The 142,051-nt window shown below is 35.2% G+C and overlaps 19 protein-coding genes across 20 annotated transcripts; 7 read left to right on the forward strand and 12 right to left on the reverse strand.

Moving 5' to 3' along the window:
- Window positions 1–860: 860 nt before the first annotated feature.
- On the reverse strand, window positions 861–4,795 carry LOC132178647 (uncharacterized). Its single transcript, XM_059591126.2, has 3 exons — window positions 4,462–4,795; window positions 1,307–3,819; window positions 861–1,178 (listed from the first exon to the last, which is right to left on the reverse strand). Exons 1-3 carry the CDS (start codon window positions 4,646–4,648, stop codon window positions 1,098–1,100), a joined length of 2,781 nt encoding a protein of 926 aa, XP_059447109.2. The 5' UTR covers window positions 4,649–4,795; the 3' UTR covers window positions 861–1,097.
- Window positions 4,796–9,668: 4,873 nt separating this feature from the next.
- Window positions 9,669–19,870, forward strand: LOC132179307 (tRNA synthetase class II (D, K and N) family protein). Its single transcript, XM_059592012.2, has 15 exons — window positions 9,669–10,044; window positions 10,212–10,355; window positions 10,575–10,684; window positions 12,194–12,305; window positions 12,458–12,529; window positions 13,377–13,468; window positions 13,793–13,913; window positions 14,917–15,039; window positions 16,024–16,219; window positions 16,315–16,502; window positions 16,699–16,770; window positions 17,586–17,684; window positions 17,811–17,891; window positions 19,014–19,071; window positions 19,452–19,870. The coding sequence occupies exons 1-15, from the start codon at window positions 9,691–9,693 to the stop codon at window positions 19,619–19,621; spliced, it is 1,992 nt and encodes a 663-aa protein (XP_059447995.2). The 5' UTR covers window positions 9,669–9,690; the 3' UTR covers window positions 19,622–19,870.
- Window positions 19,871–22,271: 2,401 nt separating this feature from the next.
- On the forward strand, window positions 22,272–23,104 carry LOC132177893 (agamous-like MADS-box protein AGL62). Its single transcript, XM_059590370.2, has 2 exons — window positions 22,272–22,589; window positions 22,736–23,104. The coding sequence occupies exons 1-2, from the start codon at window positions 22,272–22,274 to the stop codon at window positions 23,102–23,104; spliced, it is 687 nt and encodes a 228-aa protein (XP_059446353.2).
- Window positions 23,105–26,196: 3,092 nt separating this feature from the next.
- Window positions 26,197–26,781, forward strand: LOC132177894 (agamous-like MADS-box protein AGL61). The gene has a single exon (XM_059590371.2). The coding sequence runs from the start codon at window positions 26,197–26,199 to the stop codon at window positions 26,779–26,781; it is 585 nt and encodes a 194-aa protein (XP_059446354.2).
- A 3,778-nt stretch (window positions 26,782–30,559) lies between these two features.
- On the forward strand, window positions 30,560–31,225 carry LOC132177895 (agamous-like MADS-box protein AGL62). The gene has a single exon (XM_059590372.2). The coding sequence runs from the start codon at window positions 30,560–30,562 to the stop codon at window positions 31,223–31,225; it is 666 nt and encodes a 221-aa protein (XP_059446355.2).
- A 6,277-nt stretch (window positions 31,226–37,502) lies between these two features.
- LOC132178503 (uncharacterized) lies at window positions 37,503–39,242 on the forward strand. The gene has a single exon (XM_059590931.2). It carries the CDS (start codon window positions 37,626–37,628, stop codon window positions 38,946–38,948), a length of 1,323 nt encoding a protein of 440 aa, XP_059446914.2. The 5' UTR covers window positions 37,503–37,625; the 3' UTR covers window positions 38,949–39,242.
- Window positions 39,243–42,251: 3,009 nt separating this feature from the next.
- Window positions 42,252–43,959, reverse strand: LOC132179501 (uncharacterized). Its single transcript, XM_059592237.2, has 2 exons — window positions 43,335–43,959; window positions 42,252–43,188 (listed from the first exon to the last, which is right to left on the reverse strand). Exons 1-2 carry the CDS (start codon window positions 43,937–43,939, stop codon window positions 42,450–42,452), a joined length of 1,344 nt encoding a protein of 447 aa, XP_059448220.2. The 5' UTR covers window positions 43,940–43,959; the 3' UTR covers window positions 42,252–42,449.
- A 13,253-nt stretch (window positions 43,960–57,212) lies between these two features.
- On the reverse strand, window positions 57,213–58,585 carry LOC132179401 (blue copper protein). Its single transcript, XM_059592128.2, has 2 exons — window positions 57,941–58,585; window positions 57,213–57,823 (listed from the first exon to the last, which is right to left on the reverse strand). Exons 1-2 carry the CDS (start codon window positions 58,101–58,103, stop codon window positions 57,561–57,563), a joined length of 426 nt encoding a protein of 141 aa, XP_059448111.2. The 5' UTR covers window positions 58,104–58,585; the 3' UTR covers window positions 57,213–57,560.
- A 315-nt stretch (window positions 58,586–58,900) lies between these two features.
- LOC132179400 (myb-like protein X) lies at window positions 58,901–63,342 on the reverse strand. 2 transcript variants are annotated; one of them, XM_059592127.2, is made up of 3 exons: window positions 63,225–63,342; window positions 60,234–61,948; window positions 58,901–59,069 (listed from the first exon to the last, which is right to left on the reverse strand). In XM_059592127.2, exon 2 carries the CDS (start codon window positions 61,884–61,886, stop codon window positions 60,258–60,260), a length of 1,629 nt encoding a protein of 542 aa, XP_059448110.2. In that variant the 5' UTR covers window positions 61,887–61,948; window positions 63,225–63,342; the 3' UTR covers window positions 58,901–59,069; window positions 60,234–60,257. The 2 variants fall into 2 exon arrangements, with proteins under 2 accessions (XP_059448110.2, XP_059448109.2); XM_059592126.2 differs by lacking the exon at window positions 58,901–59,069 and having other exon boundaries at window positions 60,053–61,948.
- A 9,082-nt stretch (window positions 63,343–72,424) lies between these two features.
- Window positions 72,425–73,994, forward strand: XTH10 (xyloglucan endotransglucosylase/hydrolase 10). Its single transcript, XM_059591895.2, has 4 exons — window positions 72,425–72,623; window positions 72,707–72,807; window positions 72,899–73,092; window positions 73,356–73,994. Exons 1-4 carry the CDS (start codon window positions 72,425–72,427, stop codon window positions 73,756–73,758), a joined length of 897 nt encoding a protein of 298 aa, XP_059447878.1. The 3' UTR covers window positions 73,759–73,994.
- Window positions 73,995–78,836: 4,842 nt separating this feature from the next.
- LOC132179210 (uncharacterized) lies at window positions 78,837–81,789 on the forward strand. Its single transcript, XM_059591878.2, has 5 exons — window positions 78,837–79,490; window positions 79,575–79,673; window positions 80,886–80,956; window positions 81,054–81,116; window positions 81,204–81,789. The coding sequence occupies exons 1-5, from the start codon at window positions 79,427–79,429 to the stop codon at window positions 81,498–81,500; spliced, it is 594 nt and encodes a 197-aa protein (XP_059447861.2). The 5' UTR covers window positions 78,837–79,426; the 3' UTR covers window positions 81,501–81,789.
- Window positions 81,790–83,799: 2,010 nt separating this feature from the next.
- On the reverse strand, window positions 83,800–84,285 carry LOC132179155 (pathogenesis-related leaf protein 6-like). The gene has a single exon (XM_059591804.2). The coding sequence runs from the start codon at window positions 84,280–84,282 to the stop codon at window positions 83,800–83,802; it is 483 nt and encodes a 160-aa protein (XP_059447787.2). The 5' UTR covers window positions 84,283–84,285.
- A 1,381-nt stretch (window positions 84,286–85,666) lies between these two features.
- Window positions 85,667–86,466, reverse strand: LOC132178713 (pathogenesis-related protein 1). The gene is made up of 2 exons (XM_059591231.2): window positions 86,220–86,466; window positions 85,667–86,096 (listed from the first exon to the last, which is right to left on the reverse strand). Exons 1-2 carry the CDS (start codon window positions 86,446–86,448, stop codon window positions 85,795–85,797), a joined length of 531 nt encoding a protein of 176 aa, XP_059447214.1. The 5' UTR covers window positions 86,449–86,466; the 3' UTR covers window positions 85,667–85,794.
- A 3,291-nt stretch (window positions 86,467–89,757) lies between these two features.
- On the reverse strand, window positions 89,758–90,517 carry LOC132178515 (pathogenesis-related protein 1). Its single transcript, XM_059590946.2, has one exon. The coding sequence runs from the start codon at window positions 90,470–90,472 to the stop codon at window positions 89,987–89,989; it is 486 nt and encodes a 161-aa protein (XP_059446929.1). The 5' UTR covers window positions 90,473–90,517; the 3' UTR covers window positions 89,758–89,986.
- Window positions 90,518–98,327: 7,810 nt separating this feature from the next.
- On the reverse strand, window positions 98,328–98,807 carry LOC132179120 (pathogenesis-related protein 1-like; the record flags this gene model as incomplete). The annotated part of the gene is made up of 1 exon (XM_059591763.2): window positions 98,328–98,807. A coding segment is annotated over one exon (480 nt), but the record flags the coding sequence as incomplete, so codon positions are not given.
- Window positions 98,808–113,354: 14,547 nt separating this feature from the next.
- On the reverse strand, window positions 113,355–114,095 carry LOC132178571 (pathogenesis-related protein 1). The gene has a single exon (XM_059591013.2). The coding sequence runs from the start codon at window positions 114,068–114,070 to the stop codon at window positions 113,585–113,587; it is 486 nt and encodes a 161-aa protein (XP_059446996.1). The 5' UTR covers window positions 114,071–114,095; the 3' UTR covers window positions 113,355–113,584.
- A 4,354-nt stretch (window positions 114,096–118,449) lies between these two features.
- Window positions 118,450–119,159, reverse strand: LOC132178793 (pathogenesis-related protein 1). Its single transcript, XM_059591347.2, has one exon. The coding sequence runs from the start codon at window positions 119,134–119,136 to the stop codon at window positions 118,648–118,650; it is 489 nt and encodes a 162-aa protein (XP_059447330.2). The 5' UTR covers window positions 119,137–119,159; the 3' UTR covers window positions 118,450–118,647.
- A 2,805-nt stretch (window positions 119,160–121,964) lies between these two features.
- Window positions 121,965–122,765, reverse strand: LOC132179500 (basic form of pathogenesis-related protein 1-like). The gene has a single exon (XM_059592236.2). The coding sequence runs from the start codon at window positions 122,754–122,756 to the stop codon at window positions 122,238–122,240; it is 519 nt and encodes a 172-aa protein (XP_059448219.1). The 5' UTR covers window positions 122,757–122,765; the 3' UTR covers window positions 121,965–122,237.
- Window positions 122,766–125,622: 2,857 nt separating this feature from the next.
- On the reverse strand, window positions 125,623–126,306 carry LOC132179915 (pathogenesis-related leaf protein 4-like). Its single transcript, XM_059592717.1, has one exon. The coding sequence runs from the start codon at window positions 126,270–126,272 to the stop codon at window positions 125,781–125,783; it is 492 nt and encodes a 163-aa protein (XP_059448700.1). The 5' UTR covers window positions 126,273–126,306; the 3' UTR covers window positions 125,623–125,780.
- Window positions 126,307–142,051: the final 15,745 nt, after the last annotated feature.

Here is a 142,051-nt window from a genome sequence, read left to right on the forward strand (position 1 = left end):
CATTTTCAAATCGTAGGTAATGAGGTATTTTTTTGAAAACCCTGAATTTTAAAGGCTAAACTATGATTTTAAAGGTCAAGTCACGAATTTGCAGAATGGTTAGTCGAGTTTTTAAAAATCACTTTTTCAAATTGCACATTTTATATTGTTAATTTTAATTTGCATTTTTTAAAATTGCAAACCCAAACCAACCCTAAATCAATGTGAATGTTAGTGTTTTGCTATCCAAAATAAATGGTTCAAAGGTTAGCGAAGGAAAAGACATGAAAAAAATAAAAATAAAAATAGCTCTTTTAGTTGGTTGCCTGATTGGCCATGAGGGGGCTCTCTGTTTCTTGATTGGTATCTCTTTTTTGTCCCAAGGCAATGTCCTTGAAATTACCTACTTTGTAATATTCCGTCCTTTGAAGGAAAAGATAAGAAAAGAAAACATAAATCTTTTTATTTTTCTAATAATAATACTTTACTATGTTAATCTTTACTACAAAGAGTGGGTAGATATTATGCCACAAGGCACTATTGCATATAATTTATTGTGAATTTAGCCATGGATACCACGTATTAACCAAAGGAGTGACGATTGTTGCTGTTAAGTATCAAAGGACTTGTTTGGCAAAAGTTTTGGACTGTATTTATCTGCTTGATATACAAGAGGCCTGCCAATTTTAATGAATTGGTGAATTTCTTGAACGGGGACACACACACAGACCCTTCACAGAAGTCCCAATGGAAGGCCAGGGGAGTTGTTTTGGCATGGTGAATATCCTTCCTTGGAAGGTATTGATGGCCAAATGATGAAAACACCTAAAACAATAATTGACAAATCTGGAATTTCTAGTTAGAAAAGAAAAAAACAAGTAAAGAACAATCTGTTGAGATTGAAAGAGGCAATCAAGGCAATATTTTACCTGGCTCAAAATCAGAAGGATCTTGAATTAGAAACAGAGTAGCTACTGATCAGTAGAGGTTACAATGACAGAGTTTTACAACCAATCAAACTAGAAAAAGCTACTAAATTAGTGGCTAAATTCACAATAGGATTGCGTGCAGCTACGCAATGGAGAGCAGAAAATAATACAAAACTAGTAGTCTGGTCATCATGGAGAAGTGACTTGCTTTCTGATTCTACTTGAGCGCCTTACTGGAGTAATAATAGTATTCTCCTCGTCTCCATGTCCCTGACAAACCAACAAAACCAAGATATATATGAGCACGACTCTATGTGTTAAGTAGACTGACTGCTATACGATTATCATACAAATTAGTCTTTGCTGTTAAAATTGAAGGATGGCAATTAAATACTTACATGCTTGCTTGGAACCATCTCATAAGTGGTAAAACTTCCATAAGAAGGAGAACCCATGGAGAACTCTGAGGAAGAAGGGGCAAGTGATTCCCTCTTATAGTTATTTCTGGGCTTCCTCTTCTCCTGGCTCTGAGCTTCATTTGACCCCATCAGTTCTTTCTTGCTGTAAGAGGTGCTCCTCTCAAAGCTCTGAGCTTCACTTGACCCCCCTCCTCCTTTCAGTTCTTTCTTGCTGTAAGAGATGCTCCTCTCAAAGCTGCTCATTTCCGAAGGACATGATTCTCCAACCATGTCCACCTCGGTCGGCCAAGATGGTCGTCTCTCGTGGAAATTATGCTCAATGCTCACTGACATTGGACTGGAATCAAATTTCTTTGTCAACAGTGGTTGCTCTACATTGATTGCAGCACTTGGGGTTGTGCTTTGTTTGCCTTTCTTCATGTAGATGAAACCTGTAGCTGCAATAAAGGCCAAAACCAACAAAGCAATTCCCAGCACAGTCTCTCTAAAAATATTATTATCTGTTGTCCCATTGATTGAAGACTCCCCAACTTCTGAACTCTGTTGATTCTCTGCTGAAGCATCATCCAATTCTGAGCTTTCAGGATTCTTCTCATCTACTTTGACAGACTCCATTTTATCAAATGAAATCATCCCATTTGAAACTTCAGATTGAATTTCTTCACCCTTTGAAACCATAACTGGCTGTTCCTGGGAGTTTACATTATCAGCAAGAAAAACTTCTTCCTGGGTCGTCTTCGCTTCTAAATTTTCTGCTTGAATAACCTCAGACTCAAGAGCATGAAGCAATTCCTCAGATTCTGAAATAACCTCAGCCTCTTGAGCCTGAAGCACTTGCTCTGATTCTGAAATAAACTCAGCCTCTTGAGCCTGAAGAGTCACTTCCTCTGATTCTGAAATAACCTCAGCCTCTTGAGCTTGAAGAAGCAATTCCTCAGATTCTGAAATAACCTCAGCCTCTTGAGCCTGAAGCACTTGCTCTGATTCTGAAATAAACTCAGCCTCTTGAGCCTGAAGAGTCACTTCCTCTGATTCTGAAATAACCTCAGCCTCTTGAGCTTGAAGAAGCACTTCCTCTGATTCTGAAATAACCTCAGCCTTTTGAGCCTGTTGGAGCACTTCCTCTGATTCTGAAATCTCTTCAATCTCTTCTTGGCTTACTTGTCCTTCATATTCTGGGTCATCAAATCCTTCAAAAGCCTCTCCAATGTCCTCATCCACTTCAAGCTCAGGCTGACCCTCCTCTTCTAGCGGTTCAATATGAACATTTTCTTTACGACTTTGATCAAACATAAGGTACCCATCAAGGGGTATATCCACTGACAAAGCAGTCAAGTTACAATAATGCAGGGGAACCGAAATAGGCACTCCTCTGAAATTTGGCATCAGCTCCGAGACAAAGGAGATAGAATTAGCATACCACAGCCAAAAATTTCTAGCAAAGCCATCCAAATTTGCTTTTGCTGATTCAGCAATTCCAGATGAATCATAAATCTCAAAAAAGCTGGACTCTTTAAGCACAGAGGGAGCAATGACTGGAGACTTTGTAACTGAGACTGATAAACCAGCTAGTGAGAGAATCAAAAGCAGCACAATGAACTTTGATCTCGTAAAGAACTGTGGCTTGGATTTCTCTTTTGCTTCAACAGTCTCCTTTGGCAATTGAGTACTAATGGGGGTTGGCTCAGAAACATCCTCAGACAACACAAGGACCTCTTCTTCTTGTTCTTCTTCTACCATTTCACCTGAAGAAACATCGTCGTTTTCTTTCTGGGAATCCTCGGACTGTGTCTCTTCTGTAACTTCAGTGTCGGAAAAGCTTTCCTCGAGTCGCCTGCCATCACTTTCCTCGTTGAGATAATTCTCAACTCGAGGATTTGGTCTGTAATGAAGAAACTGGGGCCTCGGAGAGAGGAAATTGGTTTTGGGATCATAGGGAGGCATTGAAGGGTCTGCATCAAGAGGCGCTAAGGTGGACGTCGGACACGACCACGAACACGAAGAAGTTGGACTAATTTTGAATGTCGGGTCAAGATTAACACAATCTGGGTCGTCAGTGACAATCGCCGGTTCGTCGGTGTCAGTCTCTGGATCAAGGACCTCCTCACATCTCAATTCTTCCGAAGTAAAAGAAGCCGTAAAAGTTCCTTTCTTGTCATCATCGGAGACCTCAATCTTGTTGTTCTCTTGCAAACCAGCATCAGCCTTTGCATCATCATCAATATGTTCCACTACATCAGAGAATCTCACCGACCGGAATGGTTTTTCGTTGGAGAGCGAAACAGAAGTCCGAGCTGGCTCGTTCCTATCAGCCAGTATCTTCTTTCTTGGAGACGCGGCAATCTTGGAAACCGCTGAGATCGTTGGGGACATGAAATTTTTTCCGCCCCTAGAAGAAGCCGCCGGTGATCGGACTTTTCCCGGAGTTGGATTCTGGTCTTTTGTATTTTCTTTGTCCTCGTGACTCCCCATAGAGTTTCTTCGAGAAAAATCTGCAACAATCACCATGGAAAATACTATAAATAAATAATATATATATATTTATTTATAAATAAACCGAAGTCCGAATACACCATAGTTAAGCCCTGACTGTTCAATTGCTGAGAAATTTTTGAGAAAATAGATAAAGAACTTGTTACTAAGCTGTACAGAATAAGGTCCATTTCTTGTAAATGAAAATATTTCCTAGGAAAAATGATCCATTCCTGGAAAAATAAAGAAAACAGAAAAATTGCTTCTTTGAAAAATGATATTTCCCATCCAACCGATAAGATATGGAAAGAAGAACCTTACAGACAATGATTAACACAATATTAGAGCAAGGTTCCTTTTCATGTATTTCTATCTTGAAAATCCAGCGAACAAATAAACATAGGCAATCAATTTTTCCTAGCATTTTATTCAATTTTCTCCCATTTTCTTGGCAGCCAAACAGAAAATATCATTATCGTAAAGGGGCATTTTATTCAATTTTCTCCCATTTTCTTGGCAGCCAAACAGAAAATATCATTATCGTAAAGGGGCATTTTATTCAATTTTCTCCCATTTTCTTGGCAGCCAAACAGAAAATATCATTATCGTAAAGGGGGCTAGAAAAGAAAGAAATGAAGCGTGTGAAAGAGAGTGAGTCGAACCTGAAGGACTATTAGCCGGAGTATTAGGATTGAAGCCTCTCGGGTTTGCAACAATTGAGGGTTTCGTAAATGGGCTCCCACTGAAACTCCTTCTCATGGGGTTGCTAAGTTCTGAGTTTCTTGAATTGAAATTGGCTCGGCTTAAAATTGTTGGTGTAGAAGAAGATTTGTTTGAAGGCGCAGCCATGGATTTCTCAGAGAACAATAATGGGTCGCTGGTGATTGTTCAGAAAACCAGAGAGAAAGAAATAAAATCTGTAGCAAGAAAGGCAAGGTTTCGTGAGGATCTTGAACGATTGCAATTAGAGAGAAATATGGAGGGGGGGGTGGAGGATTTGATGTAACGGCTAGTTTTCAAAGTGAGGGGAGTTTGGAAATTTAAATGGGAGGCTTTTTCGACCGTTGGGGAAAATATTTGAATAGTCAAAAGGGGAAGAAAAGGTTTGTAGCCGTTAGATCATGAACTAGATTGTGAGAAGTAGCCGTTGACAATCTCTAACTCTAATTTTGTGGCTAAAGCTGTAAATGCTGCATAATGAGGGATTTAATAATATTTACCAGTGGCATGGGATGGATAAAATATATTTCTTGACTTTCATTGTGACAGAAATGGAAAATATTGGAAAGTATCTTAGAATTCAAATTTCATTAATGGCATGATTGATACTCCAAATCAGAATTCATTAATGGTTTCTCGATTCAAAAAGAACGACCTATTTTTTACTTGGTTTGAAAGTTTAACCCACAAAATGTAGTACAAAAGAATATTCATTCAATATATTATTAAACGATTATCTATCTATTAGGTCATATTGGAATTTTTTTTTTTTTTGACATGTCCACACAAGAGGAGGATGAGGATTCGAGGTACAGATTACCGCTTCATGAGGCATAATCTTGACTCGATTGAACTACCCTTTAGAGACCATATTAGAAATATCTTAGATCATTAGGATGTTTGGTTTTCATTCTTGGTCTTATAGTTCAAAATATGCCCATAATTTCTTAAACGAGGAAGGTTAAGTTTACAAATAAATTTTATAAAAAAAAGTTAATAATATTATGTGGCACAACATGATTAGAAATTAGATAAATTTAATTTTTGAGAAACTCAATCATATTTGTGTCACATCATGTTGTAAAAGCTTTTTTTTGTAAAATTTATATGTAAGCTCAGCATTTTTTTTCTTAAATTTAAAAATATGCCCTATTATTTATGTTAAAGGTTTGGCTTTTGGAATTGGACAGTTGGAATTGAGACATATTCCATTAATAAGAAACACAATAGAAAATATAAAATTAGAAAGGGAGAAGGAAAAAGTTTAAGATTTCTCATACTTTTTCCCATTTTAGTTGTTTTATTTTTTGATAAATAAATAAACAAAGAAACAACATGTTTTAGCTGGTAATTAACAAGGAAAAAACACATTCTAAAAAAATTCATTTGCGCCCGCAAACACTTCACACCAAAAAAGGTGCAAGAGTCCTCTCTTTTACCCACCCACACGGCCACACCTCATTCCAAAAGGGTAATGATACAGACACTTACACTTTTTCACACGTAAATTCAAAAGTAACTGCTTAAAAACCCATAACTTTGTAAGCAAATTATCACATAATTTATTATGGAATGAGCTTTAGATATCAAAATGTATTCAATAAACTTGATAATTAAGAATGTCGTGAGTTTCTACAAAATTTCATAAGTATTGTCTCTATTACTATGCCGATAATGAAAATTGTTTTATTTTTAGATAAAGCAAGCATACTCCAGGGACAATTCACGATATGATTTTAATGCATAAATCATGTAAGTGAGAATTTTATATGTAAATATACCTAGTCATAAGACTCAACTTTTATTTAGGGCTAGCAAAACGGGCAACTGGGTAGACACGATTAGGACCCGCTAAGACTCGCGACCCGATTACCCAAGACACGAACACGACCCGTTTAGCGAAATGGATTAGCGGGTCTGACGTGATTATGACACGAAAAATATCCGGGTAACCTGACATGACCCGCTTAACCCGTTTAGCATAATCGGGTCATATCGGGTAGACATGACCTGACACGGTCTGACCCGACCCGTTTAAAAAAACTCTTACTAAATTGCGTAATAAGAATTATTTTACTCAAATTTTAAAGAATTATTTGAGTACTCCCAATATTAAATCGTCATCAACAAGTGTCATCGTATAAATGCAATTGTCCTCCATACTAATCTGAATCGGAACACCAAGCTCAACCCAAACCCAAATCCATTCAAAACAACATAACCAAATACTAGACCAACTACCAACAAATTGTTTCAACAACAAAGGTACTCATCGAACAATAGTTAAAATACAACTCTCGTTGAGTTGCGGCTGAGTCGGGCTAACGGAGAAAGAGCCGAAGAGGGAGAGATAGTCGCCGGTTTGGGTGGGGGGGGGGGGGTGGCGGCTGCTTGGGTGTGACCGTGTGAGTGAGATTTTTCGATGAGAGAGGGAGATAGAGCCGAGAGGGAGAGGGAGAGCCGAAGAGGGAGAGACAGTCGTTGGTTTGGGGGGGGGCACTGGCAGTTGTTGGGGTGTGAGTTGTGTGACTGTGTGAGTGAGATTTTTAGATGAGAGAGGGAGATAGAGCCAAGAGGGAGAGGGAGCCGAAGAGGGAGATACAGTCGTAGTTTAGGTGGGGGGGGGGAGCTGCCGAGTGGCGGTTGCTGGGGTGTGACCGTGTGAGTGTGTGAACTGTGAAGATATGAAGAGAAGAGTGAAGAAGACGAACCTTAGGTTTTTTTTTTTTTTTTTAAAAAAAAAATTTAAATGGGTCAGCGGGGTCACCTGAGACCCAGCTGACCTACCAGACCCATTTATTAAATGTGTCTAGCGAGTCGACTCGTGGACCCGCCAGACACGAATTTAGTCGGGTCTTAATCGGGTCTATAAGCCCAAACTCAATACCTGCTAACTTCATGTCGGGTCGTCAGTCGTGTCAAAATTGCCAGCCCTACTTTTATTCATATAGTATATTCAAGCTCTAAATCATTCTCGATAAGGTTAGTACTATCTTGAGGGGCTTGTAATATAATATTGATGCCCAAACGTTACCGCATCCAAGCCATTACTAGTAGCTCGGTCGGGTCTAACTCCAAGTGACCCATACTACTAATAATGTTTGTCCATAGTGACCACTAATCAAACATGATTGCGCCGACCAAACTATAAAACCATTAGATAGAAGGCTAAACAATAAACATAATCTCTTGACCATATAGGTAAGGCCTTATACATATGTGTCCGTCATCAGTAGATAATGATCAACAATTATATGTTTGTTAATCATAAATCATTTAATAAACAACTATTTGTTTTGATGCAGTTATAAACATTAGGCTCATAGCATAATCACTTAAGAAAATTATGAAGTTAAGGGATGCTGAGTCTAACAACATATTGCACGGTAAAACACTAAACCGTTCTATAAGCATTTACTTATCTCAAGCAATCATCCTTAACCTTGGACATTTTACCTTCACGACACTACAAACCACATACTAAGTTTAGACATATCCTACACTGGAGTCTGGAGCCCTAAACTTACTCATGGAATAGTAATCATGCGACGTAAACCTTAATCATGCAATTAAAGCCCTAAATGCCCATTTATAGCATGTCATGAATCGTTTGGCCAACGTGTACGAATGTTCGGTGTTGGTCATAATCCATAAAATTGTAAGAACTTTCTTCCTGTTAAAGTACTTTATATTATTCTCCAAGGTTTATTGTTTTTCCTATTAAGGTTTATTTCCTACCTTAATTAATCTATGGTTTCTTGCTTATCACTTATAACATCTCTATAAATAAAGGTCTCTGTATATACAATTGATATACTACTCAATACAATGTATTTTCTCAAAAAAAATACAATGTAGTCCTTATAAGCTTCCACTCTCTCTTCCCTTTCTCCTTCTTTCGTTCTGCAATATATTTAGTAGTATATTTAATACTTCCAAATCTATCCTTAAGCTTAACCACCACTCCTAAATGATCCTAAAAGACTTAACAATCACGATACAACATGTAACGCAAGCAAGCTTTATCCATTCAAAAAATATCCGACCCATTAACTGTCCCTGATATTACAACTCATGGGTCTCAACTTAGGCTCTTTAATGTCAAGCTAATCATGCAAGAATAACATAACCTTGCATGTCTAACCTCAACCAATGTCTACCCATGCATCAATCAACATAAAAACCCAATAAAGTGAACTTACAAGCCTAGGTCTACAAGATAATATGCTATACAATGAAAATGAACCTAAATATTAGCTTAACAGTAGCATGCAAGGATAATGATAATGCCAAAAATGAGATTAAGCTAAGATGGAACCTCAAAAAATTGAATTTCTCTCTAAAACTCACCTCTCTCTCACTCTAGGGTTTACAGAAGTAAATGGGCATCCAAAATGAAGCAAAGGGCAAAAAGAATGAATATATAGGCTCCACGCACATTGAAAAAAGGCTAAGTTGTCAAAATTTTATATGCTTCTATGCTACCATCGAATGTTTGAGAGCAAAGATCGATCTTATTCTCAAACGTTCGCCCCCTAAAGATGAATTCCTTGTTCAGCCACTGAAAATGATTTGATTTAGTGATTAACTCCTTGGTCGATTGGTCCGCTTAAAAACTGACAACTAATGATTTTTATTGCTAGTGTGAGTTGAATATCTATGAGATTGGTACTCAACTCTATTTGAAATTGTGAAGAATATTGGTGGTGCTTGATAACCCTTTTTAATAGGTGCTTTTCCGTGTTTTGGTTAAAAAAATGTTTTGACGTGACATGAAAGTAAAATGAGTGTTAAGTTTTTTTGTGAGTGATTTACGGAAAAAAGTTGTTAACAAAAAAAAAAAAAAAAAAAAAAAAAAAGAAAAAGAAAAAAAAAGAAATAGCAAACAAGTATTTTCTCTCCCTTCATGTTCTACCATGAGTCCACGACTCATTGCAAATTTTCTTTAACTTCTCTTGAAAAGATCTTGACTTCATTTTATCTCCAGTTAACATCAACTACTTTAACTAACATGAGTTTACAAAAACCATGCTTTTAGTAGTCTCCACACGTGCAGGGGTTCATCATTTCTTGTTTCATCGCACGTGCTAACCCACACGTGCTCTACTCCCCTCTCTCACCCAATCCTTAAACCCCTCCAATCCTCTACCTCTCTCACCCAAAAGCCCACCATGTCGCTCCTCCTCCTCAGAGCCTTCCCTCTCATATCCCTCCGCTCCAACCCTTTCCCTCTCCTCCGCGCCATTTTCAAACCCTTCCCCAAACCACGTCCCACAAGCAGAGCCGCTTTCTCCGCCTCCGCTTCCGCTTCCGCTTCCGCCACCGGCACCCACATTCCCAACCCCAAATCCTCACTGCCTCTCAACAACAACGCTCTCGAGTGGGTCAGCCGGAACGGCTTATGCGGCGACCTATCCGCCGCCGACGTGGGTAAACGGGTCCGCCTCTGCGGGTGGGTCGCGCTCCACCGTGTCCACGGTGGCCTCACCTTTCTCAATCTCCGCGACCATTCCGGTATCGTTCAGGTATGTCTTTGTTTGCATTTTCCCAGAAAAGAAAGGAAAAATTTGACTTCAGAGAGTAAAGACTTCAAACAGTTATTGCAATACTTTCTATGAGCTTTATCTATAAGAATCTAACTTATTTCATTGTTAATTTGATTTATTTGGGTGTTAATGATGTTAAATTCTAGGTTACGACGCTACCGGATGAGTTTCCTGATGCGCATTCAACGATTAATGACTTGAGACTTGAGTATGTGGTTGCCGTGGAAGGCATTGTTCGGTCTCGACCAAGCGAGTCGGTCAACAAGAAAATGAAAACTGGCTTTATAGAGGTAAATTTTATCATGTATAATTACTTTCTCATTAACATCAAAGTGCAGCGTACTTGAAATTAATTTTTATTTATATTTCATACTTATATGGTTTGAAAGATGCTTCGGGAATCTTCTTACCTGTTTTACACTTGGTTGCATCTATGTATTTTTCCATAGCATATGTGCTATTTACTATCTCCTTCCAGTAGTTCAATTTGATATTTTCTATGTGTCCAGGTTGCGGCAGAGCATGTTCAAGTATTAAATGCTGTGAAATCGAAGTTACCATTCTTAGTTACTACTGCAGAGGATGCAAAAGATTCTGTTAAAGAGGAGATCCGTTTGAGGTAACTGGCTTGAAACTCTCATCTTGGTTTCTGATTCATCTATAGTAGGCACTATGCCTTCCAGATGTATGACCACTTGTCTTTCATGTTTAGCACAACCTTTCATTCTGCAGGCACACATTGTACTTGTAATACTTTAGTCCTTTTAGGGTTCTGCGTCCAACTGATCAACACCGGGAGGTCTTGGTCAGTTATATAACTCTTTGTGGTTGGCATCGGTTTTGAATGTGAATAATCGTACAAGATTGGATTGGTTGTTGGTTTCTAGAAAATAGACCCAAATGAACCCAAAACGACCAATAACATCAGACGAGTTGTAAAATGATTGGACAGGTGAGCTCACTGAGCTACTTATAAAGAAAAAATGGTGAGCTCGCTGAGCCACTGAACCTCAGATCTCTCTCTCTCTCTCTCTCCTTTTTTTTTTTTTTGCTGTTTGTCATGTCAAATATCATCTGTTCTCATTTTGTTTTTCTGATTCGAAACCACTTAGCTTTTACATTTGTTCTCATCCCACACCCCTGAAACCACTTACTTTCATTCTCAAATCGAACCTCAAATTTCGGTTGTTCAGTCTCAGATCGTGAAGCACAAGTTCAAAGCCAAGGGCTCTCTGAAATCTCAAAGCCTTGACATTATTAATTTACTTTTATTGAAACTGAGTTTCTTTTTCCTCTCAATTTATCTTTATTTTTAATCAATTACTCATGAATTAGATAGATGAGTTTTATCAAATGTTTGGTGCGTGAGATGTGAAGTTGTTTGGGATTCGGTTGAATGTCAAAACAAATTTGGACGTGGTTGGTTGTGGAGCTGTGTGTTTCTTTATGGTTTGTTCATTGGGAGTTGTCTGAGATGAAGACACTGGAGTTTGGATTGCACAAAGGCAAAATGCTCCTCAATCTCTCAGCTTAACACCAAACCATCACCACTGATCTTCCAAACCATAACCGGCCCTCAACCTTTTTGGGATTCAGATGTTGTGCAGAAACCAGCCAAGCTGACAGGCCTAACCCAACCACCTGAACGGGCGCAATATGTTGGTATTTACGGGCTTCAGGAAGCATTGGTTTGACATTTTCTCAACCCAACATGATTGGGTTGGGTAATGGGTATTTCTATAACACTAACGAACCTGACTTGTCTGTAGCCCTATTTCCTTTAATGTTTTCTGATGTTTCTGACTTGCATCAGTTATATTCTTAGTAAATTAACCATTGATTTTTGTGTTAGATCTCATTTCTTGGGCCCTGTTTGGTTGGTTATTATTCATTAGTGATTTACTAGATTCAAGGAGTTGTTCCAACTATCAAAAGAACCATAATGAAATTCCTGGCTAACTCCACTCACAGAGAAATTTATTGTTTGAGTTTTGAATGAGAAGAAGCTGCTAAATGTACTAGTGTTGTTGTTGTTTTTGTTTTTGTTCTGAAGCAGTTGTGCTACTTGAAGTTGATGTAAATTTCTGGAATTTGTATTGATTAAATAGACTTGTTTACATGTTAACAGATATCGATGTCTTGATCTGCGGCGGCATCAAATGAATTTCAACATAATGCTGAGGCATAAGGTGGTTAAACTTATTCGAAGATATCTAGAGGACACACATGCTTTTGTGGAGGTACCATCCTGTGAATTATTGTCTACTGTTGTCCTTGAGGAGTGCTTAGTTTTCACTACATCGATTCGACACTTCTCCAAAAAGTTAAAAGAAAGTCTTCTCTATCTTTGGATTATTATCTATCATTGACTTTTTTAATGGTTATAAGGTAGATTGAGACTCCAATACTCTCTAGATCTACACCAGAAGGTGCACGTGATTATTTGGTTCCCTCAAGAGTTCAGGTATCTACATGTTTTCAGCTGCCACTAATTTTATGGGCATACTTTCTTGCCGCAATATTCACTGTATGCAAAGCACTTTTGATTTAGTCAACAAAGCATAAGTTCATCCATTTCCATTGTCATCCTTTTTATTTTTTATTTTTTGTATTTCTCTGAGGAACTCTGATCTGTCTTCTAGTCTTGGATGTATTTCCATAACCTAACATCATTATTGTACATTCATAATCTCTGAAGTGCCTCCAACATTGTCTCAAAAGTTGTTAAAAGAAAGTATGGAATGCTGCCTTAAGTGCATTTAACCTTTATTAACAATCTGGTCTCTGAGATGGTGGCTTCTTGCCAATGATTTGTGTTTTGAAAGCACCACTATGTTTTCTGTAATTTTTTTAAGTGCCCTTAATATGTCATTTCTTGAACATTTTACCTTGGGTGTCTTGGTCTGAGTTATATTTGCACATAAATGTGTATTTTCGAATTGAAGCTAAGATGCTAAGATGTCTATGAACTGATATTTGTATTTTTGTTTTTGAATTTGGGATGAAAGAATGCTACAATTGTGTAGTCTTACTCTTGAAGATGCTTGACAAAGATTTGAGTTTCTCTACTAATAAGGTGTTAGAACCATACAGGATGATTGTAGACCAAATGGTTTAGTTAAAGAGATAATTTGAATGCATGCCTCTGCTATGTAATGCCTAATATCTGTCTTTCAGATTTTGGGGATACTTTTCAATGATAGAATGAGCAAATTGTGTTGAGAATCACAAATATTCATATTCTATATCTGTTGCTTGCAATGCTTTCTTCATGACCTGCAGGTCGATTCACTCTAATGTCTATTTTGAAGCCAGGAACATTCTATGCTTTGCCCCAAAGTCCGCAACTGTTTAAGCAGATGTTGATGGTCTCTGGTTTTGATAAGTATTATCAAATAGCAAGGTGATTTTTTCTTTACTGGCTGTTTGCCCCTGTATTTATAGTTACATGATAGTTGCTTGTTTTAAATGTGATTTGAGCTTTTGAAGAAATCACTTGTTTTAAATGGGATTTGAGCTTTCTGTTTTCTTCCATTAATCTCCATGCTCTTTGTGGTGTGCATTCTTTATCGAAGACTCGCATGAAAAAGAAGGAAAAAAATGAACTCTATTCTGCTTTTGTTAACAAACAAGGGAAAGGCGCTATAGTTTTCATTTCATTTCTTGTTTCTTTCTTGGGAAGGTATTCATTATATATATTTTAGCAAATATTCAATGCATCTTGCAGATGTTTTCGAGATGAAGATCTAAGGGCAGATAGACAACCTGAGTTCACACAGCTTGATATGGAAATGGCTTTCACTCCTTTGGAGGACATGTTGAGGCTTAATGAAGATTTGATTCGAAAGGTTAGTTTGTATGATGTAGGATAGAAAATTTCCTTGATTGTTAATGACAAGCACCAAAATTGAAGTTTAACAAGTAAGTTAGAAGAAGATGATGGAAATATTTTCTTATGGGCATGAGAAGAATTCTTGTAAAAAATTAGAACAAGATGACGGGGGAATGGAAAAGGTTAGGGGAGGGAAACAAATGAGTTAGAAGAATATGAAGAAAACCTCCCTGCCTAGGCATGAGAAGGACCCCAATATAGGTCAAGGAGGGAGGATGGAGGATGCAACAAGGGAGGTAGATGATCTCAAGCGAATGTTGGTAGATGCTTTGATTTGTCATATGAACAAGGGAGTGCTATTACTTTAGTTGCCAATGAGCTCTAGCTCAAATGGCACTTCACCCACAAGAATGGAATGGAGTGTGAGGTTGTGGGTTCAAAACCCACACTAGATGCTTGTCTAACTTACCAAAATAAAAAAAATATTATTGCTCTAGTCAATAGTATCTTTCTAGAGTCAAGCTTAACTTGTATTCTTAGTTTTCAATATGGAGGTTAGATTTTTTTATTAAACTAACTAATGGTATTGTTGTCGGATAGAAGATAGTTCAATCAATTTGTCACATGGTTTCCAAGTCTAGTATTTGACAATTTTTAACTATTGAACTGTAGTGTTGATTTGTGATCAATTAATGAAAGGAGATCGTGGTATATCAACTAGGCTTGACCTTTGAGCCTCCTAACTTCGCTCGGGTTCATCTTATAATGAGCGAGGCTTGCATGGACCAATCCTGGCTTATTGACACCCCTCAAGAAACCTGTCGAGACATCTGCTCAAGTAGTCCTTCGGAAACATTTTGGTTTTGGCAGTCCATCCAACTGATCACGTGATTATAGGAAATTAATGCATCGATATCTTATGTTGCATTGTGTGTTGACTATATCTGCAGATACTTGATTTAGCATTTCTCTAGTATCTGTAATGATGAGCTTTAATTAGAAAATTATAAATATTGCAGGTTTTTCTAGATATTAAAGGTGTCCAGCTACCGAACCCTTTCCCAAGGCTGACATATGCTGAAGCAATGAGTCGATATGGTTCTGACAGGCCAGATATTAGATTTGATCTTGAGTTGAAAGATGTAATATTCTCTTTCCTGACTTTTTTATATAGCACGGCAGCAATTCCTGATCCCACATAACAATGTTTATAACCGTTTATACAGTAGACAACTTGCAAGATAATATACAATATTTCTGCACTGTCAAATTTTAAAGAAAAAAAGTAGCACGTTAATAAGATTTGATATGGCCATACTATAATGCAGCTGGTATTATATATCTAACTGAATTTAGTATAAAAACAAATGTCTCTTTAATAGGATTCTGTAAGGACCAAACTTGAGTGTGGTTATAGTACATGTTATCTTGGATTCAATAATTTATTACTGCACCATGTAAATGAAAAGTCTCTGGTCATCCTGCATTCCATCTCTGCTTTTCTTTTGTACTTGTTAGTGTATATGGTACTTTTTCTCTTTCTTGTCATTACTGGATTTCAATTCAGTTCAAATGGCTTGAATATGGTATGGAAGCACAAAATGTTTTTGTGTTGATGAAATTTATTGATGTATTTAAGTCCTGTATATGAATTTGAATTCAGATTTTATTTCTGTTTAGAATATCGATTTTTTTTTTTTTTTTTTTTTTTAATTTTTTGCGATTTGATTTAAGTATAAGATGTTATATCAAATTTCATAAGACAAATAACTTGGAGGAGCGTTTTGTCTAATAGCTTGCAAGCATCATGTAGAAATTCATATCAAGCAATTTATACTAAAATTGCTACTCAAGTTCCTTGATTTTAAATCCTCACATCCAAATGCAACCGTAAAGTAATTTGTCTTTGTGCTTAAATTGCTGGATATTGCAAAATTGGCAATTGTTGCTTCTAAATTCCTTTAAGAGTGATTGTGTGAGTGTTTAAGGCTGTAGAAAGTTCCTTATATAAGCTTAATGCAAAGGCTGAATGGTTGTATATTGTTGATAAAATTGATTTTCATATGCTTTACCTAGTTCCATTTTTTACGGGCTTTATTGAAAGGGTTTATTGATTGGAGCTGCAGGTATCTGATATTTTCTCAGATTCCCCCTTCAGGGTTTTTGCAGATACCTTGAAGAGTGGGGGAATTATCAAAGTCCTATGCGTTCCCTCAGGTGCCAAAAATTATTCAAATACAGCTCTTAAGAAAGGTGATATTTACAATGAAGCAATTAAATCTGGAGCCAAGGGTTTGCCTTTCTTGAAGGTCATGGATGATGGTAAACAGAATTTTTTTTTTCTTCTTCTTATGCATATTTGAAGATGAAGAGATATTTTGGTTTCCATCCTTGATGGCTTTAACATTCTCATTTAGGGGGTCTTGAGGGAATTCCTGCACTTGTATCAAGCTTGGATCCTGTAAACAAAGAGCGATTGCTGAGTCGATGCTCTGCTGGACCAGAAGATCTTATCTTGTTTGCAGTGGGTCAACATGTGTCAGTAAATAGAACTCTTGATCGTCTGAGGGCGTTTGTTGGCCATGAGTTGGGCTTGGTCGACCATGTAAGTTTCTACCTGCCCTCCAGTTTGAATTTAAACAATCATGGGGCTCTGGTTTTTGTGTTTTTATGAGTGTTTTGTGTTTGGGTTGTTTGTTAATATTTTGTTTTGAGAAGAAAAAACAAAAATTTTAACAAACGGAACTAAAGTTCTCTCTTGATTGCTCTGATGTTTATTTATTTTTCTGTCTGATGTTTAGTCCAGGCATTCAATTTTGTGGGTGACTGATTTCCCAATGTTTGAGTGGAACGATGCAGAGCAGAGGCTTGAGGTCTGTTTCATGTCTGTAATACTGCCTTGCAATTCCAGTGATATTTATAAAATTTCATTGTGAAAAACATTACTTTGATTGTTTCATGATCTTTATGAATCTATTCTGTATTTCTTTTTCTTTTTTCATTTCGATAGGATTTGACTAGGTTGTCATCGTATCAAATTTTGGTACTCAAATGATTTTTGATGTGATGGACTACTTACATTACTTCAATTTTAAATATTGTCACATTTGGGCTTCAGCTTCTTTCTATACATCTTATAATGAGTGCTTGAAGTTTCATTCAAGCGCTATATTGCTCAAAACACATCTCAAAGTTTTACCAAACAAATTTTCGTTCGTGGACCTCACATACAACACTTTTCTCAAATGTGGCCCCCACCAAATCAATTTTCAATTTTTACTTTTTTTAAAAACTCTTTAAAAAACCCAAAAGTCAAAACACTTTTGACAAAATTTTACCAAACAGATCTTAAAATACTTCTCAAAACTTGGCCAAACCAATCCCTTGCTTCTGACAATATTATGTCCAATATCAGTAGATCATGCTTTCTCTTCTTTAGTAATTTTAATATAGAAAAGAAAGTCGTGAGGTTTTGGGATGTTCGTTCACTTGGAATGATTATTAGTGCTTCTTTAAAATATTATTTTAAAGAAACTTGGTGGCTAAATTTTCAGATAAAATGAACAGATCAACTTTATTTATGTTTATAATTTCTTGGGTTATTTTTGAAGATAGGATTTCTGTCTTATTAAGTGATGGTGGAATGGTTGCATGTCATATTTCAATGCTCAATTTCTATATCTTGCAGGCCTTGCATCACCCCTTCACTGCTCCAAATCCTGAAGACATGGACGATCTTGCCTCTGCTCGTGCCTTAGCTTATGACATGGTTTACAATGGAGTGGAGGTGATTTGTTATTTATTTTTTTATTCTTTCTATTTTCTGGCATTAGCACACCTGAACCTTCAACATTTATTCTCTCCCTGCTGTTAATTAAATGTGTTTTGTTCCTGTTTCCTATGTTCCCATCAGATTGGTGGGGGAAGTTTGAGAATATATAAACGTGACGTACAGCAAAAGGTTTTGGAAACTGTTGGCATCTCCCTGGAACAGGTGAGTAGACCCATTGAGCTGTTGTCCACTACAATTTGGCTCTGCTCACTTTTTTGTTGTGGCCATTGTTTGGATGATATTTGTTCCGAATCCAATATTTGAATATCTCCCTATGTCTACCTGATGTAATTGTTCCCGTGTATGTTTTTTTTTTCCTCCCTCAAGTGATTGAGAGAAGGAGATGAGGGGATGAAGCTCATAAGCATAAGCCCCAAACTCACCTCAAACTTACTCTTCTTCTGCATGTTCAGAAAAAAGAAGAAGATCAAATGATGCTGCTTAGTTGTCTGTGCATCCTTTGATCTTTTCCATATTAACAGTTCTATGTATATGGGCCACAAATATTATGGTATCTGTGAATGCTAGTATCACTGGCAAGAATTTGTTACAATCAGAACTTTCGTAAATAGCCTAACTATTGAAGAAGTTTAGAATAGGCCAACAAATGAATTGATTGTACACAAATAGAAATTCATGTGATTGATTACTCCTGTAAAACCGTGTTACCTGATTTATGTTTGATGGAAACCTCATATTGGGGTTTAATCATCAAACTGGTTATCATTCAATTTGGGGTCTAATTAGTTTCTTAAAGCATATATTAGAACGTTAATCCAATTAAACAGACTGAATTCTACCTCTAGTACTCTCTCCAGTGATTTGGACTTTGAAACTAAAACCTGTGGCTTTCTCGTAAGTACACTATCATACGGGTCAGAAGGCTTGGGATTTTGTCTAGTTGTGGCACATTTTCTTTCTATTCTTCCACTGGATGTATGTACAAATATACGTATGTATGGCTGTATGTTTTTGCATAGGTAGCACTGATTCAATCATTGAATGGACCTGATTTGGACTATTGATTTGGTTTAGATATCTCTTGCCTTTTGCTTTTCCTGGAATAGCAAAAAGGAACACCCAAAACTTCTGAACAAGGACAAGTCGCGCTTTTGAGCTAAAAAATTATAATTTTGTGGATGGGTTAAAGTCTAGAAGGACTTGATGAAAGTGATTAGAGCCATGCTCTTTTAATGAAGTTGAAATACTTCACATTTTTTTTTAAAAATTATTATCTGGTAGATTTGAACATACCCAATAATGTGGTAATAAATTTCTCTACAGGCTGAAGCAAAGTTTGGTTATCTTCTGGAGGCGTTAGACATGGGTGCTCCTCCACATGGTATGAAAATCTTTATAATGGCTACCAATTACAGTTCATCACTTGTATGCGTATATGCGCCTATATACATGTGTGCACATTTTTATTCAATGAATCTTCTAATTGTGAAATCAATCTGATATTAGTTTGTTACATCATAGGGTCTTTTAGAGTAAAGGTATAATGCAGTACCATTTAACTGGTATCCCTGATTAATTTCTGCTTGAATTGGGCTGCTTTCTTTGGGCTTTGCGGATGTACCCAGGGCTCTTGTAGAGTAAATTGGCCTCATAGAAATCTTGATTCACGTACAACCTGTTGAGTGGTCTAAGCATTTGCATTGACAACCATAGTTTTTCTAAACATCTTAATTCACTTGTTAGTCTTATTCGACTGTGCAGGAGGAATCGCTTTTGGGTTAGATAGATTGGTTATGTTGTTGGCGGGTGCAAATTCCATCAGGGATGTCATAGCTTTCCCAAAGACAACAACTGCACAGTGTGCGCTCACTCGGTCACCATCGGAGGTGGATCCCCAGCAGTTGAAAGATCTGTCATTTCAAAGCCAGTAGTTTCCTTTTGTTCAACTACGGCAAACAAATTTATGGTTTTTTGATTTTCCCTCATGTTTATTGCTTTGGAATCTTTGATCTTGGTTTTTCTGCAACCAGTTTAGTTCTGCTATGTGAGAGAATGATTAATGTATATTTAGGAACAAAGAATTTCATTACTTCAGGGATAAATCCTAAACTATGGAAATTTTTGCAATGTCCCTTCAAACATTAAAGTTGAATAAAAATCTCTCTAAGCTTTGTGATTAATTGCAATGTTCTCCCTCTTTTATTTTTATTTTTGGACATATCCTGATTTTCACATGTTTATAATGAAGGAGAGAAAAAAAGCATGCAATCATATGATATTGAGATAAACATGTAAGTTTAAGGTTTAAGTATGATGAAAATAGGGGATTTAGCAATTTACCTAATAAATAATGGGGTTGATTGCTGAAGGGGATATTGTAATTGACCTTCAAGGTAAGAGTGTAATCTTTGTCATGCAGGATTGAAACGACAAACATCAATGGGTAATATTTTGCTTTTGTATTGCTATGGCGTTCCATTTTCTTGTAGACTGTACTAATAGCTGCGAATTCAATTAAAACTCAATATGAAATTAGCGAGTTAAAGATAAGAAGTTTAACTCATCTAATTAGATGGGGTCGGGTTAGAATTGACCTATATAATCTTATATTAATGTTTCGATACAATGTGAACCTAACATGTGACATTCAAGGGCGGTAATTTTGACACGATCCGTGAACTGACATGAATCAAACACGAAATTAGAGATTGGGATCAAGGGTCTGGCTCTTTTAATTAAAGGGATCGAATTGGTGTTAATTTATATAGTTTTATACTTTTGTATCAACACGATTTGAACTCGACATGCGAACATGAGTTACGACCCATAATGGAGATACATAAGGAAGATGATGCCATTTTCCTCTCATGCAACTGAACATAACCTAAAGGGTGTGCCTAAAAAAAAAAAAAAGAAAAAAAAAAGAAAAAAAGAAAAGAAAAGAACAGAAAATTGTATTAGGATCTGTTCCACTTTTAGATCTCGTTTTGGCCTCAATTGATCCACTTGAGCAACATTAACTGTTGCCATGAAGTTAATACCTTGAGATCAAATCCTAATGTTTGACAGGAAAACGAAAAAGACATAAAACGCATATATTATTATTACTATAATTAATGTTATTATTATTTCTTTATTTATTATTATTTGTTATTAGCTCTGATAGAAGATTGTTTTTTACTACACTGTTATTATGTAACCCAAACGGATGGGTTATTATATCTACATTAACCAATCTACTGTGTTTCCTTTAAAGAAAAATAATGCAGGCCAGGTGCATATATCTACTAGTCTTATTCTAATTTACGTTATGTTTTATACTTATTTATTTTTAATTAAACATATATTTTAATACAATATTGCAATGCATATTATTATATCATTAAATTAAACAACTCATTGAAATCCCAGCAATTAATCATAGAAATTCAACACCCTTTGTTTCAGTTTAGATAGCCGATAGATATTGTTAGTGTCATAATTTACAACTGATACCAAATAAGAAAGAAATAAATCAAAAAAAGAAAAAAAGAAAAAGGAACTTAGATGTTGACCTCATAGGCATGATAATTATGAAATATTAAGGTCAGCTGTTTCTAATTTTCCCAACAAGGATAAATTATAATAGCCAATATCAATGGATATCTGACAGATGAGTTGGAGGAAGTTCATCCAATACAGTCTGTAAAAATGAGATGTACCTTTTGAGCATGTGAAAAATGCATGTTTTTTTTTAATAGTAGAGATAACGTTGGAATAATTTTTACTAAAAGATTATGTGCACTCACGTGCTATTAAAAAAAAAAAAGAACACATGTCATTTCCTAGAACTCAATTTGAAGGAAAATTCTATCCGATTTGAAATCGGACTTAAGGGGCTTTTTTGTTGGGTTAGATGCAGTCAGGATACTTGCCTTGTATTCTCCTTTTTTATTAATTTATTTTCTTTGTCCAAAAAAGACAAGGGATTAGAGCAAGAAGAAAAATCATGAAATTGATAAATATTAAACTTTTCTTGCATTATGCTCAATACTCTTTTGGTTTGTCCAAAGTAAAAAATCGGATTTGGCTCAGGTACTGTAAAAAAAAAACTACAAGTATTTCAACGGTCCAAATTTAATTTTACTATCGGTGTTTCTCATAAAAACTTGGAACTAAATCGTACTTATCCTCTCACACCAGTTCTGCATAATTATTCCCTAATCATGACAATAATTATAGTAATTTCCTACTACTCTTTCTCATGCGTTGTATCGGTTTGTGATGAATGGGGCATTAAGCATATAGTGGGGATAAGAGTAGCATTATTGCTGGCTAATTATTTCATGGAGTTTTACCATATAATCTAAAGAGCAAATAGATTCTGAAACCTCCAAAATTAGTAATATTGTTAATATGAACAAAGATGTAGAAATATTGACAGCCAAATGATAGTAATTTTTGACAACTCTAAGAGTTAAATCGCTATGTACAAACCCTATAAATCCCCAAGCAATATTCAACCTCACTTCATCTGTGCCAGTCCTACACAGTCTCTCTCTTTCATCTCTTTGTTTCTTTGTTCTTCTGATACTCTTAGCCATGGTGAGGAAGAGCAAGGGCCGGCAAAAGATCGAGATGGTGAAGATGCTAAACGACAGTAACCTCCAAGTGACCTTCTCGAAACGCCGCTCCGGCCTCTTCAAAAAAGCAAGTGAGCTTTGCACCCTCTGCGGCGCCGAGATCGCCATTATCGTCTTCTCGCCCGGCAAGAAGGTCTTCTCGTTCGGCCATCCGAGTGTGGAGACTGTCGTTGATCGGGTCCTCACCCGAAACCCGCCTCAAAACTCTGGCACGCTTCAGATGCTTGAGGCGCATAGAAATGCCAGCGTTCGGGAGCTCAATGTGCAACTCACTCAGGTTGTTAAATCACCCTTTATCTCAAAAGAAATTTAATTAATATTTTAATTGAAATTGGAAATATTATGTCAGATCACTATTTATCCTAAAAGGTTAAGCAGATAAAAAATGGTAAATATAATCATTTAATTAATATTTTAACACAGGTGATGAATCAGCTGGAGGTCGAGAAGAAGCACGGGGAGGAACTGAACCGAATGCAGAAAGCAAACCATGGACAGTGCTGGTGGGAGGCACCCATTGAAGAGCTAGGGTTGCCACAGCTTGAGCAGTTGAAGGTTTCTCTGCAGGAGCTGCAAAAGAACGTGGGAAAGCAGGCTGACAGACTTCTGATTCAGACTTCAAATCCTTCTACATTTTTCGCAGCAGGAAATTCCAATCAAGGGCTAAATATTAATCCTTTTGAGACCAAGATTCCTTATGAGACAAAGAATATTAATAATATTAATGTCGGGTTAAGTGGGAATGTGATGCCACAAGCATACAATCTGGGATATGGTCGTGGGGTTTTCTGAGATGATCAGCCATGGTGTTTTTGTTAACAGCTTGTTAAGCTTCATGCCTCTTTGATGATCATATGTACAGGGGGGGGAGGGGGGGGGGGGGGGGGGTGTGTTCGTTGGATTTGGAATAATGTGGCCAATTAGAAAAGTTTATGATTTAATTATATATTTCAGTATTTATAGTAATAAATTATGCTATTGCTATTTTATTTAGTTTGGAGTATGAAATCATGGACAACTAGTTGGAGGAAGCCATAGATTTTTCATGTGTTGTGAAACAATTATTGATAATAAAATTAATTAATCATTTGTAGTGTTGTTGATTGGCTTAAAGGATAATCATGGGTAGTCATTTAAAAAAATAAAAGAAAAAAGGAAGAGGGTATGATTGTCAATATCTTCATTTTTTATTAATTTATATTGCCAAAAAGGAAGAGGTTATAATCTTGAGGATTAATTATTATGTCCAGAAAAATTAACAATAATACAAGTGTAGTAGGCCACACGGTAGTCCCAGATGGGAAGCTTAGTTGGCTGGAGACTACGCCTCATAAAGCGGAGATCATTAGTTCAAATTCTTCATCTCCCTTCTTGTGTGGACATGTTAATAAAAAAAATAATAATAATAAAAAAAAAATAGGTCACACGGTATATTAATCCATATGAATAGAACTATTTCATGGACCCAATCCAAATGGGTATTCATTGTGAGCCCATTTAGCTTATTTGATAAAAGTATTTTATTTTTAATAGTAGGGATAAAGTTGGAATAAATTTTATTAAAAACTGGTGTACATCTCACATGTTATTAAAAAAAAATAGACACATGTCACTTTTATAAATTAGGTTGAAGAAAATTCATCAAACCCAGTTTGTAAGAAAACTTTGTTGTATGGACACAAGTGACATGTGTCTATAGGAGAAAATCCATATGTCCACCTCAAACTATCACTTAATTAATAATATCTCCTCTAAACTTTTAATTGTGACAATGTCTCCTCTCAAACTACAAAAAATTGTCAATATTGTGATAGGTAACACTAAATATAAGTATGGACGTAATCAAATAAAAAAAATGATTTAATTACCATTTGATTACAATCAAACCTGGTTACAATTAATTCTACAAGGTAGTTATCGTATAAGAAATATATACCTATTATGGAGCCATATCTTATATTCTAAGATTTCTTCAAACTTAAGGTAGAAGATTTTGGAAGCTTATGTTTAAAAAGAATTGTGTATATTTTTTCGCTTATTTTCTTGTGACAATGGCTAGAGATGATGATGGTCAGTGGTGCTAACTGGAGATGGTGGCCACCGGTAACGGTGGCCGGAGATGGGCCTTTAACAATAATAGGCCGAAAATGGGCCATAATAGGCTGAACAACTTAGGTCAAACAATGGGCTAAAAAAGAATCAACTATAGACTGAAACTAGGGCCAACTATGGGCTTTAAATAGGCTTGAGTCATCAAATAAGACCAACAAAAACTAAATGCTTGGGCAAAAAAAGGCCAAAATATGAGCACAATGGCACTTGCCTTGCCTTTTTTTTTTTTTTTCAACCAATTTATTTTTCCTGGTTATTTGTTTTCTTAGGAGTTTTATCAACTTTTATGTGTGGGATGCGGGTTGGTGTAACCCAATTGATTGGTTTCGATGAGATGAAGGATGGGTAGACCGAAGAAGGTATGGGCTGGTCTTGGTTTATGTGTTGGGTTTAAAAAAAGAAAAAAAGAAAAGAAAAGGTAGTTGTGAGGGCCAATTGAGATTAAAGGAAGCATGTTATGGACAAATCTCGTTATTCTGTTAGTGTTCACTGGCTAACAAAACACAATAATTTTGGGTAGGCGGGACTAGGGTGAATTAAAATAGCACGCGGCATGCATGACACGCCATTGCAATTTCTTTTTTTTTTAAAAAAAAAAAATTTAATTAAAAAATAAATAAAATTGCACTAGCGTGCATGGCACGCCGCGTGCTGTGTATCACGGTCCAGCGGGACTGGCTACTCGAGAAAGAAAAAAAAAAAAAAAAAGAAAAAAAAGGGGAAAAAAAATCACAATAAGGAAATTAATAAACTCTCAAGGATCGTTTTGTTCTCTGACATCATGATTGCTAGGGGCGATCACCCTAGCCACATCTGGATGTGGTCATGAGCCACCTCAACCCATTAGAAGTCACTGTCACCCCAAGTTCCCAACCCACTAGAGATGACCACGAGCCACCATGGGTTTGTTTAAATGTCACAACTATCAATTTGTGAAATTTTATTAAAAATTGCTATTAATTACTAATTAGTCAATAGGGTTAAAGTATCTTTAACCCTATACTTTTATGAAACGTATGTTATTATCAATTGGAACCTCATGAACAATGTTTTTTATTTTTTAATACTCGAGATCCAGACCAACCCAACCAATTAATTCCACCCTAGGACCACCTAGCTAATTAAACGAAGACCAAGGACAATCATAAAGGTGGTAACGTTTCCATGCCTTGATCGTTTTCGTAGTTATTGATATTAAACATGGCTTCATGGTTCTTAAATTTCATATATGAAAAATTCTCTTTCCTGAATTTATATAAATCATTTAAAAACAAATTTATCTAATATAACTTTCTGGCTTCCAAAACATTAATTATATATCTATACATAATACCAACTACAATGATGTTTTTTTTTTCCCCCCAATTTCTGACCATTTACAATGTATAAATTCCAAAACAAGTGCAATGTGTTGGCTAAAGTATTACTTTTTCAATCTATTTAAAAAAAAAAAAAGTCAATTATAATTCTACTTAGTTAAAATATTAATCCCCCACTAATGTGTGGTTTATATATATATATATACACAAAAGCTACAAATATATAATTATGTTATATAGCAATCATGCATACAGTACTAAAAAAAAAAGAAAAAGATTTTGTAACTTCCAAATCTTGGATTAATAATCCAAAGTAATAAACAATTAAGACACAAGATTAATGTTTTTAAGCAGTAATTAAATTATCAAAGTAAAAATAACCCATATAAGTACCTGGGTTTCCCCAACCATCATCATCAGAAGTACTCCAAATCAAGAAATTAAACAACAACTATGGTGATGAAGAAAAATCCTAGTACGGGTCGAAAAAAGACAGCGACCACAAAGATTCAAACAAAAAGTCATTTGCAAGTAACATTCTCCAAACGCCGGTCGGGAATCTTCAAGAAAGCAAGTGAGCTTTGCACACTTTGTGGGGTTGAGGTTGCCATGATCGTCTTCTCCCCAGGCAACAAGGTCTTCTCTTTTGGTCACCCTAAAGTTGAGACAATTCTTGATCGATTTCTTTCAGCACCAGGCTCCAAGAAACACCAACTTCTTGAAGCCCATCGAAGCATTTACAACATTCATGAGCTCAATGTTCATCTCACTGAAATTCTCAATCAGGTGGAAGCTGAGAAGAAGCATGGAGATTTACTTGAGGAAATGAGAAGGCTTAACCAGAGAGAACACTGGTGGGAGGCTCCAATCAGGGAGCTTGGGTTGCACGAGTTGGAGCAGCTGAGGGCTTCAATGGAGGAGTTGAAGAAGAATATTATTGCTGTGATATTGAATGGTGTGGGTAAAGTTGATGATGAGTTTTTGGAGAGCAAGGCTGCTGCTTTCATCATCCCCAATGGACATAATCTGCTTTATTAATCAATTAATTTCTCAATTATATATGCATCTCTTTTTATTTTCTTAATTTCCCCACTTTTTAATTGTTTCTTTTTTAATCTTTTATAGTGATAATATTATGGTCTAGCTAGCTAGCTACTAGCTGCTAATTCCTCTTTCAATTATGATTGTCAATAAATAATTATGAGTTTGGAAATAAAGATTTGGCTTTTGGTATTGGGCATTGCTGATTTTTTCTAGAGTAAATTAATCTAGAGGCATTAATACCAATGGTCTTTTAGGTTAGTTGAACATCTCTTTTCTTCCAAAGGAAAGAATGGAGTTTCACTGATATTGGGAATAAAGTCAACTAATAAAACTATAGGTGGTAATAGTTTTTGGATGGCCGGATCGGGGATGAAGCTCCTGCAGAATAGAGAAAAAAGTTACTGGATTTTGTCGGTCTCTCAGGATATTGCAGGTAACACTCCGATAATTAAGTTAAAAATATCTAAGACAATGTTGTTTGAAGAGAGTATCCCTTTTATAATGAGGAAATCCTGAATATATATAACGCTTGAATGTTTGCCACCTCCCAGATCCCTATGATTATTGCCTTATAGTGGGCTGTTTTAGTTGGTCTTTTATTCCTGAATTCTAGGCTGAATGGGTCGCATATTTGGGTTGTTAGGCCCAATGGAGCAGCCAGGTCCAACAAGAGTTATTTCTGCATATATATATATATATATAAGTCTATGAATCAAAGTTTATATCCAGCTCTCTATTAGCATTACTATAAAGTCAGTCAAAGAGAATTCTAAGCCTCTAAAATTACGTGTCATTTTTTTTTTTCGTTTTTAAAGGCATGCAGCGAAATCTCAGTGTCTAATCCTTTTTTCTTTCCAGGAAAAAAAAAGTTATTTTTCTCTTCAACAATGGAATTAATTAGACTTTGAGCCAAAGCTTGTCCAAATTAAGAGCTAGACTCCTTCCACACCTAATTCCCACCCTTATAAACAATCAATTATTTTATAGTTTCCTTGCCTCCATTAAGGAATTTTTTTTTTTTTTTTTACATGTCCGCACAAGAGGGGGGAGGGGGATTCGAACTAGTGACCTCCACTTTATTAAGTATGGTCTCAGCCGATTGAGCTACCTCTTAGGGACAAGGAATTTATTATATTAAAGGGGTTATTCATCTTCTATCTCCCTTTTCCGCCATTCTTTTTCATTTTTATTTTTATAGAGTAATTATATTCATCATCTCCCTCTCATCTCCTAAAACCTACTGGCGTGGTCCTCCCAATTAAAAATCAAGCTCAGGATATGGGGATGATGTAACGCCACCAAAACAAAAAACGACGACAAGAAGAAGAACCTCCCAATTCCAATTCCTCAATTGCAAAGCTTTAACCAATAATCAACATGAATGGATCTAGTGAAAACTAGATTTTTGCGTTAGCTAGCTAATGAAGATAACTTTCCTCACAAAAAAAAAAAAAAAAAAAAGAAGCTAATGAAGATAACTCTCTTAGAGCATTCATAGCAGTTTCCTCGTCATTTTCCCTACATTTAAGGATCTATACTACTTTTTGCTTTCCTATGTCAAAATAAACTACAATAGCTTCTCTTAATCATTCCCTATATCATTAAAATATTTATTTTTTTAATTATATTATGTATATGAGAGGAGAGATGAGAGAGAATTGTGAGATATGAGAGGAGAGAGGAAAGAAGAGAGATGATCATTTTTTTTAAAAAAAATTTTAATAATCATAAGGATTGCAATAGTGGAACCAAAAACATTGGGTTCCACTGTAACAATCCTAATGTTTAGGGCTCATTTAAGGAGTCTGCTGTGAGATTTTTTTGTAATTTTTTGGACATATTTCCTAAACTTAGGGAACAGACTCCCTCCCTATATGGGGTTTGCTAGGAATGCTCATTGAACTATACAGCAATAAATAAATAAATAAATAAAATTTTATTTTTCGGGTGGTACGTACATAAGGATTAGTGATTAAAAATTAAAATCATGCAATTTTCTCAACCATCCTATCAAATCGATTTTTATTATTACTATTAAGTTTTGAAAAAGATTTTGCTAAAATGTGTTCCTCTTTGTGCCCATACCTATTATCATTGTTTCTGTCTTTTCTGAGTTTGCTTTCGATCTCTTTAATGTATGTTTTAAATTTGCCAAGAAAAATCACAAAAAAAGAAAAAGAAAGAAAGAAAGAAAGAAAAGATAACGCAAGTGATGGTATAAGAGATGATGGGTCTAGTCCAGTTTCATTTAGATTTCAATAAATAAACACATTTTGTCAATAAAATAAAACAGACCAAATAAGATATTAGCGCTGACTAGAGAACATTGACCCCAATAAGGCCGGGGAGAGGATTCTATATGCCAGTTTTGTAAGGAAAGAAAACTTTCACAATATTAGGGATTTTCATATTGCATTCCAAGATTTCTTGTTATTTGTTTTTCTAGAGTCATTAAAAGAAAGGAAAAATATTATTTTTAATAATGCTAGAAATTAGATTTTTGTCTTACAACTATATATATATCTTACAATACTAACATGTCTGTCTCAACTAACATTTGTTGTTTTTTTTTTGGGGGGGGGGGGGGGGGGGGGAACTTTCATAACTCTCTTGAATTTTCAATGCTTTTACAATTACCCCTTAAACTTTAAAAACGCTCAATTTAGTATAACCAACTTAAAAATTTTTGCAATGTTAACAATTCATTGGGATTTTTTTTGTTAAATCATAACGGAAGATAACAAAATACCCATATTTAAAAATTAAAAATAAATTAAAAGAAAATTTTGATGCTGGGCTAACCCACAAACAAGTTATGGGTTCCATGTTTTTTTTTTTTTTTTTGAATTTTAATAATTTAAAAATTAAATACAAAAGTATAAGATACATTTTACGTATACTCCGTCTGATTTAACCAAAAACTTAACTATAATTAAGAGTAATATTACAAACTTTTTAAAGTTAGATACATTAAATTGAGAGTTTTAAAGTTTAAGAAAATGATTGTAAAAACTTTAACTGAAGTTTTTCCTCCTTTTTTTTTGTAATTTTATTTTTATTTTTATTTTTAACAATGACTAATCCAAGAATTACTTAGAACTCACACATCTACTTTATGAGATATGGTAAAAATATGAATTCTAACATTATTAATTTTTTTTTTTCTTTCTGCTCTTTGCTACCACATTTGACCATTCTCAATATTCAAAAGTTTTTCAAACATGTCATTACAGCGAGATCTCCTAATTTTCTGGTGATTGACAATTAAGAGAAGATATAATTATAAGCATAATAATAAACTTAGGCAATCAAATATTTTGGTCTCCATTATTTTTCCACCGTTTGATTTTTTTTTTCTCCATCACAACCCCACGTTTGATCATTATTATATATTTCTCTAGTTTTTGGTGATTGACAACCAAGAGAAGATATAATGCATGAATCTAAGACAATCAAATATTCTGATCTCAATTTCATTGATTTTGTATTTTATTTTATTTAGATTTAATTTCAACTAATTTCATTTATTGAATTTATTCTGGATGATTTAGATCGTACGGTAGCAGTAATAAACGTGACCGATTATATATAGACGTGGTATCATTATCGCCGTTCAAAGTCTTTTCAACTGTGAGGATTAACTGAAATTACGGTATTTTCAGTATTACGCTTTTTTGAGGGAAAAAAAAAAACCCTAAACAGAAATAAAAACAATTACACCGCCTTCGTCTAATTTTTAGTTCTGATCACCGTCTTCTTCATATTCACAGCCATGGATTCCAAAGAGAAAACCAAGAAGACATCTCAAGGCCGGAAAAAGATCGAAATCAAGCAACTAACGAAACGGAGCGCCCAGCATGTCACGTTCTCGAAGCGCCGGTCCGGCCTCTTCAAGAAAGCGAGCGAGCTCTGCGTGTTGACCGGCGCGGAGATTGCCATTATAACGGAATCGCCGGGGACGAAGCTCTTCTGCTTCGGGCACCCGAGTGCAGACACGGTTCTCGACCGCTTCCTTGGCGGAAGCTCCTCCCATGCAGGAAGCTCAGCCTCGGCCGCGGCCGAGAACCCTTTGCCGGTGGAGGAATTTAACAGGCAGTACGAGGAGTCGCTGAAGGAGTTGGAGGCTGAGAGGAGGCGGTTGGCGGCGGCGGAAGAGGCAAAGAAGACTGGAAACAATAGGTTCTTGTGGGAGGAGCCGATGGAGTATATGGGGTTGGAAGAGCTTGAGCAATACTTGGCAGCCATGAAGGAGATGAGGAGTAGGTTGGCAGCAAAAGCTAATGATCTTCAGTCGAGGAATATTGCAAGCTCTATGATGTTACAGCCATCGTACAACTATGGCGTGGATAATCTGAGTTGGATTAATGTCGGTGGTACTGACAATGTCGGTGGTAGTGGTTTTGGGTTAGGGTTTGGAGGACAAGGGCATTGCAATTGAAGTTGGTGCATTGCAAGACCACTAAATCGATCTCGGACACGATCGTGTCTGCAAGAACTGAGGACTAGGTTAGTGTTCTTTTGCTTAGGATGGGTAGGAAATAGGATGTCTTGTCTTTTTTTTTTTGTTTGTCTTTTTAAGAAGACATGGAAAAGAAAGAGATTGATGCATGAATATATAAGAGGTTGTCATGAATTTTGTTTTATAGAATTCTGCAACTTTTTTTTGTCTTTTTAATTTACATATGCTTGAGGCTTTGTTCTTTGGTGGCATTGTGGATAGTAATTATATATGTTGGTTTGAATCATTTTTTTTTTCGTTTCTCTTTTTTTTTTTTAAAAAAATTTACTTGCTATTTTCAAAGTAACAAAAAGAAAAACACTACTGGAGCTTGCAAGAGAGTCAGAAAAATAGTATTATCAGATTGCGGCTAATAATTTTGATTCCAAAAGTTGTAATTAGACATGCATGTATTAGGACGAGAGTTTAACTCCCAAAATAAGAATCATCAATATCCTATTAGTATTAGCGACTTTAAGTCTCATTGTTGTTATAATAGGACTGAGCCATAGCTTGTTTCAATCGAACTTGAATAAGCGTTTGCATGGTCTTTTTAATTGAAATAAATAAATAAATACATAAAGAGTTATTATATCTGTCATTGTGAGGTTCTTTATCAAAAGAATAGTTGATTCCAGTTTATTCATTCTTTATTTTTTCATTTTACTTTTTTCAATTCCTTCTTTCTTTCTTTCTTTTTCTGATTCAATTAATTCAAATAATTGTATCTGAATCGATCCATCTCCAACTGTGGATGCTTTTAACCTTCCTGTTAGGATAATCTTTATTTGTTATATAACATATAACATTTTTTTTTCCAATCAAAGTGTTCATGAGGATGATAGGATTTAACCATTTAGGAATTAAAAAGAGAATTTTAAAGTACTGGAGATCACGTAAACAAGATTAAAGAGAACCCTGGGAACTTAATTGGTTGTGAAATTAAGAAACTGATGAAGAAACCATTGAAAACTAGAGGTATTTGTATCACTTGCCTTCAAAAGTTTGGAATAGTTGTAGCCTTCATGACTAGGCCTAGTTTTCATCCAAAGTAAATTGGAAGAATTTTTACTAATTTAATCTATTAAATTGAATTGCGTGTATTTTGGATACATGTTAATTGAATAGACTGCGTTGAAAGAATTTTCTCTAACTAAATCTAGTGAACTAAATCACGTGAACTTTTTTAAATGCTTATGAGAATCACCTTCTCTATTAATAATGCATGTGAAAATAGCATAAATTTTAGATGTATATCAATTTAATAGATTAAATTTGAAAAAAAAAAAAAAAAAAAAGCTTTGTCCTAAAATATTTGGTTAAGATATTTTCGGCCTCAATTTTCAGAAAAGCCCAACCTATGTTATTATCTGTACCCATATCTCCGCCCAAAATCCAATTTTGGAACATCTAGAGTGTGGGCAGCCAGCCCAAGCCTAAGTCTAGTTAAGGCCAGAACTTTTTTTTTTTTTGGGGGGGGGGGGGGGGGGGTGGGGGGGGGGGTTCAAATTCAATTCATAATATTAGTTGAAAAGTAATTAACTTTCTTTTTTATTTATGTGATGGTTGGCCACATGGCATCACTACAGTAACATATGTTCTTTAAGGCCACGTTTGATTTATGGAATAGATTATTAGAATTGACTAGTAATCTTCGGTATAACTATTCATTTGTTTGCTAACACATTATTCTTGTGAATGTTTATTCTCATGGAATTACTAATCTTATACACATAGGATTAACTAAGTCACTAATTTTTTAGTGGCTTAACTAATCCTTAAAGAATATAATACATTTTTCAAAAATATCCATATAATTGTTTTTTTTTTTTTTAAATTTTAAACTTAAAACAAAATAAAAAATATGAAAAATAAAGTGGGTGACTAGGTGGTCGATTACCCACAAAAGAGGCCGGGAGTGGTTGCATTACCCCCAAACGCCTGAGGGGACCACCCCTGAGCTGTTTGGGAGTGGTGTGACCACTCCTGTCGCATTTTGGGGTGGCAGGGGGTAGCCGTGGGCATGGAGCTCCTCTGGGGTGGCCGTGGCCACTACCATCCCGTTGTTTATTGGGACATTCTGCAAATCAAACAAAACCTAAATATGTGAGAATAATAATTCTATTAAACACCGCTATTATACAAGATGATAATGTGGGCTAATTTTTCATATCATAAAATTGTATAAGAGCGGTATAGCAACGGAATTAAGTATTAAATATCATTACAGTTTCAATTTGGAATCAAACTGATCCGAAGAGAATTTTGGGGTGGATCCGACAGTAAAAGTGGAGGCTGTCTTGTCGCTAAGCGGCGATGCAGCTGGACAAGGAGGACAAAATAGAGGCTGCCTTAATGCACGTGGTCCTGCCTTTAAGAGGCAACCTTGGCAAATCGGCGAGGCTGCTTGTCAAATTTCTTATTTGGGTTGTTTATTTTAAGTAGATATCTCAAATTATTATAATAATAAAAAAAAAAAAAGGAGGGGGGTTGGGATAGCTATAGCCTATTGATGCAGTCGAATTATTCCCTTAGCTACAAAAGATGGTCCCACGACCATCTGTGCTGGACTTGTGGCATCCTGCAGATGTTTTGATTGAGCAATATGCTTTTACGGTGGTCTAGGATGCTTAAAGTAATATTGAAGTTAAATTGTCCTCAGTCATTTGCGATGGGAATTGATTTTGGAGACCAATTAGATCAGAAGCTCTAGTTGATATTAAAGCTAGGCTTTCTAAAGTTAGCTTGGATCAATGTGATAAATCAATTTGGACTGTTTTTAAGAAGGGTATTTATGTTAATTCAGAGACTTGGGAAGTTCTTAGAAAGAAGAGTGCAAAGGTTACTCAAATGGGGTTATAAGGGTGAGGTTCAGTGTTGTTTTTGCTATAGTCAATTGAAAACACGTGACCACATTTTCTTTGAATGCAGCTTTAGTTCCAAAATCTGAAAATTCTGCATGTTTCGTTACAGAATTGATATGCCTCCTATTATATGGGATGATCTTGTGCAGTTAGGCTATAATAGTTGAGGGAAGAACTCCCTTAATCGTTTGCTATATCGATTGGTTCTTGGTTCTATGGTTTATAAGTTTTGGCGCACAAGAAATAAGCTTAGAATGATGGTATTCCAAGTACTAAGAGCAGCTATTGAAACAAGTTTTCTAGGAAGTCAGGACTAGACTTGCTGGGAAAAGAGGGTTTCCTAGAACTAGGGAGAATCTTTTATTGTGCTCTTTGTGGAATTTACCTATTGCTATACTATGTAATGTTGGCTTGTAGGTTTGTTTTTCCCTGTTTTGGTATTCAGTTGTAAGGGTTTGTAATTGTGCTGAGGAGTTGCTTTGTTTTGAGCTTTGCTTCTAATGAAATTCTTATTAATCAAAAAAAAAAAAAAAAACTAACTGTCACTTTGGCCAAAGAGATGATTCAACCAATCCTAATGACCGATTTAAGGTTAGTGCCCGTTTGTGAAATCGCTACTTTTTAAAATCGTATAGGCGTTTGGTAAAACATGTTAAGAAGTTTTTTTTATTTTTTTATTTTTTATTTTATATCAATTGACTGTTCGGATAACATTAGCATATAATTGCGGTTTTATGGCCAAATAGGCAAATATTGTTTTAAGCGAAATCGTGATTTTAGTTTAAATTCGCACTTTTCAAATAAACACCCCTAATCGACTTATATAAATCGCGAATTTTTTCATGATTTTAAAACTTATGTTTTTAAAATCGCAATCCCAAGTATTAGAAAATTGTGTTTTGGTTTAAAAAAGTAAATTATTTTTTTAAAACGGACTGTTAGTCGAACCAGTTTTATAGGGAAATAGAATGATTTAGCAATCCCTAATTATTAGTTTAAGGGTGGAAACCACTCCTTTTGTCCACTAAAAAAAATTCGCCAACTACGATAGCTACCCAATCCACCTTACTTTCTTTCTTTTTTTCATTTTTTATTTACTGTAATAATCTTGATCATTCATTTAAAATAAACAAATCAGATCAAATGTATTACATCAATCTCAATCCCTCAATTAAGGAATTAAAAAGTATTATTATTATTTAGGGTTTAAATAATAATTGCTTTGTGCCCTATCCAATAAGAGGGGGAAAAAAAAAAAAATTTAGAGAAGGGTACGTTGAGGCTAAGTTACTTAAAGTAAATTGAATTTTTTTAAAGAGATGTTTGACATTTTTTTTTTTTTTTATATACGTGTCGGATTTCTATTTAAAAATAGAAAAAGAAAAGAAAAGAGAAGCTCCCATGTTATAAAATGTGTTATTCATGGGCTCCAATAGGTCTTCGATAAACATTAAAAAATGAAATGAAATCTTTCGCAAACTCTTAAGTTTATTTATTTATTTGTTTTGCATGACTATTTTTTGAAGTAATTCAACGTTATTGGTCGCAATGACATGGGTCTCTAATTTTTCACTTAATTATATAATAAACAAGTTGAAAACAGACGAGGTGGCAGTCTCATGTGGTCTCAGTGGCACCCATGTTCTGTTTTTCCGGATTATCAACAAAAAAAAAAAAAAAAAAAAGGGACCCACTAAGGTCACGGTACAGTCCAAAGACACTCCTTCCTCCGGCAGAAGTACGCAACAGCTGTTTAATAGTTGTAGCCAATCAGAAGCCGCATTGCAGAGACAGTAAGAGAGAGAGAGAGAGAGAGAGACTTGGGTTGGCATATTTGCAACTGCTGCCTGCTGGCAACCATATCGTACGTGCGCACTGAGAGTTCCAGCTCAGCCCCACGCATGCCATGAATTTTGTGCATAAGGGACAGCTACCCTACAGCATTCCTTTGGTGAGCTTTCGTAGACTTACTCGTTGACGTTGACCGCCTCTTTACTCTTTTCTGGTTTTTGTTCCGCAAAGGGAAAATAATAACTAACTCCATCTAATTCTGATATATTAGAGATATATTCTGATATATTATTAACGGGTAATATATCGGGAGTGATTGTTGGGAATTCTCTGCAATTGTAAGAGCTCTTGATAAGACATTCTCATAATTATTTGGTTTGTTATAAATAAATAATTTTTTTATTTTACAATTATTCATTATACTAATGTGGTAATTCTAATTAACCATTAGATAATTTAATGTTAAAAAAGGAAAAAAATTGGTAAATACTATAATTCTATTCAAGATTTATCCAATATTAAGGTTGACGTGACACTCAAATAATATTTTGATTAATCATTTTTAAATAATAATTAAAAGGATTTAATGACTAATTTGGATCCTTACGCCAATATTGTAAGATAATTATAAGATAAAAATATACTATATAACAATACTCTAAAAAATATAAGAGTTAGTTGTGACTGTTACATTATTTTTATGAAATAAGTAATTTTATTTGTAAACTACTGATGTGACCATCAAAATTATAATCGGTCATTGGAATTTTTTTTCTTCTTTTACATAAATACTAATTCAATAACTAATTTTAATTGATATATTATCTAGAATTTCTTTTTATTATTTTTTTAATTTTTTTTAAATAAAAAATAGATGTGAACGTGCTACGTAAGCAAGAATGATGATACATGAACAATTGAGAATCCTAAGTAGAATTTTTCATAATTACTCTTTGTTATATTCATAGAATCATAATACAACATGTTTTATTTTCATGGAAAAATGTATAACAAATCCCTGAGTCAACAATTTAAAATTTTAATATCCTTAAGTTTTTTTTCTTCGAAAATTTAGTCTCTGGATCAATTGAAATGACAATAAAATCCTTGCCGTTAAAATTTTTTAACAACCGGCGCCCTTAATTTTTTTTTTTTAGATTTAATTTTTTAAATTAAATTAATAAAAAATTAATATTTTATTAGAGTAAAACGATGCGTTTTGAATTTCTTTAACGTATGTTAAAAAATTTAAACGGCAAGAGTTTTATTGTCATTTCAATTGATCCAGAGACTAAATTTTTGAAAATAAAAAAACTTAAGAATATTAAAATTTTGAAGGATTGACTCAGGGATTTATTATACATTTTCCCTATTTTCATTATCCAATTTAAGCTTTTGAAAAAATAATTAAGTGCCAATTTTTTGTTTTTTTTAATAAACATCCAATCATCTTTCTTTGCTTTGATAAGGAAAGTGAAGTCGGTCGCATCAGATCATTATCCCCCACTCATATCTCATATTATGATCACCAGCTGTAAAAGTACAGGCTGTTTGCACTTCACATCTCTCTCTTCTTTCTGCCTACTCTCTCCATTATATCTTCTTCAAACGTGCTCTACTTGGCCTCTGGAACGAAGACACCAACCAATCGAAGAAATCGGAAATCTCTACTCCAAAACCTTGCAATGAATCCGTGCCCTTTTGTGCGGATCCTCGTCGGCAACCTGGCCGTGAAATTTCCCATATCCTCCAAGGCCTCCTTCTCCGGCGTCCACCCCTCCACGTCCCCCTGCTTCTGCAAGATCAAACTCAAGAACTTCCCCACCCAGTACGCAACGGTCCCTCTGATCGCTCATGAAAGCCAAACCCACGACCGCTCCCTCGCCGCCTGCTTCACTCTCAACAAGACCCACGTCGACAAACTCGTTGGGAAGGGCAAGAACCCGGTCTTGCAAATTTCGGTCTACGCGGGTCGGAGAGGGACGACGTGTGGGTTGAACAGCGGGAAGTTGTTGGGAACTGTCGCGGTGGAGGTGGATCTCCGCGCGGTGGAGACGAAGGCTAGTAATATTCACCAGGGGTGGGTCGGTATTGGAGGGAACAGCAAGAAAGGCGGCTCGTCGGCGCAGTTGTATTTGAGCGTTAGCGCCGAGCCGGATCCGAGATTCGTATTCCAGTTCGACGGAGAACCGGAGTGCAGTCCTCAGGTTTTTCAGGTCGTCCATGGCGATGTTAGGCAGCCTGTGTTTTCTTGCAAATTTGGTTTCAAGAACATGGTGGATCGAAGTTCACCAAGCACGTCAAGAAGTTGCTTGATGGGCTCTCGCAAGGACCAACAAATGGGAAAACAGAGAAAGGGATGGCACATAACCGTCCACGATCTCTCCGGCTCAACGGTGGCGATGGCCTCCATGGTCAACCCATTCGTGCCGTCCAGGGGATCCGATCGCGTCAGCCAATCCAACCCCGGCGCGTGGCTCATCCTCCGCCCAGGCGACGGCGCGTGGATCCCCTGGGGCCGCCTAGAGGCGTGGCGCGAGCGTGGCGGTTCCGACGCTGTCGGATACCGCTTCCAGCTCTTCTCCGATTCCGACGCCAGCGCGGCAACGCTCGCCGCAGGCGCCATCAGCTCCAAGAGCGGCGGAAAATTCAGCATAGACATGACCTCCAGCGTCGCTACCACGACCCCAGTGCACACCCCCAAAAGCAGCTGCGATTTCGGGTCCGGATCTTTCGCATCGTCCAGAGCGTCCTCTCGATCCGGGTCAGGATGCGGGTCGGAGCTCGGGTACGGACCTCTTCCACCACAAGCACACGCGGGGTTTGTGATGTCGTCTACCGTGGAAAGAGCAGGGGGGTGTAGCCAGCCCGAGGTGGAGGTGAGCGCGCAGCACGTGACTTGCTCCGAGGACGCGGCGGCGTTCGTGGCGCTGGCTGCGGCCATGGATCTCAGCATGGACGCTTGCGAGTTGTTCTCCAAGAAGCTCCGAATGGAGCTCAGGCAGTAGTAGGGTCGGGCTTTGTCGTTTTAGCGGTGTTAGCTCGTCGTTTTAGTGCATTCTTTGATTCTAGTGATAGAATAACAGCGATTTTTGGCTGTATTTTCCTGATTAAAATTTTGTAAAGCGAGGATTGATTAGGCATGGAGGTTTATTTTTTAATTCCTTGTGCCTCTATTTTGTAGAGATTGTTTTTCTTTTTCTTTTTTTTTTTTTTTTTCTTTTTTTCCAATTTTTGTTGGACATCGATCCATGCGACATTGTGACCTATTGCAAAAACAATGAGAATCCTATGTTTTCTTGACAAAAGTATTGATGTTTTTGATTGCATAATTGCACCATTGAGACAGGCATCCTCCGAGGGATGCTAGAATACGATCCCCACACCATCTTCCCTCTTTTAACATTTTGATTTTTCAAAAAACAAAAAGCAAAAACAAGAGAGAGGAGAAGATGAGGGGAATGAAAAATAGCATTTGCCGGCATCCTCTCCATTCATTTCTTTTAGGAGAAATTATTTTAGTCTTATTAATTGATGACGAATTATGAGCATAAAACTTACATCACAAAGCAAAATGTTTGACAAAATCATAGTTGAAACTATAAGGTTACAAATCATAGATATTTAACAATCTAACATTCAAGACCTATATATGACATCAAAATTTGATAACTCATGACTAATTTTCAGTTGCAACAATAGGTCTGCTCTAAACAGACTTAATTCGATATATAAGTAGTAACATCCTCCTACCGAAACTCATCCTCCTCGACTCGCAAGTTAAGAAATTATTCACATCTTCAACCCAACAGGCAAGAATCACAAAATACAAGAAAAATAGGGGAAAACACAAAACACCATTGGAGGAAGGCTGCCAGATGATTTTAGCAAGAAAACGAAAAAAACTACGGACAAGCGCGTGCAAGTCACGATCCGTCGCAGGGTTGCCGAAATCAGAAGTGACATGTGCTATTGGAAGTGGGCGAGGCCGATGCACGCGATGGAGTGGCATGTGTCAAGGTAGGTCTGACAGAATAACATAGATCGAGTTTTGAACATTCCGATCCAAGAACCCCATCAACCCTAGAAAAAGACACGACATAAATGGTGGACGGCACACCCGGCGCGGTGGGGCTTGAACCTGTAAGAAAAAAAAATAATAATAATAACAATAAGCAAAAGAAAATGAGAAAGTCATGAGAAAGTCAATTAGTCATATTGTTATTGCTCGGCATGCACAAATGATCTTTTGTCATGAGAAAGTCATGTCCAAGCATAAGAAAATGTAATTCTTACATTCTTATTAAATTGGTTACAACTTACATGTTCCTTTTTATTTTTTATTTTTATTTTTTTTTGTCTTCTAAATTTTAGCCAAAAATAAAAAACTTGTAACCCTATATTTGAATAAGTGGTCAAATTTCATCTGATTTTTTTACAGAGTATGATTTAAAACTACATGTTATAGAGGCTAAATATGATAGTATGCTCCAATTGTTACCTTTTGCAATATGCCATGCTTATCCCAATGTGTTAAAGTATCTCCAACAACAACTCTAAAACTTTAATATTGTCTAAATTCAGATAATATGAGCCAAATTTTTTGGCCGACAGATTATGCATATGGTTTATCTAAACCATAATTGAACTGCTACAAATGTTCATATTTGTTTGTTATTTCTCTTTTTGTTTCACCATCTCCCTCATAAGAAAGTCTCTTGTCCCCTCAAAGGCTCATGGGTTGTGCACCGTATTTGTTTGGCCTTATAATAATGTATGATTTCATTTTCAACATAGACTACCTACATTTTTAAGTGCACACTTTTTGATATGGTAGTTAAAATTAGTATTAGATTCAGAATCTAATCATAATTTATCTAAAATTTAATAGTAATTTTTACTGACACCTTAACAATTGTGCAGTTAAAGGTATTAACTTAAGAACAAGTGTACCATTCTTCCCAATATGTGTAGAGCAAAAGTAAACACATACAATTTCAAATTCAGATTCAAATGAAAGAAAATAAAGAAAGAAGTGAATAATGGCCAACGACCATAGTCCTTTTTTCCCTTGGTAAACACTACAAAGTCATCAAAACATATTAGAAAAAACACCCACGAAGGAAAAAAAAAAGAGAAGAAAAAACGAAGGAGAAGAAAAAAAAAAGGAGAAATGGGGACCCCAAGGGGGAGTTAATGTCACTAGTAGGTAGAACAACAATAATCAAATTTCTAATAATAGTAAAATCTGTCTTTTTTTTTTTTTTTTTTTTTTTTCTTCATCTAGTGTGAATAATAAATAGGCAGATTAGCATATTTACTATTCATATTATAAACTTTGTTTATTATTTTTTGTCTCTTACTTTCTTTCTTTTACTTTCTCTCTCTCTTCTGCACTTTCTTTCACACACAAAATAATATTTAAAGAAAATAAAGTGTAGAATAGAGAATTCGTTGGAATGTGTATAGAAAAAGGAGTAATTAAAATAAAAGTTTGTACTTTTTTAGTAACTAGTTTGCCTACTTCTGCTGAAGATACTCTAACAAAACCTGAATCCTTTAAAAAAAAAAATTAAAAAAAAAAATGGGAAGCCTATCTAGTCAAATTATGGGCAAATCAATTTGCGTCGAAATGAATTTTATGAAGAAAGCCAAATTAGAATTAAATTCAAAAGCCATCATGCTTTAGCGATAAACGATTCTAACTTTCAATTAAGAGGAAGATTATGATTAACGAAGAAACAACTTCAACTTCAATTAATGTTTGCGCATTCAATACATCAATTATTATTATTATTATTATTTTATAAGTCAATACATCCATTATTGTTTGTTCTATGAAGCTCTTTACCTATCTTTTCGCCATTGCAGACTACCGTTAAAACAACCTAATCTCATCGAATGGGTCTTGCCGTTCTAAAATTCAAAATTCAAAATTAAAAATAAAAAAATAAAAATTCTCAATGAGCTGTCTAAAATTAACTTTAGCTAAAGATTAGAGAGCTCAACCACTGATGATGTCAAATTTCACACGTGTCAATGATTTTGTCCTCTAAAAAAAAAAAAAAGAAAAAAAAGTAATATACATTATTATACACCATACCCATCAAGCTCCCCGTTTTAACCGTAGAGAACATGGTGCTTTGTACAATCGTTTATTTCATTTAAATTTGATTGGATTATCCGTACAACACCATACATGGATTACTTCAATATAAAGGCTCCTACAAACATAGGTCATAGGATGCTCATTGAACTACATTAATATATATATGAAAGAAAGAACAAGCTGTACAGATGACAGGCATGAAGGATTAAAAAATGATAATAATGCATGCCTAATTATCCCTCACTGTACAATATTTAATGGAGAAAAAAAACCCAAAAACTGCTGTTAGTTTTCAGCTTTATCAAAGAATCCAATTATCCTAGCACCTAAACCAACTCGCTAATACCTCTGCTGCAATAAAACGACAGACAACTACTAATGAAACGACAAAAAACCGACACTACTGCCTAAGCTCCTCTCGGAGCTCTTTAGAGAACAATCCGCAAGCGTCCATGCTGAGATCCATGGCCGCAGCCAGTGCCACGAACACCGCTGCGTCCTCCGAGCATGTCACGTGCTGCGCCCCCACCTCCACCTCCAGCTGGCTACACCTCCCTGCTCTTTCCACAGTAGACGACATTACAAACCCCGCGTCTGCTTGTGGTGGAAGAGGTCCATACCCGAGCTCCGACCCGGATCCTGACCCTGATCGGGAGGACGGTTTGGAGGACAAAGAAAATGATCCGGACCCGAAATCGCAGCTGGTTTTTGGGGTGTGCACTGGGGTGGTGGTACCGACGGTGGAGGTCATGTCTATGCTGAATTTGCCGCCGTTCTTGGAGCTGATTGCGCCGGCGGCGAGCGTGGCGGTGGCGTCGGAATTGGAGAGAAGATGGAAGCGGTACCCGACGGAGTCGGACCCGCCGCACTCGCGCCACGCCTCTAGGCGGCCCCACGGGTTCCACGCGCCGTCGCCGGGGCGGAGGATGAGCCACGCGCCGGGGTTGGACTGGCTGACACTGTCGGACCCTTGGGATGGCACAAACGGGGTTACCATGGACGCCATGGCCACTGTTGAGCCGGCGAGGTCGTGGACGGTTATCTGCCACCCCTTTCTTTGTTTTCCGATTTCTCTGTCCTTGCGAAAGTGTGAGCCCATTAAGCAACTTCTTGCTGTGCTTCGTTCGCTCATCGATGGCCTGCATATATATATATATATGATAATGATAAATCAATACTCATTTGACAGTTAAATAACTCTTTTTTTGTTTTTTTTTCCCTTCAATTGTCTCAGCAACCAAACAAAAGAATTAACAGTAATTGTAGGATGACAATAACTAATTACCCAGATAAAGAACTTCGATCGTTGGCGTTCTTGAAACCGAACTTGCAAGAAAACACAGCCTGGCGGACATCCCGGTGGACCTGAAACACCTGAGGACTGCACTCCGGCTCGCCGTCAAACTGGAACACGAATCTCGGATCAGGCTCGGCTCTAACGCTCAAGTGCAACTGCGCCGCCGACGAAACTTTCCTGCTGCTCCCTCCGACAGCAACCCAACCCTTATGGATATTACTAGCCCTCGTCTCAACCGCGATCAGATCCACCTCCACCTCGACAGTCCCCAAAAACTTCCCACCGTTGATTAATCCACACGCCGCCCCTCTCCGCCCCGCGTAGACCGCAATCTGCAAGACCGGGTTGTCGCCATTCCCGGCGAGTTTGTAATTGTCGATGTGGGTCTTGTCCAAAGTGAAGCAGGCGGCCAGGGCGCGGTCGTGGGAGGAGTGGGTTTGGCTTTCTTGAAGGATGAGAGGGACCGTGGCGTACTGGGTCGGAAAGTTCTTGAGTTTGATCTTGCAGAAGCACTGGGAAGCCTTGGAGGAGGCTATGGAATACTTCAGGGCTAGATTTCCGACGAGGATCCGCACAAAAGGGCACGGATCCATTGCAAGACTTGGGAGCTTTCTTGGTCTCAAAGGCAAACTAGTGTGCGTGCGACCGAGAAGGACTTATATAAGAGAGAGAGAGAGAAAAGGTCTGAGAGGGTAACAGGCTGTAAAAGTGCGTACAGCTGGGATTATATGTCAGATATGAGTGGGCGAAGATGACGTGGCTGACCTCGAATTTCCAATAAGAAAAAAGAAAAAGAAAGAAATGAAAAAAAGCAACGGCACTTCCATCTACACGTTACTTCAAAGGGTCAACCTAAGGAATAAAAGATGTGACTGGATCCATTCCAGTCAAAATTAAACATGTGGGAGTCGTGGGACTTGCCAAAATTTTGTGGCCAAGAAAAAATAATTCCTCTTAAATAATGTATTAAGAGTATTTATAATGACTTATTTATATTTTTAATATTAAAAAAATAATAACTAAAATCATTTTTTTAATATAACTAACTATTTTTCCATACTGGCATCCAAGAGCGTATCTAAACTTTTTTTTTTTTTTTTTAAATAATTATTTTTAGAATTTTTTTATTCATTTTAATTAAAAAATTAATCCCCACAAGAACACCAAATGTACCCATTTGCCAGCAACAACAACACCAAATAAATCGTCCAAACCAAATCAACCTGCACCATCAAAACAAGAAGAATTTCCCAATCTCCACCACGAAAAGCCCACAAAATATATATATATATATATATATATATATATATATATATATATATGAAAAATACAAAAAAATAAAATAAAAATAAAAACTAAAAAAACCCAAAAAAATAAAAAATAAAAAATAAAAAAATCCCTCATCCCATTGCAGTGGTGTGATGCAACGATAGTTTATTGGAGTATGAGATTGTTAAATCACTCATTTTCTTAAAAAAAGTTACCAATTGTATTCAAAACTTAAACCGATAGAAACTATTAAAAAATAAATGCGTTTGTGAATGGTAGATGTTATTTTTGTCTTTTTATTAGCCATTTTAGTTTAATAATTAAAAGGTTAAGGTATTGTGAGTGTACTAACATGATTTAATTAAGGGAAATAATATCAAAACATTTTGGGTAAATGCGTCAAATTTTTTTTGTTCCTAAGGTATTTTTTTTTGACAATTTACTCCCTGGGTTAATCGAAATGTCAAGAAAATCCTTAGCGTCAAATTTTTTTAATTGAAATTTTTGCTAAAATTAATTAAATTTTAAGATAATAATTAAAGGGTATAACTTCTTGAATTTTTTTTTTTTAATTTATTTATTTTTAAAGAAAAGTACCTTTTAGTTTGACGTGATATAAAAGAGAAAAATATTTATTAGTAAGTAAGAAGTTTATTTATTTATTTTTATTTTATGAGATATGCAAATAAGAAGTCTCTAAATCTATTGGTGTTTTCTCAAAACAAGCATGTTTAATATTTTTTTTAAATTAATATATATAGTTAAAGTAATGATTAAGTGATTAAATTTATCTCTTTCTATAAGCTTGCTTTTAGGACAATTGGTGATTTAACATGATATAAAAGCCAAATGTCCTACGATCAAACATTAACTTTGTTAATTCACCCCCCATTTTTAAATTAATTAAATATTTCACGTATTGGGCCTTACCTATTAAAAAAGAGTTTGAGCCTATACATGAGAAGGAATGTTAATAGATTTCCCCAATTTTTAATATTTCTTGTTAAACCCTTACTATATTTGTAAAATTTTATTCTAAAAAGTTGATTCCCAAGTGATTAATCATCATCGTTGAGGAGAAAATTTTGTAAGTGTAGAATTTTCCCTCTTTTTCACTGGGGCTGTGAAAACCTAGGGCTATCAATTCAACCTGCGAGCTCGACGCCTAGTTTTAGGTTTAGGGATTAAAGTTTTGGTTAAACGGATTCGGACATAAAAGGGTCAACCCGTTTAATAAACTTAACCCGCGATGCGCTAACTCGATACGAACACTATACGTAGTTTTAGGGTTGAGATTTAGGTTAAACGAGTTTGAGTCATAAACGGATCACCTATTTAATAAACATGTCCTGTTCGGATTGACATAAACGAATTTACGGCTTAATCGGGTTGACACGAATCCGACACGTGAACGTATTTTGCCAGCCCCTATGTAAACCTAACGAAATAAGAAACCCCATCTATTTCCAAAATTTCAGAGCTAGCAAACCCGGCTCAAAAGACTTGTAGATTATCCACATACATTGTTAGAGAATCCATCATCATGTAGAAGTAAACATTGTGTAGCACAAAACCTAGCCATTGATGAGAAGTTTCCTCTGCAATCATGAAATCAATTAAATGTAAAATATAATGATAATTGTATTGTAAGTAAAATATGATGACAATTCAAAACATATGAACCTTTATTACTAATGAACTTCTAGACAAGAGAAAATTCACTCATTGAATTTGGAGGTTGAGTTTGAGGTCTATCTACAATAAAAGAAATTTGAGTTAAATGAAATAAAATAACTAAGTAAAAGTAGGTTTCAACTAATTTATAAAACATTTACCTTGCTCATCGTAACTTTCCTCAAATTCCTCCAACTCCCGATTGTCAATTGGGTTGTTCCTTATCCAATTTTGTGTGCAAATCAAGGCTTCAATGGTAAGTGGAGACAATAAACTCTTAAAAGGATCCAATACCCGTCCCTCGATGCTAAAGGCGGACTTAGAGGAAATAGTAGAAATGGGGATGGCTAATACATCGTGGGCTATTTTTGCAAGGATAGGATATTTGAGCGCATTAATCTTCCACCATGCTAAAACATCAAATTCCTTTTTTGTTGCTTCACACGCATCTAAAAAATACCTATCTACTTCGAATCTATACTCCAAATTATTCTCTTCCATAGGGTGTTGGGAGAATAATGAATTAAATTTATCCATAGAATTTTTCGAGTTATCATCAATAACATTCGAGGAAGTAGCATTTGAACTTCTTATAGCCACATCAAATTGAGACATTGCATTCCTATGAAACTTATAAGGTGTTTGGGATTGCGATTTTAAAAACGCAAATTTTAAAATGGCAAAAAAATCTGCGATTTCCATAAGCTGATTAGAGGGTGCTTATTTGAAAAAGTGCAAATTTAAAACAAAATCACGATTTCTATTAAAAAGATATTTGACGCAATAGTTACATTTTTTAAAACGGGAATGAAAAAAATACCAAGAATACCCACCTAAAATATATTAAAACCATTATTTTCTCTTTTCTTTTTTTCTTCATCCTCTTTGTCTTGTTCATCCTTATTGGTAATTTGGTCATGAAACCGCAATTATATGCTAATGTTATCTAAATACTCAATTGATAAAAAAAGTACTTTTTAGTATGTTTTACCAAACGCCTGTGTGATTTTAAAAAGTAGCGATTTTAAAAATATAATTTTTAAAAACGCAATTTTTAAAATCGCACTTATTGAAATCGCACTCCCAAACGGGCCCTTAGTATATTGCTCAGTCAAACGATTTAGGGTGCGTTTGAGACTGCGTTTTTAAAAATATAATTTGTGATTTTAAACCAAATTGCAACTTTAGAGTGTTTGGGATTGCGATTTTAAAAACGAAAATTTTAAAATCGCAAAAAAATATGCGATTTTCATAAGCTGATTAGAGGGTGCTTATTTGAAAAATTGCGAATTTAAAACAAAATCACGATTTCTATTAAAAAGATATTTGGCGTAATAGTTACCTTTTTTAGAACATGAATGAAAAAAATACCAAGAATACCCACCTAAAATATATTAAAACCCTTCTTTTCTCTTTTTTTTTTTTTTTTTTTTCTTCATCCTCTCTGTCTTGTTCATCCTTATTGGTAATTTGGTCATGAAACTGCAATTATATGCTAATGTTATCCAAACACTCAATTGATAAAAAAAAAAAAAAACTTTTTAGTATGTTTTACCAAACGCCTGTACGATTTTAAAAACGCAATTTTTAAAATCGCACTTATTGAAATCGCACTCCCAAACGGGCCCTTAGAAGATGTCTCACTTTTTTCTCTATTTGATCGGCCCACTCCGGCCCATTGCATCTTTTCAACCAAAACACCAAAGCTTTCATCTTGTAGCGCGGGTCAATAACAAAAGCAACATATAACATCAAGTATATCATATCATTTCAATAAGTGCGATTTAAAAAATTGCGTTTTTAAAAATTGCGTTTTTAAAATCGCACAGGCGTTTGGTAAAACAAACTTAAAAGTACTTTTTTTATCAATTGAGTGTTTGGATAACATTAGCATATAATTGCGGTTTCATAACCAAATTACCAATAAGGATGAACAAGACAGAGAGGATGAAGAAAAAAAAAAAAAAAAAGAGAAAAAAAGGGTTTTAATATATTTTAGGTGAATATTCTTGATATTTTTTTCATTCCCGTTCTAAAAAAGGTAACTATTGCTCCAAATATCTTTTTAATAAAAATCGTGATTTTGTTTTAAATTCGCACTTTTTCAAATAAGCACCCTCTAATCAGCTTATGAAAATCGCAAATTTTTTTGCGATTTTAAAATTTACGTTTTTAAAATCGCAATCCCAAACACCCTAAAGTTGCGATTTGGTTTAAAATCGCAAATTATTTTTTTAAAAACGCACTCCCAAATGCACCCTAAGAGCCACAACACTCATGGTCGGATCGAGACATCCATCATTCAAAGTATCTTAAATAATACAAATTTGCATGAAATATAAATTGGCAGTGACATATTTTGAACAAGAAATGTTCAACGTGACATCATAAAAAGTTTTTAAATACTTTACAAGTATCCTAGCATTTTTCCAATCAAGAGATCAGGAACAACTAAATGATCATCCTCTCTTATTTGTTCAAATGCTCTTTGGTACTTTTCAGAGATGCTCAGCATTAAGTATATTGAGTTCCACCTATTGGGAACATCCAAACACACCATCTTCTTACATTGAATATTTTCTTGCTCTATGCAATCTTTAAACTTTGCTATCATTTCCGGTGAAGACTTCACATCTCACTGCATTCCTAATATTACAAATAGAGTCATTTAAGTCTTTCAAACCATCATTTGCAACAAGATTCAAAATATGAGCAACACACCACATGTGAATAAACTCACCTCCCAAAACAGTAAAATTCTTATCTTTTATCATTCTTCTCATATACTCAATACCCACATCATTGGATGATGCATTATCAATTGTAATTGTGAAAATACTATCAAGCTCCCACTGTATCAATGTAGTCTCAAACACTCTTCCATTGGTATCACCCTCATGATTGGGAACTAGGCAAAACTTGAGAATTTTCTTATGCATTATCCAATCACGATTTATGAAATGAGTAGTAACACACATGTAATTCAAATTTTGTAGGGATGTTCATGTATCGGTAGTGATACAAACCCTTTGACCGCTCAACAAAGCCTTCAACTTAAGCTTCTCTTCCATGTATAGTTTCATGCAATCTCTTTGTATAGTAACACGACATGGCACTTTGAACCTAGGTTCCAATCCATTAAAAAATTCTTTGAACCCCTCAGTCTCCACATGCCTAAAAGGCAACTCACATTTGATGAGATACCGAACAAGCGAACCTCTTATGTTGTCCGGATCATACTTTGCAAATCCCGTTTGGGGGACACTAGTGTTGTCTACCGCCTTCTTAAATGACATTTGTAACAAAGTTTGATTTTTGGAGAGTTTTGATTTTTTGAGCGGAGAGTTTGGACAGTTGCATTGTAGGTAGGTCATCATGGCTGAAGTGTCATTTCTTCTATGATGACACCCTATCAGTCGATTGCAATAATTGCACATATCTTTAGGATTCTCCTTATTAATTGGTTCCACTTTTTTAAAGTAGTCCCATGCAATAGACTAATTAACATGTGTTATTTTTGGTTTGTTTCTTTTGTGGAGGGAGGAAACGTGTGAAGCTTTGAACATTGATGGAGGAAGGTGTTATGGGAATGTCCTCCATAAGAATAGGGGCAAGGCTACTTGCGAGTGTTGTACTCGTACCAATTGTGCCACTAAGAGTGTCTTCCATCTGTTATTAAATAAATAGTAAATTGTATTTAACTACCGGCAGGAAAAATTAATCAAACCAAACAAATGAATTTTCAAGCCAAAAAACACAAATTTAAAGAAAAAGAAACTTTCTTGTTTTTCTTTTTCTGTTAAATAAAAAAAATCGACAAATTTAAATGCCTCAATACAACCATATTATTTAGAAATAGCAACACTAAAAAACAGCAACAACAAGACATTAACAAGTTGAAAGAACTGTTCTGTCAAGACAGAGAAACATATACATCTAAAAGCCCTCCTACCAAGACCCCATTCAGCCTCATGCCTCTCCAAACATATTCTATACCAAAAACAGATCTAATTATACCAGATAGATCTAAACTATACCAAAAAATTTTACTAGATTTTTCACAGATCTAGGGGTTGTTTGTTAAACAACTTAAACACCCTCCTAATCATCTAAGAGAAACCCAGAATATACAAACCCATAAATCAGAAAAATAGTGAGAATGAAATGGTGAAGATATTCAAAGAACGATGAGAATTTGTGGGCTTTGAGGATGTGTAGTACTCCGAGTGTTTACTGAGGTTGTAATTTAACTTACGAAGGGCTAATGAGTTTGCCAAATTCATTAGGATTCATTAAAAATAAGAATTTTGACCTTTTACTTTTGACTTTTGACCGAACATTCGAAGCCTTGTGACCGAACGTTTGAGCCAAACCCTAGTTGAGAATGTTTGTGTATGGACCACCGAATGTTTGATCCTAACCTTATCTCCGAACGTTCAACCGTGAACCACCGAACACTTGATCGGCGACCCTAGAATCTTTGGATAATAGTATATTGAACATTCAATTGTACACAAACCTGAAAAAGCAACTCATTCTTATCCTCAACGCTTTTGTCTCCTATAAATACCCCACCCCCTACGTCCCTCAACTCATTTCTACCCTTTTCGCTTAGTGTTGCCATTGTGTGAATATGTTTTGGTGGGAAATGAGAATTTCTTCGGTAGTTTTGCTCTGGCAATTTTCTTAGCAAAATATTGGTTGCTGAGTATTTTTTATTGGTTGTCGAGTGTCAGAAAGTCCAAGTGCAAAATACAAAATTATACTCATAAAAATATATATATATAAAAAAAAAAATTGACCTTGTTAAGAATATTTTATATTATTCTCTAGGTTTATTTCCTACTTGATTTAGTATAAAATTTTTTATTCACTACTCATTTTCTCTATAAATAAAGACGGATTTAATAATGATTCATACACTTCAATACAATAAACATATAGCACTAAAATCTCATATATGAGAAGCACGTCAAATTAAAAAAAAAAAAAAAAAAGAATTGTAATTCTCATATATGAAAGCGACATTATATATATTTTGAGAATATGATTATTTCGATTTCATCGTAAAAGAAAAAAGGTATTATCTTAATTTTAGATATTAGGTTAGAAGAATTTTCATTACTATTTGTTTCCTCTTGGCCGTGGCGACAAGGCTCTCGCTAACCCGCTCTGCCCCCCTCTCGGGCTTCTTCCAAACTCTTCCTGGTGGTTGATGGATTCAAGATTACATTCTCAGCAGCTTTGCTTCTCCTCCAAAAACTCAAACTGTTTTTTTGTTTTCATTTGGTGGTTTTTTTTTTTTTTTTTTTTTTTTTTTTTTGAGGTGAGAGGAGGAGATGGAGACACGTTTTGATGCTTTTGTTTGAGCCGGGGTTGTTTTTTGTTTTTTTGGTTTCTTTGGTTTTGGCTTAGAAGAGAAAACAAAAACAGCGTGGAATGCCGTGGCGGGGAGAATCCAAAATAGGAGGGCTTGGGCTGTAAACACGGAAAACTCTTTTCTTTTTTATGCATAAGACTCGGTTTGAGATTACGTTAAAAATAAAATTTGTTTGTAAAAAATTTTAAAAGAAATTTTTTTAAAAGTTTTAATTCTTTTCAAGCTTCTCATAAAACGCAATTTTGAGCCTTAAAAAAAAAAAAAAAAAAAATCCTGTCCCTAACTCGTTTGAGCGAGCAAGGATGGAGCAAACCCTTGGTTTGAAATTTACACTTTCTTTTTATTTTTTTATAATTTTTTTTAATTCAAAAACTGTTGGAGGGGGATACAAATTGTGACTATTTTAGTTGGACATGATTATAGTAGCAACAGCCCACGGGAGACTGCTCAGGAGGGGCCTAGACTGTGGAAACCGTAGGCTCACCCTCAAGACCAGCCGAGTCATAGCTTAACCGCCTGCCCCACCCGGACATTAATGGGAACCAAGGTGGTTTATACTAATCAGGTATGAGGATTCTCCATTGCGGAGATTCTAACCCACACCCTAATACTTACCTATCTACTTGAGAATTTTCTTGAGTCCTTGAACCACCACCCTTCATGGTTAAGCACAAGTTCATACAACATGTTTGCTTGGGTGTAAGGGCACAACTAAAAATTTAGATAAGAGGGATAATTTTTTTTTAAAAAAAACAAAAGACTTTCTTTTTTTGGTATAATTAACAAGTTAATTTTAGGGGTTCAACTCATTAAAAAAGCACATCAAATTTAGATGCCCCATATTTTAATTAGAAAAAAAAAAAAAAAAACCCTCCATCGTTCCACACTTGAATTTGCCTACACAAATATAAAATCTAACAAAATAGAGACTAAAAGTAGCAGCACACACACGAACTTGTAGGTCTTAGCATGATTGTAGCTATAGACAACCAGAATTATGTTTGAATTGATAAAAATACTAAAATTTCTATTAAAAGTCATTTCCACTTCTTGCTTAATAATGCTAAATAACCTAAGCCCTGGAGGTCAACATGGTAATTTAACATGTATACTCAAACATAGTATTTCTGTATTTGGTACTAAATAACCTAGGCCTCTGCCAAACATAGGGTTTGAGAGATAAAACTTTGCATGCCTTTTTATTCAAGATGGTTGCCTTAAATAGGCTCACCCATAAGAGATTACAAATTCCTACCCAATAAAAATTACTTGCATAAGAGATAGACTAAAACATAAAAAATAAAATAAAGATAACGAAGACCATCTCAAGAATTATTTGGAGATAGACTCTTTATTTCCATCAAAACTAACACAGTCTAACATAAATTCCTTAATTATTTAAGAGGTAACTCAATATATCGAAAGATAAGATAAAGAAGAGAAAATTCCCAATTCCTCTTACTCATCCACCATGTCGAGTGTGCCCTTGAAACTCTTACTCCTACATACTCTTATTCATGTAACACATACAGATGCCAAAAGTAGCAATCATCCACTCCTAGCGCCACAGCCTCAGCCTTGCTTGTGTGCCACTCTGTGTGGGTGCTGATTTTGGGGGTTTCTTTTAAACTCCTCCCAGTTTTGTTTTGTGTTCGCCGCCGATCTCCTCCGCTCGCTCTGCCGCCCACCGTCCAATGCTGAGTCTTTCCTCGTACCCCTCCTGCAATGAGCTTCAACGTCCCCTGCTGCAATGGTTTTTCGGCCAGCTGGCGATCGGTTTCGCCACCCTTCGTCCACTGTTTTGGGCTTTTTCCGCGTCCCCACCTCGTCGAGCTTCCATCATTCCCTTCTGGTGTCGGTTTTCGGCCAGTGCACAATCAGCATCGACGCTGCGTGTGCCTATTCCCGTTTGTTTTATTTTCCTTGTATTGTCTTTATTCATGTTTTTTCCCTGTATGCATTTCATTCATGTTATTTGCTTGTAATAAGGCCCTGCCTCTTTGGTTTGCCCACGGTTTATTTAGGTTTTCTTGCTTCTGTTTTGTAATAAGGCTTGACCACTTGATCTGCCTGCTTGGATGTGAACTGAACTTTGGTCCAGATCTTTTAGGTCGTGGATGTGAATTGTAGTCCAAACCTTCGAGTTGTGGATGTGAACTTTATCCTGGCTTTTGGGTCGAGGAGGAATTTGCGCTACCTATGCATTGGATTGCGTCTGTCTTATGCAGATCTGTTATTTCAACTGAAAACTAGTCATAGGTTAGCAGAGGTTTTAGGTTATGTTGTATCCTTATAGCTTCGGCTATAATTTGCATTTTCAGGGCTTTGTGCTACTGCGATGTAAGAGTTTTATGCTCGTAATTATTATCAATGAAATTGGAATGTATTTCTTTAAAAAAAAATATATATATATTTAGGTCGTTTAACACTTCCCATAGTAAGTGGGAGAAGATGCCGGAGATGGTGTGGGAGACACGGTATGAGGCAACACAGTTATGACAAGCTTTTGGTTTCCAACCGCACAATGCTTTCCAACACCACAAATTTACCATTTTTTTCCCGGAGTTAGTAGGGTAACTACATCATTTCCACTAGTTAAGGGCATCCTGTTGGTACCATACATTGTTGAAAGCCGGTGCCATTGACTTTGAAAACATCGTGGACTCCCTATGGATACTTGAAAACTGCACCAAGAAATATATTTATCAACCATCGTTTTCCTAGATTATGGAGAATATTTTTGCAAGCAGTTTTGAATAAGTTGAAGACATAGCAAAGAGAGTTTATATAGAGTGAATTTACCTAGTTTGTCACCCACATGGAACTCCTTTCCCTTAGCCCAAGCTTGGTAATCAAAGTTAATGGTCCAACCCTTGTCATCACCAACCAAAAACTCAGTGGCCAAAATTGAAGGGACAAGAATTGCTAGGATGGCAACGATATTGAAGAATTGGGCAGAGGCCATTGCTATCAGAATTCAAGCTCCAGCTCTATCTTTATCAGATTGATTCTAAATCTATAACATATTCACCGGCTATGGACGGCTTGGTCGAACGGCAGAATATGTAGTTTTATTTGTTCTAACTAAGGATGCCGAATGGAAGAACAAGATCTTGTAATTCATTGGAGTTAACGTCTATTAAGTTGTTATATGTTTCCTATTTGCTACTTCTCATCGTTGTTTTCCACATCAAGTGTGAGCCCTCTTCTTGGATGTTCTTTTTTCTTATATCTTATAGGAAAAACTTCATTTACCATCCTTTGTTTTTCATTACTTTTACAATTATATCCTTAAATTTTAAAAAATGTCAATTTAGAGCTATCATCTTTTAGAAGTTTGCAATGTCAAACCCTCTAATCTAAATTCAACGTTAAATCAAACGGTTGATGAGTGAAATCCCCAAGATATATGCTCCATCCAAATTTAAGATATTTTTGTAATTTTGTAAACATCTTAAGAGTATATTGGGGATTTCACTTATCAACCGATTGATTTAATGCTGACTTTTGACAGGAGGTTTGACATTGCAAACTTTCGAAAGATGGTAACCCTAAATTGACACTTTTTAAAGTTTAAGAATATGATTACAAATGTGAAGAAAGAACAGAAACGAAGTTTTGCCTATCTTATATTTTTTTTCTTTCCAGCAATAGCATACTCCTAAGGGGTTATCCTTGTGGAAATACATGTAATGGGAAGCTTGATTAGTAAGTAACATCCTATTTATTCCTTAAAAAAAAAATTCCTATTTATTAGTCTAATGGACCTTTAATTCCTGCTTGATTTGATAGGAATTAGGTTCCTCTACAGTTCATTTGAATTAGAGAATATCTAGTTAGTTATATTGGAGATATATTTTTGATCATAAAAAAGTGAAAAAGATAACTAACTAGATACTATCAAGTTTATTTGAAGAGAATGTTGTTTGGATTTGATAGGCACATCAATAACATGGAGGTCGTTGCAGTGCAATGCAAATCAACCTCTGGCCCCATCTTTTTATGCTAATATATGAAAAGCTGTATTTTTACAATGCTTTGGTTTCTATAAGTGTGGTTGTATTTTTTTTTTTATATACATTTTTATTTTTTGGTTTACAAAAGTATTTAACGTGGTATAAAAGTAAAAATTGATTTTATGTTTGAATTGCTTGTTAATGTTTTTGTTTTAAGAAGAAAAAATAAAAATTTAATAAACGGAGTCAGTACTAGTCCGCTTTTGTAACTTAATTTGCCCATAACGTGTATATTTTCTGACTTAATTCAATGAGGATTTTGTTAATACTTTTATGAAGATAATTTTTGTTTTCTATTTTAAAAGTGTTTTGATGGGATATAAAGGTTAGATAACTTTTAAATTTTTGTATTTTGAGTTGTTTGTTAATGTATTTTTTTTTTTTATGGGAAAATTACAGTTTATCCCCCCAAAGTTGATAGTGTTTTTTAATTCGAACATCAAAGTTTCAATTTTTGCAATCCACCCTCACAAAGTTCCAATTTTTTTTCAATTTGACTAATATTATCCCAAAATTTCCATATTGCCCCTGATTTATTTTATTATTTTATTATTTTTTAAGAAAAAAAAAAAACAAATTAGAGAGTGCAAAAATGGCCAGATGACTACGGCCACCCCGAATTTTTTTTTTTTTTTTTTTTTTTTTTTTTTTTTTTAATTTTTTATAAAAAATAAAAAAATAAAAATTATGGGCAATATGGGAAGTTTTGGATACAATTGGTCAAATTGCAAAACTTTGAAACTTTGGGGGGATGGATTGCAAAAATTGAAACTTTGATTTTCGAATTGAAAAACGCTGTCAACTTTAGGAGGGTAAACTGTAATTTTCCTTTTTTTATTTTTATTTTTTATTTTTATGTGTTATCAATCAAAGCCATATGTAGTTATAGTCTTGGGCTGACCAGGCTTTCATCCTCAAAACTTTTTTCCCTCAAAATATCATTTGTGGCTCTGCTTAGAGAACACATTTAAGTGGCTCAGTTTATAGATTGAACAAAATGGTTTTTATAATCAATCAAGAAAGGCAATTTATGAAGTGATCTTCTTTGTTTAAATAATTGTTGCTACTGCCAACTAACATCTGAACAAAAAGTTGGCACCAATATATATCGGATCCAGTCTAATTGTACAACAGAATTGCCAGAGTTTTAGGAGTGTGGTCGAGGTAGGAGTGACAATTTGTGTTCACATGTCGAGATATGAGTATAAGACTATATATATAGTTCAACCATAACTCGACACATTTAATTTTGTAAATCAGACCCCTCAATCTTAACTCGCTAATTTTGTATCGGATATATATTAGTTTTGTACATCGTATCAAAAATTTTGAACCCCTAATGAGAGTGAGATGGCTCTGTTGCTATGACAGTGTAATAAGAGACAATAGGGGCTACATCGCCCAAACTAAGCAAACTTTTCAACTATGTTTTAGCATTGCAATGATCACCAACCGTTTGATCAGAATTTTCTCAGAGTGATATGTTTTACCTCAATAGAACTTGTGATTTATAAAATGTTGCCTTAAATAGGCTCACGTACAGATTACATATTCCTATCCAATAAAAATTACTTGCATAAGAAAGAATCTAAAACATTACAACTAAAACAGAGTATGATAACAAATACCATATCTTGGATTACTTGGAGATAGGCTTCTTATACCTCCAAAACCAACTCTAACATAAATTCTTTATTAAGGGGCAACTCGATATACTGAAAGATAGGAAATAGGAAAAAGAAGAGATGATTCCCAACTCCTCTTACTTCACCATGTTGTGTGTGCCCCTTGAAACTCTTACTCCTGCAGTCCTGCATACTCCTATTCCCGTAACAAATAGGGATGCCAAAAGTAGCAATCATCCACTCATAATATTTAGGTAGTGTAACGCTTCCTATAGTAACTGGGAGAAGGTGCCGGAGACACTGTTTGAGGTAGCACTGTTATGACAAGCTTCTGGTTTCCAATCTTACAATGCATGGGAGCACCACAAATGTACCATTTTCTTCCCGGAGTTACTAAGGTAATTATATCATTTCCACTTGTCAAGGGTTGAGTTCCTGTCGGTGCCACACATTGTTGGAAACCAGTGCCATTGACTTTCAAAACATTGTGGAATCCCTTTGGGTACTTGAAAACTGCGCCAAGAAATATATTTATCAGCTATCGTTTTCCTAGATTATAGAGAATATTTCTGTAAGCAGTTTTGAGTAAGTTGAAGACATAGCAAAGAGAGTTTATAGGAGTGAATTTACCTAGTTTATCACCCACATGGAACTCCTTTCCTTTAGCCCAAGCTTGGTAATCAAAGTTAATGGTCCAACCCTTGTCATCACCAACCAAAAACTCAGTGGCCAAAATTGAAGGGACAAGAATTGCTAGGATGGCAAGGGTATTGAAGAATTGGGCTGAGGCCATTGCTATCAGAATTCAAGCTCTCTCTCTCTCTTTATCAGATTGATTCTGTGCTTGCATGCCTCGAAGAGTTCAACTTGTGCCTATTTATAACTTCTAAATCTATAGCATTTTCACCCGTCTATGGACGGCTTTGCCGAACGACAGAATATTTGCTCTTATTTTCTCTAAGCATGCCGGCCGGAATAATAAGATCTAAAGTTGACGGTAATATGAGAAATAAAAGACAACAAAAATTTAACAACTCCTATGTTTTTGTAAACATAATTTGCCCATAATGTGTATAGTTTCCGACTTAAAAGGACGGCGATTTCGCAAACAGAAAATACGATTTTGAACAAAATCGCACAAAGTACATCTTTTGAGAGCCTTTTTAAAAAATTTCGGTTTGAAAATGTAAAAAAATTCCCGCATTTTCAAATAGAAATTAAATGGTAGTATGTTACATTTTTTTGAAACGTACATGACCTAACTAGGCAAACTTGTCAACCATGTTGAGAAGGTGTTGTGGGCCTGCAGTTGAGAAGATCATGTACATCCACACTTGTAAGTAAAGAGTAATGCTATTGGTATACAACTGAAATTACGTGACGATGAAAATTAATCATTGATTTTTGGCTTTTTGTTTTTTTAAACAGTGTTAATTTAGAGGTTAATTTTCTTTGCCATGTCATTTAGTTGTATAGCAATCGTATAATAATCTACTAAATAGCATTACTCGTGTAAATAACGATTAACATTTGCATATTCTTGTATTGAGAACTGTTTTTCCAGAAACGTCAAAGATCATTGTAATAATGAGTAAACTCAATGATCATTATTAGTTCATCTGTCCATTTTAAATATACACTGAGGAATTCTGATGGACATATACAAAAGCTGAATAAAATGAGTAACATGCAGATGGCAAACAAACAAGAATGAGTTCTCAAAGATAGGTGTCCGTCCTCTCAGCCTAAGCTGTGGAGTCTGTTGCAGAAAGAAGAGGCAACCGATTGTGTTAGAGTTGAAAATCAAAATGAGAGGAACAAACTAAAACCCTTGTTTAGAGGGGTTGTTGATGGGATCAAAATCTTTTGTCACAACCTGCAGTCACAGGATCCTATGGAGTTAAGAGTGATGATCTCATGGAAGTGGGACCTGCTGATTAGATAGTTTTAGCATTGTAATTATCACCAACTGTTTGATCAGAATTTGTTTAGAGTGATGTGTTTTACCTCAACAGAACTTGTGATGGATGAGTTCTTGTTTCAAACATGTCAAGAACTAACTGCATTGGCCTTCACAATAAATTATGCCAAATTTCCTAAACTATGCATGTAATTGAATATCTCAAATTATTTTATGCTTCCATATGTACCCAGACAAATCAAATTTTTCATATTCTAGGTCATAATTTTATCATTGAACAAGATGTACAAAGTGAAGTTCTCAATATGAGTTGGAATAAGGTAAATCCAATGTTTAAGCCCTTGTCTTTCTTTTTCAGAACTCTTTATCATTGGACAGATGCTTTAGATTTTAATATTCTTAGTTTTCATGATTTTCTTGACTTGTTTAATCTTTCTAACCAGGTTTTTCTCCTTGTTTTAGTTGTGCTTTTAATAAATATTCCGTTTACTTATTAAAAATAAATAAAAATCCAATGTTTAAACCCTTTCATAACATAATCACAATCTTATTTAAACAAATTAAACAAATACCTATAAAGCATAATCGAGACAAGAGGTCAAATAGGATAGCTATTCTTTCACTAGGTTCAAAGACATCAGACGTCTTTCATCATTTGAAGTGTCAATCCATTGGAAACAAAAAGGTTTCAAGATTTCATCATTTGTGCTCAAACTGGACTGTTGTTCTCTTAAATAAACAGCCATTGTGCACATTAGAAACAAATACAAAATAAATCAAGAGGGTGAAAAAAAGGAAAATAGGAGAAAATAACACCCGTATAAAGTAGGAGGTTGAAATAAATTATACAGGTTAAGAGCTGTTGATTACATCTAATAGCCTACATGTTCCCCGCCAAGTTGATCCTCTACACACCAATTTCTAACAGTGAAGAAAACCACTCTAATCACCTTAACAGTTGTACGAAAACAGAGTACATATAAGAAAGTTTAAAGCACTTACAAGAACACAAGCATTTATCATGAATCACTCTGCTGCAGTGTAGTCGCTGTTATCCCCTTCTGTTTTTATATCTGGCAATGTGTCCAAATCTGTGCGAACTTCTTTCTCAACTAGGCCAATGTGGGAATCAGACATATCAATTGGGTCATGTTGAAAAGCATCCAAAGACTCATCTCTAGGGAAATTCTCTGAGCTTTCATCGCTTCCATCTGATTCACTGTCACTCTCCAACTTCTTATCCTTAGTAGCATCAATATTCTCCTTTGATTCTGAAGAGAGAGAGCCGTCCTCTGCTTCAGTTGTGATATTTTCCGATACAGCAAGCTCAGAATTATTATGTAAAGTAGATGACTCTCTAGCAGCTGCGTCTTCTTTTTCAAATTTAATTGAACTTGTTGAATTAACATCAGATTGATTACTCTCGGAAACTGTGCTAGTGTTACTGGTCTGTTCTGTTTCCAAGGTTTGCACACTTATGCTGTTTCCAGCATTTGTACCGTTCGCCATCATATTTTGAGCATGAGCTGAATCAGATAGAGTCACTGTTTCATTCTGATGGGAAGAACCAGAAATGACTTCTTTTATGTCAAGGGCTTCAGTACTTACTTCTGCTGAGGGATTGCTTGGTTCCATATTCACCAGTGTTGTGTTATTGCTTCCTTCAGGGTGAACATTGGATTGTGTAGTCATTGTTGAATTTGTATCTGAGCTACCCATGGTGTTGGTAGAGCTATCATTAAAATTGTTTTCAACAGAAATCAAAATTAAAGAAGTGTTGTTCTTGGCCATTTCACCTTCTCCCACCTTTATCGCTGAAGTTGTTTCATAACTACCAATTTCTTGAGTTTTATTGGATTTGTTCTCCTGTTCCAAGATATTCATTTCTGGTTGCTCAATATTGTTTTCTGAACTTAATTTCTCACTTTCGGAGATGATAGTCTGGGTATCATGGGTCACTGCACTGGAAGCATCATCTCCCTTGTACTGTTCCTCTCGTGCCTCATGAGTGTTCGGATCGTCTCCATCATGATCCTGATCCTCTGAAGAATTCTCATTTTCTGCTTGACTTTGTTTCTCCTCACTCTCCTTCTCATCACCTTCCTCTCTCTCTTTCTCTTCATCCATAAATCCCTCATCATGATCAGCTTCCCCATCTAATTTCTCTTGATCATTTTCATCTATCTCATCGTCTCCACCTCCTCTCTCCTCATCTTCTGTCTCTTCACCCTTATTTTCTTCTTCCTCTTGCTCTGTTACTTCAGGCTTGTTTTCTTCTTCTGGCTCTTCTTCATCATGCTTTGTTTCTTCTTCTGGCTCTTCTTCATCATGCTTGTTTTCTTCTTCTGGCTCTTCTTCGTCATGCTTATTTTCTTCTTCCTCTACTCCAGTTTCTTCTATCTCTTGTTCCTCATGCTTCTCATTCTTAGTTACTCCTTCTGTACGAGGATGAAGATCTTTCCTCCCAAATTTAAGCTCATCACCACTCTTCACTGAGAGTTTTCCATCTTTCTCGTCAAATTCCTTCTTTTTATCATGTGAGTGCTTGACTTGGTAGATTAACCAGAAGCACACACCAAGCAATAGACAAATTTGTAGAACATGCTTTATCTTGACGCGTTTGGATCTGTTGTTTCTGCTTGGGGATCGGAACATGATGGACTTCCCCAAAACCCCTGCCCCTTATCTTCTATCTAAGAAGATATCAATCTAACCACCTGCCCAGAATAAAGTGTGAATAAATAAATGAAATGAATTGAATACCCAATGCAACCAATTCATAAGTCTGGAAAACTCACTTCATAATAAAGTATTTTATAAACTTTATGAATTAATTCCACTGTAGTAAGGATACAAGTTAAATGTTGGCAAATACATTTGGTTCCACAACTATGTGTAAAAATCAATTCCCTTTGAAATTAAATTATTCTTAGCACCACTTGGTTTTGAGAAACTATAGGAAAATCAAAGTATATTAAAAATCTAATTATAGAATTTCTAGTCAGCCACCTTCTCAGGCGAGCCTAACATGATTACTATATATGGTCCATTCAAACCTTTCCATTCTTTCCACTATTTCTCTATTGAAAATAAATAAATAAATAAAGCAACAAATCAAACTAAAAAAGATTTAGAGCTCTCAATTGTTCAGGTATCAGGAAAGGTTCCACTGGAAGTTCTTATTTCAAACAATAAAAACAATTAAGAAGCTACTAAATTTAACATCAAACCCAAACCCAAAACCATTTCTGCTTTTGAAAACATTGAAAGAACTTCCTATATCTTTCCTTGAGACAGCCTCCTTCACAAATCATCTGGCTAAACATGTTTTATGTATTGAAACAATAACACTGTTTAAAACAGACACCAAATAGGCCTTTAATCTATTTTTTGTTCTCAATTTGCACAGAAACTAAACAGCTGGTTATTACGTTTTTTAGTTTAAATCTAAGAATAACAATTTCTACATCAAACAGTTATAAAACCAACTTTATCTTATTTTTCTCCTATTTTTGGGCAATCAAACACATCATTAATCGTCCTCGTATTTTCTACCGAATTTGAACCAAATCCACGTTTTATTCATAAAAACATGCATATTTTTCGCGAGGCAAAGAGAACCCCATCACACTAAACTGAAGAAAAACACAACAAGACAAGATTAAAGCAAAATCCCACTGAAACCCAATTAAGGAAATTAAAAAGAAAAGCCATAAGCAAAGCAAACCCTAGAATCCCCAAAGCAAAACCAACATCAGCCCCAAAAAATTCAAACCGAAATCCCATAACTTGAGCTTCATAACCCATACCCATTTCCCAAAACAGCTAAAAATTACAAGCACCACACAACTCCGAACGACGAACACAAACAACAAAGACACATACGGATCTTCTTTCTTGAGCACAGTATTTCACACAAAATGGAAAATTTTAACGAGGGAAGAAATGGAAAAGGGATACGAAGCTGAAAAACGGGAGAAAGTGTGATCTTACCTGGAGAAGCAAAGTGCGGGAGTCAGTGTAGTGGAAAGCGGAGGGCTGAGATACTGAGACAAAGCTATATGACGATCAAAGAGAGGCCTTGTTGGGGTGCGAGCTTGAGAGTGAAAGAGTAAATGGATCCAAATTACACAGATGAAAGCCCAGGAGGCTACTAATAATAGTAATTACCACAAATTATAAATTAATATATTTTGAGATGAAAAAAAGTAATTATAACTATTCGGGGTAATTATTTTTTCTCATATAAACTATAGCTCATTGTCATTTTACCCCCTGGCAATCTTATTGTCCAACTCTATTAGGCTATCATTTTCTTCCAAAAACCTCAATTTAATCAGTTAACCACATTAAATTGGAAGGAATATTTTCTTTTAGATGTTAAATATCCTTAAAAGACAGAAATACTCCCAAATAAAAAATTAAAACAAAAAATACAAATATATAAATTATTGAAAAAAAAATTAAAAAAAAAACAAATAGGGGGTGGCTACCAACGGTGGGAGGGTGTGGCAAACGAGCCACCCCCGAAGGTGGCCGAGGGTGGCTCGTGGCCAGCCCCCGACGCACGAGGGTGGCGCGCAGCCACCCCTAGGCCATGGGGGTGGTCGCGCGCTGCCCCTAGCCACCCTAGCCAGATGGAGGGTGGCCTCACATATATTATATTATTAATGTATGAATACTAGTTTCAAAAAATATAAATATATTAAAATTAAAAAAAAAACACTTATAATTTAATTTATATAAAAAAAAAATTGAATATAAAAAATTAAAAAAACAGTTAAAAAGACTTAAATTAAAAAAAAAAAAACATAAATAAAAAATCTGTGATTGTCCTAAATTAAAAATTCATCTGTGTGATATAAAATAATAATAATAATAATAATAATAATAATAATTTAGAGATTATTGGGGATATGTCAAAATAACAATTTAGTATCTGTAATCAAATTCTGTCAAAATACTTGACAGATTCTAATAGTGTAAAAAGGTAATTACCCCTAACTATTTTTTTGTTATTAAATAATGTTTGAAATACTACCGTTTTTATTATAAAAATAGTGTTAGGGTTATATAATTTTTACTACAAATTCATTTACAAACTGATACGACAATTTATAATTGATGAAATAATTAAGTAACAAATTTGGTTTATCAATTTCTGTTTATTATTTTTTACCTTAATGAACTGCCACATTAGTTCGGTAGAAGTTATAGTACCTTTAGTTTTCTTCTTTTATAAATTGATGTGATAATTCCTAATTGGTAAAATAACAAGTTCGCCACTAATTAATTAAAGAGTAATTATTAAAAACTATTTATTATGAGAGAATATGGACAAAATATTGGAATTAGGATCCTATTTGAATCGGAGAATATCTAGTTAGTTATAGTGGAGATGTATTTTTGTCTCATCAAAAAGTAAAAAGAAAAAAATATCCATCAAGTATAACTAAGTTGATACTCTCTAGTTCATTAGATCGTGTTCCAAATTAAATATTGATAGTTGATACCAATCATTTCTCATTTATTATTCTACAATTATTTTACAATACTAATTTGGCAATTCAAACCAACCATTGAATAAATCGGAACAAGATCCTCTCCATATTCAGTTTGTTATATTGCAGGAGTATTATTGTTTTTTTATTTTTTGAGGAGACAAAAATACACATTAAATATAACTAATTGGATATTATCTATTTCAAATAAACTAGAAAAAATCTTAATTCAAATAAATCAATGTTAAAAATAAAATTCAAGATTTGATTGAAACTGTTACGTCAATATTATCTTTTTGTTTTTTTAATGTGATTAGGACGGACCAAACCAAACTCATTTGTTGCACGGCATTCATGGTGGCCGGTGGAAGTTACCCCACACTCCAATTCCACATAAAAGATCTTTTTACTACAAATTTCAAAGTCATTTATTTTTTCAAAAAAATAAAAAAATAAAAACTCAAAGTCATTAACTCATTATAGTCAATAGATAAAGATAACTCCACTTTCCCCTAAAAATCTAAATGGCCCCGTGAGGTCAAATGGTGCTCTCTACTTTTCCAAATTTGGCCCAGAAAATGGGCTTTCACATTAGGCAGTGTGCAAGTCAAGCATTTGTCTGTTTAGTGGACCAACCGAAGGATAAAGTTTTCTTACTGTGTTTATTTTTTGAGTTTAACTTAATTGCAGTGGTTGCATAAAATTGTTGTTTTGCAGCAATTAATAAAAATAGACACATCACATAAAGAAAAAAAAAAAGTAAAAAAATACCTACAGCCTAATGCACTTGATTTTTAACTCAACGGGGAAGAAAGTTAAAATCAAAGAAAGAAAGAAGAAGACCGTGGGTCTGCGGCCAGCCTGGATCTGGCTAGCCACCAAGACCCACGGCTGGGTCTCATCAGCTGTGGGTTTGCTGAAATACTGGCTGCCACCGTGCAGAGGCAACTTTTCTCTCTTTTTTCTTTGGTTATTTTCTAAAGGGTCTGGTTTTGGTTTTTCCTGATGGGTCTCACAGCGTGAGTCTTGCTCCGGTGAGACCCACAACATTGCTCCGGCGCCATGAGTGATAGTATTGCATTGTGATCTCCGGTTTTAGGGTAATAAAATCTCAAAAAGAGTTAACCTTCCCCTCTAGGTTTTAGTTTTAAATCCAAAATTGAGTTTTGAGGCATTAGAAACGAGTTTTGTAGCATTAGAATTGATTTTCGAGGTATTGGAAATGAGTTTTTTTGTAACATTAGAATCGATTTTTGAGGCTGAGTTTGACAGAAAAGTCGTCTGAGAGAATGAACCAAAGTCGCCGAAGAGGTGACACACGGTTAGGTCACGGCCAGACCCAGCCGTGGGTCACGCCAGACCCATGACTGCTTCTGCCGTCACCGATGAGTTTGCTCTCACCGATGGGTTCACTATCGCCAAGGTGGTTTGGTTGTTTGTTTGTTATTATATGGTGTTTTGATCTTATTTTGTTAAAATAAAATGAGTGATGTGTCACCACATGAATGGATGCTATAAAACACCCCTTTTGTGCACTGACCGCATGGTAGGAGCTCTCATATTTTTTAATTTTAATTTTTTTTTTTGCCAATAATCATATTTTTAAACATTATCTTTTTTAACGGCCATATTTTTCCAACGGATACAAATAAGATTACAATCAAAAATACAATTTCCTTTTCACAATTCCCTAAACTTTTTTTTTTTTTTTTAAGAAAACATTTTATCAGGATCACTTTTGCAGCCTTCAATTATTCTTTGACACCTTACTTAAAAACAAAAAAAAAATACACCAAACTACACCAAGAGTAGAACACCTGATTACATCCCCAATATTAAAACACCAAGAGTAAAACACCAAATCCTTTCTTAAAACACCCAACCCATCCAACAACGCCGGAATCTACCTAAGAGAGAGCCACTGCCCATTGTCACCGAATCCACCATGGAGAGCAACATCCACAGCTGGGTCACGGCAAGCGGCAGCCCTCTCTGGCGGATCCTTTTAGGGTGATAGAATTCCTAAATGGTTAATCTTCCCGTCTATATTTTAATTTAGAATCTAAAAACGAGTTTTAAGGCATTAGAAACGAGCTTTTTAAGGCATTCAAAAAGGATTTTGAGGCTGGATTTAGCAGAAAAGTGGCTAGAGGGTGACCGGCCGTGGGTCACGGCCGGTCACTTTTCTCTTGGGTCTTGCCGGTTAGGGTTTTTGTTTTTGTTTTTGTTTTTTTTTTTTTTTTTTTCATTTTCATTTTGTATGGTTGTTCTCACTTTTATTTTTTGCAATTTTTTAAAATTGATGATGTGTTATACGGTAATTGGAGATTGCAAAAAAGATGTTATCAAAATGGACCTGATAGTATGGCACTTTTTTTTTTTTTTAATAGATCATTCCTTCTTTGTTTTCTCTCTATGGCGGGCGATCATGTATACACAATGCTGTTTAATAACTCCAACTCCGATGATGAGTTGAGAATTATTACAAAAGTTGTTATGGGATATGAGCATTTAAATAGCGAGGGCGTGTGATAATCGAGCGTGAACCGTTAAACTTGAGATTTAACAACACAATCTATTTCAGGACGTGTGATTGTCCCGTTTGATTCTTTGTAAAACCATCAAAGATTTTTTCTCGATTATTTTGCTGATTCATTAATATATCATAATTAGAAGTCAATGACCCATCAGTATATAATGATTCACCTTGTCCTTGCATAAGTTTAAAACTAATGACCCACCATACCAGCTCAGAACAGAAAGTGACACAAAGATAGTTGGAAACTTCCAACATCTCCCTTGCATTTATCAATGGCGAAATGGAGAAAAGTACAATAAAATTTTCCGGCCAGCAAGAAAGAGAATCTGCCGCTTTTGGCACATGACTCTAAATCTTTCTTTCTTTGCTTAGACCCGCAGGATGAACTAATAATATTGCAATATAAATTAAATAATTATTATTACTTTTATTCTATTAGTTTGGAGAATTAGTGATTTAATATGGTATCAGAGACAACGGTCTTGAGTTTGAACATTGTCTCCTTAGTCCATTTCAGTTAAATATTTCATGTGTTGTTCTTTTAATCAGCTTAAGCTTTTAGAACAAGTGCTGATTTAATAAATGCAAACGGTTAGAGATGCTCTTAAAGTTAATTACTTTAGAAATCTCTTTCCATAGGGAGATGAACTCAGTTAAGTATGCAAGAATGAGTTAAAAAAATTAAGTCCCACATTGAAAAAGCAGTTACAAATACGAGTGATTAATATAGCAAGCATAATTGGGCCAAATTAATTAATATACAGACCTTCAGTAGAATTCATTTTTTAAAATTAGATTGTAAAAAGAAAGTGTCTAAAAGCTTATATATACAAAATTAAGATTACATAATTAAGATTACACTTAAATCAAGTAGAACAATTAGAATAATAACATTAACAACCAAGTGTGTAAAACCAATTTTCTCATGTGAATTTAGTCTAAAAAGAATTCTCAGAATGACATGTTTTATGATTTGTACACTACATCGAAAGGCAATCACCTTTTTTTTTTATTTTTTTTTATTTTATTTTTTATTTTTTTATAACAGAACAATATCATAAATACAGGGAGAAATGTCTTCCATCCAAACATGATATATGACTTGTTTAACTACTGCTTTAGCTAAACCATGAGCAATTGAATTTACCTTCCTTTTAAGAAGAACTACCTGCCAAACTGTCACCATTTTAAGCACCACTCGAGTGTCTTCTACTAGTTGTCCATATTTACTCCAATTTCTCTCGCTTGATTTGACATCATTAACAATTTAGAGAGCATCACCTTCCAAAGCAATGTGCCCAAGACTCAGGTCTCAGCAAAACTCCGCGGCATATAGAACGCTCAACACTTCGGTTGCATAGTCCCTCCCTAGTCAAACTTTTTGCAGCCGTTACATTTTTTTTTTTTTTTTTTTTTTTTTTCTAATTGAATAAGGAAAGGGCTACAGGGAAGGATCTTTTCCACTTTTGATCCGAACGGAAGAAAAAGTGAGAAATCCTGAAAACGAAAAAGGGGTGGGCTCCCCAACAATAAACCCAATATAAACTAAAACAATACAGAAATAAAAATAAGAGGGAAGGCCACCCCAACAACAAAGCCCAAATGGTAAAATACAGTGCAAATACAAGAACAAGTACTGGATCCAGTCCAAAAGGACCAAACAGCAGGTAATGGTAATTGCCAATGATCCCAAAAGAATCATAAGCAAGCCGGGCCTATTCCAGAACCGCACAAGGCGGTGCAAATTGCAAAGAAACTCCGTGAAGAGATCTTTGCGGGCAAACCAACAACCACTGTTAAATGGCTGTTGAAAAGTAGGCACTACAGAAAACCAAAAATGAGCCGGCATAGGATGACCACCAACATCAATCTCCTCCTCAAAATCAAACCAAGTCATGGCAGGGAGATAAAAACCCACAAAAAACAATTCAAACAGCAAACTAAAACTAAATTTACAGTAAAACATAAATAAAATTACAACAAAAACAAACACAAAGAACACCAAAAAACAAGGGCAGGGGCGGTGGTAGCCTGCCGAAGAACAGATCGGCCACCGGCAAGCAGTGGACTGATCGAGGATCGGCTAGCGGAAGAGGGAAGCTAGGAGGCCAGGGAAGATGGTGGAAGGCCTCGATTGGTGGATGGGTCGGCGAGGAAGAGTAGATCGGATTTTGAAAAAACCCGATCTAAACCCCCAAAAACCAGATCCACAACCAGGAACTTCCTCGAGGCAGTGGACGGCGACAGGGATGGACTGAACGGCGAGAGGCTGGGCGGCGAGAGGCTGGACGGCGAGAGGCTGGGCAACGACAGGCTGGGCGACAGGCGGAGCGGCGAGGACCAAAAACGAGGGACTGAACGGCACAAAAGGCTGGACGGTGGATGAACGACAACGGGAGAGAAGAGCAGCGGCGGTCTTCGAATCTACACAAGAAAAAGAGAACAAAACACAAGAAATCCAAACAAAAAATACAGCAAAGAGGGAACAAAGAAGGGGAGGGGAGTGGAGGAAAAACCTTTTCCTCCACCCCGGAAAGCCCGCACAAGGCGGAGAGAAAGACCTCACTAGGAGGCGGCTGAGGAAAAAACCCTAAGGGTTTCCAGAGGTTCTCTCTCTAAACAAGAGAGAGACTTCTGAATGTCGTTACATCTCCCTTATAATTTCTTATTATAGATCCCAAACTCATGCACCCAATATCCTTGTCAATAGCCACACTAACTGCAGCTAGCTATATCACATTTTCTTTTAAACAACGTTATAGTTAGGTGGCAATAAAAGTACTGTATTAATTCTTGTAGTAATTAAATTAAATTCCATTATGTAGATAATGATTAGAAGTTGGATTGAAGCTACAGTCAGCTCCCTCTTTCACAAAGATTAACAAAAGTACTTATGTATGGTAACAAATTAATTAATTATATATTATGATGCTTTACTTCAGATCAGCTTGCTATTGAAGATATATAGGGTACTCCAAACACCATCATAACGATCAGAATGCTTAATTCTAGGTACCAGCAATATTGCTAATACATGCATTTTGTTATTCATGAAAGATTCAATTATTGTCACCTACAACTTTTGCTTTGGCATATTGAAATATATATAAATATATGGGTAAAGTCCACGTACCATCTCAAACTATCACCTAATTGATAATGTCTTCCTCAAACTTTTAATTGTGACAATGTCCTCCCAAACTATCAAAACATTATCAATGTCCCTCCTAAGGCTAGCAAAAAGATAAAAATGCCCTTATATTCTTCTCAATAAGACAAAAATACCCCTATAAATTCAAAAAATAAAAAAATATATATAATTTTCTTTTTTAAAAAATTTTAAACGAAAATTTTTTATTCTTTTTTTGAAAAACGATTTTTTTTTAAATGAATATTTTTTGTGAAATGATTTTTTTTTTTTAAACGGAAATTTTTATTTAAAAGAAACATTTTTTTTTTTAAAAAAAAGTTTCTTTAAGAAAACGAAAATTGTTAATTTTTTAAAGCAGAAATTTTTATTAACAAAAAAACAAAAAAATTCATTTTTTATAACAAAAAAAAAAAAAACGAAATTTTCTAATTTTTAACTTATACAAAGGATTTTTTTTTTTTTTTTAGTTTTAAGTTTTTTCTAGAAGTTTTTTTTTTTTTTTTTTTTTTTTTTTTTGTATTTTACTAAGGGTAGTTTTGTCATTGGGTGGAATATTGACAATTTTTGATAGTTTGGGGGGGAGGAAATTGTCACAATTGAAAGTTTGGGAGAACATTATCAATTGAGTGGTAGTTTAAGGGAGGTATGTGGACTTTTTCCTAAATACATATATATGAAATTAATTATATTTTTTAAACTTTCTATCTTTTAATTTCGTCACATGCATATGAATTAAAACTCTGATTTTGCCACTGTAGAAACTCTGAAAGATGGTTTATGCCTCAAGCATAAACGGTTTTTCCCATTACAGTGACAAATTTTTTTTATACCTAGAAATTAATCATTTTTCCTTGACCAGTATTCCTCGTCCACATCAAACACTAAAAAGTTTGAAAAATAGTTTTCGAAAAACTTTCACACCGAAACAAATGCAACCTACAAAGCGCGTTTGGCACTCCAATTTCATAAACTGAAAGTTCAATTTTAAACTAAATTGCAGAAAATAAATCATTTGGAAGTGCATTTTTTAAAAAGTTGCGATTTTCAAATTGCGGACCAGAGGTACATTTTTAAAATGCACGATTTTAAAATGTCAAATCACATTTTCAAATGGCGTGTTTTAAAATTGTTATTTTTCAATCGCACGTGTTGAAATCGCAAACTCAAATGGACTTATAGTACATCCTCGGAATTCGATACATATGATATTGATCTAACCAATATCAAGCCAAATAACTTTTCCACTAGAGCTTAGAAAAGATATTGATGTAACCAATTATATCAAACCAAATAACTTAATTCACTAGAACTTGAGCTTCCAAAGCCCAACAGCCACCCAATATAGGGGATGCTTTGTTTCTAGAAGTCTTGCCATAGGCCCGCAAAAGGGAGGGAAGGAATCAACTCAAAAGTTGGCCAAAGAGAACAGAAAGGAAGCTTGAATGGGTTTCCCTGAAAAGAAAAGCACAATAAAAAAGAAAGCCAAATTCAATAGTCAGTTTCTTTACTTTCCCAAACTTTCTGCTAACCTGACAGATAAAAAGGCTCTTATATGATGAGAAAGCCTAAGGGTATGCACAAAGCTTGGAATACAATTCATTCACTCACAATATTTTAAATTATATTAAATCCACTCTTTTAAAGGTTCTTAAATTCTTAATATATATAATAAAAAACATTATTGTGGAGCCAAAACCTGTCATTTGCTGCATAATAATTAAGATTAAGCTAACTAATAAAATTGCTACCGTTGAATCACATTCTAATGAGAACTCTAGTAACATATATATTTAGATACTAAGTGGCAAACTTTCCTTTGCTTCCTTCTAAAGATATTCTTGCTTAAACAAAACCTTTCCTTGCTTGTTTTCTCCATTCACCGCCAACCCCCCCATGCAATATATACCTATATATATATATATATATATATAGCTTCTTCAAACATTTCATCATCATCCCCCAACACCCAATAACACAAATCTGACAGAAACCCAGAAAAACCATGAACAATCATTACTACAAAATTATGATCATATCCCTTGTTGGGTGTCTTTTGCTCGGATTAATGGCTCAAATTTCTGTAGCTTCTGTTGTTTCAACAGGGGACTTCAATAAGGATTTCTTTGTCACCTGGTCTCCTAGCCATGTCAACACTTCTGCTGATGGTCGAATAAGAAGCCTGAAGCTTGACCAAGAATCAGGTATCTTATAAAGAATTATTAATGCACATGTTGAATTAATTGACTTGCAACTCATATTTGTTCTTGTTTTTTGTTTTTTCTAGGTTCTGGTTTTGCTTCGAACCAGATGTTTCTGTTTGGACAAATTGACATGCAGATCAAACTAGTACCAGGTTATTCAGCCGGCACAGTTGTTGCCTATTATGTAAGTGATCGATCGACAATATTCTTCTTATTCTCCACTAAGTTATGTTCTTGTCTAATTATTTGCTTAATTATCATAAATTCTTTTGCAGCTGAGTTCTGATCAGCCGAACCGCGACGAGCTAGATTTTGAGTTCCTTGGCAATGTGATCGGGGAACCATATATCCTTCAAACAAATATTTTTGCTGATGGCTTTGACGACCGTGAAGAAAGGATTAATCTGTGGTTTGATCCCACAAAGGACTTCCATACGTATTCTATCTTGTGGAACCTTCACCAAATTGTGTAAGCCATTTTTCTTTTCTTTTCAAATGAATAAACAAAATTTTTGAGTAACCTCTGATGTTTCGGCACTTTTATAATCATATTCTTAAAGTTTATAAAGTTGTTAGGATTTATTGAAAAATCTAACAGAGAGATGACATTGTAAACTTTTAAAATATGAAAATCCGACATTGCAATTTTTTGAACTTTAAGAAAGGTGCCGAAACATCGTAGAAGTAAGTAAAGTTTTCTGAATGATTTTGATGAACTTCTGCTTCTTGCAGGTTCATGGTGGATTGGATTCCCATAAGAGTGTACAGAAACCATGCAGACAAGGGAGTGGCGTTTCCTAGGTGGCAGCCGATGGGCATCAAGAGCAGCCTATGGAATGGTGACAGCTGGGCAACACATGGCGGCCGCGACAAAATCAATTGGTCAAAGGGCCCCTTCATAGCATCATTCAGGAACTACAAGATTGATGCCTGTGTGTGGAAAGGAAATGCAAGGTTTTGCAGGGCAGATAGTTCTATAAATTGGTGGAACAAGGAGAGATTCAGCACCCTAACATCTATACAGAGAAGGTGGTTCAAATGGGTGAGGAAGTATCACATGATTTATGACTATTGCCAAGACAACCAGAGATTCCAAAACAACCTTCCCAAGGAATGTTCTCTTCCTAAGTATTGACCAAAATGGAGGAAAAGGCAGCATATTTGAATAGGACCTTCTTCGTTTCGTGAATTAGGATTTAGAGTTGGTGTATTTAATGGTGTACATGAAGTTAATGTTGACACGTCTTTTAAAAAATTTAAATAAGTGACATTATGTACACCGTTAGATACATCAACTTTATGTCTTGACTGTGAAATGGAGAAGATCTTTGTCCATCCCGATGGCTGTTGAGCAGACTGGTTGCTGCTTAGCTACACAATCGACATGTTTCGAGCTCACCGCATGTAGAGCGATTTTCTAATATTTTATTCTTTTTCTTAATTTCATTTATATTCAACTACTTATTAACTTAATAATCATATGGGAAGGTTTAAGTTTTCGTTTAAGTATCTCTATCCTTAGAAGTAAAGCAACCCTTTTGATTTGGCTAAAGGTATGTGATTTTAAAAGGTTTTTCACCGTAGGTTCTCTTAAAGGAAGATGTTAATTGCATAGATATTTGTTGTCCAAATGTTATATGTAAATATAATTCTCATCTATACCACGTAATTTGAATTAAAGCTAACATATTTGACTTCTAAATAAGATATTAGTGATGTAGCCGAGGAGTACTATGAATAGAAAAAATTGAACGATAACAATGGCCTAGAGAAAAAAGAGAATTATAATTAAAATTCTTTATTCTAAATAAGACGTGGCCTTTCTTTATTTATTTATTTTTTAATTTTTGGGTGTTTGGTGCATATTAATTTGTTTATGTTTAATAAAATTTAGGAAAAACTACATTTTGTCCCCATAAACTACAATGTATTTTCACTTTACTCCCATGAACTACCAATTGTGACACCTAACCCTATGAACTACTATTTTGTGCCCAAAAACCAAATTCCGTTAGTCAAAGGCGTTAACTCAAACTATCAAAGTGACAATGCGTTGTAGTTCATGGAGGCAAAGTGACGGGTAGACTGCCTGAGTTAACGCATTAACTAACGGAATGAGCTTTTGACTGACGGAATGGGGGTTTTGGGCACAAAATGGTAGTTCATGAGGATCGGGTGTCACAGTTGATAGTTTATGGGAGAAAAGTGCCAAGCCGTTGTAGTTCATGGTAGCAAAAGGTAGTTTCCCCTAAAATTTATTTTTGGCCAACCTTAATTATTCTTTTTACAAAACAATGAGACATGGGAAAATAACTTACACTTTTTAAAAGCTCAAAGTTGTTTTCCTTAGGTTGCCAAACCACCCTACTTCCTTTCTTGCTCCTCCAATGAAACCCTTGCACCTTCTACACCATTTGCCCACCACCTCCCTCAGTTTGCACCACCAGGGGTTGAATTAGAATTTAAGTGTAAAGAGAGGGGGGCAAAACTAAAAAACTTTTGGGGAGATAAAATCTGATTTTAAAAAGATTATAAATATATTTTTTAAAAAAAAAAAAAAAAAATTGAGAAATCTTGAGGCTTGAGGGTTAGCTCTAGCCTCCTTAGGCTTTAGGTAGTTCCGCCTCGATCTGATCACCACCCTTCACCGGCACCACCACCTTTCATTGATGCCACCGTCCTCCTTCCTTTGCAACTGCACCCTAACATCTAGAATGCCCCCACTTCCCTTACGTGTCTCCGCCAAATAATAAAAAACAAATAGTTATTTCCAAAAAATGTTTTTGTTGGAGGATAACTCTTATAAAACATTTGATGTCGAAATAAAGCTGAAATCTCTCCTCAGAGCCTATTTGGGATATGTTTGAGAGCTTAAAAAGTATTTTTAGTACATAAAAAGTTGTGCTAAACAAAAGTTAATATGTTTGGTAAAAAATTTTAAACGGGTATTTTTTTTTGTTTGACTTTTTTACTCTAAAAATAGCCAAAACGTACTTTTGACAAAAGCTTAAAAATGAAACTTTAGTCAAAAAGCATTTTTCGACGTAAAAGCTATATTTCTTAAATATAATCCCAAACATGCAAAGCTCAAGAAGTGGGAAGGTTTTGTTTGATTGGGCCATAGTTTTTTGATGGACTATGGTGGTGCAATTGTGCAAACAAGCCTAAAAGTAAAACCACAAAAATGCCCAAATGGATTGCTAGGAACTTGGTGTATCCAAAAATAAATATCATGGAAGAGGGCTGCCCTAATATATATAGTTAGTCCAAATAAGCCTGATAGACCAACTGAATCCAGCCAAGCTCAAATGGACGAGCGCACAAGTAATAGAGAGATGTTATTTTCACATTATCCGAACCACTGCCACTTGGATTTATAAGGCCCATTTATTCTCGAGGGCTAAGGGGTGTTTGCATAATAAGTTTGATACTGTCAGTTTGATCGTTGCATTTCGACTTAAACCAAACACACAAGTCTAACAATCACCCATAATTGGCGACCTAGAGGAGGATGAAAGAAGGATTGACAATTTCTTATATGACATGAAAATTTGTGAATTTAATACAAAATTTACGTGTTAGAAATGACTATTTAACCAGATGAGTTGAGTTATGATTAATCTTTATAATTACATTCATGCATTAATATGGATCTGGCTTCTATGCGGTAATGAAAACTACCGCATAGATGCGGTTGTCCAAAACAATACCATTTTGGGTAGTGAAAAATTAGGTTTTTTTTTTTTTTTTTTTTTAAAAAAAAACAAATAAAAAAACTCATTAAAAATCATATATAAAAAAGACTAATAATTAAAAAAAAAAAAAAAAAAAAAAAAAAAAAAGGCCACCCCATTTTGGCCAATGGGGTGGTTGGAGTCACCTCCCATGGCTGGTATTCGGGTGGATGAGCCACTCCCATGGCCTTTGGGGGTGGTCTGGCCACCCCGAAAAGGCCGAAAGAAAAAAAAACAAAAAATCATTTGGGAGTTTGGATTTTGGAGGTGGCCAGACCACCCCCAAGGGCCATGAGGGTGGTTTCGGCCACCCCCAGGCCAAATGGGAGGTGGCCGAGCCACCCCAAGGGCATTTAAGGGTGGCTTTAGCCGCCTTTGGGGGTGGTTTTGGCCACCCACAAATGGTTTTTTCATTTAGCCTTTGGGGATTGGCCGAACCACACTCAAAGGCCATGAGGGTGGTTTGTCCACCCTCAGACCGGCCATGGGAGGTGGCTCCAGCCACCCCTTTGGCCAAAATGAGGTGGCCGGCCACCTTCCCTTTTATTTTATTTTATTAGTGTTTTTATTATTTTTAATTTTTAATGAGTTTTTTTTTTTTAAAAAAAAAAACGTACTTTTTCACTGCTCAAAATAGTACCGTTTTGGGCAACTGCAGCTATGCGGTAGTGAAAAACTATCGCATAGAAGCCAGATCCCATTAATATACCATGAATTCGACATGTGACATTTAATGTTGACAATTTATGATATAATATGCAAAATTCGAAAATAAATCCAACAAAAAATTAAGGGAAAAATGTAAATTCAGTCCTTGTGGTTTACCTGATTTGCAATTAACTCCTTGTGGTATCAAAATGAACTCAAAGGTCCTTGAGGTATGCCAAAAAAATAATTTAGTTCCTACAGTCAAATTTCGTTAATTGATTTAACAGATTCTAATAGCGTAAAACATTAGAGCCAATATAATTGTAATACTTATCCCATTTAAGTCAGTGTCATACTAAGGAAATTTGTTAAATTAATAGACGGAATTTGATTATAGATACTAAATTATATTTTTGGCATACCCAGGGACCTTTAAATTCATTTTGATACCACATAGAATTAATTGTAAATCAGATAAACTACATTGACTAATTTTACATTTTTTTTCAAAAATTAATAAAGTTCAAAATTTAACCAAAACTAGGGGTGGGTGCCGGCCACGTTAGGCCGGGTATTGCCATTTTGGACACCCAGCCCGCAACATACGAGTTTTAGAATTTGTACCTGTTACCTGGCTACAGAGGCCATTATTGGCAGTGTGTTGGGTTTGCGGGGCAGGTAATGCGGTTATTATGTGAAACTTTTAAATCCAATGCTCAATGAGATATCCAACCCCAAAAGAAAACGAATTAGGATCTTTTGCATTTCAAATGAGGGGTATTTGTGTTCCTTCAAAAAAATAAAAAAACAAAAATATTACTTCACTATAACTAACGAGATATTTATTATCTAAATCATTTGAAATGAAAATTATAGTTAGGGCTGGCAATTTTGACACGACCCGCGAACCCGACACAAACACGACACGTATTGGGTTTGGGCTTATCGGGTTCGGGTCTTAATCAGGTCACGTATTGGGTTTGGGCTTATCGGGTTCGGGTCTTAATCGGGTAGACCCGATTAAGACACGATTTAATTTGTGTCTGGCGGGTTGACCCGCTAGACACGTTTAATAAATGGGTCTAGCGGGTTAGTCGGGTCTGGCGGGTCAATCGGATCTGGCAGGTCAATCGGGTCTGGGGGGTCTCGGGTGACCCGCCAGACCCATTTAATTAATTAATTTATTTTTTTTAAAAAAAAACTTATGTCTAAGTTCTAACTAAGTTAACCCTAACACTTACCGACTCACTCACGGCTTCATTTTACTCTTCACTTCACGACTTCATAGTCTTCACTTCACTGGCCTATTCCTTGTTTTTCCGTTACTTTTTCTATGTGGGTCTATATATTAAAACATTATATTTTAAATCATTATTTATATATTAAAACATTATCTTTTAAAACTTTTTATTCTTCTTGGATGGTTAGAATAAATTTGACTAGTCCTTTGGCCTAAGAGATCCATTTATTAAATTATTTTTTCCAATTTTGATTATGGATTTTTTTTTAAAAAAATTTTTAATCAGGTCGGGTCATGTCGTGTAGTGTCGTGTTACCTGTTTAGCGCACGAGTCTTGTCGGGTCGTGTCTACCCGATATGACCCGGTTATGCTAAACGGGTTAAGCAAGTCGTGTCGGGTTACCCGGATATTTTCCGTGTTATAATCGTGTCAGACCTGCTAACCCGTTTAACTAAACGGGTCGTATTCGTGTTTCGGGTAATCGGGTTGCAGGTCTTAACGGGTTCTAATCGGGTCTACCCGATTACCCGTTTGCCCGCCCTATTTTATAGCTAGATATTGCAAGAAATTGAAAATCCAACCAAAAATTTACCAAAATAAAAGCAACAAATGAGTAGGGAAGATGGGGGATCACCGATCACTCATGGTCGAAGATCTAATCAAATAGACGCCGTGAACTCCGTTTGAGCATAGCAAGGAAGGCTCAACAAAGAGATCAGCAATGCGGCGAGGCCTTGAATTGGTCTCAGAGTGAAGCAGTGGAGGTCCCTCCTGTAGAAATCAAGAAAAAAACAAGAGGGAGATGGATGGATGAAGAGAAACTGAGAAAGACCAGACGGCGTACTGCGGATAGGGTTAGGGACTAAGGGAGGAAAATTAGCGGATCGGGGCGGGTAGTGCGGGTTTTGCGGGTATTTGCCCACCCAAAACAGAGAAAGACTATCGACAAGAGAAAAGGGAAGGGTTGAGAGACTTAAAATCAGACCCCTTAGCGCCGCTCCCAACATACACCGGCCTCCTCTGCGCCGCCGCTTCTCTCTCTCTACACTATCTCCACCGCCCCTTCTCCCCCTTCCTTTCTGGACAACCTTACCAGCTCCCGCTGATTGGCTTGGCGTCCTCTTGTGGCTCCTCCTCCTCCGATTTTCCACCGACTCTTCTCGGCTCCAACTTGTTTTCGATGGGGCATACAAGCAAAGACCTTCTGCAGTTAGAGCGCAAGAATTCCTCCACCTCCCCATTGGGTCTCTCTCTATTTCTCTGTTTGTTGTTTTGTACGTGGTTGCAGATTCCTCATCTAACTCTGTGTGTGTTTGTGCTTTGTGCAGAGTCTACGCTTCTTGTTTGCGAAAAAGACTCGGTTTCTCAACCCCAGAAACCCCTCCCTCATGGAAAGCCCATCACTGCCCCTCTTCCCAAAAGCGAAGGTACCCATCTGAATTTTTCTCATTCTATGACTTTATCAGCTAATATTATGTCCGAGTCGAAGAGTAATCTTATTGATTTTTCCCTAATGTGAGAGATTGAAGATAGTTTAAATTGTGTTTGAAGTTTGAACGTGTTTAGAATCTACAACTCGAGTTGCTGGTCGTAAATGTTTGTGTGCGGAATATTTTAAACTATACTTAATATCTATAAGATGATTCTAGTTTAAAATTTAGGTGACCCGCTTTGATGTATGGTTGGTGACTTTGCAGCTCAAATCTGCCATCAAATCTTTTCTCCTTTTGTTGTATGATAGGCGCTTTTCTGTTCAATTTGTTTGTATGTCAGGTAGTTGGAACATTGTTACTTAGCAGCCTAATCTGAACACTTGTGTAGTTTATTACTTACTTTGATTTCTAATGCAAAGGTGGGTTCGGTGAGGTCATTATAAGATCGTGTATTCTTGTTGAAGCATGATTGATATGTTGTGTTTAATGTGGTGTATTTGGAAAGAGCGGAATGCATGGTGCTTTGAAGATAATAGAGACTTTGGTCGTAGAGCTGAAAAGGATTATGTTCAACGTTTTATACACATGAATAAAAACACATCTCTTTTTCTAGTATTTCTGATCTTTTGAACTTTTGTTCCATCTTTGTTTCCTAATTAGGGTTTTTTGTTTTTCTTGTATGCTTTCTTTGTACTAAGGTTGCGCTTTTTGCGATTTTAATGAGATTGCATTACTTGTATATATATATATAAAAAAAAAATTACATGGAAAGCTTTCATGGAATTATAGGTCATGATGTCAAAATTTATAGTTCACGAAAACTGTTTATAAGGTGGATTTGTCTTGGCCATTGAGAAGAACTAAGGTTTCTCGCTGTGATGTTTTCTTTTTTCTCAAAGACCATTTGCTTGGATTTGGAGGGTACCATGTGGTCTTTCTTGTTATAAGTGATATATGCATAGGTAATGGAGGAGGCGTTTTGGAGAGTTCAGACAGGCATTATTCAAATAACCAAAAAGATTAATGAGCTTTGGTGCCAAAACTTCCACTTTCTACATTGGATACATGTATTTTGATATGTTCAGAAGATTTAAAGTTCCCAACACCCTTCACTGGATGAATTTTTTTATTAAAATAAAATTGAAAGGAAATAAAACATTGATGCTTCCTAACAATCAGTGCTTGATTTCTTCGCCTTTGCTGCAGTTTTGGGAAAAGTGAAAGACTTCTTAGGAGTGATATCAGAAGATAATGTAAGGCTTCAGCTTGGTGCAAAGGTTGTGCTTTGATCTTTTACCCAAGCTGTATTGTTTTATTGGATTCCAGTGTCTTTTTGTTATCCCTACCTGTTTTTAACGTTTCACCAAAATGCAGGACAATTTTGAGAACTGTGATATTGAAGTGCTCACTGGAAATGAATCTGAAATCATTGAAATGGTAATTGGGGGAATCCCACCCAAAAGAAAATCCACTCTTGCAATCATTGAATTCATAACCGATTTTTTAAGTTCATCTTATTAACAGGATTTGATGCTTGGTGTTGCTGATCTTCATACCCCTGAGGCTGTTGCTGCTGCGGAATCTGCAATTGCTGGTTATAAGTCTAAGATTCCATTGGCCGGGAGCAGTAGTGGAACAGATTCAGAAGATAGCAGTGGTAATGACAGTGATGATGACGAAGAAGATGACAATGGTGATAATGATTCTAAGGATAGATGCTCTCATTTGAAACTCAAAAGGTCAAAGTTTGGTCGAGATAATTCTTCGAGCGAAGATGCCAGTCGGTCAGAAAAGCAACCTAAGATTGTTGAACTTTCATGAAAGCTTTCTAGTGAAAGAAGTCTGGATCCAGAACTGATGTTGTGAGATTTCTTCTAGTTGGAGTTCTACCAACGAGGATGGTGATCGGAAGCCGCAAGTTCTTGTTTTAACATGTATGGTGAGGGACAGTATGTAAGGTCAAAAAGGCAGAGATCCCCTCTACCAAAGGCGTGTAGTTTTCCGCATATGATCTAATACATGTGCACTCGTCAATCTTGCTTAAGAGCTTAATTGTGATTGTGTCGAGAAATAGAGTTTTTGTCTATAAAAAAGAATAGGGTAAAGTCCACATACTCCTCTCAAACTATCACCCAATTGACAATGTCCTCCTAAAACTACCACCCAATTGACAATGTCCTCCTAAACTTTCAATTGTGACAATGTCCCCTCCAAACTACCAAAACATTGTCAATGTCCTCCCCCAAGACTAGCAATAAGACAAAAATGCTCATATAAATTTCTCATTAAGACAAAAATACCCCTATAAATTAAATTTTTTTTTTTAAAAAAAACGAAAAATTTTAATTTAAAAAAAAAAAACAATTTTTTTAAACAAAAAATTTTAATTTTTTTTTTTAAAACGGAAATTTTTATTAAAAAAATTTCATTTTATTAAACGAAAATTTTTATTTAAATAAAATTATAAAACAAAAAAAAAAAACACAAAAAAAAACCAAAATTTTCAATTTTTATATATAAAAAAAAATCGAAATTTTTTTAATTTTTTTCTTATAAAATTGATTTTAAAAAAAAATTGGCAAACGTTTGGATATATATATATATATATATATATATATATATATATTTGTTTGTTAGTTTTAGGTTTTTTCTAGAAGTTTAAGTTTTTTTTTTTTTCTTAAAAAAAATTTACTAAGGGTAATTTCGTCAATGGAGGGAACATTGATAATTTTTGGTAGTTTGAGGGAGACATTGTCATAATTGAAAGTTTGGGGGGGACATTGTCAATTGAGTGGTAGTTTGAGGGGGTTATATGGACTTTCGCCAAAAGAATAAGTATGTAAGAACTCTTTTTTAAAAGCCTCATTTTTAAGATTCTCAAAAAACAAGTCAAAAAAGTGATTTTTCATTTTTTTTTTTTTACACCAAATGGATCTATTTTTGCTTGGCACAGTTTTTCAAGTACTAAAAACACTTTTTAAATTTCTTAACGTAATTCCAATCAGGTTCTTAAAATCAATATATATATATATATATATATATATAATCAATATACACCCACAACTCAATAAATGAGGGCTATTAATCTTTATGTTCCACAATTCATGCAAAAAACAGAGTATAGTGATTTACTTTCAACCTGATTCATTGCCTACTCTGACTTTTTGAGAGATTTGGCTACTCTGATTCATTGTTGGAGATCTAATTTTAAGTTTTTTATAACAAGAAGAGAGGAATGAAGTTAAATCTAGACCATTGAAAAAATTAGAGCGCAGACGTACATTTTTTAGGACATAAAAAAGTATAATATATCTCATCATTTATATTTAATAAAATAAAAAGTTAATAATAAAGTAAATATAGATGGTTATTGGTCGTAACATATACACGAATGTCTATTAACAAAACAAAAAGAGTATAATAGATTAGATTTGTGGACGTTTCTACAAAGTAACACTTATGGTACTAGAATTTACGTCATATCGAGCATGTTATCACTTTTTAAATTGGTTTATTTTGCGGCAACATTGAATGCTATTTAATCATTAGTAAAGTGAAAGTAAACTAAGGTAGTACAATAATAATAATAATAATAATAATAATAATACCTCAAACTAGAGGATCCATTTATCAAATAAAAAGACTCATTTGTTACATAACTATTATATTAAAAGGTTCGTTTGTAAACGAACAATATTATAAAAGATCCAAATATGCCATACTATATTTAAAAAACTTTGGATCAATAAATAAAAGTAAGTACATGAATATGACGTGTCATGATATATCTATGTATCAGGGGATTGTGGGACAAAAAAAAAAAAAAAAAAAAAAAAAAATCCATTTTTTATTGAGATCATACATATTCTTTATTTGTCTTTATTTTATATTAGAAGATACAACTTAGAAGTGATTTCAAAAGGATTCAAGATCTCCAGCAATTTGTTGTTTAGATCGTTGTAGCAACTATGAGAGAGCTTTTATAGAGTCCACCTGCCCAAACAGGAGGGATGGGTTGTTTGAGACTTGCTCGAGTTGATAGTTTCGTAAAGGCTCTCTCACATTTGTTGCAATTCAAACATCAAAATTGTTGTAAATCTCTATCCGATTTGAAGCTTCACTAATAAGGACGTTGTCCAACATAATTGCCCGGGGGATCATAGTTGCAAGTGACAAACCACCAACCATTAGTGCATTGAACCCTTGCGCACCCTAGACGAACTGATTTACGCCACACGACTTGAGTATAATGCAAGCACTCTCCCCCAGCACAAGAATTGTTGTTGTAGACATAACAAGGCTTCTCTGCCACCCACAAGTTCACCGCCGCCATCCCTGTAAATGAGCCGCTGCCTTTTGCAAGGTTCTCCCCATAATCCCCGTCAGAATGCACAAGATTGCAGTCCCCAATCCTAGAGTTTGAGTAGTTTTGAGCATAGGCTGCCACCGTGCTGTCCCATGTGATATTTGGGACCCCTACTTGTCCTCGAGCCACATTGTGAGCATTGAGGTAGTCTTGTGGTGAGTTTTGGGCATGAGAGGGGTGAACCATGGCTAAGCCCACAAGGCAAATAAGAGCAAGTGAATGTTTAGATAAATCCATAATGGTTAGTTTCTTTATGAATATGAGAATCGTATGATCATGGTAGCTACTTATAGTGAAAAGTGTGATATAATTTTATTTTTATTTTTTAATTATTTTTTATTACCAAGTACTTAGAATGTTAAAAAGTTGCAAAGTTCTCCATTTTAAGCAACTTAAAGTTACATAAACTTCCCCCTTGGGCATGAACACTTTTGGTTAAGCTTGATGCAAGCAGAAGGTGTTGAACACTTCAAAATAAATCACATGCTCTTCCTTTTTCCATATGAAGAAAGCACATATTTTATCATTTTCCCCTTTAGAATAATAGAGAATATGTGTCACTTCCAATTTGCTTAGAACAAACTGAAACCAGATTTCTTCAAGCATCACAATAGGTAAACACATTAATATCTATCCTATTCTCAAAATTGTCTAATATTCTACCGAGAATGTGAAAAGTGATTGAGGTGGGATTGTCAGACGGCCACGCCATGCTCTATGAATTCTATATTAAGGAAGCAAACCAATTTCTTGTCGGCTCCTCTCCGGTTGGCATCACCCTGATAATCTTTTCTTATTTTGTAGGTGGTGTGTCGAAGGTCCAACTGTCTAAAAATTTACTGTATCAAGACATTGGCAAAAAGACATTGGCCTCTCTCCATGCTACTATAATTTTGATCAACCTTGATTATTATTATTATTATTATTATTTATTTATTTTTTATCTTTTAATTTTTATTGTAAGTGATATGTGTCATAATATATATATTTGATGTTTATGAGGCTGTGCACTTTTTTAACCCTAGAAACTTATTTGTTTTTTGTTTTTGGCTTACTTTAATGAGTATTTAGTTGCTTTTAAAATTTGATGGAGCTGTCGTGTTTGTCGACATAGCTCCAAACGATATGAACCAATTGAAACAACGGGCTGGATAACACAAACAAAGAGCCTATAAACCACTGTATCAGGTAAACAGTTTTTCCTTTTTAATCCCTAAGAAAAAAGCACAAGATCGAATATTGGATATTCTTTTGGTCATCGACAACACAGGCGGCTATTGCTAGTTCCTTAAAGGGCACGACTCGAGTCAATTAAACAAACAAAAAAAATGAAAGGAGATAAGATGGACCTACTCTCATTTTCAGTTTTGCTTTTTTTTTTAATTATATTCTGAAATCCTCTTAATTCCTTATATATATATATAAAGGCATCAATTGTTAGATCTCTATTTGATCAAGAAGACGAGATTGGTCATGATACTTATAGGTTGCATTTGGAATATCACTTCAAAAAAAAAAAAAACAGAAAACGGATCCCTTCTTATTTCTAAATAAATCCAATAATTACCATTAATTCTTTTGAGAATAATGACGTTATAGCAAGCTATAATATTTTTTTTTTTGAGCGGAGCAAGTGATAATAATTTTATTCATTGGGCATGCAACGAAAATTACATATTCCTCTCATATTTTTCTTAATATATGATCAATAATACATGCATAACTTATTTTGCATCATTTTACAGCACTCTATAGGTTATTGATGCCTAGAGGCTGTCGAAGAACTCTAAGATAGGGACGCTGGTTGACATAATTGCCCGGAGGGTCGTAGTTGCAGCTGATAATGGTGCCACCGCTGTTGCACCGCACTTTGGCGCACCCCAAACGGACCGAGTTCCTCCAAACCACCTGAGTATAGTGGCGGCACTCCCCGCCAACACATGAGTTGGAGTTGTAGTTATACTTGGGTTTCTCCGCTACCCACATGTTCACAGCAGCCGTGCCGGAGAGGTCGCCACTCCCCCATGCAAGGTTCTCCCCGTAAGGCCCGCCTGATGTTAGAATATAAAAATGATTAAACTCATAACTTCCTATATAAGTTTAAGTTCAAATCTCGTATAGTAGTCTACTAGCATCTTTTATCAGCTTAAACTTTTACGATAAATGGTGATTACCTGAATGAACAAGCTTGCAGCTACCTTTGAGTTTGTTGACATAGTTTTGGGCATAAGAAGCTACCTTTGCATCCCATCTCACGGGGCCGACACCGACCTGCGCACGAGCCGAGTTGTGAGCATTAAGGTAGTCTTGTGGTGAGTTTTGGGCAAGGGAGACATGAACCATGGCTAAGCAAACAATTGCTAGTGAAATCTTAAACATCATGATCATGTTGGTTAATTTCATTTATGAACAAAAGGACATGAATATGGGGTACTATATATATAAGGATATATAGTGGAAGAGTACCTAAAAAGAAATTCATTTAAAAAGAAAAAGATATATAAAAAACATGCATGTAGCCGCCGGGAACGCTCCACTTGGACACAAATAAGATAAGATTGAATATTAGTAGCACATCCATATAGACTTCTGCCCCTCTTCATTTTCTACCAATGAAAGATACTGGAGCTTGTTTTGCATCAATAATTTATGAAAGACAAATTATATATATGGTGTGATGATATACAGTTTTTTCCTTTCTTAAGAAAAAAAAAAAAAAAAACACTTCCGTTTTCCTTTTTCTTTTTATGTAATCTTAAAAAATCACATGATCTTTTAAAATTTATTGAGTAGTGTTTAGGAGAATACTAGCGTGCATGAACAGTGTACACGCCAGTGTTCATATATTATTATTATTATTGTTTAAATAATATTTTAATAATATTATATAATATATGAACACTGGCGTGCACACTATTCATGCATGCCAGTGTTCTATCTCTTAGACACTACTCAAATTTATTTAATCTTTAATAATGGATTTGAGGGTTGTATGCATTTGAACACATGCACATAGATTTAATTAATAGAACACCGTACCAAGGCTCTTTAGGTTTCCCTGAGCGTACAATGTTTTTTTTCTTTCTATTTTTAAGTGTTTAGTATGACAAAATATTGTAGTCAAATCGAAAATATTTTTTTTTTTTTTTTTTTTTTTTTTTTTTTTTTTGTAACAAACCGAAATCCATTAAAGCATTAAAAAGTTACAGGACAGACACTTAAAGCTAAAAAGCTTAGACATATAAACCCAATCTAAATAGACTATAAACTCTTTAAAGTAGATGAAGATGGAAGTCATCTGCGAATGCAGCCCGAGAAAGTAACGTGGTTCATTTTTATTTTTTTAAATCGTGAACAATTTTTTAAGTTTGAGCTTCTTAGCTCAAATCGCAGGAGTTTGCTAGACCACTGTCAGCATTCTTCCATCGCTCGATTTTTGCAGGAGTCAAGCGCTAAAAAATGCTTCACATAAAAACAAACGGACCCCAAGTTTAAAGAAAAAAAAAAAATACCTCTAACATAATTTGAAGTAAAACTTTTATTTTATTTTTTATTGGATTGGTGTTAGAGCATTCCCAATGGAAGAGCCATATTTTTATGTAAAATGACTCTTCAAAACTCACTTTTATCTAGTTTAGCTAAGCCATTTTTAAGTGTCTACACATCCGATTAGTTATATTTCTAAAAAATAGGTGGGAAAAGATTTGAGAAAAAGATAAAGCAGGAGAGAGAAACACTAAAAAATAAAATGGCTCCCTTAAAAAGTGCTGCTACATTTAACTTTTTTTTTAGCTCTTCTAATTAAATATCTATTTTACATACATTTTTTGCTCATCCAATGTGGGAGGTTTTTTGAACATTTGAAGAGCTATTCTAGATAAAAGTAACATTTGGCTCTTCCATTGGAAATGCTCTTAGGGAGTCAGAAACCGTAAACTGGTTAAACAGATTTTCAGGCAGCCAAAGATGACCCTAATTCTATGCCATCGCCTAAGACCAAAAGGAATATTCCCACTAAATGCCTTTAGATTGGCCGCCATTATCGGGTAGATAAAGGAAGGAACGAGTGAGTCATCATTATTGTCACTTTTTTTTCTTTCTTTTCTTTTCTTTTTCTTTTCCCTTTCTTTAATAAAGTTCATGGGAGGGGGAATTACTATAGTTGACCTGTTTTGATAAACAAGTGGCCTCCAACTTGTCAATTTTTCTCTGCAAACAAACAATACTTTTTAATGGCTAAATTGTAATTTTAAAGACAAAATTCTAATTTTATAAAACTTTTAATTACGTTTTTAAAAAGCACGTTAAACTACTTAGCATCCATTATGTTGGTTTGTGCAGTAGGGGATTATGGATGTTAAACTACTTTAAGTTTGATGTAAACACCTTTTATTATATTAATGCTTATTAGGGTGGCCCAAAAAGAAATGCTCATGATACCATTCTCGAATTTCGGAACATTCAATAGCCCTAAGCCCTTCAACTAAAGGATGCCATTACACTATTCTTCAATTTTTTTTTTTTTTTCTCAAACTTATTTTATTTAATTGAAATTTGTCTTCGTATGCTCTATTAAAACTTCATATATGATAATTAAAAATGTATACAAAAATTATGTATTTTAAGGAGATCGACAACTGTTGATTTAATAAATTAGATTGGTTTTTTAGAATAACATGAAAATAGTTATACCCTTTCTCTGGAGCATGCATATATCAAGTATGAGAATGACATACCTCAATTGTTCGACGACAAGCTTCTTGGTACATGCCTTAATTAAGAGAAGAAGAAAATTATTGTTATGTGTAGAGACACTGTATACCTCAACCTTTATTTTTCACAAATTGACATAATGGAGAGTCTAATAGGCGAAATCTACTTATATATAGGGTAAGAGTTCTAGTTTCCTCACGTGTCAACAAAAAATTGGCTCATCTCAATATCGGCCTAACAAAAAATACACGAAACAATCGACTATGTACTAGTCCATCCAAAACGAATAAATTCAACATAAATGCCATTAATCTAATTTGAAGAAAAACTTTGAAAAAATATGATTAATTGCACAAGAGGAGTGGGGTACACTCCAACGGAATTTATTTATTTATTTATTTTTTGAAAGAGTACCAATTTGCTCCCTAGCTAACACTTAATTCTAGACTAATTCTAGCTAGTTGCGTGTGAAATATGATTTCTCAAAGTTGGAAACCATGGCGTCATTTTTCAAATTTTTACTATACATAAATATAATTATAATTAAGCAAGAAATTTCAAAGTAAATTAACCATGGGGATTGGAGAGAGTACTCAAAATTCTACCGGAATTATGGGTCAGTCTAAATTGATTGCGGTGAAGGGCAGCCGGCGTGACAATTATGTCATAGTTGCGAGTTGAATTGATTAACTAAAAATTCAAACGGCTTAGAAAGAAAAGAGTGAAAAATTCAAAGATTTGGATATTTGTCACCATCAAAAATGGAAAATCCATTATTTTTCTTCCCATATCATACATTCACTTGAAGAAAATTATACAGAAATTACCATCAAATTAATCCATGCTTTTTAATATATTACCGTTGATCGATCATGAAGCAAACACTTAGAAAATGCCCTATATAGGGTATCAAATTATTACCAAAAAAAAAAAATTATGAAATTTGAAAATCGTAAATAAATCAACTTATTTAAATGCACCAGTTAGTACTAATCAAAATTCATTCAAAATCACATACTTCAATTGATTCATTCATTCATCAAGGCCATATAAGTACCAAAATGCATTCTTTTTCGAAGATGTTTATTGTTCCCTTACACATCACATCTCACAAAGAAGAAGAATTTTATTACATCCAACTAAAGATGGACTGCTTATTTATCGTAATTAAACATGCGCTTAAATACGTACGTAATAGGTGCTTATTAAGTGGTTGAGCGGGTAGGTCCTAATAAGGCTTCTGCCCAACATAGTTGCCCGGGGGATCATAGTTGCAGATAATGAATGTGCCGCCACTGTTGCACCGAACCTTAGCGCATCCTAGACGAACAGAGTTGCGCCACACCACCTGAGTGTAGTGCCCGCACACGGCACCCGCAGCACAGGAGTTAGAGTTGTAGTTATAGCTCTTCTTCTCGTCCACCCACAGCTTCACTGCCGCCGTGCCGGAAAGGTCGGCACTGCCCCATGCTATGTTTTCACCATAGGGCCCGCCGGAGTGCACAAGCTTGCAGTCACCAATACGTTTATTGGCATAGTCTCGTGCATATCCAGCCACCTTGTCATCCCATTTCAGAGGACCAACCCCCACAGCTGCACGGGCGTCATTGTGGGCTTTGAGGTAGTCTTGTTGGGTGTTTTGGGCAAAGGAGAGATGGAGTAGGGTTAAGCCAAAGAGACAAAGAAGAGCTAGTGGTGTGTTGCTCAAACCCATCTTTGTATGTAGGCTACAATGCAAAAACAACAATTGGATTGATAGGAAAATGAGGCATCTAGGATACGTATTTATAGGAATTTAGTGTGGAAAATTTTGTGATGGGGCAACAAATTCTACTAGGATTTTGAAAAGTATAATGTGTAAAACGTTACACCAATTAAAAAAAAAAAAAAAGTAGTTAGAGAGACCAAAACACCCATTGAACCAAACTCTATTTCCCATGTGATGTGGGGTTAGAATTATGCTTGATGAGCTCATATACTCCTCTCCTTTATCAATTTATTTAGTTTAAAAAAACCAAAAAACTGTTCCAATTTATTTATTTATTTATTATTATTATTATTATTTTTTAACTTTGATCGGATTCGTTTATTCACTCATTAGCTAAATATATATGTATTAAATCATTACTTATTCTAAAAGTTCAAGCTTATAGGTGATTTACTAAGTAATTCTAAGCCCTTAAGTGTGAGTGCAGACTTCCCTAATAAGTCAGGTCCAACATGTGAAACATTTAATTGAAATATGAGGTAAATTGTAGAGTCAAGAAACAAATTCAAGACTATTTACTTTGATACCATGTTAAATCAACACTTATCTAAGAGCTTAAGTTAATAAAAAATAGTAAATTTAATTATTCAATTAATATCATAACACTTCACTTCATGTGTGGGCAAACTCCTTTTTAAGTGAGGTCCAACACATATAATATTTAATTATGTTAAATCACTATTTATTTTAAAATGATAAGTTAATAGAAAATTGTAAATTTAATCATTTAATTAATATTGTTGCAAACCTCTTCATGTGTGGGTAAACTTCCCCTCATAAGTGAGGCCGATTAACACATGAAATATTTAATTGAATGAGAGATAAATGACATAGACAATGTTTGAACCTTTGATTGATAGGAAGGGATGCATGTGTTCATGTTTTTTTTTAAGAAGTAAAACTCAATACGGGAAATATTCAATTGAGATAGAAGTTGAATGGTTAGAGAGAAATTTCCATCACAAGACATTTGGCTTTGATATTTAAATCAACATTTATTCCAAAAACTTAAATTGACACGAAAGAATGAATTTCCTCATTTAAATTAATCAAAAAAGAAAAAATCCAAAATATTGATCAAACAGCAAGAATAGTACTAGAATACCCAAAGCCAATTCTCCTAGGAGAAGGTTGATGAAGATCTAGAAACAAAACTACCGATTCAAATTCTTAACCCCAAGGGGTTGGCTTGGTGGTCTAAAGGAGTAGAGCCTAGGGCTCTAAGATGCTCCTTAGTGGTCTTAGGTTCGAAATTCACCAGGTGCTACCTCCCCCTTGGGGCCACACCCCTTTGGTGAATAGCTAGTGACTTACCTAGTTCTGTGTAGGAAAATGTTCGAGGGTGTGGTGCACGGGACCGGAGGGTTTATTCTGCAAGGGTGGGTTCGAAGAGCCCTACCTTAAAAAGGTTCCTCGATTAAAAAAAAAAAAAAAAAACGGACCGATTCAAACACAGAAAGAAGATAAAACATTCATTGTACAATTTACGCATGTGGATGTGATTCGATGATGTAAATCTTATCCATTTGTAACTGTTTTAACAAATTATATGGGAAGAATTTTCTACCGTCAATATATATTATTCGTAAGCCAAATTAATACGTCAGGAATTCCATTAGATTGTGGGTGTTGAAACTTGACCTTGACTTTTAATTAACACTAACTATGGTACATTTAATTAAAAATGTTATCATGATGATATAAATCACTTTGATGGTGCATTAATCTAGTGCTAAATTGAAGGGACTTTGAATCGTGCATTCAGTTACCTGGCCTGCAAGCAAGTTACCACATATAAACGTATTTTCTGAGTCTTGCTGAGCTAGGTCCCAAATTGCTAGCTTTCAAAGTGCCGTGTTAGAAAGTTAACTTCCATTAGATTGTGCCGTGTTAGAATAAAACCATGGCAAATATCGTTAAAGTTGACTTCCTCTAATTGGACCAATCTTTTTTTAAAAACTCTTGATGGCAGTAACCACATAAAATGCCATAGCCTTTGGAATAAGAAAGGGTGCCGGAGATTCTTCTTTATTAAAAATTAAAAAAAAAAAATTGTAGAAAAATCTCTCTTCCTAGTCTTGCTAGATTTTGTTTTGTTTTGTTTTTTTTTTTTTTTGTTAAATTTTTTTGAGTTAATATTTAGTTTCTAATGCCTCAAAATTTATTTTTAGGTTTAAAACTAAAACCTAGGGATGGAAGGTTAACCCTTTAGGGATGATATCACTTAAAATGGATTTTATCATTCTAAATTTAGTGCTAATACTTCAAATTTAGTGCTAATACCTCAAATTTAAATTTTCCTTTAATATCTCTCTTCTTCAATTTAAAAAAATAAATAATAAGAAGAAGAAGAAGAAGAAAGAAAGAGGTCAGATGTCTCACGCTTGAGGCAGCCGAAAATCTCAATTTCAACTGCAGTGCATGGAAAATTAAGAAACAGATTCTGGTCTGATGGGTCGTCATCCAAGACCAAAACGGGTCAAGTCGTTGCCCTCCATGTGAAAATGGGAAAAATTTAAAGCCTCCACGTAAATTGAGGCCTTAACAAAGGCTACCCCACGAATTGAAATAATTAGCTGCATTAAAAAAAAAAAAGGGTACTTTGAGTAGGATAGAAATTTTCTCTAAATCAGTTTGGAGGAAATTTTTTTCAACTTAATTTAATAAATGCCAAGTGTCATATTTAACATGTTTTCTTTAATAATTTTAACAATTATTTATTGCCATTCTAGTAGTCTAAGAAGTCAAACATTATTTTTTGGGTAAAATCCACATACCCCCCTCAAACTACCACTCAATTGACAATGTCTCCCCCAAACTTTCAATTGTGACAATGTCCCCCCCAAACTACCAAAACATTGTCAATGTCCCTCCCAAGACTAGCAATAGGACAAAAATGCCCCTATAGATTTTTCAATAAGACAAAAATACCCCTATAAAGTCAAAAAAAATGATTTTTTTAATAAACGAAAAATTTTAATTTAAAGATAATATTTATAAAAAAAAAAAAAAAATTTTAATCAAAATTTTTTTATTTATTTTTTTAAAACGGAAATTTTTATTTAAAAAAAAAAAACTATTTTTTTATTTAGTTTTAAAAAAACAAAAAATTTCATTTTATTAAACGAAAATTTTATGTTTTTAAAAGAAAATTTTTATTTAAATAAAATTATAAAACAAAATTTTTTTCAAAAAAAAAAAACGAAAATTTTCTATTTTTATAAAAAAAAAAATCGAATTTTTTTTAATTTTTTTCTTATAAAATTGATTTTTTTTAAAAAAAAATTGGCCATCGTTTGGATTTTTTTTTCTTTTCTTTTTTGTTAGTTTTAGGTTTTTTCTAGAAGTTTTAGTTTTTTTTTCTTTTTTTAATTTTACTAAGGGTAATTTCGTCATTGGGGGGAACATTGACAATTTTTGGTAGTTTGGGGGGGACATTGTCACAATTGAAAGTTTGGGGGGGACATTGTCAATTAAGTGGTAGTTTGAGGGGGTTATGTGGACTTTTCCCTTATTTTTTTAAAAACTCAAATACTATGTTATATGACACTCGGTGGAAATTTGTGTCCATTTGAATATTTTAACGAAAATTAACGGAAAATTCAAACAAAATGAAATAATTAAAAATTCGATACTTTTAATTGAGAGTTTTCAAACTTTAGAAGGTAATGTCAAAACGAGGGAAAGTTGAAGGGATTTTCTAAAGTTTTTCCAAAAAACAAAAGGTTAAAACAAGTCAAAATTCTTTCTTTTTCCTCATTCGGCCTCACATTTCTTTCCAATTTCCTTTCCTTGTGTTTCACCCTCAATTCCCTTTTCCCCAATTTTCCATTTCAAAAAAAGAATATTATCTGTGCCCCCCCGATAGAATTAAAGCTCCGGTGGACGTCACACGAGCCTTTTCCATCTCCTAAAAGAAGCCTTTTCCCCAAAGTGCCATTATTTAGTCTCTTGTCGCTATCATATATATGACAAACAAGTGATTGGTAGAGTAATTATATAAGGAGGATTAGAATTCTCATTGAGTTTTTGGATCTCCTAAATGTGTTGTGACATTTAAAATCACCAATAGATCAAAATTTAATAATGATCATCTCAAATTCAATGATAATTTTAAAAGACACGTCACATTTATGAGGACTCTAATCTTTCTTATATCATTACTCGATTGGTATATATGCTCTTCCTTGCTTAATAATTAAGTGTGGTCTTAATTTTACATTGCTAATTAATTAAGTTCTATAGAAACTCATAATAATTTAGAGAAATAAAGGAAAGAGAGAAAGATACAAAGATTAAGGTGATTCAACCTATGACATATAACAACACGTTAAAGCCTTATAGACTACATCTTTTATTGATATTTGATTACATATGATTTTAATAATTTCAAATACAAATATATACCTTAAACTAGGGTTAACAAATATAATCTAAATTGCTTGATTTAGAGAATACAAATTAACATTTATCCTAAATGATTTATATCTTTAATAGAGATGGAGGGAGGGGGGGACCGGCTGGGGCCATGGTCCTCCCACTTCCTCAAAAAAGATATTACCGATTATTTAAATTGCTATAGCTAGATTCCAAAAAGTCTTTATAATTAATACACGTTTGCAATAATGTTGCATACACACAGAGACAAAGGGAGGGGGGACCGGCTGGGGACATGGTCGTCCCCCCCCACCCCCCCCCCCCCCCCCCCCCCCTCTTCATCAAAAAAGATATTTTAAGGAGTGAAAAAAAAAAGTCCCCCCCTCAAAATAAATTGATAGGTCCCGATCCCCCCAATTCTCCTCCACCAGTTGATCCTGGGGTTTTCTTCTTACTTCTTAGGTTAATCCTGGGGTTTTCTTTTGGTTAATTTTTCTATCGTTTGGCTTGAAAATTTGGTTAAGAATCTGAAAAGTTGATTTTTTTTTTTTTTTCCTTCATAGATTGGCTGTCGGCTTGAAAACTTGGAAATTCCTATTGCTACTTGGAAATTTCTGTGTTTTTTGTTGTTGTTGTTATTTTCTTTATGTATGTATGTAAATCTTGGATCTTTTCTCTATGAGGATTTATGGTTCTTGATTTGGTATGGCCGTATGAGAATTTTTTACGGGTTTTAATGTTTTATTTTGATGGGTTTTTATAACTAATGCCATTGAGAAATCTCTAGTTTCTCTTTGAGTTTTTGTTCCACCCATTGAATTTCAAGTTTGAAATCATAATGATTTAGAGAATTTTTGATTAGGCCTGAATTTGGGGGAATTTTAGTAAGAAGCTAAATTCCTAAAATTAACTAGGGGCTTTTGTGTGTAGTGGATTTCTATGCATGATTTAAGATTCGGGTTGTTTGATTAATGGGTTTAAAGCTTTAATTTCACTATTGTTTATAGTATGGACATAAACCCTAATTTTTATAGTATGAATTAAATTAGAGCTTTTGGTATGTGAACACTAGGATTGCTAATTGGATGTGTTAATTACATTTAAAGCGTTAATTAACCCTAGACTTTCATGAGTTCAATGGAAATTGATGCCCATAGGATTTAGGTTCTAATATGTCATATTATAATCATATTGATTATTGTATGTGAATATGAGTATTATAAATTTGGGGTAAGTTGCTAGATTAATGGAATAGGAAGAGAATAATAATTATAGGGTTAAAGTGTAATGTTTAACTTAGAGTCTATGTAATGATTATGTTATTCATGTGAGTTTGTTCATTGGTAACCTACACATATTTTTTCTTTATTTTCTAAAGACTCAAAATGATCATGTAAATTTATTTGTAGATGATGAGAAAGTCAAATACAATACTTGACTATTTTAAAAGAAAAAATGCACAAAGTTTATTGGAGTTTGATCCTGGATTGTGTGTCACTTATGAGAATATCATGTTAATCAACGAGGTGCAAAATAACTCAATGCAGGTCGCACTTTTTGAGGTTAGTACTCTAAGCTCATTTCCTAATCTAAGTGGTCTTGTAATTTAGATATTATTATGGTTATTAAATATTGAGATTATAATTAATATTATTAATGTTAGTTTGTATATATATATATATATATATATATATATATATATATATATTTTGTCAGAAAATCATAATTAAATTTTGAATCAGGTATAATTATATGTATATATATTGTATACCAATTAAATTTTGTTACCTATTTTTTTTTTAAAACACATATATTATAATTAATATGATTAATTAATTAATTATAATTGAAATTCCGTTATTGCCGTGTGAAATAATGGCACGTCAATAACGGGTTGATGTGTCATTTTAACACGTCCAAAAAATGTGACTTGTGGAAATAGCACGTCAAAAATTTTTGACATGTCATTTTCACACACCAAAAATTATTAATGTCTCATTTTAACACGTCAACAAATTATTGCCATGTCAAAATGATATCCAATAGTGACGTGACATAATTCGCCATGTCACTAACTAATGGATATAATTTAAAGAGAAATGCTATAATGCAATAAAAAAACTATTTTTAGCCATAAAAGTCTTAGATGGCAAGAGGCCATAGGCTCCATCCATAGTTGTTGTAGCCCCATCCACTGATAGGGCTTGTGGCCTGTTGCCACTTAGAACTTTTATGGGCTAAAAATTGTATTTTTATTGCACTATAGCATATCTTTAATTTAAATGAGAAATGATATAGTGCAGTAAAAAGATCATTTTTGGCCTATAAAAGTCCTATGTGGCAATAGGCTATAGGCCTCATCTATAACTGTTGTGACTCCACCCACTGATGGACTTATGGCCTCTTGCCACCTAAGGCTTTTATGGGCAAAAAATAATCTTTTTATTGCATTATAGCATATCTCAATTTAAATATATTTTTTAATTTTACATTTAACTTAAATTTAGCAACGTGACAATCTTTTACACATTGGTATTTATTGAGGTGTGGAGTTTGCCATGTCACAAATTAGTGACATGGCACATTTAATATGTCAATAAAAAATTTATTAACATGGTAAAAATTGGGTTATTATAGACACGTCAAGAAATCTCCTTTTATTTTTTTGTAGTGAAATGACTTTTTTTTTTTTTTTTTTTTTTTTTTGTTTTTTTGTAGTGAAATGACTTGTTTGTCATACGATAGCCACGATAGACTAAATAATGACACCTTGTCGAACGTACGTAAGGTTTCTTTTAGGACATGGAAAAAGCTCGTGTGACGTCCACCATAGCTTTAATTCTAATGGATAATACTCTTTTTTTACCTGGAAAATTAGACATCCTTTTCCCATATTTTTCACATGGAGGCTTTTAAATTACACATCCTTTTCACTTATGGGTCGGTCTAAATTCTACCGGAATTATGGGTCGGTCTAAATTGCTTGCGGTGAAGGGCAGTCGCCAGCCGGCGTGATTATGTCATAGTTGCGAGTTGAATTGATTAACTAAAAATTCAAACGGCTAAAAAAGAAAAGAGTGAAAAATTCAAAGGTTTGGATATTTCATTTGCACAAATTATAGGGTATTACATTATGAAATTTGAAAATCGTAAGTAAATCAACTTATTAATTTATATGCATCAGTTAGTAGTAATCAAACTTCATTCAAAATCACATACTTCAATTGATTCATTCATTCATCAAGGCCATTGATAGTACCAAAATTCATTCTTATTTGAAGATGTTTAAAGTTCCCTTACATATCACATCTCACAAAGAAGATGAATTTAATTACATCCAACTAAAGATGGATCACTTATTTATCGTGTAAACACACGCTTACGTATGTAATAGATGCTTATTAAGTGGTTGAGCGCGTAGGTCCTAGTAAGGCTTCTGCCCAGCATAATTGCCCCGGGGATCGTAGTTGCAGGTAATGAATGTGCCTCCGCTGTTGCACCGAACCTTAGCACATCCTAGACGAACAGAATTGCGCCACACCACCTGAGTGTAGTGCCCGCACACGGCGCCTGCAGCGCTGGAGTTAGAGTTGTAGTTATAGCTCTTCTTCTCGTCCACCCACATCTTCACTGCCGCCATGCCGGAAAGGCCAGCACTGCCCCATGCAATGTTTTCACCATAGGACCCGTCGGAGTGCACAAGCTTGCAGTCGCCAAGACGTTTATTGGCATAGTCTCCTGCATATGCAGCCACTTTGTCATCCCATGTAAGAGGACCAACTCCCACAGCTGCACGGGCGTCATTGTGGGCTTTGAGGTAGTCTTGTTGGGTGTCTTGGGCAAAGGAGAGATGGAGTAGGGTTAAGCCAAAGAGACAAAGAAGAGCTAGTGGTGTGTTGCATGCTCAAACCCATCTTTGTATGTAAGCTACAATGCAAAAACAACAACTCGGTTGTTTGATAGGAAAATGAGGCATGTTGGATAGGTATTTATAGGAATTTAGTGTGGAAAATTTTGTGATGGACTTGCCAAGAAATTGTACTAGGATGTTGAAAAATATAATGTGTAAAACATTACACCAACTAGAGAGACCAAAACACCCATTGGGCCAAACTCTATTTCTCATGTGGGGTACTTAGAATTATGCTGAATGAGCTCATATACTCCTCTCCTTTATCAATTATTTATTTTTTTTATTTTATTATTATTTTTTTAAAACTTTGATCGGATTCGTTTCGTCCCTCATTAGCTAAATATATATGTATTAAATCATTACTTATTCTAAAAGTTTAAGCTTATAAATGATTTACTAAGTAATTCTAAGCCATTAATAAGTGAGGTCCAATATGTGAAATATTTAATTGAAATAAAAGGTAAACTGTGAAGTCAAAATACAAATTCAAAACATTTTACTTTGAGACCCAATACATTTATGGAATATTTAGTTGAGACAGGAGTTGAATGGTTAGAAATAAAGTGCCATCACAGAACCTTTAGCTTTGACACTTAAATCTTCATTTATCAAAAAAAAAAAAAAAAAAAAAAACTTAAATTGACATGAAAGAATGAATTTCCTCATTTAAATCAATCAAAAAAGAAAAAATCCAAAATATTGATCGGACAGCAAGCACTAGAATACCCGAAGACAATTCTCCTAGGAGAAGGTTGATGAAGAAACGAAACTATCAATTCAAACACAGATGGAAGATAAAACAGAGAACAATACATCATGTATTGTACATGTCGATGTGATACGATGATGTAAATCTTATCCGTTTGTAACTGTTCTAACAAATAATATGGGAAGAATTTTCTACCGTCAATATTATTATTAATACGTCTGGAATTCCATTAGATTGTGGGTGTTGAAATACCATTAGATTGTAATTGCGTTTGAAAAATAGAGTTTTTAAAGTCAAAAAGAGTTTTTGAGTAAAAGTTTCCATTGTAAGCTTTTGCCAAAAGTGATTTTTGAACATTTTTAGGCTTTTTGGACTATTAAAAGTGATTTTTAATTTTTTACCAAACAACTACTTTTATTCAAAATGACTTTTTGAGTGTTAAATCCACTTTTAGGCCACTCAAACGTAATCCCAAACATGCTCTAAATAATGACACCTTGTCGAACGTACGTAAGGTTTATTATAGAGAAATATTTCAGTATAATATAATGCTCATATTTAACCCTTTTTTAGTAATATGGCATATGAACAATCACATAAAAAGATTGAAATTTAAAATTTTAATTTTAATTTAAATATAGGCCAAATATAAATATTATATTACACTATAACATATCGCTTTCTTTAAGGACATGGAAAAAGCTCGTGTGACGTCCACCAGAGCTTTTTTTTTTTTTTTTTTTTTTTTTTTTTTTTGTAAGAGTCCACCAGAGCTTTAATTCTAATGGATAATACTCTTTTTTTGACCTGGAAAATTAGACATCCTTTTCCCATATTTTTTACATGGAAGCTTTTAAATTGCACATCCTTTTCACTTTTCTCGTCGTTTTAAGGTTACCATGCACATGCGTCGCTGCTAAAGGTCAAAAAGATAACATTATCCGTGGCCCATTACTTAGTCTCTCGTCGCTCACATGGGTGAATGAAAACAGCACGCGGCGTACGTGTTTTTTTTTTCATTAAAATATTAAAAAAAAAAAAAAATTTCTTCAGCACGCCGTGTAATCTGTATCACAGCCCCGCTCTCATATGACAAACAAGTCATTGGTATATAATAATAATTAACCGTGGTCTTAATTTTACATTGCTAATTAATTAACTTCTATAGAAACTCATAATAATTTAGAGAAACAAAGAAAAGTAAAAAAGACAAAGTCACGTAGAAATTAAGGTGATTCTGCCGCATATGACTTAAATCTACTTGTTAAAGTCATATAAGCCTATTAGTCTTTGCAATGTATTATCTAAAATTGTTTCAAAGACTCTGGCTAACAGATTGAAGGTACTCTTGCCTGAAATTATATCCCCCAACCAAAGTGCATTTATTCTGGGAAGACTCATTTCAGATAACGTGCTGGCTGCCTACGAAACCATGCACTCCATGCATTCATGGATGTGAGGAAATGTGGGATATATGGCCCTTAAATTAGACATGAGTAAGGCTTATGATCGGTTGGAGTGGAAGTTCCTGGAGGCGGTTATGAAAAAAATGGGTTTTGGAGATAGGTGGATTTGATTAATAATGAAGTGCATTTCCTCTGTGCGTTATTCTATTCTCATCAATAGAAATCCGGAAGGAAGCATTCAACCTACAAGGGGGATCCGTCAAGGGGACCCAGTCTCCCCGTATTTGTTCATTTTGTGTGTTGAGGCATTGAGTTCCCAACGTCTAAACGCCGAACAATTTGGAAGCCTTCGAGGAGTCCCAACTTCACCAAGGGGTCCACGGTTAAACCATTTATTTTTTGCAGAGAACAGTCTCCTTTTTTGTAAGGTCACGGCACATGATTGGCAGCGATTGTCAGTGATATTGGAGGGGAATGAACAAGTATCGGGCCAACAACTGAATAGGGATAAAACATCCATTTTTTTTTTTCAGTCGTAATACCAGGCGAGAGGTGAAAGAACTCATTCTTAGATTGTCAGGAGTTCCTGCAACACAAAGGTATGATAAATATTTGGGGCTGCCAGCTCTAGTGGGAAAATCTCGAATTAGAGAATTTCAGAATCTAACAGAAAGAGTAAGGGCAAAGGTGTCGGATTGGAAGGTGAAATTTCTCTCACAAGCCGGAAATGAGATACTTTTAAAACCTGTGATCCAAGCTATTCCCATGTATAGCATGAGTATTTTTTTACTCCAAAAAACACTCTGTAATGAGATAAATGGCATTATGCAAAAATTCTGGTGGGGGCATAAAGAGAATGAGAAGAAAATTCACTGGATGAGTTAGGAAAAAATGGGTCGTGCCAAAACTCAGGGGGGCTTGGGCTTTCGTGATCTCCATGTTTTCAACAAAGCCCTACTAGCTAAACAAGGTTGGCGGTTATTACAACAGCCAGACAGTTTGGCTTCAAAAATCATTAAGGCCAAATATTTTCCATCGGGCACTTTACGTGAGGCAAAAGTGGGGAGTAAATCATCTTTGGCTTTGAGAAGTATTCTGGCAGCTAGGGAGTTACTGTTTGCAGGTCTAATTTGGAGAGTAGGAGATGGTAAAAATATATCAATATGGGGGGATAAATGGATCCCGAATCCTTCTTCGTACATTGTCCAGTCACCTTGTCGGAACATATCTCTAAGAGCAAAGGTTTGTGAGTTGATTGAGACAAGCTCCTCAAGGTGGAACATGCCTCTTATTAGAGAGATTTTTTAGGAAGAAGAAGCCAACCTGATTGGTGGACTCCCACTAAGCAAATATAATAAAAAAGACAGACTGATTTGGAACTTCACAAGCCCAGGCGAATTCTCGGTAATGACTGCTTATTACCTGGAGTTGGATCGCATTGCCGGAAACAGGGGTTAATGCTCTACAAGGTCGGGTTTCAAAGGAGTTTGGAAACAAATATGGGAGTTAAGGGTGCCCAATGCTACAAAGGTTTTCATTTGGAAGGCGTGTAATAATATTCTCTGGACAAAAGACAATCTTAAAAATAAGGGGGTCTTGAAGGAAGCTAATTGCATTTTCTGCAACAGAGACAATGAAACTACGGCACATGCGTTATGGCACTGCCCGGCGGCACAAGACATCTAGAGTGCTAGTGAACGATCCCTACAAAAAAGTGTCTGCATGGAGGTGGATTTTCTAGGTATTTTTGAATTTTTTCTTCGTAGGTGTAATGCGGAGGTCCTGGGAATTTTTGCCATCGCCACCCATGAGATTTGGAAGAGAAGAAACGCGGTTGTCCATGGTGAACAATGTCAACATCCAAGTGTGGTGGCTAAGGGAGCAGTGCAGATGTGGAAGCTTTGGGAGCAGACCTCGGTGAATCAAGAAGATGCGGGCGTGATTCCAGTTATCAGGTCTGTGCCTAATGTGCGGTGGAAAGCCCCTGTCATGGACACGTACAAGTGTAATTGGGACGTGGCAGTGAAATAGGAAAATAGAAGGGTGGGAGTGGGTATCTAATAAGGGATTACATGGGACAAGTATGTGCAGCTTCTTGTCTTTGCTTGGAAGGCAGTCCAGACCCTACAGTTGTGGAGGCATTGGGAGTCCGTTGTGCTTTGGAATTTGGTAGAGACTTGGGTTTCCAAAATATTATTTTGGAAGGGGACTCAAAAACAGAGGTCCAAACTATCAATGGAAGAACCTCTTAGTGCAGATTCGGTCAAGTTATTGAAGATATCCATGTTATTGTGATGGGATTTAGGAGCTGGAGGGTGGAGTATGTAAAAAGAGAAGCTAATGAAGCAGCTCATGGATTGACGAGGGCAACAGGGATTACAGGGGTTTCTAGAATCTGGATTGAAGAAGTCCCTGATATTGTGCGACATATTGTTCTTTTAGAGCAACCGTCTTTTGGAGTTTTAAAGCCTCGTGCTCTTGATATTTAGAGCTTTGACTATAGATGTTTTTGTATTATTTCAGATTAATTGAATGAGATCGGAATTTATTCAAAAAAAAAAAAAAAAGTCATATAGGCTATATCTTTTATTAATATTTGATTAATTTCAAATACAAACACATTCCTTAAATTAGGATTAATAAATATCATTTAAATCGTTTGATTTCACTACAAAAAATCAATAGATTAGTGACGTGTCTACAGTACACGATTTTTTTTGCCATGTCACCATTTGGTGACGTGGCAGTTATTGACATGTCACCATTTGGTGATGTGGCACATTTGCCACATCACCAAATGGTGACATGGCAAAAAATAGAAGGTTACTAATTCGAAAAAAAAAAAAAAAAATTAAAATCAAACTAATTTGTGACGTGTCATTTTTAAGACATTATCCATTGGTGACGTGTCACTTTGACACGTTATCATTTGGTAACGTGTCAAAGCGACATGTCAACCTTTTAGTAACGTGCCAAAGTGACACGTTACCAGAGGTTGACGTGTCACATTAACACGTTACTAAAAGAGTGATGTGTCAATTTGACATGTCACCCTCTGGTAACGTGTCACTTTGGCATGTTATTAAAAGGCTGATGTGTCGTATTGACACGTTACCCTTCTAGTAACGTGCCGAAGTGACACGTTACCAAAAGGGTGACGTGTCACGAACCCTAATTAAATTACTTACATGTAATATCGTAATTAATTAATTAATTAAACCCTAAATCCTAATTAATTAATTCATTAATTACTTACATGTAATTAATTAATTAAACCCGAAACCCTAATCAATTAATTAATTAATCAATTACCCGCTCGGCTTGCTCATACTCGACTAACTTATATAAATGATTCACTCGTGGACAGGAAACTAATTAACTCAATTAATTATTAAATGATCGATACATACCCTTATAAAACTCGGCTTGCTTGTTTAACGTTCACGTGCACACACACACATATATATATAATTAAAAAAAAAAAAAAATTAGAATAGCTTTTTTATATATGGAGGATATTACTAGATCATCACCATCTTGTTATAAAATTCAAAAAAATTAGAAAGCTATAGGGCCGGCTAAAACGTCAATATAAGGACGTGCCCTAAGAGCATTCTTAGCAGACTGCCTTAAGGAAGTCTGTTCCCCAAATTTAAGGAATATGTCTAAAAAATCGCAAAAAAAGTCCCACAGCAAATTCCCTATATGGTTCCCTAAACCATCAGCTACTATAGTTGAACCCAATGTTTTGGGTTCAACTGTAGCGATCCAAAGGCTTATTAAATTGAAAAAAAAAAAAAAAAAAATCTTTCCTCTCCTGTCAGCACAACTCTCAACGCATCCTCTTTCTCTTTCTTGTTAACACGCCATCCCTCTCTGAACATAACCTCTCACTGCAAAAACTCCATCTTCTTCAACCTCTCAACTTTCATCCATGTTCTACACAAGATAGAGAGGAGACCAAAAAGAGAGAAAGTTCGAGATTGAGAGAGAATGATGAGCGTTCTGTTCAAGCCGAGAGAGAGACTGAAGAACGGTGGTTGAGCCACCGTCGTCGTGCAGTGGGCAGCGCCTGGGCAAAGCTGAACCAGCCCTCTTTCGGCGAGATGAAAACTCGGAAAAAAAGAACAGGAAAAATATTCACTTCTTCGTTTTCCTTCGTTTCTTGGGACCCAAACAGAGAACTTGGAGAAGATGAGACGATGCTGCAAAAACCCAGACCGATCAAGACCCAACAGAAACCCAGAAACCCAAACCGATCAAACCAAACTTCACGGTTCTCATATATGCTCACCAGACTTCACCATTCAAAGAAATCAAGAGAGTGAGGCATAGAGTGAGATGGGGACGAGTGAGGCAGAGAGGGAGAGACGTGCGGCTGGAAGGGAAAGAAAGGAAAGAATGAAAACGGAGATGAGATGAGATGAGAGAGAGAAAGAAAGGTTAAATTAAATGAATAAAATATAAAAAAGGTAAAATACAAATAATAATATTGTAATGATATAGGGAAGCATTAAGGGAAGCTATTGGGGTGTAAATTGACATAGGAAAGCAAAAAGTAGTTTGAATCCTTAAATTTAGGGAAGATGACTGGATAGCGGCTGAGAATGCTCTAAGGCTTTGTTTACCTCGACATAAAATGGTTTCCATCGGAAAATATTTTCAGGAAAGCCATTTTCCCTGAAAATGTTTTCTGTCGAAAACATTTTATGGCGTTTACCTTGCACACGGAAAATGATATATTTTTTTATATATATTTTTTTCCAATAAAGTCCTCGCCGGGACTTGCATGGGACTTGTTCAGAACCTCGCATGGACCTGCTTGGGACCCCGCCTGGATTTAATCGGGACTTGTCCAGGACCTTGCCGGGACCTGCCCGGGACTTGCCCATGACCCGACTGGGACTCGCCCAGGACTTGACCGGGGCTTAACCGGGACCCCGTTGGGACTTGACCAGGACCCTTCCGGGACTTGCCTGGGACCCTCTTGGGACTTACCCGGGACCTCGCCGAGACTTGACCGAAACCCGCTCGAGACTTGCTCGGGATTCCACCAAGACTTGCCCGGGACTTGACCGAGACCTCGATGAGACTTGATCGAGACCCTCCCAGGACCTGACCGGGCAAGTCCCGGGAGGGTTTTGCGCAGGTCCGGTCAAGTTTAGGGCAGGTCTCAGCGGGGTCCCAAGCAAGTCCCGGGTAGGTCTCGGTCAAGTCCTGGCGGGTCTCTGTCAAGTCCGAGTGGGTCTCAGGCGGGTCTCGGTCAGGTCTGGTCAAGTCCCGAGCGAGTCTCGGTCATGTCCAGGGCAAGCCCCATGTGGGTCCTGCCGGGGTCCCAGGCAAGTCCTAAGTAGGTCCTGGTCAGGTCCCAGGTAGGTCCCACCGAGGTCCTAGGTGGGTCCTGCCGGGGTCTCAGGCAAGTCCTAGGTAGGTCCCAGTCAGGTCCCAGGTAGGTCCCACCGAGATCCCAGGTGGGTCCTGGTCAGTTCCCAGGCGGGTCTCGGTCAAGTCTTGGGAGGGTCCCGGTCAAGTCCTGGGCAGGTCCTGGTGGGGTCCTGGATGGGTCCAGGTCAAGTCCCCAGAGGGTCCCGGTCAGGTCCCGGGTCTCAGTCAAGTCCCGGGCGGGTCCCGGGCAAATCCTGATTAGGTCCAGGCAGATCTTGGTCAAGTCCTGGGTGGGTCCCGGTCAAGTCTTAGCGAGGTTCTGGGCGGGTCTTGGCAAGGTCCATCGATTTAAAAATGAGATGCTCATAATCGGAAAATGGTTTACGGTTTTCAAAACCGTAAACCATTTTCCAAAAATTAAAGAAGAATTTTCAGTCAAAAGAAAAATATTTTCTGTTGACCACTATTTTACATCGAAGTAAACACCGAAAAATGCGGAAATTATTTTTAGAAACTATTTTACGTCGAAATAAACAGAGCATAAGGTTTACAAATTAAAACCCAAGAGGCATATAATTGCATGCAACCCATAACCTATAGAACACGTTTTCTTAGAACCCTGAGAATTCCAAACTACGTACTAGCTTGACCATAAGTTTTTTACAATTGTAAAAGAAACAAGTTATTAAAAAACTATGCCATCCAATGAATGCACTGTAGAACTATCAAAAAGTGAAACAACTTGTGATAAAATATGCTGTGGTAGTAACTTTATATATATATATATATAACATTTCGGCACTATATGGAAATGAACTTCCATTCCCAATACAAAAGTGTTTTAGTTTGCTATACACATGAGCAACAACAACTAAAAGCCAAACAAGAACTTCAACGGAAATGAACTTCCATTCCCAATACAAAAGTGTTTTAGTTTGCTATACACATGAGCAACAACAACTAAAAGCCAAACAAGAACTTCAACGATCAAAGTAACTATTCAAAATATTATCTAACTATCACAATTTCATAATAATACAAATTACTTACGAAATAAACTTGAGTACAATTAATATTGTCTAAGAAAAATGAGTACAGTAAATCAAAGGTATCTTGCGGGATTTTTTAGAAAACAAGCCAAACACAATAAGGTCTAGCCGAATGCTTAAAACCAATAAAAACAAATAATGAATTAGAAAAAAAAATAATGGAACACACAAAAAAAAAAAAAAAAAAAATGTTATCTTCTAAATTGTCCTCTAAATTTTCTCACCGGAATAAAAAAAATAAAAAAATTTCATCCTATTTATTTATTTTTTTCATCATTAAAATTAAAAAAAATGATCATCTCCATTTCAAATCCCCACCATTTAATTCCAAATGCAAATGAATTAAAAACAAAACTGTGAACCCTCTGGATGTTAGCCCACCACTTCGTTGGAAATCGCCCTCACCGGTTTGGTTTAAGATGAATTGGGATGCAGTTCTCGATACGAAGCAGGGAGGATAGGCCTGGGGGCGGTTATACATGACTCTACTGGGGACTGGGGTAGTACATGCTGCTCACGGAATAACTCGAGAGGGTTTTTTTGACCCAACTGCCGCGGAAGCCATAGCGGCTATCTTTGCCATTCAACTGGGTCGTGATCTGAATCTACGGCAAGTACAGTTGGAAGGCGATGCGAAGCTGATTGTTGAGGCAGTGACTTCGACGGAGGTTGATAGGAGCATGAGGGGTCATCTGATAGCTGATATACGGGCTGTATTACAGGGGTTCCAGCTCTGGAGTATGGTGCATGTTCGCAGGGAAGAAAACCAGGCGCGCAGCACATGTGTTGGCTAGGATGGCTGTGAAACACGTAATGGAGAGGATGTGGCTTGATGAGCCACCTGAATGTATTAGGGACCTTGTTGTCTCTGAACAATCAGCTAATTTGCTGTGATTTTAATGAGAAAGCAGTACCCAATTTTTTTTTTTCCTCCATTCTCTCTATTTAGTGCATTTTGAAGAGTAATATTGTCTAAAAATTTTAATAATAGTAGTGCATTCAATGCACTATCCTTCAAAATTATGTACTAAATATTAATGGAGAAAATTTAAAATAGAGAGAATCATTAAATCATTTGATTATATAATAACAAATTATACATATATAATATGACATAACTCATAAGTATACTAATTCATACTAATACAACAATTAAATATCTAAAAACTTATTTCCAATGTATGTTATAAACTTATAAGTCTATATATGTTATAAGTCTATATAAGTCTATATATGCATATGAATAATATAAATGTATAATAATAATACTTAATCATATGATTCAGTGACAATTCAAATACTTTATTCAAGACTTCAAATGAATCATATTATTAATATACAATGATGATATGATTCGTATAGTATCAAATTAAGTAATTAACATTGGATTAAACAATGATCAATGTGTTACTTATAAACACAATTTAAGTATTAATGTATTATCATTATATGTTGTGAAAGTTGTTTGAATTCTAAATTTTTTTTATATGTTGTGTTGAATTTTTTTTTTTTTAAATTTAACCGGTTATGATTTAATATTTAAGGAAATTTTTTTAAAATACAAGTGAATGTAAATTTTGGATCAAATATTTTTGATTTTTCAATATGGGCTCTTTTTATAGCAATTGGGCCTAAGAAGACACTAAAAATACAAATAAAAAAAATGAGGTTAAAAAACAGACCAAAAAGGCTCAAAAAGCCCTAAAAAAGAAGCCCCAAAAGACCCAAAAAGCTATAAAAAAAAGCCCAAAAAGCCATAAAAAAAAGTCCAATTTTGAAGAAGCGATTAGCAGGCGATTATTTATTTCACTAACCGCTAATCGTTAACCACTAGACGGTTGATGGTTAGCGATTGCGGTTAGTGAAATTTATTAACCGCTAATGCAATTACAATTAGCGCTAATAACCGATAATCGTAACGTCCTTGACCCCCCTATCTACAACTATGTCGTGTCTTTACTTTTTTTGTTGTTTTGTTTTTCCTTCAACTCACGTGCAAGCCTACTGCTAAAAATAAAAAATAAAAAAAAAAAATTCACGCAAGCCTACAGCCTACTCCTTGCAGTTTATTTTTTATTTTTTATTTTTATTTTTTAAATTTCATTCTTATCTTTTAACCACTCATTTTTTATCTTCTATTTCTAATTTTCCACCTTTCACGAGACGACACTCCTCAACTCCTCACTCAGTCACTCTTCACCAGACTCACCTTCTCATTTTCTCTTACCTTCTTATCTCCTCTCACCTCTTCTCTTCCCATCTCATGACTCAAGCCTTCAAAGTTCAAACAAATGAACAATCAAACATGAAACACCCACAAGGACTACTACTACACTCATAGATCGCCTCTCCTCTCGGTATTTCCACACACGGTGCATACCCAAATACGTTTTCTCTTTTTCTTTTTTCTTAGGGTTGAGCTTAGTGAGATTGAGCGAGATTTGAGAGTTGTTGTATTGTTGAAATGAAAAGTTTCCCCCATTTTTTCTTGTGCAGTGTGCTTGTTGTGATTGAGGGTATGTTGCCGTGTTGGAGTGGATCGACTAAGCAAGTTTTTTTTTTTTTTGCCTATTTTCGTGTCGGCGAAGGCAATATGATTTTTTGGCTATATGATTTTATTTTATTTTTGGGTGCCGTGGGTCATGTGTGTAGGAAAAAAGGAATATATATAAATCTTTGGGGTGCCATGACACCCAAAAGACCAACGTCGCTCTGTGAAGGTAACATTAAGATAACATTAAGATAAGATTGAATATTATTAGTAGCACATCCATATAGACTTCTGCCCCTCTTCATTTTCTACCAATGAAAGATAATTGGAACTTGTTTTTCATCAATAATTTATAAAAGACAAATTATATAAAGGGTGTGATGATATACAGTTTTTTTTCTTTCTTAAAAAAAAAAAAAAACACTTCCGTGTTCTTTTTTCTTTTTATGTAATCTTTAAAAATCACATTCACTTTTAAAATTTATTTAATAATGCATTTGATGTACAGTGATGATGATGTGTTTATATGTATACTTGCACATTTCATGACAACAACTTTTTAAAGCCATGATAATTATGATCCCATAAGAATTTCGCAGTTAAGCGAGCATAACTGCTGGAAAGTGGGGAACCAAAAACGAATAATAAAACCAAAAATATTTTTGATTGAACAGAAAATCTTGTTTAATTTCTGTAACATGGTTCATTTTTTTTTTTTTAAAAAAAAAAAAAAACTGTAAACAATTTTTTAAGTTTGAGCTTCTTCTTTCAAATTGCCAGAGTTTGCTGGACCACTGCTAGCATTCTTCCATCACTCAATTTTTGCATGAGTCAAGCGCTAAAAAACACTTTACATAAAAATAAACGGAACCCAAATTTAAAAAATACCTCTACTAAATTTGAAGGAAAACTTTATGGTTTCTTATTGGATTGATGTAAGGGAGTCGGAAACCTCGAGCATTTCCAATGAAATAGCTAAATGTTACTTTTATCTAAAATAACTCTTCAAATGTTTAAAAAAACCCATATATTGGATTAGCAAAAAAAAAAAAAAAATGTAAAATAGATATTTAATTGGAAGAGTTAAAAAAAAGAGCTAAATGTAGCAGCACTTTTCAAGGAAGCTATTTTATTTTTCATTGTTTCTCTCACCTATTTTCTCTTTTTCCCAAATCTTTTCATACTTTTTCTTTGCATGACCTCTTTTTTAAAAAAATTTTCCCATTTTTTCTCTCACATATTCTCTTTTTTCCAATCTCACATGTTCTCTTTTTTTTTTAAACTTTTTTTTATTTTTAATAATATTTTAATAGAATAAATAGAAATATAACAAATCAAATGTAGAGACATTTAAAAATGACTTAACTAAATTAGATAAAAGAAAGTTTTGAAAAACCATTTTACATAAAAATATGACTTTTCCATTAAAAATGCTCTTTAACTGGTCAACAGATTTTCAGCCAGCCAAAGATGACCCTAATTTTATGCCATATCGCCTAAGACCAAAAGGTATATATATTCGGATATTCCCACCAAATGCCTTTAAATGGGCCGCCATTATCGGGTAGATAAAGAAACGAGTGAGTCATCATTATTGTCATTTTTTTTTTTTTTTTTTTCATTCTTTAATAAAGTTCATCATCATGGGATAGGGAATTACGTACCATGGTTGGCCTGTTTTGATAAAAAAAAAAAAAAAAGTAGCCTCTTTCCAACTTGTCAATTTTTCTCTGCAAACAAACAATATTTTTTTGGTAAGTACGTAATCCCAAAGTGATAATCTTTCTTGATCTTCCATTTGGTCCTCGGATTTTATGTGATTTTGCATATCAAAAATATAATTTTTAACAAATGATCAAAAGTGTATTTTTTAGGAGTGTATTTTTAAAAATTGTAGTTTGAAAACGTAGAAAAAATTTGTCATTTCAAATCGCAAACAATAAGATGCATTTTTAAAATTACTTGATTTTAAAGGCTAAATTATAATTTTTAAAAAAAATTCTAATTTTACAAAATTTTTAATTACATTTTTAAAAAATCACGTTTTTCATATGCTACCCCTTTTTATCAATATATTAAACTACTTAGCATGCATCCATTATGTTGGGCTTGTGCAGTAGGGGATTATGGATGCATGTTAAACTACAAATGTAATGTAAGTTTGATGGTCATGTAAACACCTTTTATTATATTAATGCTTATTAGGGTGGCCCAAAAAGAAATGCTCATGGACCATGGTACCATTCTTGAATTTTGGAACTTTCAATACCCCCTAAGCCCTTCAACTCAAGGATGTGTAATATTCAAATAAAATTTTTGTTCTCTAACTTATTTTATTAAATTGAAATCGGTCTTCACATGCTCTATTAAAACTGCATATATGATAATTAAAAATGTATACGAAAATCATGTATTTTAAGGACAACAATTGATTTAATAGTTTAGATTAGAAGAAATTGTTAGAATAACACGAAAATAGTTATACCCTTTCTTGAGAGCATGCATATATCAAGCACGAGAATGACATACCTCAATTGTTCGAGGACAGCTTTTCGGTATATGCCTTAATTAAGACAAGAAGAAAATTATTGTTATGCGTAGAGACACTAGTATAGTACCTCAACCTTATTTTTCACAAATTGACATAATGGAGTCTAATAGGCGAAATCTACTTATATATAGGGTAAAAGTTCAGGCTTCCACATGTGTCAACAAAAAATTGGCTCATCTCAATATCGGCCTAAAAGGAAAAATAGAGGAAACAATCGACTATATACTAGTCCACCCAAAACGAATAAATTCAACAAAAATGCCACTAACCTAATTTAAAGAAAAACTTTAAGAAAATATGATTAGTTGCACAAGAGGAGTAGGGTACGCTCCAACAGAATTTATTTATTTGTTTTTTTTGAAAGAGTACAATCTAGACTAATTCTAGCTAGTCGCGTGTAAAATATGATTTCTCAAAGTTGGAAACCGTGGCGTCATTTTTCAAATTTTTACTATACATAAATGTAATTATAATTATAATTAAGCAAGAAATTTCAAAGTAAATTAACCATGGAGATTGGAGAGAGTACTCAAAATTCTACCGGAATTATGGGTCAGTCTAAATTGCTTGCGGTCATGAAGGGGCAGCCAGCGTGATAATTATGTCATAGTTGCGAGTTGAATTGATTAACTAAAAATTCAAACGGCTTAGAAAGAAAAGAGTGAAAAATTCAATGATTTGGATATTTGTCACCATCAAAAATGGAAAATCCATTATTTTTCTTCCCATATCATACATTCACTTGAAGAAAATTATACAGAAATTAACATCAAATTAATCCATGCTTTTTAATATATTACTGTTGATCGATCATGAAGCAAACAATTAGAAAACACCCTATATAGGGTATCAAATTATTACCAAAAAAGAAAAGAAAAAAGATTATGAAATTTGAAAATTGTAAATAAATCAACTTATTTAAATGCACCAGTTAGTAGTAATCAAAATTCATTCAAAATCACATACTTCAATTGATTCATTCATTCATCAAGGTCATATATAGTACCAAAATTCATTCTTTTTTGAAGATGTTTAATGTTCCCTTGCACATCGCATCTCACAAAGAAGATGAATTTAATTACATCCAACTAAAGATGGACCGCTTATTTATCGTAATTAAACACGCGCTTAAATACGTACGTAATAGGTGCTTATTAAGTGGTTGAGCGGGTAGGTCCTAATAAGGCTTCTCCCCGACATAGTTGCCCGGGGGATCATAGTTGCAGGTAATGAATGTGCCGCCACTGTTGCACCGAACCTTAGCACATCCGAGACGAACAGAGTTGCGCCACACCACCTGAGTGTAGTGTCCGCACACAGCGCCGGCAGCGCAGGAGTTAGAGTTGTAGTCATAGCTCGCCTTCTCGTCCACCCACATCTTCACTGCCGCTGTGCCGGAAAGGTCAGCGCTGCCCCATGCAATGTTTTCACCATAGGGCCCGCCGGAGTGCACAAGATTGCAGTCACCAATACGTTTATTGGCATAGTCTCGTGCATATCCTGCCACCTTGTCATCCCATGTCAGAGGACCAACTCCCACAGCTGCACGGGCGTCATTGTGGGCTTTGAGGTAGTCTTGTTGGGTGTCTTGGGCAAAGGAGAGATGGAGTAGGGTTAAGCCGAAGAGACAAAGAAGAGCTAGTGGTCTGTTGCTCAAACCCATCCTTGTATGTAGGCTAAAAAGCAAAAGCTACAATTAGATTGATAGGAAAATGAGGCATCTAGGATAGGTATTTATAGGAATTTAGTGGGGAAAATTTTGTGATGGACTTGACCGGCAACAAATTCTACTAGGATTTTGAAAAGTATAATGTGTAAAACGTTACACCAACTTGCTAGAGAGACCAAAATACCCATTGGACCAAACTCTATTTCCCATGTGATGTGGGGTTAGAATTATGCTTCATGAGCTCATATACTCCTCTCCTTTATCAAGTTATTTAGTTAACAAAAAAATACTATTCCAATTTATTTTTTGTTTTTTGTTTTTAACTTTGATCGGATTTGTTTATTCACTCATTAGCTAAATATATATGTATTAAATCATTACTTATTCTAAAAGTTTAAGAGTAAAAGTGATTTACTAAGTAATTCTAAGCCCTTGAGTGTGAGTGCAGACTTTCCTAATAAGTGAGGTTCAACATGTAAAATATTTAATTGAAATATGAGGTAAATTGTGGAGTCAAGGAACAAATTCAAGACTTTTTACTTTGATACTATGTTAAATCACCACTTATCTAAGAGCTTAAGTTAATAAAAAATAGTAAATTTAATTAATCATAACACTTTACTTCATGTGTGGGCAAACTTCTCTTTAAGTGAGGTCCAACACGTATAATATTTAATTATGTTAAATCACTATTTATTTTAAAATGATAAGTTAATAAAAAATTGTAAATTTAATCATTTAATTAATATTGTTGCAAACCCCTTCATGTGTGGGTAAACTCTCCCTCATAACTGAGGCCAGTTAACACATCAAATATTTAATTAAAATGAGAGGTAAATGACATAGACAATGTTTGAACCTTTGATTGATAGAAAAGGATGCATGTGTTCATGTTTTTTTTAATAAGTAAAATTCAATATGTGAAATATTTAATTGAGATAGAAGTTGAATGGTTAGAGAGAAATTTCCACCACAAGACCTTTGGATTTATAGTTGAATTATCATTTATTCTAAAAACTTAAATTGACATGAAAGAATGAATTTCCTCATTTAAATTAATCAAAAAAGAAAAAATCCAAAACATTGACCAGACAGCAAGAATAGTACTAGAATACCCGAAGACAATTCTCCTAGGAGAAGGTTGATGAAGATCTAGAAACGAAACTACCAATTCAAACACAGAAGAGTAATGCTATAAGTCTTCTTAGAATTTTCCTAGCGTCATCCCAAATATGATGTGGCTTTTAAAATTATTGTTGAATTTGAGATGTGATTTATTGACTTTTGATCTATTGATGATTTTAAAAGTCACATCACATTTAGGATGACTCTAGGAGGATTTTAGGAAGACTTATGACATTACTCTATACAGAAAGACGATAAAACATCCATTGTACAATTAATGCATGTGGATGTGATACGATGATGTAAATCTTATCGATCCATTTGTAACTGTTTTAACAAATTATATGGGAAGAATTTTCTACCGTCAATATATATTATTCGTAAGCCAAACTAATACGTCAGGAATTCCATTAGATTGTGGGTGTTGAAACTTGACCTTGACTTTTAATTAACCCTATATATATGCTATGGTATATTTAATTAAAATTGTTAGCATGATCTTTTTTTTTTTTTTAAAAAAAAATTGTTAGCATGATCGATGATGTAAATTAATCACTTTGACGTTGCATTAATCTAGTGCTAAATTGAAGGGACTTTGAATCCTGCATTCAATTACCTGGCCTGCAAGTAAGTTACCACATATAAACGTATTGTAATTAATTAGATCTTGCATGCCTTTATCTTTCATTAGACTTTTTTCAGAAATTCTTACAAATATATAAGATCCCCATCTAACAAAGTAATATATATATGATTCTCAAAAAAAAAGAAAAAATTCCCTCGAGGTTTCATAATATGTTGGAGCAGAATGATAATGACACGGTTGTACACGGATAACAATTTGTGCTCGGATGTCGAGTTTGGATCATGTTAGGATATTCGTATAAAATTATATAATTAAACGGGGTTAGATTCTCGGCCTTAACCCACTAATATCATGTTAAATTTGTGTTAAATTTACGGATCGTATCAAAAATTATCGGCCCATGACCGTTGTTGTTAGCAGCCCATTTTGTAGACAAAACGAGGCAAGCCAAATGGAACTATACTTTTCTGAGTCTTGCTGAGCTAGGTCCCAAATTGCTAGCTTTCAAAGTGCCGTGTTAGAAAGGTTAATTAAAAGTAGAATATAACCATGGCAAATATCGTTAATGTTAACTTCCTCTAATTGGGCAATCTTTTTTTTCAAAATTAACCACATAAAATGCCATAGCCTTCGGAACACGCAAGGGTGCCGGAGAAGTTTCTTCTTCGTCGTCGATTTCTTTTTGGGTCAACTGCAGTGCATGGAATATTAAGAAGCAGATTCTGGTATATATGGTGGGTCGTCATCCAAGACCAAAACGGTTCAAGTCGTTGCCCTCCAATCACGGGCAACAGATTTATCATAAACCTCTTGAAGCCATCAGCCATGCATGTGGCCGGTAACATTAAACGAGGAGAAAAGTGAAAAGGATGTCTAATTTAAAAGCCGGCCTCCATGTGAAAATGGGAAAAATTTAAAGCCTCCACGTAAATTGAGGCCTTAACAAAGGCTAGCCCACGAATTGAAATAATTAGCCGCATATTAAAAAAAAAAAAGAAAAAAGGGGTCCCTTTGAGTAGAACAGAGGAAATTTTTTTCAACCTAATTTAATAAATGCCAAGGGTCATCTTTCACATGTTTTTTTTTTAATAATTTTAACAATTATTTATTGTCATTCTAGTAGTCTAAGAGCCTGTTTGAGATTTCGTTTGAGATGTCTAAAAAAACTTTTAACACTCAAAAAGCCAATTTGAAAAAAAAAAAAAGTATTCATTTGGTAAAAAAATTAAAAGCGCTTTTAAGGGTCCAAAAAACCTAAAAATTGTCAAAAAGCACTTTTGGCAAAAGCTTAAAAATGAAGCTTTTGCCCAAAAACTCTATTTCTCAAACGCAATCCCAAACAGACTCTAAGAAGTTAAACATTAATTTTTGAGAAACTCAAACAATATGTTATATGACACTTGGTGGAAATTTGTGTCCATTTGAGTATTTTAACAAAAATTAACAAAAAATTCTAACATAATCAATAATTGAAAATTCGATATCCTTAATTGAGAGTTTTCAAACTTTAGAAGGCAATATCTAAAGGAGTGAAAGTTGAAGGGATTTTCTAAAGTTTTTCCAAAAAACAAAAGGTTAAAACAAGTCAAGATTCTTTCTCTTTCCTCATTCGGCCTCACATTTCTTTCCAATTTCCTTTCCTTGTGTTTCACTCTCAATTCCCTTTTCCCCAATTTTCCAGGTCAAAAAAAGATTATTATCTGTGCCCCCCGTTAGAATTAAAGCTCTGGTGGACGTCACACGAGCCTTTTCCATCTCCTAAAAGAAGCCTTTTTCCCATGGTGCCATTATTTAGTCTCTCGTCGCTATCATATATATGACGAACAAGTGATTGGTAGAGTAATGATACAAAGAGGATTAGAGTTCTCATTGAGTTCTCGAATTTTTTAAATGTGACGTGACATTTGAAATCACCAATAGATAAAAATTCAATAATGATCATTTCAAATTCAATGGTAATTTTAAAAGACACGTCACATTTGTGAGGACTCTAATCCTTCTTATATAATTACTCGATTGGTATACATGCTCTTTCTTAGAGAAACAAAGGAAAGAGAGAAAGATATAGAGATTAAAGTGATTCAGCCTATGACATACAACAACACGTTAAAGCCTTATAGACTACATCTTTTATTGATATTTGATTACATATGATTTTAATAATTTCAATACAAATATATACCTTAAACTGGGGTTAACAAATATCATCTAAATTGCTTGATTTAGAGAATACAAATTAACATTTATCACAAATGATTTATATCCTTAACATGTACTACAAGATGAATGGTCCATCGTTAGTGATCGTTGATCTTGAACATCGAGTGGCTGAAGAATGGCTACTATGGCCTGAATTGTAACAGCTACTATATCCGAAACTTGGACTTCAGTGACTATGGCCGGTATCGCCTACTATGGCGGAACTTGAACATTGGCAAATTTTTTGCCAGCATCGGTTACTTTGATTGAAATTTTGACATCGGTAACTTTTTGGCCAGCATCCGCTATTAGGGTTGGAATGTGGCCAACTGTGAGCCTAAAATGAACCATATGGGCCAAACATATGCCTCTTTGGACTAATGTTTTTTTTTTTTTTTTTTCATTGGAACTTATTTAAATGTATGAGTTAGTAGTAATCGAAATTCATCCTAGCGTGGTTCGATATGTATAGAACCGAAATATACGACAATAGCAATTACATTCGTGTGCATTAATATTCATTCTTCTTTAAGGATGTTTCTAATCTTCCCTTACATGTGGCATCTCACAAAGAAGATGAATTTAATTTCATCCAACCAAAGATAGATCAGTTATTTATATTTAAACACACTTATTAGATAAGTGGTTGAATGGGTAGGTTCTAGTAAGGCCGCTGCCCGTTAACGTTGCCTGGGGGATCATAGTTGCAGCCAATGAATGTACCTCCATTGTTGCACCGAACCTTAGCACATCCTAAACGAACAGAGTCTCGCCACACCACTTGAGTGTAGTGCCCGCACACGGCGCCAACAGCACAAGTGTTAGAGTTGTAGTCATAGCTCGCCTTCTCGTCCACCCATAGCTTCACCGCATCCGCGCCGGACAGGTCACCAGTGCTCCCTGCAAGGTTTTCACCATAAGGCCCACCCTGAGAGTGAACAAGATTGCAATCGCCAATATGTGTATTAGCATAGTCTTGTGCATATGCAGCCACCGTGTCATCCCATGTCAGCGGTGGAAGTCCCACCTCGGTACGGGCGGTGTTGTGGCCATCGAGGTAGTCCTGTTGGGTGTCTTGGGCAAGGGAGAGATGGAGTAGGGTTAAGGTGAAGAGACAGATAAGAGCTACTGGTGTCTTGCGCAAATCCATCTTGTTCTGTAACCTACAATATTGCTTAAAAGATGAGGCATGTAGGATAGGTTTTTATAGGAATTTGTTGTGGAAAATTTTGCCATGGACTTGGCAAGAAATTGTACTAGAATTTTGGAAACGTTGCAGGAACTAGAGAGACCAAAACGCCCCTTGGACTAAACTCTACCCTAATTGCCATGAGAGGAAGGATACATGATTAATATACTCCTCTCCATTATCAATTTATTGAGTAAATAATAAATAAATAAATAAAAAACCATTCCAATTTTGTTACTACTTCGATTCGCTTCTTCATTCATTAGCTAAAAAGTAGTCATATTTAGTAGATTGCTATACTAATATTATACTGCTGGGATGACCTAACTGTAAAAATCAGCCATTTTTTTTTTTAACAAATACGAATTTAATGGTTGATTTTCACTGCTATGTAAACAAGTTGCATGGCATATAGCAATCACTACAAAAAAAAATTCACAAATAGTAACCCGTACAAAAAAAAAAAAATTCACAAATAACGTCACTATTAATTTAGTGACGCTTGAATAGTTACTATTGGTAAAATACTTTAAACATAGGGTTTGGATTCAACTAACTAAATAGGGTTACTCAATTAGCAATCTACTTTCTTCTTAAATTTTTTATTTTTTATTTTGGTAATAGATCAACTTAATTATGAGGAATTTGTTTTGTCTGAGTGTAAGAATAGTAGGAGCTGTATGGTCCCCAAGGGGTAGCTTAATCGGTTGGAGACCACGCCTTATGAAACGGATGTCACTAGTTCGAATCCGCCTCCCCCTCTTGTGTGGACATGTCAAAAAAGAAAAAAGAAAAAAAGAAAAAGAAAGTAGTAGCTGTATGTGTTAATGGTTGGGGTTTGTTTGTTTTTGTTAATTGTTAATTTTTCAGGAAGTTCTTAATTATATATTCATCCAAAAGAATAAATAATCCACCATAAATATATATAAGACTGGATATCCTAACAAGGATAAGCATGCACCAAATTACAATTAAAAGAAGAAAATTGAGAAGATAAAACAGAGAATAATGCAAGTGGTAAGTCAAATACGTCATTATGTAATAAAATTTCATTAGATTGTGGGTCTTGACCATTGACCTTAGATTTTTATACAATCCTATATACGTATGCGTGTATATTTAAAAATGTGATCATGATGATAGGTTGCATTCAAGTCATCTCTAGTGCTTTAATTTGTAAATTAAATTGAAGAACTTTGAATCGTTCAGTCAATTGCCCTCTTAACTAAGTTACAACGACATGAGATAACGTATTTGATCTTGCCTCATCTTTCATTAATTAGTATTTTCCCATTAATCCTTATGATCAAGATCCATATTTTACAGGTATATGCTATTCAAGAGATAATAAAAACTCACAACATGCAGCCAATTCACACGAGTACGTCTTTAAAATATATATATATATATATATATATATATATATATATAAAGAAAGCTAAATAATAATTTTAAAAGTCAAATTACGATTTTGTTAAATATTTAATTTCCTTTTTAAAAAATCGTCTTTTCATCGCACATTTTAAAATTCTAAACCTAGACGGACCGCTACAACATTGTTTGCCCATTAACTTGGAAAAAGAAGCCAATTTTGTGGACAAAATGAGCCAAACCTATTGGAACTATTCTCATGAGTGATGAGTCTTCATTGAGGTCCCAAAGAGCTAACAAATTAAAGTGCCGTGTTAGAAAAGTTGAAATTAGAATAAAACCAGGGCAATTACTTTGGTGTGCCGTGTAAATATCGTCATCCCTTTAATTTCTCCCTTCCTGTATTGAATAGAAATAAAAATAAATAAATTAATATCGTTCTTGTTTAGAAACCTTCATGATCAATGGCGGTAATTAATTAACCTTGGAGTCTTCCATGGAGATCGAGGTTTCTTCTTCGTCGTTTTCTTTGTGGGTCAACTCTAGCGTTAGAAAAGAAACAAATTATTAATTTTATTTACTTTTTTTCTCTTTGGAATTAAGGTGCATCTAGAAACCACGCATATATATATATATATATATATATATATATATATATGCACCAATCATGGGAAACAGATTGATCATAAACCCTGGAGACATTAAACGAGGAGAAAAATGTGAAAAGGAACCAGGGCTTTGGGAAAGAAGACGAGAATATTAATGATGTAACACGATAATGTAATAGCCATTAATATATATTATTTATAGACCACATTTTTATATTTAATTATTAATATTTTATTTTATTTAAAAATTATTCTTCTCTCATTTTGTTTTTTTATGCAAAATTGCTAATTAAGGTTTTTTATTTTATTTTTTTATTTGTTTATATTAATTAGTGACTTTCCATATTCTTCTCAGCACAAAGGCCACCTCCACCTTTTGGGTGGGGCGAAGAGCCGCCCCCTGCCACCTTTGGAGGTGGCTCCCAAGCCACCTCTCCCTTTTAGTTTAGTTATATATTTTTATATTTTTTTTATTAAGAATGAAACATGTCGCGATTTTATTGGCGTTAACTTGATATTTAATAGAATTTAACTTTAGCGCCAAACTTGATATTTAATAGAATTTAACTTTAGAGACTAGATTTTTTTTTTTCCGCATATTCCAAGAACCTCTTATTTCACTTCCGTATGACATGGAGCGATTTATAATAAATAAATTATATATGCAAATGATGATTATGATGGTAATAAGAAAGAAAATGCATATGAACATGTGATTGCGCATGCAAAGGAAGCAACAATTTTTTTTGTTTTTTTGACATTTGCGTACAAGGAGATAAAAAAGAATGAAGTGGATTCGAACTAGTGATTTCATTTTATGAGGTATGGAGACAAAAGCAGCAACGAGTCTTCAATTACAAAGAAAGTAATGAAAACAAAAATGCCAGATTAAGATGGCCTGAGAGGTGAAAAATTTGTACATGCATGCCAAAGATCGATGCTTGTACATATGAGTAAAAGCTCTTTCATTACTAACAAAAAAACAAAAGAGCTCTTTTATTTATTTATTGTTTATGTGCTTTTCCCCCTGCCTTTAAAAGCTACGAATTAATCAGTAAAACCATGCATTTAATTAATAATTAATTAGTATGGGCTTTCGCCGTAATAATTTCCTGAAGGAAAATAGTTGCAAGTGACAAACATCCAGCCATTTCTGCACTTGGCCCTGGCACACCCAAGATACTTGGTGTCACGCCAAACAATCTGGGTGTAGTGGCCGCACTCACCACCAACACATTTGTTGGATGCATGGTCATAGTATGGCTTCTCAGCCACCCACGCCTTCACTGCATCAGCTGCGCTCAACTCATCATAACCTTCAGCAAGACATTCTCCCAAGGGTCCATCCGGATCCGATTCCACCATCTTGCAGTCTGGGATCCTCTTTTTAGCATATGCTTGAGCATAGGCTGCAAGGGAAACATTCCATATAAGTGGACGGACGCCATGGCCAACCTCGGCACGAGCTTTATTGTGTCCGTCGAGGAAAGCTTGCCGGTCATTGTTTCCGGGTCGGGCGACACGGGCTAGGGAGACGGAGGCTAGGGTTAAGCCGATGAAGCATAGGGCAAGCATGAACTTGGTGATTAACCCCATTTTCATGGCAGAGCTTCTGAAAATGGGAGAGTACTACTAGATATGCATGATTTAGGTATTTATTTATAGGGTTAATTTCTGTACATTTGGTTATTTTTAGGCAAGAGCTAGTGAATGGTATTTCCTTAGCTTTCTCCTCCATTATATTCTCAATTTGACTATTTAGTTGCTAATAATATAGGGACAAATTGATTCATTTTACTGGTTTTCCTCCATCCAGGTTGATATATTGCATTAATTTCCGGGAATGATTGGAATTAATTAAGATTACTACTCGATCTACTTCGTCTAATTAATTGTTTGTTTTCATTTTCATCTCTATATTATCTTTTTCGTTTGAGTTTTATCGTTGGGAGCTCACCCCATTTCATTTGAAGGACATGAGACAACAAAAAGATATGATGAATGCTTTAGAAAAAAAAAAAAAAAAGTATAGTCCAAGGTCCGGCATGGCCGGATGGGTGCATGTATATGAGGGGTACGGTGGATATTAATTGTCCACATCCACTATCTATAAATATCTATTATCTACTATCCGCATATGCGGATGTAAATAAGGTTAGCAAAAGCCACTATCCACATATGCAAATGCGAATAGCGATTTTAAGGTATGTGGATGCGGTTATTAATCGCATCCGCATACCTTTTTTATATAATATTTTATATATTTTTTTATATCTTATATTTTATAAATTCACCGAATCAATGTCGTTTTGTATTAGGTATATATTATGTTTACATTGTGTTAGGTTTTTTTCTTCACAATTCACTCATTCACGTTAGAACAAAGGTAAAAGTAATGTGAAATTAATATATTTCAAAACATTTGGGGTAAAAAAAAAATTAAAACAAGTCCAAAACTAAAATAGGACAATTACCAGCCCAAATTATTTTCAAAATCATTTAACATATGTTGTAATGGATACCAAAAGAAGGTCCAAAAAACTAAAATATGACAATTACCTAAAATGCGGATACTGGATAATAACTGTATCTAGTAACTGTAATAACTATGCAGATGTGGTTAGTAAAAACGTGATTCGGACGCAGATGTGAATATGAAAAAGTCATAACCGCATTTTGCGAATGGGACTGCGGATATAATTACAAATAACTGCATCCGCATATACACTCATAGCACACAAAATGCAAGTAACGACCATATGCAATAGTCTTTCTTTATCATGGGAGAGTTTGACAACTTCTTTGACACATAGTTGCAAAGAAATTTCCATGGTATCTCTATCTACTAGTGGTACTGATGTTAGAAGAACAGAGGATGATCGAGAAGGAGAGAATGGACGACTAGAATCTGATGATGGCCCCGACTTCGCATGCACCGACATTTGAAGGCAAACCCAAACATTTCAAGAAATGATGGCAGGGTAAGCCAAAAGATGGAAAGGCAGCTAAAGGAACATGCTTTTGGTACAGAAAGAGGGACATTTCAAGGTGAATTATAAATAAACGACGAGAATTTTTGTTTTTAAAGTGGTATATTTATAAAAATGCATTGATTTTTTTTTTTTTTTTTTATAAGTAGCATTTAATAAATAAATGACGATAATAATATAATTTCATGTGTTTATAATTGACGCCAAAAAAAGCCAAAAATAGTGATTTTTTTTTTTTTTTTTTTGTAGTGATCTTCCAATGAATAATGACAGAAAGAGACAAAAAGAAATTACAATGACAATTACTGAAGTAATGATAAATTCTTTGTAGATAAATTCAATTGCGAGAAGACACAGATCAAGAGGGCTAAGAATTTTGTATAGATTTCATGAAAAACATAGTTGGGGAGCACAAAGTATACATGGGCAGCAATGGGTCAATTATTGTTTTATATGATGTATTATATCTGCCTAGTATTTGTAGAAATCTAATAATGATCATCCAAGGAATAATGACGGAAAGAGACAAAAAAAAATTGCAATGACAATCACTGAAGTAATGACAAATTATTTATAGATAAATTCAATTGCAATAGCAAGAGGCTAGAATTTTGTATATATTTCATGGAAAACATAGTTGGGGAGCACAAAGTATACATGGACAGCTATGGGTCAATTATTGTTTTATATGATGTATTGTATCTTCCTAGTATTTGTAGAAATCTAATATCAGTACATGTATTAAATAAGAATGGTACAGGGTTAGACTGAACTCTGCCAAAGTATATAGAAAGAAAAATATATTAGTAAAGGGTGTAGAGGTCGATGATATGTATTTACTACAAATTGGTAACCAACTTTCTATTTCAAATGATTTGAATGTGCCAGTAGTGAATAGGAAAAGCTCAAAGTAAAAAAAAAATTACATTATTATTGTGTGGAGCCTTATTATATATACTATTATAGATATACAACTCCAAAAACTTAATAGTCGTTTTATTGAGGCGAATTCGGATTTACTACTTTGTGTTACGTGCTTGAGTCTAGATGACTCATTTGTTACTTTTAACAAGGAGAAATTAGTTTGCTTTGCTCAATTTTCACCAAATTATTTTTTAGCACTTCAACTTAATTATGACATTAACAGCTAACTTAAAACATATATCATTGACATGCGTTCGAGTAATAAATTCATAACACTCAAAAGAGTGAAGATACGAAAATAGATAGCTTGTACGTATCTATTGGTTTATTCATTGGTAACATTATCAACAATTATGCCAGTTGCGACAACTATTATCGAAAAATTGTTAAAAACCGTTCACGTAACCGAATGGGAGACCAGTAGCCGGATAAATGATTGTCGGGTGACATACATTGAGGAAAATATATTTAAGACTATCATCAGGAAAATAAAAAATAAAAAATCATAGAACGATTTCAAAGTATGAATATTCAATTCCTTGAGGTCAATTGAAATAAATTGCATTAAATAAATTGCTGATTAGATGGCCTTAGGTTTGTACACGCATGTCATATACATAAAAGACACATATGGAATATTACTACTCAGCAACATCGTACTAGCTCATAGCTAGGTAATTAATCATGCATGATTACAAGCAAAAATATTAATTTAGTACGGACGCATGCCGTCCCAATTTCCCGGGGGATAATAGTTGCAACTGACGAACATCCACTTACTGCGGCACTTCGCCCGGGCACACCCAATAACCTTTGTGTCGCGCCAAACGAGCTGCGTGTAATGCCCGCACTCACCATTAACACAAGAGTTGGATTTGTAGTCGTAGTTTGGCTTCTCCTTCGCCCACGCCGCCACCGCATCTTTAGGCTTCAACTCCTCCCAACCTTCTGCAATGCATTCTCCATAGTTTACGGAATTATAATCCGAATGCTCAAACTCGCATTTTTCGATCCTCGAATCAGTGTAGTTCTGAGCGTAGATTGCGAGGGTGTGGTTCCATTTGAGCGGCGGAACACCAACCTCGGCACGAACTGCATTGTGTGCATCCACGTACTCTTTTCGGTCCTTTGGGGGAGCTGGGGAGACATGAGTTGAGGTTAAGCCTATGATGCATAGGGCTAGCAAAAACTTTGTCAACCCCATTTTGGCAGGCAGGCAGGTCGTGTTATTAGGCCGGTTGTGGTTTTGGGTGAAGATGAGAGTACTATATGTCATGATTTAGGTATTTATAGGGCTTTCTGTGGATTTGGGTAGTTATAGGAATAGGAAAGACCGAATGAAGGGATTTCCCTATTATTGTCCATTATATTCTTAGTACTTCGACTATTTTAGCGGCTAATGTAGGGATAGAATTGAGTCGTTAATTAGGGTGTTCTCTTGATTCTGTGTGGATATTATTTTTTTAAAAAATATATATACATATATATATATATATATATATATATATATATATATGGGGTTTCTTTTAGGATCAAAAAAACACCGCGAGGAACGGTAAAATTTCTCTAATTAATATATTACATTTTTGAGAAGGACAAAGATCACGCAGACGGTTTAAATGGCTCATTGTCAACTATTGATGATTTGTCTCAAGTCCAAGTGTACGTGTGTAGCGAATAGCAACAGTTAATTAAAAGAATATATTTACGCACTTCAAAAAATGGGAATATACTTTAACGTGTCTATTTTTGAAAAAAGGTTTTAAAGAAAATGAACTTAACGCAACCGTTTTCATCGTTGAGAATTTTTCTTCTAGAACCTTCTTCGCTGCTTTTTTTTTTTATTATTTTTTTTTTAGGTTATTATTTGCATGAGAAGCTAGGAGGCCAGAGTAGGGATGCGAAAGTTTCTAGATTTTATTTTATTTTTCTTTTCTTTTAAGTTTCATAATAAGCATTATTGCCATACCCGTTATTATATTGATATAACAGACATATATGACTATATATACAAATGTTGTGTTGTATTCATTTCTTTACAATATTGCATTTCAATGCCTATCTTTATTGTTCTAAAGTGGTAGCTCAATTGGCTCTGAACCACGCCTCATGAAGCGGAAATCATTAGTTCGGATCCCCCCTCTCACTTTCCTTGTGTAGACATGTCAAAAAAAAAAAAAAATACCTGTCTTTACATTTCGGTATTTCAATTAATTACATTAGTATTATTGTGATTTTCATAATAAGCCTAATGTAATGTCTGCCTTTTACATTACAATCATTTACATTTTAGTATTTCAATTAATCACATTAGTATTATTGTGATTTTCATAATAAGCCTAATGTATTGCCTTTCTTTACATTTAAAGTATTTATTATGCATTAATATATATAATAAATGCCTCCATTATATTGATTTTCTTATTTTTCATATATTTATTGTAATTGACTGTACTAGTGTCGTCATAATGTCCAAGGTCTCAAAACGTGATGCAGAAGAAAACCGACATTAGTGTTATTTTAATTATACATGTGTAGGTTGAGTAATTCTAGGTGGTCTACTTGTGTCTTACTAGGAATGATGTGGCTATTTAAGTCACCATTTGATTAAAATTCAATAATGATCAAACACAAGTCCAATGGTGATTTTAATAGCCACATCATTCTTAGTATGATACAAGTAGGCCACTTAGAATTACTTGTGTAGGTTAAGCGGAAAAATAATGTGGTTGCCTACAGGCTTGCCAAATTAGCCACCTCGCATACTATGGATATGTGGTGACTAGATGAGCTTCCTACTTGTATTAGAGATTTTACCTAGTTGGGGCATCTTGTGCCAACTTTTTGATGTGTTGGTTTAATGAGACTGGTATTGATTTTGTCAAATAAATAAATAAATATACATTTGTATTTTAGTGTTCATTGTTAATAAGAACTGGGTTTTCTCTTTTCTATACTTAGGATTAGCTTTTCTCTTTTACATTAGGATTAGGTTTTCCTTTTCCAATTATGATTGGTTTCTCTTTTCTTGTTAAATTTGGAGGTACCTATAAAGGTATCTAGTCTTTGTTATTTTTTAATTAAGTTTTGAAGTATCAATTAAATTTCAGTCTTTCAAAGTTTTTCTTTCTTTGCTTATTTAGAGTTATTAGGGTTTTTCTTTTCTCCATTTGTTATTCTCTCTTTCTAAATTTCCTTTTGAATAATCAATTCTTAGTTGGTTTCAGAGTCTAACATCTTCTTGGGGTGAATTTTTTCTGCAGTTTTCATGGCTAAATTATAATGGTGGTCGTGGTCGGCATAGATAGGTTCCGAATGAAGAAGTTTCCTATCATGAACGCAATGTACGAGACATGACGATTGAAGACTTGCAGAGGCAAGTTGCTAAGTTAACTTAGCGTCTAATGGCGCAAAAGTTAGAGATGTATTGAGATATTGGTGGTCGCGATTTAGAATCCAATTTCGAGAACCCGTATCACAAGGCTGTTTTAGTTCCAGTTATTGAGTCCATTGGCATCGTTTCTAGTTTTTTTTCTTAAAAAAAAAAAAAAACTGGAGTCGCACAAAAACTTTTTTTTTTTCTTCATCATTATGATTAATTAAAGCTGTTATGGCATTTGGAGCTGTGTAGGCCGAAGTAACGAGATTTGAATGGCTAAAGGAGTTATATGAGCCATATGAGGATTTTGGAGAAGTCTAAAGACGTTGCAATACGAGGCACCCAACTCCCAAGTTGTATATTCCGAAGGGGTATTTATTCCGAGGGAATCAAATTTACATCCCAAGGAGTTCCTTACAGGAACAAGTCATTCAGGAATTACTTGGTGGGGTCTAAGTGGACACCTTGGAAGAGACAAGACCATCACCTTGGTAGCAGATCGGTATTACTGACCTCGATTGACGAAGGAATTGGGTAATTATGTCGGCAATGCCCAATCTGTAAGGTAGCCAAGCTACAAACCCAAAACACAGGCTTGTAAATGCCTTTATCGATACCAGAAGCAACGTGGGAAGATTTGTCCATGTATTTCGTATTGGGTCTTCTAAGAACCCAATGAGAAGTAGATTCAATAATAGTAATTGTAGATAAGTTTTCCAAAATGGTTCGCTTTGTTACTTGGAGGAAAACATCATATGATATCCAAGTGGGTCCATCACGAGGCACTCAGGGGGTGGTGCTACAACCCCCAGCCGCTTCTTCATTTTATAGGTTTTTATTTTTTTATTTTTTTACAATTTGAGTTGAAAAATAAATAAATAAATAATGTGTGGTTTTTAGTAATTTTGATCCAAATTCCAATTAGAGTATGTGTGTTGTTACCAAACTAAGGAATATGAATAACTATTTCATTCTATTCTCATCTATTCCTAGTAATAACTTTTTTCATTTTCTAATTGAATAACCATTCTGTGAACCAAACGAAGCCTTAGAGTTTCTTTGAATTTAATGCTTATGAGAGATAAGAACTCTAGAGAGAAAGCAGTCCTTTAATAGAAAACTTTTGACTTGCAGCGGCGGTGGCATTCGAACACGAAAAGTGCCGTCCGAACGCAACTAGGGTTTCATAACCCTAATCTCCACACTTGTTCGTAGTGTTGTTCGAACATCACTGCCAACAAGATGTTTCTGGAGCTCCAATTGTTTGGACATGATGTCCTTAATTTGTTCGTCCAAACACCAATGAATTCTAGAGGGCCTGTTTGCTCAGCTGTCCAAACTCTTTTGAAATCTAGTACTTTCTGGAATGGCCTTTGTATTTGGCTATCATGATACGCTTTTTTTTGTCCGTCCTCCCCACTTTGTACTTGTCTCCTTCCTACAGTTTCATCATATTCTCCAATCGTGAACTTAACTACGAGCTACCCTTTATCTCCAAAACTTAAAATAAATTTTTTAACAACGAATTGGACAATCTATAAAACCTAACAATGTGCAAGAAATTTTCTCATAGATGTGCTTGTTTATTTTCCGTGTATGCCAAGATGCCTGGAGTTTTAGCCCATCATATCAATACTATTATGACTTCTAACTTTCTGTCATGTCCATCTGATGTTAGTTAAATCCCACAAAAGTATGTGGTGTGGTTATGCATTTCAGGGTTCTTCTATATTTTTCTCATAGACTTCACTTATATTGTACTTATTCGTTCCGAATTATATCAATGGAGATTGCCATACTACCAACAATGACTGGTCACGTGTAGTTATATCAAGGATGACTTTGTGTCATTGCTAAAGCCCTTTATTCTTGTACGGCATCGGGTGCTCAGATCATGCCCCTGCTCAAATGAAGAGCGGGTGGTCAACTAGTCCAAAGGCCAAGGGTAGCCGCACCAACCTAAGCATTTTTTATTTTATTTTTAATTTTAATGCTTACATGGTTTAATCCACGCCGTTTATTTGAATGAACTGTTCAGATTGAAAAAATTGTCAGCTGACATTTCTAAAGAATTGCATGGAATCTCAATCCATTTTGTCAAGGCACTAGTAGAACAAGCTCACTACAAGAAAGTTGTTCATTAGGGGCGACTAAAAAGTCGCCCCTAATACTCAACTATTAGGAGCGACTTTGAAAGTCGCCCCTAATAGTTCAGTATTAGCGTCCACCAAATAGCGGACGCTAATAATGGGTCGAAAATTGGACTATTAGCGTCCACTTTATAGTGGACGCTAATAAGTCGACCCTAATACACGCGCGGGAATTATCCGAGGGGCGGGAAAAATTTAAGCGGCGAAAAAAAAACTTTTAGGGTCCATAATAGTCGACCCTAATAATTAACAAATAAGTGGACGCTATAAGCTGGGGGAAAAAAAAAAAAAAAAAATCACATAAAAGCTCAATAGGGTCGACTTTCATCGTCGACCCTAATAGTTAGTTATTAGGGTCGACAAAAGTCGACCCTAAAGAGTAAGTAGTAAATCAAAAAAAAAATAAAATAAAATAAAATAGATAACTAATAGCGTCCACTCTAAGTGGACGCTGAAGATACATCATTAGGGTCGACTTTAAAAGTCGACCCTAATGCTTATGTATTAGGGTCGACTTTTGTCGACCCTAAAGAGTCCTTAGTAAAATAAAAAATAAATAAAAAATTAAAATAGATCACTAATAGCGTCCACTCTAAGTGGACGCTGAAGATATCTCATTAGGGTCGACTTTAAAAGTCGACCCTAATGCTTATGTATTAGGGTCGACAAAAGTCGACCCTAAAAAGTCGGTAGTAAATAAAAAATAAAAAATAAAATTAAAATAGATCACTAATAGCGTCCACTCCAAGTGGACGCTGAAGATACCTCATTAGGGTCGACTATAAGAGTCGACCCTAATGCTTATGTATTAGGGTCGACAAAAGTCGACCCTAAAAAGTCGGTAGTAAATAAAAAATAAAAAATAAAATTAAAATAGATCACTAATAGCGTCCACTCCAAGTGGACGCTGAAGATACCTCATTAGGGTCGACTATAAGAGTCGACCCTAATGCTTATGTATTAGGGTCGACTTTTGTCGACCCTAAAGAGTCCGTAGTAAAATAAAAAATAAAATAAAAAATTAAAATAGATCACTAATAGCGTCCACTCTAAGTGGACGTTGAAGATATCTCATTAGGGTCGACTTTAAAAGTCGACCCTAATGCTTATGTATTAGGGTCGACAAAAGTCGACCCTAAAGAGTCGGTAGTAAATAAAAAATAAAAAATAAAATTAAAATAGATCACTAATAGCGTCCACTCCAAGTGGACGCTGCAGATACCTCATTAGGGTCGACTATAAGAGTCGACCCTAATGCTTATGTATTAGGGTCGACTTTTGTCGACCCTAAAGAGTCCGTAGTAAAATAAAAAAAAATAAAAAATTAAAATAGATCACTAATAGCGTCCACTTTAAGTGGACGCTGAAGATATCTCATTAGGGTCGACTTTTAAAGTCGACCCTAATGCTTATGTATTAGGGTCGACTTTTGTCGACCCTAAAGAGTCCGTAGTAAAATAAAAAAAAAATAAAAAATTAAAATAGATCACTAATAGCGTCCACTCTAAGTGGACGCTGAAGATATCTCATTAGGGTCGACTTTAAAAGTCGACCCTAATGCTTATGTATTAGGGTCGACTTTTGTCGACCCTAAAGAGTCCGTAGTAAAATAAAAAAAAAAAAAAAAAAAAATTAAAATAGATCACTAATAGCGTCCACTCTAAGTGGACGCTGAAGATATCTCATTAGGGTCGACTTTTAAAGTCGACCCTAATGCTTATGTATTAGGGTCGACAAAAGTCGACCCTAAAGAGTCGGTAGTAAATCAAAAAAAAAATAATCCATCTGTTATTGCGATCGATCGCACACAAGGTGCGATCGATTGCAGTAACAGAATGTTGAAATCCAATATTCGAGTACTGCAATCGATCGTAACCATGGTGCGACCGATCGCAATAACAGAAAGTTGGATTTCAACATTCTGTTACTGCGATCGATCGCACATTGTGTGCGATCGATCGCAGTAACAGAATGTTGGTATCAAACTTTCTGTTATTGCGATCGGTCGCACCCAAGGTGCGATCGATCGCAGAAACAGAAAGTTTGATTCCAACTTTCTGTTATTGCAATCGGTCGCACCCATGCAGAAAAGCTCAAATATATATATATATATATCACTGCCTTATTTAAAATTTTTAAATAAAGTGACACAATATGCACCGTCGATTCCATCCTCCTAAAGAAATATTTTAAATTGTATATATTTGCCATTTGGTTAGTTGTTACATATGGACTAATTTGAAGAGTTAATTCTCATTTCATAATTCATATTAAATTTTACAGATCTAATAGTGTATATATATTATATGATGAATATATTGATACCTTATGGAAAGATTTTACACTGTTAACTATAACAAAATAAAATCTAAACCGTAAAATAATTCATCTCAGTTTTAAGTGAAAATATATTGATACCTTGCAATTCAAAAACCAACCACATGTGCAAATACGGGGTCATTCCCATAAGAAAACACAAAAGCAAGTCAAAAGAAACAAAACTAAAGACAAATAAAAAGATTAACTTAAAACATACTAAACAAAATAAAAGGGTAAACTATGGGGTGCCTCCCATGAGCGCTAAGTTTAATGTCTTCAGCCAGACGATAGTCCCTGCTTACTGTTGTCTAGAAGATGATGCTCCTGCAGATGGTGGTGGCAACCGGTTGACAATGGACTGCATCAATTCTTCTAAGGCGCCTAGGCGTTTGTCCATTGATTCGTTATTTTTCCGAGCCTCCTTTCTTTGGCCAGCCAACTCTCTCCGAAGGCCCGCTATTTCTTCACTAACTGAGCGGTTTCGTGCTTCACGAAAAATTCTCGGGGCCTCCTCCTCAGCTGCCTCTGAATCAACTATTGGTTCATCTTCGGCCATTGGCTCGGCCTCATACTCTTCCGCAGCAGCTGCTGGTGCTGGAGCTACCTGGGGCATGTGGGAGAGGCTCTTGTTCCATTGGCGAATGCCAAATATGGGAGTAGTAGTGACTGGTTCATCAGCTGCGGTACCCTTGACGCCTTTCTTCCGGAGGATGTAGGAGATTAAGTATGGGAAAGGCAACCCCCATGAATGTGTGGACCCCGCTCCTCCAACGTGCACCTCATTCCAAAATTTGTAAATTTGCCTCCAAATTATGTCGGGAATGGAGTACCAAGCACCTTTATGGAAGGCGTAGAGTGCTTGAAGAAATTGATCCCGCCTCTGACTTTTGTGCCCCAAGGGAAACGCATTACGGTGTAATACGGAGTCCACAAACCAAAGCCGTTGAGGTAGCTTTGATCGGCTGGCGGCATTATGGTGGGCATCGGCATACATCCCTTCGCACATGTCGTCAATAATTTCCGCCACGTAGAAGCTGTCCGGTTGGTCAGCAAGTTGTGCGGCTTCTGGAGGTTGCTCATCATTGCATTGAAGGGCAGCAGCAATGTCGGCCCGTGTTATGTCAATAGCTTTGCCTTGCACTTTCGAAGAGAGGGCAGCTATGTTCCTGCAGTCATGATATAGGTGGACATAAAACTCGATCACCAATTTTCTGTAAGCAGTGGGGGTGACCGGCTTGAAAAGCTTCTTTAGCCCCCGTCGCTTGAACTCGGCGACCGCCCATTGAGTCCCCTCAAGATTTTCAAAGTCTTCGCGAATGGTGAAAGTGGTCTCAAATAGCAGCTCCCGTTCCTCAAAAGTGGGCGGGGGAGAAATGGCTCGGGTATCAGACCCTCGGGAGGACGAAGCTCGAGTTCTTGGCATGATGAGCTTGATTGGGGACTTTTGTCGAACACCTGGCGTGCACTAGAGATAGGCAAAATTGCAAAACAACACAACTTCGCTGAAAACCCCCTTCAAAAACATCCAAACCCAACCACAACAAAGCAATGTGGGTGGATGAACACCCACAATTGCAGAAATATGAGAAAAAAAAAATCTCGTGAAGGTGCTCGTGGTTGGGGTGTTGATGGGAATGGGGAATGGGGTGTAAAGTACTAGAGGTGGTGAAAAGTACCTGGTATGGTTGCCGGAGAAGACAACCGTGTGGTGGTTGTGTGGTAGAAGTGATTGGCAATGGTGGACGAGTCAGTTGTGCCGGAGGTGCGTGGACCAAGCCTTGGAGAGGTGTACGGCGCAGTGGGGAGAAGAAAATTTTTGTGGGGGTGGGGGGAAAGTGACCTAAAATAGGTCACGTGGTGTGCTGTCCGAGTGCGATCGATCGCACACATAGTGCGATCGATCGCACTCGGCCAAGGATCCGCGTGTTGATTCTGTGATTGCGATCGATCGCACCCAATGTGCGATCGATCGCAATCACAGAATCACCATACATACATATATATATATATATATATTTTATGCAATTATTATTTTTTTTAATTTTTATTGCATAATGTACAACAACTTCGATTATGATATGATCAAATGTGAGATCAAACTTGAAACAATTGAAATTGAATGTTTGATTAGACATCCAATTGGTCCAACCTAGTTCATTCGTAAGATCGATCGTGATAACATCAAATAATCGAACAAAATTCAAACAAATTAAATGTTCGATCGAACATTTAATTGAACTCTAAGCATTTTCTATTATATTAGTGCATTACTTAAATTGATCGGGATACAATCAATAAAACTTGACATGATTGAAGGTTCAATCAAACATCTGCTAAAATCAATTCCGATCGATACTATTACATATTAGTTCGATTGATCGCGATAGGATCAATCGTTCGATCAAACATCCGATCGATCATAATGAATTAGTTCGATTGATCGCGATATGATTAAATGATCGATCAAACATCCGGTCGATCATAATGAATTAGTTCGATTGATCGCGATATGATTAAATGATCGATCAAACATCCGGTCGATCCTAATGAATTAGTTCGATTGATCGCGATATGATTAAATGATCGATCAAACATCCGGTCGATCATAATGAATTAGTTCGATTGATCGCGATATGATTAAATGATCGATCAAACATCCGGTCGATCCTAATGAATTAGTTCGATTGATCGCGATATGATTAAATGATCGATCAAACATCCGGTCGATCCTAATGAATTAGTTCGATTGATCGCGATATGATTAAATGATCGATCAAACATCCGGTCGATCATAATGAATTAGTTCGATTGATCGCGATATGATTAAATGATCGATCAAACATCCGGTCGATCCTAATGAATTAGTTCGATTGATCGCGATATGATTAAATGATCGATCAAACATCCGGTCGATCCTAATGAATTAGTTCGATTGATCGCGATATGATTAAATGATCGATCAAACATCCGGTCGATCCTAATGAATTAGTTCGATTGATCGCGATATGATTAAATGATCGATCAAACATCCGGTCGATCCTAATGAATTAGTTCGATTGATCGCGATATGATTAAATGATCGATCAAACATCCGGTCGATCATAATGAATTAGTTCGATTGATCGCGATATGATTAAATAATCGATCAAACATCCGATCGATCCTAATGAATTAGTTCGATTGATCGCGATATGATTAAATGATCGATCAAACATCCGGTCGATCCTAATGAATTAGTTCGATTGATCGCACGGATATCCTATTAGTGTTATAATTTATTTACTTCATTTTTGATCTATCAAACATCCGATCCGATCGATCCTAATAAACATACAAATTAGTGTCATATTTATTTACTTCATTTTTTATTCTTTTTCACTTCTCTCATTCTATAATTCTAGTGCAATTTTTTCTTTTCTTTTTGAATTTCCCTTTATTGACAAATCAGGGCATCTGTCTCCAACACTAATCTAATCTTCAACTGTCCACGTATCAGGCCATTTTTTTTTTTTTTAACAAAAATTTAAAAACAATAACAAAATATCTCAATATATAAAATACTAAAAACTATTTTTAATTTTATATTATATTACAACCAAAGCAAAAAAATAAAACACACACACACACATTTTAAAAAATATTAAAATTTAGAGCATCTCCAGTAGTATTTTTAAACTAGCTTTTTAGTTAAATTTAGCTATTTTGTTAACTTTTCTTGCTCCAATAGACACTGTAAAATAGAAGATTTTCCTATTACTGCTAGAATGAACTTTCAAGAGCATCTTCAGCAGTAAGATGTATTCTACCTAGTCAAAGCACAATTCTATATTTTAGCTACTAATTTTTTAATACCAACTCCATATTCTTTATTTTATTAAATATTATTTTTTAATCTTTTTTTTTTTTTTTTTTTTTTTTATTCGGGATTGCTTTTGCATCATCTTGTAAATTGCAATAGAATTGATTCACGTAGGATATCCGTGTGTTATTTTTATTAAATGTTTTTTGGAAGAAATAATAAATAATTAATCATTGGTGTTTACCTAAATTACAAATTTCTTCATATCGTATTAAAGTAAAATTAAAGGTACAAAATTTGACTTCAGGGAATAAACTGTTTATTTTTTTAAAATATCTAAAGAACCGTACATTTGATTTTACTTTGTTAAAAGAATAGGGGTATTATAAAAATATAACAAAATAAGTAGACTTTTTGATACAATTTGATAGTTTGACAGGCTACTGTAGTTATTTATATTTTTCTCTTTTTTTTTTTTTGTAAATAAAATACCCCAAATATTTAGCTGCACAAAAAAGTTTACCAATAGCTTTTTTGTGAACTAAATTTTGCAGAACTAAAAGTGATATCTGTCTAAATGTTCACTAAAAGTGGTATCTGTCTAAAAGTGGCGGGGGTTCTAAAATTTTGGAACTGTTTATTTTCACCAATCTGAAGACCTCCCGCCATTCCTCTCCCCACTCTCACGCTGTCTCTCACTCTCACTCTCACTCTCACGCTGTCTCTCAATCTCACTCTCTCACTCTCTCGAGCTCACTCTCACTCTCTCCCTCCCTCTCTCTCGAGCTCTCTCTCTCTCTCACTCACTCCACGCAAGTTTCTCTCTCTCCAGCAGCTGTTTCCGGCGCAGCTCTCTCACTGCCAGCTCTCACTCCAGTGAACTTAACTCTCTTGTAGCTCTCTCAGGTATGAGTTTCTCCTAAACCCTTGCAAACCTTAAATGCCTCTCAATCACTCAATAATATCCATGAATTGTGATTTGAAGAAATGGGTAAAGAAAAGGGGCAAGAATGGGTAAAGAAAGTTATCACAATTCTTATAAATTCAAACTCTAATAGCTCAAGAATGGGTTAATAATGAATTAGTTTCACAATATTTCTTTACCCATTCTCAAATGAATTAGTTTCACAATATTGCTTCATTTATCATGAAATTGCTTGTAAATGCAAACTCTAATAGCTCAAGAATGGGTAAATAATGAATTAGTTTCACAATATTGCTTCATTTCTCATGAAATTGCTTGTAAATTCAAACTCTAATAGAGGTTCTAGATGGTACGTTTGATTGTCTACTTGTTGCTTTTTACACCATCTTATATTTTTTTACACCATCTTATATTGCTTCATTTCTCATGAACCTCTATATACATTTAATTGGAAGATAGATAGTGGACTATTGGACTTATAGTGGTTGGTTGGTTGATTGTGATAATTTGCACAAATGTTGTGAGATCTTGGATGTTATTTCGTGCTTAAAATTTGAAATTATTGATATTCATTTATGTAAAAAATTATTGATTTTTTAATTGAAATTATACAATTTTCATTTCATTTAGGCTAACTTGGTAGTGTTCATCAACCAATAAATCCTTGGTAACAAAGAAACGAAAATTAAGGATCGATGGAAATGTCATATCAACTTGGTGGGATGAGAGTGTAGTTTTAGTATTTCTTAAGTAAATAATATTAATAAACTTTTACAACTCACAAAGATGAAGCAGAAACTTTAAAGCGGCCAACTTATATCAATGTTAGATGACCTTTCCGAGGTTGAGTGCTAACGTATTCCAATATTGGTTGTCTTTTCAAGGTTAGATTGGGTGATTGGAAGATTTTCAAAAGAGTACAATGTGAAAAATGAAAGCTAGACATAATGCATAATATGCATTACAACTTCTTCTTCTTCTTGTTTTCTTCCCTAATCAATACGATTAAAATTCAAAAATAATTTGTTTGGTTCATGAGAAATAAGATTGTCCCCACTATCTATCTTCCAATTAAATGTATATAGAGGTTCTAGATGAAGTCTTCCAATTAAATGTCCTACATGTCATGTTAGAATTGGCTCCCTTAAATGAAGCTAGCAACTTTAAGGTCCTCTAAATGTCTGGTGTATAAGAGCATATGAACTGAAAAAAAAAAAGCAGGAAGGTCCTCTAAATGTCTGGTGTATAAGGTCCTCTGTTTGTGTCCACAGAAGCAGGAAGATGTTCTACAAACGCCTATCTGCGATCGATCGCATCAGGCCTGCGATCGATCGCAGAGTACTCTGATTCTCAGTTTGAGCTTCTGATCCTGCGATCGATCGCAGAGTACTCTGATTCTCAGTTTGAGCTTCTGATCCTGCGATCGATCGCAGTTTGCTTTGTTCCTCACATTGGGTTTCTGGTACTGCGATCGATCCTGCGATCGATCGCAGTTTGCTCTGATTCCGATTAGTTAAGTTTAATGGATTAAAGTAAAGTTTAATGGATTAATGGATTAAAGTAAAGTAAAGTTTATTGGAAGTTTGCTCATGTAATTGCTAATATTAGGCTTTAAAATTAGGGTTAAATACGAAAGTGGCCCATGTGTTTTTGAGTTTTTAAAAATGGTAAAATTAGTCCTTGTATTTTTTGACACTTTAAAATCAATCTTTCTATGTATTTTCGTTAGTGGGCCATTTGTCACGTGTCAAAAAAATCAATTGGTCAAATCACGTTGTGTTATGTGTACTATCTCCGCATAATCATTTCCCGACAATAATCAAATACTTCCAAATCAATTTTTCATCTTGTCCCTAGCTCCACATGGATGGGTTTCTTTCACACCTAACCCATCCTCGTTGCCCTAGCATTGCCATTCTTCCCATATTTAGTCAATTTAATCTTACAAATCAAATATTAGATTTGTGGACTTATGTTGACTCCACATAAATCAATGGTGGACTACATAAGTCTAATAGTTGATCTCTTGAGTGTGTAAGAGAATATAAGCCAAATATCAAAAACTTATTGACCGCTAACATTTCTCTAAAAAATGTAAAACTGTCATTGAGCTAAACTAGTAAATAAATTACAAATAGAAATTTGTTCTAAACTAGTAACCCACTTCTAGAATATTTTGTTAGGTAACATCGCATTGAGCTAGCATCATTTCGTATATATTTGTTCTAAACTAGTAACCCACTTCTAGAATTCTCTCATTACCCATGCTCCTTTTAAACTTTCCCCCCCCTTAATATTTGAGAACAGACCTCCCATTTAATTCTATTAATTCAATTCTTAAGAATCTGATCTTCTAATTCCCTTGTGTACGTACATGTACGTAACGAATAACCTTTAATAGGGACATCAATATGGATAGGAGTTGGATGCGGGAAAGTACGCGATGTTCAGAGCGATTTCAAAAAGGTGTGGAAGAATTCATGGGAATGGCAGTTAAATCAGTTGATTCGCGTGATATGACAAAGTGTCCATGCCGTGATTGTGCAAATCGATATTATTCTCATATTAGCGAGGTGAAGGGTCACTTGTATATGAATGGATTTACTCCGACATACACTAGATGGATATTTCACGGGGAAGAAGATCATTTTAGGGAAAACACTTTTACAAACATGCACACACATACAAGTGAAATGATGGAGGAGGTTGATGCAGTTGAAGAATTGTTAGACGATGTATGTATGGGGACATTTGTTGATGCTAACATCGGAGAATCCTCTACTTCACAGGGCCTCACAACTGATAATCACGAACAAACAAGCTCCTTCTACCAATTTTGGGAAGATGGTTTACGAGAACTTTATCCAGGCTGCAAGAAATTTACACAAATTGCTTTTATACTGAAGATGCTTCATATAAAGGCGTTCTGCAACATGAGTAACAAGGCGTTTGATATGATGATTGACTTGATAAAGACGGCCCTCCCAGATGGAGAGACATTGCCACGCTCGTATAGAGAAGCAATACAGTTTAGGCGACACTTGGGATTCGGTTACGATAAGATACACGCATGCAAGAATGGTTGTGTGCTTTTTTGGAAAGAACATGCAGACAAAGTGGTATGCCCAAAGTGCAACAATTCAAGATGGATTGATGGCAAAGGCAGAAAAAGTAATATTCCTCAAAAGGTCTTACGGTATTTCCCAATAAAATCGAGGTTACAACGGTTGTTTATGACAAAAGAAATGGCCAAGGAAATGCGGTGGCACAAAGAAGGTCGAGAAGATGATGGCAATACTCTCAGACACCCCGCCGATTCTATTGTATGGAAAGAGTTTGATAAAAGACATGAGTGGTTTGCAAGTGATTCCCGCAACGTGCGGCTTGGCTTAGCAAGTGATGGTTTCAACCCATATGGTAATATGAGTACAACATATAGCATATGGGCAGTAATGTTAACGGTGTACAATCTCCCTCCGTGGATGTGTATGAAGAGTCCAAATTTGATGTTGCCCCTTATTATCCCAGGGCCTTCAGATCCTGGAAAGAATATTGATGTATATTTGCGGCCATTGGTTGATGACTTGAAAGATTTATGGAATGAAGGCATACGCGTGTACGATGCATCAAAGAAAGAGACATTTCAATTGCATGCGACATTACTATGGACTATAAATGATTTTCCTGCATATGGAAAATTATCTGGGTGGTCTACAATTGGAAAGCTTGCATGTCCAGTATGTAATAAGGATACATCGTTCAGGTATTTGAAGTATGGGCATAAGGTGTGCTTCATGTGTCATCGTCGGTGGCTTCCTCAAGAGCATCCATGGCGCAAAAGAGGAGATTTGTTCGATGGTACAGAGGAGCATAGATTGCAACCTGAAGAATTGTCTGAAAGTCAATTGTTGAAACAGCTAAGAGATGCTGAGGGTTTGCAATTTGGAAAAACAAGCGGGAGAAAGAGAAAGAACACAGATGTTGTGTTGAATTGGAAGAAGAGAAGTATTTTCTTTGAGTTGCCTTACTGGTCAAGCTTGAAACTATGTCATAATTTAGATGTAATGCATATTGAGAAGAACATATGTGAAAGTATCTTAGGTACGTTGATGAATATCGATGGGAAGACCAAGGACACAGTCAAGGCACGAAGAGATTTACAGTTGATGGGTATACGTAAAGAATTGCATGTGCAGCCAAATGGTGAAACTTATAGGATGCCACTTGCGAAGTACACCTTGACAAGAGATGAGAAGAAGAGTTTATGTGAGTGGTTGAAAGGTGTTAAATTTCCTGACGGGTATGCATCTAACATTGGTCGATGTGTGAACAAGCTTCCTGGTAAAATTTCGGGTATGAAAAGCCACGATTGTCATGTCTTCTTACAGCGCTTGCTTCCTGTTGCAATTCG

This window comes from Corylus avellana, chromosome 4 (genome assembly GCF_965113065.1).
Source record: "Corylus avellana chromosome 4, dhCorAvel1.hap1.2, whole genome shotgun sequence".
NCBI classification, from domain to species: Eukaryota; Viridiplantae; Streptophyta; class Magnoliopsida; order Fagales; family Betulaceae; genus Corylus; species Corylus avellana.

What these genes read in the sequence shown, in the direction of transcription:
- LOC132178515 (XM_059590946.2), bottom strand. Translation starts at nt 90,472, where the DNA reads ATGGGTTTGAGCAACACACCACTAGCTCTTCTTTGTCTCTTTGGCTTA.
- LOC132178647 (XM_059591126.2), bottom strand. Translation starts at nt 4,648, where the DNA reads ATGGCTGCGCCTTCAAACAAATCTTCTTCTACACCAACAATTTTAAGC. An exon ending in TCCGGCTAATAGTCCTTCAG is followed by an intron (nt 3,820 to 4,461) that starts GTTCGACTCACT and finishes TGATTGTTGCAG; the next exon opens with ATTTTTCTCGAAGAAACTCT. An exon ending in AGATGGTTCCAAGCAAGCAT is followed by an intron (nt 1,179 to 1,306) that starts GTAAGTATTTAA and finishes TTGGTTTGTCAG; the next exon opens with GGACATGGAGACGAGGAGAA.
- LOC132179500 (XM_059592236.2), bottom strand. Translation starts at nt 122,756, where the DNA reads ATGAAAATGGGGTTAATCACCAAGTTCATGCTTGCCCTATGCTTCATC.
- LOC132178503 (XM_059590931.2), top strand. Translation starts at nt 37,626, where the DNA reads ATGAATCCGTGCCCTTTTGTGCGGATCCTCGTCGGCAACCTGGCCGTG.
- LOC132179400 (XM_059592127.2), bottom strand. Translation starts at nt 61,886, where the DNA reads ATGTTCCGATCCCCAAGCAGAAACAACAGATCCAAACGCGTCAAGATA.
- LOC132179501 (XM_059592237.2), bottom strand. Translation starts at nt 43,939, where the DNA reads ATGGATCCGTGCCCTTTTGTGCGGATCCTCGTCGGAAATCTAGCCCTG. An exon ending in GATCGAAGTTCTTTATCTGG is followed by an intron (nt 43,189 to 43,334) that starts GTAATTAGTTAT and finishes ATATATATGCAG; the next exon opens with GCCATCGATGAGCGAACGAA.
- LOC132178713 (XM_059591231.2), bottom strand. Translation starts at nt 86,448, where the DNA reads ATGAAATTAACCAACATGATCATGATGTTTAAGATTTCACTAGCAATT. An exon ending in CTGCAAGCTTGTTCATTCAG is followed by an intron (nt 86,097 to 86,219) that starts GTAATCACCATT and finishes TTCTAACATCAG; the next exon opens with GCGGGCCTTACGGGGAGAAC.
- LOC132179155 (XM_059591804.2), bottom strand. Translation starts at nt 84,282, where the DNA reads ATGGATTTATCTAAACATTCACTTGCTCTTATTTGCCTTGTGGGCTTA.
- LOC132179307 (XM_059592012.2), top strand. Translation starts at nt 9,691, where the DNA reads ATGTCGCTCCTCCTCCTCAGAGCCTTCCCTCTCATATCCCTCCGCTCC. An exon ending in TTGGCATCTCCCTGGAACAG is followed by an intron (nt 17,892 to 19,013) that starts GTGAGTAGACCC and finishes ATTTCTCTACAG; the next exon opens with GCTGAAGCAAAGTTTGGTTA. An exon ending in CATGGGTGCTCCTCCACATG is followed by an intron (nt 19,072 to 19,451) that starts GTATGAAAATCT and finishes TCGACTGTGCAG; the next exon opens with GAGGAATCGCTTTTGGGTTA.
- LOC132179210 (XM_059591878.2), top strand. Translation starts at nt 79,427, where the DNA reads ATGGGGCATACAAGCAAAGACCTTCTGCAGTTAGAGCGCAAGAATTCC. An exon ending in TTCCTCCACCTCCCCATTGG is followed by an intron (nt 79,491 to 79,574) that starts GTCTCTCTCTAT and finishes TGCTTTGTGCAG; the next exon opens with AGTCTACGCTTCTTGTTTGC. An exon ending in CCCTCTTCCCAAAAGCGAAG is followed by an intron (nt 79,674 to 80,885) that starts GTACCCATCTGA and finishes CCTTTGCTGCAG; the next exon opens with TTTTGGGAAAAGTGAAAGAC.
- XTH10 (XM_059591895.2), top strand. Translation starts at nt 72,425, where the DNA reads ATGAACAATCATTACTACAAAATTATGATCATATCCCTTGTTGGGTGT. An exon ending in GAAGCTTGACCAAGAATCAG is followed by an intron (nt 72,624 to 72,706) that starts GTATCTTATAAA and finishes TGTTTTTTCTAG; the next exon opens with GTTCTGGTTTTGCTTCGAAC. An exon ending in TGGAACCTTCACCAAATTGT is followed by an intron (nt 73,093 to 73,355) that starts GTAAGCCATTTT and finishes TGCTTCTTGCAG; the next exon opens with GTTCATGGTGGATTGGATTC.
- LOC132179401 (XM_059592128.2), bottom strand. Translation starts at nt 58,103, where the DNA reads ATGGCCTCAGCCCAATTCTTCAATACCCTTGCCATCCTAGCAATTCTT. An exon ending in CCATGTGGGTGATAAACTAG is followed by an intron (nt 57,824 to 57,940) that starts GTAAATTCACTC and finishes TTCTTGGCGCAG; the next exon opens with TTTTCAAGTACCCAAAGGGA.
- LOC132177895 (XM_059590372.2), top strand. Translation starts at nt 30,560, where the DNA reads ATGGATTCCAAAGAGAAAACCAAGAAGACATCTCAAGGCCGGAAAAAG.
- LOC132177893 (XM_059590370.2), top strand. Translation starts at nt 22,272, where the DNA reads ATGGTGAGGAAGAGCAAGGGCCGGCAAAAGATCGAGATGGTGAAGATG. An exon ending in TCAATGTGCAACTCACTCAG is followed by an intron (nt 22,590 to 22,735) that starts GTTGTTAAATCA and finishes ATTTTAACACAG; the next exon opens with GTGATGAATCAGCTGGAGGT.
- LOC132178793 (XM_059591347.2), bottom strand. Translation starts at nt 119,136, where the DNA reads ATGGATTTGCGCAAGACACCAGTAGCTCTTATCTGTCTCTTCACCTTA.
- LOC132178571 (XM_059591013.2), bottom strand. Translation starts at nt 114,070, where the DNA reads ATGGGTTTGAGCAACAGACCACTAGCTCTTCTTTGTCTCTTCGGCTTA.
- LOC132177894 (XM_059590371.2), top strand. Translation starts at nt 26,197, where the DNA reads ATGGTGATGAAGAAAAATCCTAGTACGGGTCGAAAAAAGACAGCGACC.
- LOC132179915 (XM_059592717.1), bottom strand. Translation starts at nt 126,272, where the DNA reads ATGGGGTTGACAAAGTTTTTGCTAGCCCTATGCATCATAGGCTTAACC.